At 47.9% G+C, this 144,179-nt stretch overlaps 1 protein-coding gene across 3 annotated transcripts; it reads left to right on the top strand.

Moving 5' to 3' along the window:
* The first annotated feature begins 5,487 nt into the window (after nucleotides 1-5,487).
* On the top strand, nucleotides 5,488-113,155 carry HYAL2 (hyaluronidase 2). Of its 3 annotated transcripts, none has more exons than XM_069644114.1 (4): nucleotides 5,488-6,095; nucleotides 76,696-77,695; nucleotides 107,923-108,012; nucleotides 109,976-113,155. In XM_069644114.1, the coding sequence occupies exons 2-4, from the start codon at nucleotides 76,712-76,714 to the stop codon at nucleotides 110,366-110,368; spliced, it is 1,467 nt and encodes a 488-aa protein (XP_069500215.1). In that variant the 5' UTR covers nucleotides 5,488-6,095; nucleotides 76,696-76,711; the 3' UTR covers nucleotides 110,369-113,155. The 3 variants fall into 3 exon arrangements, with proteins under 3 accessions (XP_069500215.1, XP_069500213.1, XP_069500216.1); XM_069644112.1 differs by lacking the exon at nucleotides 5,488-6,095 and adding an exon at nucleotides 50,336-50,711; XM_069644115.1 differs by lacking the exon at nucleotides 5,488-6,095 and adding an exon at nucleotides 51,055-51,077.
* Nucleotides 113,156-144,179: the final 31,024 nt, after the last annotated feature.

Below are 144,179 nucleotides of genomic sequence, written 5' to 3' on the forward strand. Positions count from 1 at the left end.
ACTTAGGTTTATTGTTTAATCAACTATCAAAAGGATTGTGTGTGTTTGTTGCAATACTGCTACTCCATACTCTTTACCTTTAATAGGAGCAGTTCAGACGTCTCTAGTGAAATTTGCTCAGCGCTCACTCATTTTCCATAACCAGGACTAGGAATGCCATTCCTTTATGACTTGCATCTGCGCCTTTGCCGGGCCACTGGCTCAAAGTGCATAGGACTCTAGTAGTATTATAACGGATAGAGGGGATCTCAGTAGAGAGAAGCCACCCGCCAAAGCCGTGAAACGTCCATTCACCCAGAAAGATTAGACAATAGCAAACGGCCTGCAGGTGCAGGGGCGGGTCCCCCCACCCGGGCTTCCTTTTGAGCAAAAGATTGTTCAGTGCTGCCATTTCCCAGACACTTTAGCTTTAGGTGGAGAATCTGTCATCATTGGATGGCATTCTATTGTAACCTTAGCTTCCATTGGCGGCAAAGCTGCCATTAGGTACCAGGTGTTTTATTGATGTATATTTTGGCTTGGAGGTAGAGTCTGGGATCAGCACTTGCTTAGGCAATTCTTTGATTTTATTAGATTACTTTTCCCCCCTCTGCAGTTGGGCAAATGGTTTGTTTGCTATGTTTATCCTCTTCCATCTAGGATAGGGGGAACATGTGCAGAAGCCACCACAACCGAACACCTCCTCTGGAGAAAGCAAATGTTCCCTGACCCACTCCCAGCAGGCACTCCATGGATGACCACCGTGTGGTGCTATTGGTCACTCAAACGATCATGTGACTCGACCAATGGGCAAGACCAACAAAAGGGCCTGCCAGTCATTTTCTATAGAGGTCAGGGATGTGTGTGCAAAGCTCCCCTCCAGTCATCCACCCACCCAACTCCTCCAGAGAAAGCAAAGGCTGCCGTTACCTGCAGGCTCCACATGGATGAGGACGTAGCAGAGTGCTTGGCTGGAGAAGTGATCACATGACTAGCACGTGGGCCTTACATCACACTCGGAGCCTAGGGTGACCAGTGCTAGCAACCCGTGAAAGGCGGCCGGGAAAGGAAAGGTTTTTTTCTCTCTCTCTCTCTCTCTCTCTCTCTCTCTCTCTCTCTCTCTCTCTCTCTCTCTTACTCTCTTACTCTCTCTCCTCCCACCACCCACACCCCCACCCCCCCCCAACCTGACCCGAGCCCCTGTGCAGGTTACTTAAAATGGCGGCCACAGGCAACAGGACTGAAACAGCAGCAACTCAAGTGAGCTATAAAATGACAACTATCACGTGGGCGTACATCAGTATGACAGAGAAAATCAATGGTCAATTGATATTGAGGCACCATCTCCACTGTGCCATCCTTCCTGGGGCCACCAGGATTATGTGCGTACCTGCTGGTTCCATAACTACTCATCTTTCACCGACCTACTCATGATATTTTGTTATATGTGCACACTGCTACTGGTGTGAGTCTGTTTTGCACCAAGCCCACCTAACCTCTTGATCTTGTCTCCGCTTCCACTGGTGCACGCTTGGTTACTAAGTCAACCGTTGGGCAAATTCGTCTTTCTGTGGCTCTCGTCCTTCTGTGGTCCGGCTCGCTACACTGGGTCACTGTTGAGCCTCCTAGGAGGCCATGTTTCCTTTCACTCGCTCCCTTTTTGGGCGCTGCTGTGAATGTAGCTGATCCCGTCCAATCATCTACCCCTACTCCCGGCTTTCCTCCACCTCCCTTCGCCGACTCGTGACAGAGGTATGAATTGCCCTGAGCTTCTCACCAATTTAGGCCCTGACTCTCGTCTTTCCACCGCCTCTCCTTTACAAGACCAGCACTCCTGGCTAACGGTCAACGTCACCCGACCGCTTTCCCTCTCCCTTATTAAGCATATATTATTTTGCAATGTAGCACGTGCAAGAATCTAGCCATAAATAAAAAGTGCAATTAATTGCCGAAGGGCAGAGCTCATTTAATCTCACTTTCATGCTCAACTTTTAATTAGTTAAGTGTTCCTAATCAAACACTATTAAAATATTAAATCAATAAAGACGCAAGTCACAGAGTGGAGATAAAGCAAAAGCCTCTTCAATGTTGCAGGCGGTAAAACCAAAAATATTGATCGTTTCGTTTCTCAAGCAAAACAACCCATGGCCTTCAAGGAATCTGACAGGAGTGCATGCATCTGTGACTGTTTCAAAAGAAAGCGCGCCACACAGCAAATTCCAACCTGAAAAAAATAGTGTGAAACCACCAGGACATAATCTTGCTAATACTCCATGCCATTTTAAAAAACAACTGTGAATAACATCCCACTTTTATTACTGTAAATCAATGCTAACAATAAAATACTGTTTGTGCCTACATCTGCAACCTTCAGTAAGGAAGAATCAGGGGCAAGCCATGGAAATGTCTCACCCGTACACTAACATGCAGGAAATGATCAAAGACAGCATGCACACACCACAGAATGATTGACAGGTGCTGGGGCAGTGGAGCTACCTATCTAGTGTAAATATGCATTGTTTGACATAGAGCTCAGTATCTGTGGCTGGCCAGGTAGTTGGGCTCCTCATTTCAACAAAGAAATGAGCTGAAGTACCGGGGGATGATCAGATGTGCCCCGGCTCATATGCCGCACTAAAGGTGGCAAACCGGGGCTAGAACCCAGGTATTCTGGATCCAGGGTCTGAAGGGTAGCTGCTGGGCAGCAAGTAAGTGAAACAGGCTCTATAGGCAAGTCTTTGCTCTACACACATACTGGTGCACAGCATGCCACCCGTGGGCCATTATTTATGGCCCTCCAAGTCACATGCGTTTCATTATGAAGTGTTGTCTAGCCTAAAGTCAGTCACTAAGTCTGTCATGTCAGATGTGTGAAGCCTCTGTTGTCCAGTTTTTGTCTTTGCATCATGATACATGAAATTTTAAGTCTACATAAAAACATGATTTCAGTCTGATAGTGCACAGAAATCAAAGTGGAAATGAAATTGAAAGGCTATATGTATCATCTGTTACAGTAGAAAAGTAATACATAAAAAGTAGACCATACAACCCTTTTTTAAACTCCAATTCGTACACCGATGACCCTACCACCCGCTCATTCCCATGGAGAGTTCGTCCCACTGTATAGGATTGTGTGAGCGCGCTCTGAAACACTTGTGTATGAGCGCGATACAAATAAAATATCACATCATATCATGATATACTCGACGCTCCAGCGAAACAAGTTGTGAGCCTCTGCGCTACACTGAGAGCTTCTCTGTCAGGGCAATTCACGGGCCTCAACCCAGAAAGCCTTTGGAAAATACTTTTGTTATAGTGTTTTGTAGTAACAATTGGAAGTACTGTCTTGCACGTAGTTTTAGCAATGGTGGAGTTATTAGTGGCAGGATTCCCTTTCTCATGCGCACCTCCTCTTTTCTTGTTTCTGAATCAGACCAGCAGCCTGGATCCTGGTTTGTCGGGGAACCAACTCCGGGGTTCCCATTTATTTAGAAGATTTATGGGGATGACAAACTATGGATCAGTTGGGCGCTGGTAGGGTATGATGGTCCAGTGGTCGCTGTTGAGCGAATTAATCAGATATACGGTTCAGTCAAGTCTTAGTCATTAATTTGGTTGTTTATTTTTGGTTAGTTAGCACCAAAGAAAACATCATTGTAGAAATGAATGACAATTTTTGACATGGTAAATTACTAGGCTGTGTAGCAATTTACCATGTCAAAAATTGTCATTCATTTCTACAATGATGTTTTCTTTGGTGCTAACTAACCAAAAATAAACAACCAAATTAATGACTAAGACTTGACTGAACCATATATTTGATTAATTCGCTCAACAGCGACCACTGGACCATCATACCCTACCAGCACCCAAATGATCCATAGTTTGTCATCCCCATAAAACTGTCTTGCACGTAGCCTAAACTATGCGTAGGTCGTAGTGAGGCGCACATACCTGACAATTGCCTCTCTTGTAATAGAAAGCCCCAACCACGCTCACTTGGACGAACCAATGAACACCCTCCTCTCCCACAGTGGCCACGCCTTCCTGGGTCATCAAACACATCCAGGGAGGCCTGCTATAAAGTGTTCGACATAGGATTCAAACAAGTAGAAACAAAACATATGGCGGCATGGTTGCCTGTCTGTTGTAAACCTGAACAGAGCAGGTGTGGGCTGTTCTGTTTGAGCCACGGGGAACACACGACCTAAAGTGACCTGGCTGTGTAGTGTTCTGGTCAGTGTTCAGGGGTGCAACGAAACCTACATTTTGGGGAGCGGCGAGGGGCAAGGAGGGGGATAACCCTTTTAATGTCGGGAGGGGTGTTAACTTCAGAGATGGTGGGGGAGAGGTTACTTATTTGTGTGGGGGGCATCTAACTTATTTAACATTCTAATGAGACTATTCTGTTGCAGCTTAAATGTTACAAGCAGTTAACTCTCTCCTTTAAGTCTGAAAGCACCCACTTAAGGGCTGCCCCCCACTCCTACCCTTCCAATCAGGGGAGTCTTTCAGGGGCTCCCTTGAGCTGGTGTGGTGGGGGCGAAGTCATCGGTGTTGGTAGGTTTGTAAAAGAACTAATGCCAGGACTGTCGGGACTCGGGGCTAGCAAGCCTTTTGGTTTTAGCCCCTGAGCTCCTATACAGGGCTACAACAAAAAGACCTTGGGCAATAGCCCCCAACTTGCAATGCCTATGGCTAAAGGTGCAGCAGGCGCCCTTTTGTAATGAAATGCGCCCCGCTCTCCTGCTGGCGCGCCCGCAGCGGGGCGCTTTTTATTGCAATAGTGCGCTAATGCTAAACCAGCATCCAGAAGTCTTTGAAAGACTTGTTTTGTTGAAGCTAAGGCCGGCCCTGCAAGTACTAACGCCACTACACGATTTCAATGACCTAAAATTGTATGCATATGAATTCAGGAGCTCACAGTGAAATGCTGGGTTTGTGCCACAGAACGCATGCATCATCACTTAGCCGGCCCGTGTCCCTGTCCGATTTGAACAATAGTAGGTATAGGATATGCACAAGTTTAAGTAAAACCGACATCCTTTTTACGGTGGCAGCAGAATAAAATAGCATAGCACTCAGCATAAGCGAGGCAGATTGGTAGACAACCTGTCTAGGAAACGGTGTCCTCGTGCACCCCTCTACCTTCATCACCGCCGCAGCAGCGTGACAGGATAGCCTGCTGACGTTAGCAGTCCCCCGTGTCACGAGATGGGGAAAAATAGGAGCCTACAGGTACATCGGGGGACAGAGAAAGTGCTGACACTTCCGAAGGACCCCGCCCGGCCTCCGGAAGCTGTGCAGTCCTCTGACCCCCGGTTCCGCCGATAGACTTCGCAGGGAAGCTTGCAGGGGTGGCTGCTGGGCAGGACAGGGCGAGCTTCCCGTTTCCATTCAGTGGCAGGAAATTAGCTCTGCCGCTGGAATCTGGAGGGAAGGAAAAGGGCGGGAACTGTGACGCCGAGGCAGGTTAAGAGTCAAGACCAGTCGCGATAAGAGGCGGCCCAGTGAGCTAGTGCAGTCACAAGGGTCCCTGGCCCAGAGACCTGCAACCAGCCGATCAGCGAGAGGCTTCTCTGCCAAGTCATAGGGGGACTGCGAAAAAGCCAGGTGACCTACAGCCACACCATTCCTCGACAACTGGAGGCTGAACTGGAGGGTGCTCAGTGGCCTTCAGCCAGCCACTGGACAACACAGCCTGCCCATCAACGGTGACTGGAGGCTGAACTGGAGGGTGCACAGTGGCCCACAGCCAGCCACTGGACAACACAGCCTGCCCATCAACGGTGACTGGAGGCTGAACTGGAGGGTGCACAGTGGCCCACAGCCAGCCACTGGACAACACAGCCTGCCCATCAACGGTGACTGGAGGCTGAACTGGAGGGTGCACAGTGGCCCACAGCCAGTCACTGGATCACAGCCTGCCCAGCAACGGTGACGGGAGACTGAACTAGAGGGTGTCCAGTGGCCCACTGGCACTGCCAGCCACTGGATCACAGCCTGCCCAGCAACGGTGACTGGAGACTGAACTAGAGGGCACACAGCGGCCCACTGGCACTGCCAGCCACTGGATCACAGCCTGCCCAGCACCAACAACTGGAGATGCACGTGAGGTAGGCAAGTGTGCATGGAATTCTGGGAAACTGGGAGGATGTTTCTGTGAATATTTGGCACAATCTGGAAAGCCTTGCAGTTTTGGCAGTACTGCTGAATCTAGAAGCAAAGTCATAAGGGCTATCCTTGTAGAACTGAACTACCAGCCAAGGCGCGAGGAACAGTGACCAGGAGGCAAGGCCGCCCGAGGACATTGTGTCAGCGATACTTTCCAGTCCGGGGCATTCCATTACTCAACTGATGCCTTCAGGGAATGTTCATCAACGCGCCCCTTTGATCAAAAATGTGTAAAAGAAAAGCCCCTGACTGGAAATGTGCTGGGAGCACGGAGTCACATGTCTGGACTGCCATAGGATTAGGCGAATGAGAGGGAGCCAATGGGAGATAAGCAGAGAGGGAGAGGTAGAAATTGCGACACATTTGGACTCATTACAAGTTTTGCGGTGCGGGAAAAGTGGCGGTAACTGAATTTTCCTCCTCACACCGCCAAACTTGTAATGACGCCAAACTGACCTCCTCACAAGTTTGGCGTGCGGGAGGAAAGTGGTGGTAATTCCGTTACCACCATTTGGTGGTGGAGTGGCCAGATTTACCAGCAGCACCTCGCCACGCAAAAAATGCTGGGATTACTGGTACCGGTAATACTGGCTATTCCCCCCATGGAATGGGAAATTGCATACACTTACTGGCACCTGTAATCAGCAGGTTATTCCAGCAGACTAGGTGCCGGTATCAGTATTACCGTTTGGTGGTATCCGGTGGGGGACAGAAAGGATATACAGAGGGAGGAAAATGTGTGTTCAAGAAATGCCTTGTGAAAGCACGAGAGCATTCCAGAGGGAGAGACGGTAGTGAAGATAGCTCGGGGGCAACGTGCTATCTCGGGAGCCAAGCTCAGGTGCAACTGCTCGTCTTGGAAGCAAGACGACGTGGAGCAACACAGGTTCGATTCCCCGGGTCCGCGCTTAGAAACTTCTGGGTTTTAAGCACGTTATAAATAACCAATTTCAATTTTTTTAAAACATAGGGAGAGCAGAAGCAGGGTCTGGGGCCAGAATGTGGGGGCTACAGAATCAAACGACAGCGGGTGAGAAGGGCACACGAGAGGGACTAAAAGACCAGGGAATGCGGGAGAAGGGGACCTGACAGATTGGCACGCGTACCAGTCGGGGTGTGCTGGTGGAATGGGAGAGTGGGCCTTTAACGATGGATGAAGTGCACCGAGAAACCGAGGGGCCTCTGGCAGAATGATGGGGTAACGCAGGAAGTCCTTACCATTAGCAGCTCCAATCACGAAGAGTGATCTACCAGGTGGGCGGGGTACATTAAACTACCAGGGGCGACAACAATGCTTTATTTCACTAGCCCTTTCAGGGATATTGGTGGGATAAACGGGACATTTTGTGGGACAACCCCAACATGCCATGCATTTATATGGGATGGGATTAAACAATAGGGAAATGGGAATGACAGGGCGTAAGAAAAGAGCGTCCAAAAAGAAATTAAGAAAACGCTGGGCAGTGACAGATGGAGGCAGGGGTGGACTGGCCTACGGGGAACTCTGGGGGTTTCCTGCTGGGCCTCTGCACCACAGGCCTCTTGTGTGGGTACCCCGGTTTTCTGCTGCTTTTATCCTGTCGCCCATGCACCGGCCCCCTTCCTTCCATCTCTCCTCCTCCCCCACAATACATTGAAGTGAAACAAAATATTTTAAAGCCTCATTCTTAACACCTGGTTTATGTCTGATTTTGTGTGATGCTTAACTCGTTTTTGATCCATGTACAGGGCCAACTGTGCTTTTAAATGCACTATTTGGACCAATGTGTTCAACGTTTTTGTGGAAGAAAGCCCCTTGAACCAATGGGGTTCAGCCCGCTCGCACGGTGTAACATGGGGCCACTTTGGAAAACATTTCCTCGGCCACCTGTGGTTCCCAGTCAACCCCTGGAGGAGGGAAGAGAGAGGCAGTGCTGAGGGGGGGCATGAGGGTGTGGGGGAGGCTGGAAAAGGAGGCGGGGGCGGGGTGGGAGAAGGCAGAGAATGGATGAACACTGCAAGGAAAGGGCAGGGAGGAATGCAAGAGAAAGGCACTGCGATAGCAGCAAAACAGGGGGAAATGGCAAAGGTGTTTGGGGGCAAAGAAACTGAGAGACGGAAGAAAGAAGGAAAGGGATAAGGGGAGGTGGAACAACACGGGAGAATGGTAGCTGAAAATGGGGAGCAACGCAGGCAGAGGCAGGAGGAAGAAAGGGAAGAGGGCAGGTGACAGCGTGAGAAAGGGACGGCTACAGGAAGAGATAAGGGAAGAGCGTCTGAAGGAAGAGCGGAGGATGAACAGGGGGCAGTGGGCGCTACAGCCCCCTGTAGCCAATCCTCGCCATGTCTCCGGGGGCGCCACCATCTCTCTCACCGTCCACCGGGTCTTCCATGATTGCCTCTAGCCTTTGCAGAAGCCCGGCCGATGCAGAGGTATATGCACAGGGGAATACATCGCAACCCCTCTCTGAAACTAGCGTGTGGTGGGGTGCTGGTGTGTGGGGGGGCTTAATGAAACCAGAAAGGGATAGTGGAACAAGAAGAGGGCCTAGGAATCTGCACACACCGGTAGACCTGGGCCGCTATGTGTCAATGGTGTGATCTACACAATTGCGTTACAGCGTTACAGACAGTGAACAATCCGATTTATTACAATCATGCACACATGTCAAAATGGTGTCCATATATGTACCTGTGTTGCAGCAGATTGATCACGCGGGGGCATACATGCTTAGTGTCCCTCTCGCTCCACGTGCCTAACATGCTAGATCCTTTCCTCTTTCCCAACACGCGCACTGCATGGGGTGGGTGCCCTCCAGCGTCATCAGTATGAAAGTATGAACACCCCTGAGCGATATTGCTGCCAGTGGATTGAGGGGGTGGGGGAGGGGGGTGTGCACCCAAGTACAGAGTCGGAGATTAACTTGTGGAAAGAGATAAAGTACAGGACTGGCTGGCTGGGGTAACCTGCTCAGGGATACATGGCTCGAAGGCCGGCCCAGGAGTCAAATGCAGCCCTGGGGTAGGAGCGGGACATATAGCAGCTGCTCCGGTTCACTGGGCAGCCCCCATACTCAGGCCCCTCATTACGCTTCCTCTCCCTCATGGGGGCGGGTGGTAGGAAAACACTGGTGGTAGGGTTCCCGAGCTGCAGGCCCATGAGGACGCACACATCACCAAAACTTGCTGCACCCCAGCCCTTTCCTTCCTGCTTGCTGTGTGGGCTGCTGGCAAGACGGCACTAGTGCAATGCTGTGAGTCAGGACTTCTTCCTTATTGCTGCCAGACCACAGGGCATTCTGCCCTCTTTCCTCGGGTTACCCCCTGGTTGCCTGCCCACCCGTTCAACTGGATCGATTCCCTACCTCGCTTAATGTCATCCTCACTCTCACACGATGGGAGGTGAAAAAGCGGCGTGCCCGTCTACTGAGCTCACGAAAATGCGGGCAACACGCCAACACCTCCAGCAGGGATATACATAGAGTAACGGGTGGGCTTTAATGCCGCTGGGGTGAGGAGGTCAGAAGAGTTGCACGAGCAGCAGCGCCTCTTATACAAAGGGCTTCTGCTATAGTGCTGCCAGATGGAGGGCACACTTAAATGTCTCTTCTCATCATGCCATGTGCGATAATTGCCATATTTAGACGTCCACGTTCTGACTCCACCCGCAGCCGGAGACAGGCAGGAACAGGAAGTCGTGAAGAGACCTGCCTGCCTTGTGTCCAATGAGGTTTTAGAATCCATTCGACGCAAGGAAGCGGGTTAAGTCGCGTCACTGGCACGTAGGCCTCCCACATGCCCCCCTCGAGGTCGGAGCTGTTTCACGATGTCCCCCAGACCTGGCCCACATTGTGCTGGTGGGCGAAGGGCAGCAGATACTCAAACAATCGAAGTATCGTTAGCTGTTTCGCAAATTCAAAGTCATTGCACTGCAACCCCCCAGTCCCTTTCCGTTATGGAGCGAATGACAGAGTCGCTTTATAAAGCAATGCATCGTTTACTTGTTATTTTGCTAGTTACTGTTTTGGTTTTTAGTATGGGGGCCATGAAGAGGTTGGGGTGGTGAAGAATTATCCCTCCCTTTTCTTGTTTTAGCTCCGGAGGGCGGGGGCCATCCCTTATATGTGTGAAATGTATGGATATGGCACTCAGGGCCTTTTCCCAGCGACAAAAAGATTTCCAAAAAGCGAGAGGCGTCTCCCGCGGCACATCACACAGCAGCTATCACTCAGTGATAATCACTGTTGTTCTATGTAGCACACCACCTCATGTTGGATATGCTCTGCCCCAATAGATGTTTGCTGCCAGGGGCTCCTCTGCTCCATGGCGATAGGTCATTGGTGCGTCAAATACCTAAAGAAAGTGGTCAGACTTTGCAACCAGCAGTGTGTGATTTGCCAGTGTGTTATGTTATTTTGCATTTGTATACCGCCTTATGTATCATTGGTATGATCTCAAAGCGCTGGTAGGTTGAATGCCCTCGGGAACCGTAGTTCAAGTCAGCTGAGAGAGAGAGAGAGTCGTAAAGTGCGTGGGCGCACTAGGTATGTGTGCAGCCGGTGTGGTTGTTGCATGATAGCTGCTTCTTAGCGGTAGGTGTGGTGCTGAGGAGGTCAGTTGAATGTGTTCAGTCTGGAGGGTGGACACCCAGACTGAGTTCTGGCTGCGTTACGCCCGAGGAGACGCCTAAGCTAGCCGGTATGTGCTAGCTAGCTGTGTTTTATTAGGATGATGGGTAGTTTGATGAGTCATGTTAGGATGAGAACAGCTTTACCGAATGTGCCATTATATTGCTGTGTTCTAGTTGAATGGTGGTGTATAGGAGAGAGTAAGCGTAGTAGTGGGATATTGTGGGAATCAGTAAAGTGTATGCGACCAGGCACACTCAATGATGTTGGGAATACCTTCTAATTTCAACTTTTTAGACAGTGCCGCTAATTAGGGCACATTTAATGATGTTGGGAATACCATCTTAATTCATGTGCCCTTTCCTTCACGGTTATTTGGTTGTGCAACCGTCCCAAAAAAAACCTGAGTGTGATTCTTTCAGCCACGGGAGGGAACGGCGTGACACACTTCAGGCAGTTTTGCCCGTGCTTTTAATGAGCAGTGCCGTTTCTTCAGCCTTTCATGACCTGAACGGCTCTGCCCGCCATTTTGGATTCTATGCTCCCATCGTGCCAGTACGAGACAATACTGAGGGCAATGTGAACGTGGCATGGTGCGATGTGTCAATGAAAGTGGCATGGGGAAATACGGGAGAAATTATGAAAGTGCCAACGGGCAGTTTTATGGGATACAACATCCAATACATCATGGTTCAATGCTGAGGCAATGTGTGACATGCCAATTCTGGAAATATACGATGCCATGGGCAATGCTAAATAGACACAAGTTGATTTTCTGGGATGAGTACAAAAAGGAGCATGGGGCACTTGTCATGGGATACAGTATAAAACATGTGGGGAATTCTGAGGCAATTTGGGGTAGGGCAATGCTGAAAACATGAATGTGGCACGGGCAATGAATGGAAAGGTGAAATAGGCCGTTTTCTGGCGGCAAGCGGAAAAGCAGCAGTTTTGTGAGAAGACATTGTGGGCCCGTTTTTCTGGGAGTAACGTGGAAGTAGTATGGGGCAATTTCCTTGGAGAACTGTGGGAGCAGCGGGTGTAGTTTTCCCAGGACAGGGTGGTAATTTGCACAGCAGTGTGCTTATATGGCACAGATCCCTTTGAGATTCAGGGGCACTTCAAAGACGCACCTGCTCATACCGATCTTAAACTCATTTTCCGGATTTTTTGTTTGAACTTATTCCATCTATTCTTCCTCCAATCATAGCGCCTCGAAGTTTCTTTAAGGTTTAATTTACCTCGGTACAAAGTCCCCAAATAACCCAATATTTAAAAAAAAACAACTGGAATGGCAATGCAGAGACTGTGAGAGAAGCCATTTTAGGTTGTCAATGTAGAAACTAGCATGACATCTTATGAAAACAACTACAATCCGGCTAATTACAGGATGTCCTGCACCGCGAGATCAAAGCGCTGCTGCAAGCTACGTTTAATAGCTAGCCACTTACAGCTTCTTCTGAATAGCACAAAGAGACACGCCCTTGGATGCATGCATGTTCTCTCTAATATATATATATATATATATGTTATGCACATACACTTTGAAGAACAACAGCTAAATGCAATGATCGTGTGTTTTATTGCAGATTTTAGAATTATTTTAATTTAGATGCTGCAAAACAATTTCCACTTCTCTCCAACCGTCAAGTAACACCCAACAACAATACAGCAATTAACACAACTATTCAGCTTAAAGTATCAATGTTAACAGAAAGACAGCCAACACGTGGTTAGCGCTCCTTCAAGCTTTTCCAGGGCTTCAATGAGTTTCTGCTGGAAATCAGTTATTAATATCAATACTCCTGTTTTGTAATCAGTTCCCCACGGCACATCTCGAATCAGTCATCACGAGCATTGCAAGTAGAACGTCATCTTTACTTCTAGTTCGCCTTGTTGTTTGCGTTGCGCCCCAGTTAGTTCGTTTGCAAGCGCGATTCGCTGGCAACCCTGCAGCACATGGGTGGCCGCGGTAGCGAGGCCCCCCCACCCCCCCCCCCCTCTCCTCCCTCGCTTTTTGGAGGCCATGTGTGCTAACCATTGCATAGTTTGTGGTAAATGAAAGTGTGGGCGCAGGCGTCAGCTGAACGCTCCATTGCGCGATCCCAGTGGCTGTGGAGCGTTTTCCTCTGTTCTCGTTCACGACGGCAGGTTTGTTCTGGGCCATATGTTTTCAGTTCACTAATTAAAGTTTTCATTTGGAAATCTTTCTGCATCTGCCCACGAAAGAGATCATAAAGTGAAGACTGTACTCAGGGAAACTGACCAACAAACATGGGCTTCCAAACCAGCAATCCCACCCCCACCAGATTAGACGGCGCTGCTCAAAGCTCGGCGGGGTCTCCCCACAGTAGGACGCCAGGGCGGGGGCATCTTGATTTCCAAGGGACAACAGCGCGCCCTAAAGTTAATACTTACACTCAGACTCCTGGAAACTTCTGATTTGTGAACCGATTGCGCTATCATCGCAGGCAAACACGGCTCCGTTAACTCGCTATATCGAGGCCTCTCCCAGTGGGCCTCAGACGTATTTACTCGTTAATCAGTGCGCCTTTGAAACGCGCAGTAGAGCACCTGCATGCAGGTTATCTGGCAGCCTAGCCCCTCCCCCCACCAGCCTCTGCACCACACGTTTGATCTCCCCCCTCTCCTTGGTGCCAGACCTGTACCGCCTGCGAGATAACAAACAGCGAAAACAAAAGCAGGCCAGGCCAGTCTCACAATTTCCAACCTGCTCGATGCCTGTCTGCATGGTCTCCAGCTTTCCCCCTGCATACGCTGTACCTTTGAGCAGAGGGCTCACCGATCGTGCCCAGCGGATATCGGGTATCATTTAATCGTTCTGTGTACTTTGATTCTGTATGGTAGACCTGAAGACAGACCCACAGCGCCCAGCAGCAACTAGTTACAACTGGCAAGGCTTTGCCCATTTTAACGGCAGAGCCACACCCTTCAGACAGACGCCTTCACCCCTCAATGGCTCCTATGCTGTTCTTCCTGCCCTCAACTAGCCTGTCTGTCCTGGGACAAGTCCAACTTCCGGCTCTGCTAGCCTGCTTGTCCTGGACAAGTCCAGCTTCCATCTCAGCTAGTCTGCCCTGGAACAAGCCCTGCTTCCATTTCAGCTAGCCGGCCTGTCATATTTCCATCTCAGCTAGCCTGTCTGTCCTGGAACTAGTCCAACTACATCACAGCTTGCCTGTCTGCTCTGGAACTAGTCAAACTTCCATCTCAGCTAGCCTGTCTGTTCTGGACCAGTCCAACTTCATCTCAGTTAGCCTGTCTGTCCTGGAACTAGTCCAACTACATCTTAGCTTGCCTGTCTGCTCTGGAACTAGTCCAACTTCCACCTCAGCTAGCCTGCTTGCTCTGGAACTAGTCCAACTTTCATCGCAGCTCGATGTCCTAGAACAAGTCCAACTACATCTCAGCTAACCTATCTGTCCTGCAACTAGTCCAACTAGATCTCAGTGTGCCTGTTTGCTCTGGAACCAGTCCAACTTCCATCACAGCTAGCCTGTTTGTCTTGGAACAAGTCCAACTTCCATCCCAGCTAGCTTGTCTCTCCTGGAACCAGTTTAACTTGTTCTCGGCTATCCTGTCTGTCCTGGAATTGGTTCAACTACATCTCAGCTTGCCTGTCTGCTCTGGAACTTGTCCAACTTCCATCTCAGCTAGCCTGTCTGCTCTGGAACTAGTCCAACTTCCATCTCAGCGTGCCTGTCTGCTATGGAATTAGTCCAACTTCCATCTCACCTAGCCTGTCTGTCCTGGAACCAGTCCAACTTCCATCTCAGCTAGCCTGTCTGTCCCGGAACAAGTCCAACTTCCATCTCAGCTAGCCTGTCCGCTCTGGAACTAGTCCAACTTCCATCTCAGCTAGCTTGTCTGTCCTGGAACTAGTTCAGCTTCCACCGCAGCTAGCTTGTCTGTCCTGGAACTAGTCCAACTACATCTCAGCTAGCCTGTCTGCTCTGGAACAAGTCCAACTTCCATCTCAACTAGCCTGTATGTCCTGGAACAAGTAAAACTTTTCTCGGCTAGCCTGTTCCTTACTGAAGAATATTAACTTCCTTCCTTCCAGACTATTAAACCTAGTTAACAAACATTAACCAACTCTGGGTGACATTCTAGTCCTGGAACTAGTCCAACTACATCTTAGCTTGCCTGTCTGCTCTGGAACTAGTCCAACTTCCACCTCAGCTAGCCTGCTTGCTCTGGAACTAGTCCAACTTTCATCGCAGCTAGATGTCCTAGAACAAGTCCAACTACATCTCAGCTAACCTATCTGTCCTGCAACTAGTCCAACTAGATCTCAGTGTGCCTGTTTGCTCTGGAACCAGTCCAACTTCCATCACAGCTAGCCTGTTTGTCTTGGAACAAGTCCAACTTCCATCCCAGCTAGCTTGTCTGTCCTGGAACTAGTTCAGCTTCCACCGCAGCTAGCTTGTCTGTCCTGGAACTAGTCCAACTACATCTCAGCTAGCCTGTCTGCTCTGGAACAAGTCCAACTTCCATCTCAGCTAGCCTGTCCGCTCTGGAACTAGTCCAACTTCCATCTCAGCTAGCTTGTCTGTCCTGGAACTAGTTCAGCTTCCACCGCAGCTAGCTTGTCTGTCCTGGAACTAGTCCAACTACATCTCAGCTAGCCTGTCTGCTCTGGAACTAGTCCAACTTCCATCTCAGCGTGCCTGTCTGCTATGGAACAATTCCAACTTCCTTTTCAGCTAGCCTGCTTGCTCTGTAACTAGTCCAACTTCCATCTCAGCTAGCCTGTCTGTCCCGGAACAAGTCCAACTTCCATCTCAGCTAGCCTGTCCGCTCTGGAACTAGTCCAACTTCCATCTCAGCTAGCTTGTCTGTCCTGGAACTAGTTCAGCTTCCACCGCAGCTAGCTTGTCTGTCCTGGAACTAGTCCAACTACATCTCAGCTAGCCTGTCTGCTCTGGAACAAGTCCAACTTCCATCTCAACTAGCCTGTATGTCCTGGAACAAGTAAAACTTTTCTCGGCTAGCCTGTTCCTTACTGAAGAATATTAACTTCCTTCCTTCCAGACTATTAAACCTAGTTAACAAACATTAACCAACTCTGGGTGACATTCTAGGTAGACCTTTTCCACACCTGACAACAACAGAATGTGTACTTATTGGTGAAAAGGGTTAGGTCTTTGAACAAAAATGCTGAAAACGAGAATAACATACATTGGAGCAATTCCTAATCAGGGTGGGCAACAACGCGATTGTGTGCGGTAGGAGTAGGCTGAGACACAGCTCATAGTGGGATGGTACAGACATCACAGATTCTGTACAACATGTTCATCCATTACCTGCATTAGGATTTTGGACTCTGCCTCCCACCCATGCTGAGCTTTAGAAGTTTTGTCCTGCAGCGTGCTGGTTTGCTGGACTTTCATTTTTTCGTTAATCTGGATTATATAAGAGCAATTTCCCTTTGTTCTGGTTTTCTTTGCTCCTGCTAGGTCTTTTTCTGTTCTATGCTGCCATAATTTCATAATTTGTACCAACCCATTAATTAAGCAATATTACCTTAGCAGGGGGGCATTACCGGGCCAGGTAATTCCCCTGGGCCAGGTAGAAACCCGAGCGAAGCAAGGGTTTTACTAATAGCCCAGGGCATAACCAGGCCCGGTATTGCACCCCCCACACCGCTCGGGTACTAATAGTGCCGTGATACTAATAGTGCTTTTTTTAAGTTGAGAAAGGACGCTATAATAATCCTTCATCCATTCACATAAGGATCCAACCGACACCCTCCTTTCAGATCTTCATGTAACATTCCTGGATTGTAACTTAGACATTCTAATGCAGTCGTAGGAGGTACACTACAAGTTCTATTTAAGCAATAGGCCGTGAGCAGGGGGGCATTACCTGAAGTGGTAATGCGTCCCCTGCAAGGGGCCTATTGCTATTAGTACCCCGGCCCATAAGACCGGGGTACTAAAATTATTTTTTTTCTGTTTCGAAACGCTCCAGCGTTTCCGAACAGAAAAAAAAAGTTTAAACAATGCCGGCCAGGGAAGGGAAAACAAAGTCCGTTTGCCCTTTCCATGGCGGCCGTTGCAAAAAATAGAAAAAGTAAACAAAAAATATGGCCGCCATGGAAACGGGAGAAGGGACTACATGTAGTTCCTTCTCTCTTTCCATGGCGCCCATTAAAAAAGTAAACAAAAAAAATGGCCACCTTGGAAAGGAGAGAAGGGACTATGTGTAGTCTCTTCTTCTTTTCCATGATGGCCTATCGCAGACCGGGAGCGGACGCGATGGGGACAGAAGTGTTCCCAGTGCGTCCACTCCCGAAATGGACTTCAACGAAGGTGAGTGGGGATTTGGGGCGGGGAGGGAATACTGTGGATGGGGGAGTAGGGAGGGTAGCAGGGAAGTGGGACATCACTTACCTGATTCCCCGGCAGGGAAAGGTGGAGGCCTCCATCCGTGAGGCTGCTCGCAGCGGATTGATTACCACTGGTAATGCCCCCGTTCCAAGCCTCCTCATGGACTCCCTCCCCCGCCAGGTACTAATAAACCTTGCAAAATAACTTATAACAGACGTTTATACAATTTTTCAACTTCAAAAAAATACACGAAGAAGATGGTCACCATGGATTGAGGGAAAAGGGACTTCGCGTTGTTCGTTTTTCCTTTCCATGGCAGCAAGTCGCGCTTCGGGACTTGCCGGGATCACTACTGTTCCCAGCACCGGCAAGGGACATGGAAGCGGAAAGTAAATGGGACAGGGGACCGAGGGGGCGAAATGTGTGGAAAAGGGGGGAGCTGGTTGGAGGATGGAGACGTGGGGTGCAGGGGAGCACGTACCTCATTGTCCGGCGGGGAAGATGGTGGCCTCCAGCTCTGGAGAGGCTCGACCAGGGGCTTTACCGTGTGGCAAGCCCCCTTTCTGACCCTCCTTATTGGCTGGGAGGTAAAGACCACGCCTCCCCTGCACTAATAAATGTACAGTGTTTAGGAGTAAGCACTCTAGTAACAAAATAAAATAAACAAACCTTACTGTCTACATCTGCTCAGACCCCACCTAACATGAAAACCCAAATGCTTTTTTTCACCTATAATTAAAGGATCTTTTCCCAAATGAATGTTGAGGGTACCCATTCCACCCCCCGGCCCCGATTACGGTAAGAGAAGATGCTTCTCTCTCTACACCTCATTTGTCAAATACCGCTTCCTGCCCCCTGCCAATCAGGAGCCTACCTGAGCTTGCTGTCGGGCTCTCACCAGCTCTAAATGTCCACCCTATCCCAGCATGACAGCATAAAACCATGCAAGGTCAGTGAGACCGCATTGAACCATACAAGGTCAGTCCTTGTGCCTTATTTCCCGCACCAGAGGGCAATAACGTCTCTTCCTAGATGGCGGGCCACAGAAAGAGAGGTTAGTTGACTAAGCTTAAGGGCGCACACAGGATTGACAGTAGCGTAGGGGATTGGAGAGTAATAGTGAAGACCGCTGCGCCATGGTGGCGGTCACGCGTCATGGTTAGATGTGGGAAGCAGAGGGATAGACTCATCCTAGAAAGGTATTAGCGAATTTGGATCCTATGGAGGGAGATGGCATGGGCATAGGACATGGGGGACAACTCCCCCTCACAATTTTAAGTGGGGGATATAATGGTATTTATCCCCCCCAAAATGGTGTCTCTGTAGCATGTAAAAATACGTCTGCAGGCAGCCTGCAGACGGCAGGCTCCAGCTGTCATGTCAGCGTGCGTGCAAAAGTACAAGTTAACTACTTCTGCAGACTGTCTGCAGCGGACTAAAACTAGTACTTCTGCTGCTCGCTCATGCGTGCCCCACGCCTGCGCATTTGGAATGCACCCAGGTGGGGGAACAAACTGCACGTGCCCCTGAGCAGTGCACTGCTGCGCAGCCTCAGCCTTCGTATTTCCAGAACGAAGGAGAAGGCAGGCAGCGATGCATGCTCGTGCTGATCGAGGGAGACAGAGTGAGACTCTGACTCGACCTCCTCAGCTACTACCGTACCTAAGGTAAGTGAAGTGTATTAAGTGAAGTTTAATTCTGTAATCTGTACCCAGTCCTTGAGTTGATCACTCGACTGGGCATGATACAGAACTGCTCCGGTTGTGTCTGTGGCACTCAGGAGCCCATTCGCCAACGGTGTGTCATAGGTTTGTAAACACCAGTCCCGAGTGCTTGCGCACTATGTTTTCAGAATTGAGTTTTTTTTTTTTAAATGACCCTGAATCCAATGGCCAATGTATTGACCTTTAGCCAATGAAAGGCTTTGTCTGGCCTGCTGGCATTCTTCACGTTTCTGGGCCCACATCCCATCTGTTGCCCTTTGTGTTTCTAGGAATGTAGGCCTTGTGGGAGCTCATCGGGTTAATGTACTTGCAGCAAAGATCTTGCCATAATCCAGAACTGGGGCCCTCTACTTTTCATATCCCGGTGGACTTGCCGGCAAGTTGCCATTTGCACACAAGTACTCTTGAGTTGGCTAATGGTGGCAGTACTTTTCTGTGACATCAGTTGTTAATTACCCTGAAACCGCCTAGACGCCCCGTCCTTGGCAATGGTCCTTGGACCTGATGGACTCTTCTTTTGTGGAATTCTTACACACATGAACACAACTCGACGGACGGGGAAAGGTATTTGCATTTGCCATAGCCAGCGGCAGTTCCGCATGGTTGTTTCCGTTCCATCGTGTTTTAGTCCGTCTGTGCCATTAGAGAGAGACCCAAAAGCAGCGGATTGGAAGCAGCATTAGAAGCATTAATCGAATCTCCCTATGCGTTTTGGCAGTCTCAAGTCTTTCCTTAAGAGGATGAGGGGCTACCCATATTGGGGGAGAAGGGCTTCACGGTGTATTTTACTTATAATTCATGGAGCCCTGAAAGGCCAGGGGCTGGTTATGTGCCTGGCATTAAGGAAATATTGCCTAGTATCCTGGGTAGGACTGCTGCTCCGTTTCGAAGGGTTTGAGACATTGTGTGTGTGTGCCACTGTATGTGCGTGTGTGACCAAAACTAAACTGTAAAGTGACTGTTCACCCAGAGGAATGTCCACTGCTGTTCCTTCTTGGTTCGGCTGGTGTTATATGGAACCTTCTTGCTTGAGTGTTTATTACGTTGTGTTCACAAAGTCGTCTCTATGCATTTTTGGGGCCACTGTAGTTGAGCTGAAGTGTTTGACTCATGTTGTCCATTCCCCGTCCGTTTTTGTCCTTTATATATATATATTTTTTTTATCTAAATGCTTTTTTCCAATCATGTAACCAGAAAATGCTGTCTCTCATTTTTGGTCTCCCACACGACCAATTGTGCGATCCTGAGCAAATCTCTTTATATTCCAGCATATCAAATATCTTTTAGAGGGCACCTTTAGATGCTGGGTGTTCTAATACTCAGTGCCTGTTTGGGGAGATGTGCAGATATTTTCCACAATGCACCCAGATGGGTGTTTGTGAAATTCACTAAAATTACAAAATGAAAGCACATTCACACCAATATAACAGTAACCATTCAGGTGCGGGGCATGAAGTAGACGGGGTTGGAGTGGGACAAGAAATAGGCCCAGTCACCCAAAACAAAGTGGCCCACCCCTTGCCTGAAAAAAGTGTCCCACCCCTCGCCTCACGACCCTTGACCTCTGATGACATCACTGGAAGTGATGACATTTGACCCCACCCCAAAGTGACATCCCGGGAAGTGATGAAACACAACCTTTCACCCCTTGACAAAACAGGAAGTGGCATCAAATAGCATTGTTCCTAAGTACACTAAATTACTGTGAATGCAAGCAGATATCCAAGGCCATATGATTGTATAGCACTTAAGCTTAAGCTCTTTTTTATAGAACAAATATGCATACAATATCACCTAACCTGTGTTGGTACTCTTGTATCGACCTAAGAACGATGAAAGGCTTTTTGAAGAAAAAAAAAAAATTTAAAAAAAATATATTTTCTTTTTCTATTTTCTTTCTTCCAAACCGGCCCAGGCATGGCCAGAAACCGGCCCCCACAACCCAGGGACGATTACGGCCAAAAGCCGGAGCGGCCAATCCAACACTGAAAATAGACTAAAAACTAAGACCCTGGAAGAGGGTGGAGTGGGGTTGTGTGTAAGATTGTGAAGGATTTGGCTAGAGTTTTAAAAGTTTCCGATATATGTAATTTAATACGTACTGCTATTTTAACTTTGCAAAAAGTCGAGTTCTTTGACTAAAACACAAACAAATAAAAAAAGCAAAGTCCCCAAGATGTCCCCTGCGCGCCCCCCCCCCACCCGCAGATGGTATGGGTCTCCTGTGCCCCAAGGAGACGGGGTAAGCGGTCCCTGGTGGAGGGCATGCACAAAGCAAAACAGGAACGGAGAGGGGCATGATTAGGCAAGGAGAACCGTTGTTGAGGGTGTGGGCGCTATCACGAGCCTGTTCTTTGAACTTGTAAATAAAGACCGCATTCCAGTGATTTTGATTAGCTGAGACACACCCAACACAGTTCTAACCTGGAGGCAGCTCATATGAGTAACTGAGCGGATATTTCACTCTACAGCATGTATTTTTAGAGTCGACCCACAAGTCCTTGAAGGGTGGTGCTCCTTGGCGGTGAAGGACTTCTTTTAAAGGATGTGTGGGTTTTTGGGGAATCTGTGGATGGCTGTTGCGTAAAGCTAGTTTTATACAAGGCCCAGCTACACGAGTCTTAATGCTGCACAACCTGAGGGCACTTGGGGTGCAGAGTGGTCGCAGCTGTGTCTGCAAGTAATCAGGGCATGTCACCAGGGAAGGACAGGGGGCCAGGCATGCAGTGTGTGCTGAGCAAGAGGCACCGGCGCACGGTTCTGAGAGCAAGGAAGACACTGCTTGAATGCGATGAACTGAGAGGCCAGCAATGGTTTGCTAAACTCCGGCGTTGAGGGCGTAATACGAAAAGTGAAGTGCATGATGCGAACGGCGGCGTAATGAGAGAGAGTCTGGTGTGACGCAGCATTGAGGCCAGCGATGAGAGAGAGTCTGGCGTGACGCAGCATTGGAGGCCAGCAATGAGAGAGAGTCTGACGTGACGCAGCATTGGAGGCCAGCGATGAGAGAGTCTGGCATGACGCAGCATTGGAGGTCAGCGATGACAGAGTCTGGCGTGACGCAGCATTGGAGGCCAGCGATGACAGAGTCTGGCGTGACGCAGCATTGGAGGCCAACGATGAGAGTCTGGCGTGACGCAGCATTGGAGGCCAGCATTGGTGCAAGGACTCGCAGTGTGCAAAGCAGGTAGTCATTGTCGATTGTATGCGATATTAAATCGAAATTATGCTCCTCGAAACTCCCTCTGCAAGGGGTGGACTGGGAACCAAAAGTGGGCTTGGTCATGTTTTTAAAAATATTCGAGAGAATATACTGAGCAAGTTACACTCCTCTAAATAGTGTTTGTGGGGTTCTCAACTCAAACATTTTCTGACAAATGGGCTTAAAAAGGAAATTAAAAAAGTAGTTTAACATAAAAAACGGCATAAAACAATTAAGAGTCCTTCAAAGGGATGTGGGAGATGAGGATAGATGGAAGGAAGGGGTGTGGTGACTGGGGAGAGGGTAAGAGGAAAGACTCATGGTGCGGAGGCCTGCTGGGAAATCTCCAGAGTTCCCGGTAGGGATGAGGGTAGATGGAAGGAAGGGGTGTGGTGACTGGGGAGAGGGTAAGAGGAAAGACTCATGGTGCGGAGGCCTGCTGGGAAATCTCCAGAGTTCCCGGTAGGAATTAGGGTAGATGGAAGGAAGGGGTGTGGTGACTGGGGAGAGGGTAAGAGGAAAGACTCATGGTGCGGAGGCCTGCTGGGAAATCTCCACAGTTTCCGGTAGGGATGAGGGTAGATGGAAGGAAGGGGTGTGGTGACTGGGGAGAGGGTAAGAGGAAAGACTCATGGTGCGGAGGCCTGCTGGGAAATCTCCAGAGTTCCCGGTAGGGATGAGGGTAGATGGAAGGAAGGGGTGTGGTGACTGGGGAGAGTGTAAGAGGAAAGACTCATGGTGCCGAGGCCTGCTGGGAAATCTCCAGAGTTCACTGGAGGGATGTGGGAGATGAGGGAAGATGGAAGGAAGGGGTGTGGTGACTGGGGAGAGGGTAAGAGGAAAGACTCATGGTGCTGAGGCCTGCTGGGAAATCTCCAGAGTTCCCGGTAGGAATGAGGGTAGATGGAAGGAAGGGGTGTGGTGACTGGGGAGAGGGTAAGAGGAAAGACTCATGGTGCGGAGGCCTGCTGGGAAATCTCCAGAGTTCCCTGGAGGGATGTGGGAGATGAGGATAGATGGAAGGAAGGGGAGTGGTGACTGAGGAGAGGGTAAGAGGAAAGACTCATCGTGCCGGCCGCGGCCCACTGGGAAATCTCCAGAGTTCCCTGTGGGGATGTGGGAGATGAGGGTAGATGGAAGGAAAGGGAGTGGTGATTGGGGAGAGGGTAAGAGGAAAGGCTCATGGTGCCGAGGCCCGCCGGGAAATCTCCAGAGTTCCCTGTAGGACAGTCCACCACTACGCGTAGACTTCTGCGTAACAGGGGTTTTGAAAAAGATTGTTCTTGGTCCATGTACCTCCCCTCTCCCCATCTACCCCTCTCCGGCTTCTCCATCGCCCTCACTCTCAGTGGGTCACCCCCGGATCTCCGGTGCCTGGCCTCCTCACCCCCACCAACCACTCACTCACTCCCACACCCCTCTGTCATTATCTGGGGGCACTCCTGGAACGCATGCCACTTACACAGCACACCCTCCCCCCTCCACTCCCGGTCAATGTGTCCCCTTTTTCGACCTACCCCGTCCAATTTACCTCTTCTTCTCAATTTCCTTTAATTTCCTGGCAATGGACATTTCGTAATCCAGGAAGAGCACCGATAATTGTCTGGACTGCAGTGCAGTGGGGGGGGGGGAATGAGTGAGGCTCCAATGCAATGCATGAGGTTAGCGATAGGCAGGGGGAAGAACGAAACTCAAATGCAGTGCGTAGTGCAGTGATGGCGGACTCAGACTCCAAAGCTGCGTTTGTGGGCAGGACAATAGTACAGTATCATGCCAGTGACAGGGGAACGAGAGCTTTCAAAGACAATTTGAGGTCTGCATTGAGGAAGGCGTGAGGTTTCAATGGAGTGTGAGGAGAGGGATTGGCGGGTGAGTGAAAGCCCATTGCATACTTGCCAACATGACCCATTCCAATCTGTGGGTGCTTATACAGTCTTGTTTTTATCTTTTCATTCTGGTACTTGTAGTCCAAGTTTTATAATGGGAAAAGTGGAACTACAAGTCTCAGAATGCAAAGAAAAAAACAGGACAGGCCAGGCACCGGCACAACGGAATGGGTCATGTTGGCATTAGTATGCCATTGCACTGTGGAGCAATATTGAGTGAGACTCAAATTCAATGTGTGAGGTCAGCAATGTGGGCTGGATTCCAGTGCAGTGTATAAGTCCAGTAAAGCAGGGATATGCGAGACTCCATCTCAGTGTGTTAGGCCCGTGATGAAGGAATAAGTCAGACTCCATTGCAGTGTATTAGGCCCGTGATGGAGGAGTAAGCAAGACTCCATTGCAGTGTATTAGGCCCGTGATGGAGGAGTAAGCAAGACTCCATTGCAGTGTGTTAGGCCCGTGATAGAGGAATAAGCGAGACTCCATTACAGTGGGCCTCATTACAACGTAGGCGGCCGCGGAATGAACGGTGCCGGTAAGGGACCGGCACTGTTCATTCCGAGCCGCCACATTACGAGGTCTGCAGCTGGCCCCGCTCTGCATGCCTGGTCAGACCAGACGTGCAGAGTGGGAACCGCTAGCAGACCAGGATGCTAACAACGGACCCGTCATTAACAGGCCCTTTGTTAGCATCCTCCCCATTCCCATTGAGCCCTGGGTCAAATGGGAATGGTGTCATGATTCCTGCCCCTCATGTCCCCAGCCCTCCAAGATGTCAGGCTGGAGCCAGGCCACGATCACCTACATGGCCCTCAAGGGCCCCTCCATCCCTCCAAAGACCCACTTGGAGTCAGACTTGGCCCTTGTGGCACCAAACTCACTCACTCCCATAGGATAACATTGGGGATTGGACTTGTAGCGCATTGATGGGGACAAGATGGATGCCCCCACATATTTCGGTTCCCAGAACTGCATGTGCGGTCTAGTCTTTTGGGTGTGATTCAGCCCAGAGACTATTTAAGCCACACCCAGGCTGAGAAACATGCTTTGCATTTTCTGCACCTGCAGCGTGACACTCACTGTGTTCGGATCGGTCTCCAGTAGGCCTGCATCTTTCTTCTGCGCTCAGCTCCTGCAAGAACAAGAACACCGTTAGGAACAGCCTTACCTTGCGGCGCTTCTGCCCATCATTCATCGCTCCTTCTGTTCTGCGGGCATCTTCGGCGGTGTCATTCCCATCCCGGCACGCCGCTTCCTAAGGAAAAGGGAAAAGAACAGAAAAAAGGCATTAGTAAGCATTCTGCAAATCTTCGCTTATTTTTAAATACTGTACGAGCTTCAAAGGCTTACCTGAATCCCAGCCGCTCTGGGGGAACTCTGTCTCCAGAACTTCTCATCCATCTGCAAGAGGGAAAAGACACTCCATGTTAGCGTGGAAACATCTAGAGGCGCTGCATACCGCGGTTACCGACCGCATTTCTTCTTCATAACCGGCATCCACGCTGAAAATGTTGCGGCACCTAAAAGACACAGAAAAAGAACTCAGTTCAATGCAAATACGAAAGGGGTGCATCGCGCTCTCACTCACCTTCAGCGCTACTCATCTCAGCAGCACGCCGCCATCATCTAAGGAAGGAAAGGAACAAAGTTAGAGAACTGTTCAAAAGACTCATTATACTTACCTGTCGGACGCTTTCCAGTGAAGTAACTAGGCAGCAACGAGCCTGCATCAATCAACGCGCCCCTGCGCTGACAGCAGGACGGAGAGCACACTATCCAAGAAAACAAGGTGAGCTGTGGATCAAAGGGAAGGGTTGGACCCCGGGGAAGAAGGGGTTCAAGCACCCAGAGACAATAGGGAGTTTCAGGCCCAGTCTCCAGTCAAATAGCCTCCAGGGAAGGGTTTGAGGTCGTAAGAGGTCAGAACAGGCTGAGTGATGTCCCCATGGATACCAGGTGAGCGTTACAAATGGGGGTGTACCGGGTCCGGGTCCCGCGAAAGGGAATTACCGGGCCCACCAAGGTCGGAATGGCCCGGTAAATTCCCTTTTGCGGGACCCGGACCCGAACCTGAGTTTGGAAGTAGCCATGCCGCTAAAAATGGCATGACTACCTCCAAACTCGTAATGAGGTCCAGTGTGTTAGGCCAGTGATGGAGGAATATGCTAGAATCCATTACAGTATGTTAGCACTGTGTTTGGCCCGTGATGGAGGAATAAGCAAGACTCTATTGCAGTGTGTTAGGCCCGTGATGGAGGAATAAGTAAGACTCCATTACAGTGTGTTAGGCCTGTGATGGAGGAGTAAGCGAGACGCCATTGCAGTGTGTTAGGTCCGTGATGGAGGAGTAAGACTCCATTGCAGTGTGTTAGGCCCGTGATGGAGGAGTAAGCAAGACTCCATTGCAGTGTGTTATGCCCGTAATAGAGGAGTAAGCGAGACTCCATTGCAGTGTGTTAGGCCTGTGATGGAGGAGTAAGCGAGACTCCATTGCAGTGTGTTAGGCCCGTGATGGAGGAGTAAGCGAGACTCCATTGCAGTGTGTTAGGCCCGTGATGGAGGAGTAAGCGAGACTCCATTACAGTTTGTTAGCAGTGTGTTAGGCCCGTGATGGAGGAATAAGCGAGACTCCATTACAGTGTTTTAGCAGTGTGTTAGGCCCGTGATGGAGGAATAAGCAAGACTCCATTGTAGTGTGTTAGGCCCGTGATGGAGGAATAAGTAAGACTCGGTTACAGTGTGTTAGGCCTGTGATGGAGGAATAAGCGAGACTCAATTACAGTGTTTTTGGCCCGTGATGGAGGAATAAGCGAGACTCCAATGCAGTTTGTTAACAGTGTGTTAGGCCCTTGATGGAGGAGTAAGTGAGACTCCATCGCAGTGTTTTATGCCCGTGATGGAGGAATGACTAAGACAACAGTCAGAGGTAGTCAAGACACATCAGACATTTTGAGACATGGGCCATTAAGAGGGGGGGTGGAAAGGCTTGCTTTGTTCTAAGATGCAATCATTGAACATTCTATCCAAATCATGCAACACAATATTTTCTAAATGACAGAAGTGACATAATACAATATTTTGTAGTTCACATCATAACATAGGGAACCTAAAATGGGCTATGTAGTAATTTTCAGGACACAGTGCCGCAGAAGGAAAGCAAAGCTAAGCAGTAACTTTCATATATTTTGGTGACTCCCCTCACTGTAATCACCCCCGCTAATTCCCCAAGAGGCAGCACTCTACCTGAAAAGCAGCACTTTGCACCCATCCCTCAGGGGCAGCATGCACGTCTCTTCTCCCAGGGGCAGGACTATACCTTCGAGGCCACACTCCCACACTAGGCTGCAGAAGCAGACCGCATCCCCACCCAACAGACTGACCTCGCACACCCACTCCTAGCGACAGTACATTCTCACCACACACCAAGCCACTTACATAGAAACGAGGGACACTTCATGAAAGATTGTAGTCGGCGCGTTCAGTGAATTTTGAGTTTTCTTTGCATTTCGTGACTCTGTAGAAATGCAGACAAATGTGCCGAGGGCAGTGGCAGCATCAGGGTCTTTCAGTCTTTTCATTTGAAATGAGCTCCGGGACCCAGGGTCCCTGGGCTGAAGGCCCCATGTTGGAGGTCAGGTCGCCTCTGCAAGCTAAACCCAGGGTGGCGCGGGGCTAACTGGGCATTGCGTGAAGCCTCGCTTGGTCACTCAGACCAACTTCTTTGTGACACTGCGGCCCCATAGCACAAGAAGAAATGTAGTCGTTGCATAAGTGCTGATTGTGTAGTTAATGCAGTAGTGGATCAGCACTATTGATGTGTGGAAATGTGGTCTATTTGGCCCAGTTATTCGTGGCAAATCAGTAGGGCCACTAATTGTTATATAGCAGTATTTCCCTTCCTTAAGTTTCACATGGCAACTCATAGGGCACAGCTATTTCATGAACTTAAACCTTTTTTTGAATTGCTTTGAAATCTTTTTACAGGTATACAATCACTTTTGTGATCTGCGCATTTTGAGAGTGAATATTACTTATTTTGCCTAATATGTCTCTAAATGTGTTATCTATTGTCAGGCTGATTTAACATGCTGCAAGTTAGCCAGTAGAGCACATCTCCCAATATTAGCACCTGGTGTGGTGGAGCCATCCAATCAGCCCCCTACAAGACCGGGTGTGAATGTACAATCAAAGTCCTCATTCAGAGGGAGTTGCTGACTCCCACGCACCATTTTCCTTTATAGCGCACTCCTGTCCCACCTCTCCTCAACAGTCACCTTTGACCCACTGCCGCCCCAACTCGGTCTTTTTCCGCCTGCGGGCCCCCATCGTCCTCACTCACACAGCAGCCATAAAGAGAACAAATGACTCTCTCACGGGCCCCATCTTGGAGTTGTTAAACTCCCCTTTAATGATGGGGTGCATGGCCCTTTCAAGAAAGGGAATTACTTTTCTTTTTTAGTTTGGGATAAAGTGCTACCCAGAAGCCGAAAATATTGCATCAGAGTATAGATAGGGAGAAATGGCATGTGAGGAGGGTCACACAGCTTGTTGGTGTCGTTTGGTTATTTGCCCACCCAATGACTGCAAGTGGCCATGCTAATCGCTGTGGCCGTTCCCAGCTGGTTTCTTCCCCTCCCCGCCCAAAACACCTCCTCATGGGAACTCTGAGCTCAGTTTCATCAAGTTTTATCATGAAAATGTGCACTCAAAGTGCCTGCCAGTGTTTTTTCAAAGCACTCTTCTGGAAGTTTATGACTTTACTGGCGCTGTATATGTGCTTTTGGTGTAATAAAAACGTCTTAACCAGGTCAGCATTCAGACACTTGATTTATAAGCCCCATGGGTGTCCTTCACTGAAGTTCTGTTAAAGCGTTGGCAAAACCAAGTGTTTTGGCTTGTGTATAAGTATTAGGAATTTGCTAAACACTGCTATTAGATGCCCAAGTACTCGCACTATTTTGCACCTGCTATCATGAATGGCCAGTTAACACCATTATGGCAGTGCCTGGAAAGTGTCTTTACCATGCCTACTCAAAAGCCCAAGCTGTTGGCATTGCCACTGCTTGTTTAAGAACATCCTTGGTATTAGCACCCCTGGCATAAGGCGAGGGTGCTAATAGCATTCACACTCACGTTCGTGGGGTGTCCTGGGCATGAATGGCACGCAGACCTTTCAAAGCCCTTGCTTCGCGTGTGTCTACTTTAGCTCAGTCTGGAGGGCTATTAATGCCCATGACCACCCGGGAACAGAGGCGTGAAAAATGCTACATTATAAAGCACAAACTTAGCTGGCAAGCGACAGGGCTATTTGGAAACCAGATTTGTGATTTTCAAGTGAGGTTTCTTGAACACCAGATTTTGGTGTTGAAAAAAATAACTCTAAAGGGAGCATTGTATGTTGGTTGGAAACATGGAACGCCAGGAGATGTGGTCAACTGGCTGTCTTGCAAGGTATAGAGTCAGGAAACCGGGGCTACAATTCTGGCCTACCCACTTGAGCAGATTGTGTGATCCTGACACATATCACACCTCACGTTTCTTTGTTGTGCTTGACAACGAAAACTGAGATCACCTAGCAATCATTCGTCACGGCATGGTCCGTTTAAAAAGACCCACTCATCATAGTTTACAGAATAAATATAGTGTTGCCCCATATATCATGTATTGGTGATTTGTCCTAATACATTATTTTGGTGTTTAATATGGCGCCACTAGCGCCACAAATCCCGTTTCTGAGCGCTTAGTAATTGAGCTAAATTATTCCCATACTCTGTTCATCACATGAGGGCTTGGCAGGGCTTGAGAGAGTGGAGAGCTGTGCTGTCCCCTTGCCGGGGTATCGAATCCATGACGCACAACATCTAAGTTTTCCATGGCGAGCATGTTCTGCTTGGTTTAGCGTAAAACGCCTCGAGACTTTAACAGATTATCAAGGTAACGCCACTTTTGGCTCACTCATGGCAACAGCCCTTCCGGGCCATGATTCTATCCTCACATGTGGTTTAATGGCATGATAAAAAAGAGAAAAATATTTTTTTAGGAATTAGTGCACATAACAAATTGCTTGAATAAGAGATACTGCGATTACCCAATTCAATGTGCCAATATATGAATGAAATTGGCAGCGCAGGCAAGGGAAGCATTCATGTACTACTGGCTGCCCAGCTTCGGGCCCTCGTGCTGAGGGGTAGCAGAGCACACGCAGGCGGTGGGTGGAAGCTTCATAGACACCTGCTCATGAACGCTCTGAAGAGTGCCACTTCGACACGGAAATGATGGTTGGTTGGGCCGGTGGTCGAACCTTTATTTCAACACATTTACAGTGCAGAGAATGGGCCGGAACAAGACGGAGATGCGCTCTGGCAGAGTACCGTCGCGCCCCCTAAATCCAGGGGCCAGCACATGACTCCCCCAGGGTCCTGCTGTCTCAACGAGCAGCTTTCAGAAAACTCAGCCCGGACCACCTGCTTAGTCTTCTGAAAGCTGTCTGTTCGTTACACTACACGGGAGTGAGTAACCGCTATTAGCAGAATCAGCATTGAATATATGTCTTGCAATTTACAAACATCTCTTTATTAGGGTGAATATTGTGACCAATCAAAACAGAAGAGCACATTACTCATTTAAAGGGCTTCTTACTGAATCACTTTAAGACATGTTTAACATTTAAAATTGTGGACATTATGAGGTTCCCATAATGCTCTTTGCTTTTATGCAAATCGCTAGGATTGGGTTCTATGAAGAGATACTGGGCCTCATTACGAATGTGGCGGAAAGGCAACAACGGCGCCGGTAGTGCTACCAGTGCCGTTGTTACCGCTCCGCCACATCACGACTTCTGCTTGCCGGTGCCGGACTGCACGCGTGGTCTGACCAGGCGTGCAGACCAGCACCCGCGAGCAGAACTTGTGATTGCACCGGCACTGTTATTAGCGGTGCTGGTGCAACCATGCCAAAAAATCCCATTGTGCCCTATCGGGCAGAATGGGGATCGGGAGGACGGCCATACCGGCACCCGCGAATGGGCAATTACCAGCCCATTCATCTAGTAATGGGCCGGTAATGGCCCATTCGCGGGTGCCGGGGCCGGTAGCGAGTTTGGCAGTAGCCATGCCCTTAATAACAGCACAGCTACCGCCAAACTCGTAATGAGGCCCACTGTGTTGTGCAACCTGGCCTGGGGCCACACCCCTTGGCCCCACCTGCTCCTTCGCACAGCCACGCCCATCCAAAGAGATGACCTCAATACAGGTTTTCCATTTCCAGCACTGCACATTTGACAACATTTGATATTTCTTCACCTCACAGAAGGGGTGTTCAGGGATACAGGCTAATACTATTGCAAAAATGGTCCAATCGCTAGGCTCCAACTAAGACCCTCACCAAAGGGGAGAACCCGGGGACGCCAGGTGTTTTATAGCCAGGTCACACCTGGTCAATAAGGTGATCCAACACAACTGTCTGACTAAGACCCTCCACTCAGTCTGATCCATGTCAGAAAGAAAAAGCAAAGCACAAACATGAGGGTAAAACCCAGGTAATGCAGGGCCAAGGAGAATTAAAAAAAAAAATAAAAGAAAGAAAAATGGAAAAGAAACTTGCCTTGCAGGGTATGGGTGGCATCTGCCTGGCATCCTGTCCCACCCCAGCACAGCGCCTCATTCTTTGCAACCTCACTGCACCTCCTGACAAATCCCCTTTCTTGTGGTACTCGTATCTCGTCATTAGCTTAGAGTGACCAGATTTTCAAAATAAAAAAACGGCACTATCCACAGACATAGAAGTAGGACGAGAAACACCCCCCGTCCCCTCTCCCAACCCCTCCAAATCGGGATCCCACAGCATTTTTAGCACTTCTCCTAGATACCAAAATGGTGAGATTTTGACTGTGGGAGATGTTTATGGTCTGTGAGAACATGAGAACGGGATCACTGCATTTGTCCTTGAGAACCCTCACCCCACCAATCAGCACTTAACTACCCAATCAGTGCCCGTTTCCTGGAAGATTAGTCCGGGGTAAAGAGAAATGGCCAACCCTCATTTTTTACATGTCTAGTTTATTCCCATGCCATCTGCTGGTTTCACGGGCACAGGTAGGGTTGGCTTTTTGTGGATGTGTCCATTTTCTTCAGAGAATGCTTAACATCATGCTGCAGGTCTGTGTCAAACAATAACTAAAAGATGGCGACCGGATCCCAGTTCTATTGTGCTTCATGGCACATTATGGGCCGTTACTCTGGATGTTCTTTTTACTTGCTGAGAAGCATGACACCTTTCCCAGAATAACAGGACAAGCTCCCTATAGGGATGGGGTAGGGGCTATGATCTTCAAAGGGGGCCGTTGCAGCATGATGGAGAAGTCCCATTAAAGAGTTAATTAATGGAGCCTCTTTGGTCTCAGGCAGAAGGGACGGGGCGATAACCATGTAGGTCAGTGGTCTTCAAACTTTTTTGGCTCGGGCCCCCCCTGAGCCAAGTTTAGGCAGGCCGGGCCCCCCTAAAAGTGCTGGATGGACTGTATGTAGAAATCACTATGAGCGTTTGCGTGCCGTCACCGCACCCTACTCCCAGTACAGACCCTGGGCTCTCCCCCACCCTACTCCCACCACTATCCCAGTGCTGTCGCCCATCCTGCTCCCACCACAGTCCCATAACACAAACATACACACATCCATACACATTTAAATAAAAAATAAATCGCCATAAACGTACCTTCTGCAGGGGCCTGCGCGTGGTTGCTATAATGCCCCGCTCCTGGTTGCTCTGCCCATATGTGCGAGGAGGCGCAGGAGCACCCCCTTGCACATACATACATGCAGTGCCCCAGCCAGCATTTCCAATGAGCTATGCAAGGCTGGCGAAGCAAAACACCCCCAACGTTGCATGGCTCAGTGGTCATGTGCGACTGGGGAAATTAACTGTCAAAGGCAAACAGTGTTTCCCTTTGACAGTTCAGCTGGCCCAGGAGCACTCCCTCAGATGGATAAAGCAGCTGAGGGAGTGCTCAGTGTTTTACTGCGCTGGCTCCTCGGCTCCTCCATAATGGGTGAGGTGGCCAGTGGGTGGATGCCTCCTCACCCATTATGGATGAGTCGGGAGGCTTGGACTGGTCTATAGGGCAATAGGGCGATGACTGTACCAAAAAATGCAAAATGCTAGTGTAGGCCAATCAAAATGGGCCACTTTTTTGGCCAATGTGGGCCAGTTTGAGGAGTTGCTTCACTATGCAGCTAGTAGTTTTGACTATTGTTGCTGAATAAATATTCTTTAAATATCACAATTTGTTTACATTTGAATAAAAAACAACCCCTTGGGTACTATTCAGTCTGTGACTAAAGGACTGAATATCCATTTGCAACTGCTGGCCATGTTTTCATTGGCGCCTAAGACTGTTTTATGGACCATGTGATCTGCCCCCTCCCATTTCCTCCAATCTAAAAAAAAAAGTTTTTTTTTTTTTTTTTACACACATTTCATGCTGGGCTCTGGCGCCCACCCTAGGAGGCAGTTTGAAGAACTCTGATGTAGTTGAAGGAGCCATTAACTGAGGAAGAGGCCTGACATCTTGGATTTGCAAAGCCCCCCCAGGTCCATCCTGAAACCCCATTAACTTCCTGCAGACAGGGCACTCTAGTAGTGGACACATGCTTGTTACAACAGCAAGGACTGGCTCCTTACAGGAAGCTTGGAAATGACCAGTTCACTTTGGCAAAGTAAGTACATCAAGTGGTAACACCCAACGCTTAGTTGAATCATCCTTGAGCTCCGTTTTGGGAAGCCTAAGGCAGAACCATCTTTCAGAAGTTTTCACTGGACCCTTGTTGGATGCCCAAAGGCCCCATCCATTGGGGTGAAGACAAGGATTTACCTGGAGGGTGCAGATTCTAACCGCTTCTGAGGAACATTTGAAGTGGCCTACTGGATTGAAGTCTCACTGCTGTAATTGTAATTGGTTATTTATAACGCACTTAATACCGAGAGGTTTCTTAGCGCGGACCCGGGGATTGAACATGTGTTGCTCCGCGTCGTCTTACATCCAAGGCGAGCACATTGCCCCTGAGATATCCTCCTGAGACGAACACTCGTACCCAGGATTCTGCCTTATGATGTGGGAGCCTTGCAAACGTCCCTGTCAACTTTCCTGGCTGTGAACGACAGAAGAAACACAATTTTTTCTCAAGGCCCACGTGAATGGTCCCACAGCACGCCAAGGACCAAAAGAAGCTACCTTTGGTTCTCTGCACTTTTGAGCCTCTGCAAGCACCCTGAATGCCTTTGAACTGGTGCAAAGACCCAACGGAGCTGCATTTAACACTCAACTTTGAGCCATTTGAAGCACCTTTCAGGTTATGCCAACCCGAATATTGCCACATTTCCAAGCTTCTTCAAGCCATGAGCCATTGTCACATGCTGAACCACACGCTGTTGTTGGTTCAAGTCGATATATGGGACATGGACATGGGCCTACTTGCTTAGTTATACGTGAATAATGTCATTCAAAAGTCGGGGATAGATAGTCATATGCCAAGTCTGGACATGAGTCTACATACCCCACAGCACAAACATGCATACTAATGTGGAGCACTATGTAAATGGTTATTCAGAGCAGCAGAAAAAAATGATTGGCACTGTAGCAAAAAGGTTATATTAAAAAAAAATGCATACACACTGTTGATACACAAATTGTTCGTTACTTTGAACAAAGCAGATTTCAACACAAAGCACCAAAATACACAATCTAAACAACAAGTGTCATGAAACCAATGTGAACACATATCAGAAGCTGCCTAATTTTGGATAAAGCACAGAACACCAACACAAAGGTGATAAGAGAATGCCTAGTGTATATTAGAAAAAACAAAAACAGACACCAAAGTTCAAAAGATTGCTAAAGGGAATACAGGGTAGAACAATAAAACCTAGACAAAACAATAAAACAATGTAAAAGATAAACACAAAAATGTCAGGTGCAGCTAAACCAACAAAGGAATCTATCAATATGTTTCAAGAGCAACCAATTTGGTTAAAGTACAAAGCTGCCATCGACTCAAGAGTTTCGGGCCACTAGAAGGGCCCACATTCTTAGACAGAAAGAAATGGGCCCGGCCTTCTTCAGGACATTGAAGCGATTAATCAAAGCAGCCTACAACCATGTGCAGGTTAAATTACTCCATATGTGATTCACAGCAACTCTGGATGCTGGAACGAAGGTCTTCACTCATAAAATTCGACTGAGAAACAGGGTGGCCAAGATCTGATTCAGAAACAGTTCCAACATATATTTTAGAATCCCAGCACTGCCTTCAAGGATAGGTCAAGTCAATCCTCGCAGTATGAGTACGGAGGTGTTGCCAATGAGGAATTGCTGCTAGTCCTGGACATTGAATGGAAGACGCAAAGACAGTAAACTAATTCTGGTGGTTCAAGTCAAGCCAGCACGTTGGTGAAGCTAAAAGCTCAGCTTTCCTCTGAACAAGGCCTTGCAAGGTATAGAGTCAGGAAACCGGGGCTACACTTCTGGCCTACCCACTTGAGCAGATTGTGTGATCCTGATACAAATCACACCTCACTTTTCTTTGTTGTGCTTGACAACGAAAACTGAGATCACCTAGCAAGCATTCTTCAAGGCATGGTCCGTTTAAAAAGCCCCACTCATCATGGTTTACAGAATAAATATAGTGTTGCCCCATATAGCATGTATTGGTGATTAGTCCTAATACATTATTTTGGTGTTTAATATTGCGCCACTAGCGCCACAAATCCCGTTTCTGAGCGCTTGTTGAGTAGGGAGACCAGACATCCCAGTTTTGCCTTGACTGTCCTGGAATTTGGCCCTCAGTCCCCCAAAAAGTTTTATTTTTATTGAAAAACCCTGTCCCGGTTTTTGGTAAAGGGAGGGTAAACACTGTCACAATCCCAACTAACTGCAGGAAATTCTTACCATTTCACAATCGGCAGTGAAATAAATATAATAGTTGCAGAATTTTGCAGTACAAGTTAAGAGATCTCTATGGGCTAGAACCTGCAACCTTGGAGACACCAACCACATGCATTGACCGATTGCACCACAGATGCACACACTTTGCAAATAAGCACATAGCAAGGCCTCTAATATCAATCAGAGAAAAGGCTCCTTTAGAATTAACATGCTTATATTTACTGCGTTATATCTACAGTTAAAATCACACCTTTTTTGCATCCATGAGAAGTGCTTTAAATACTGTGGGATCCCGATTTGGGGAGGTGGAGCAGGTGGTGGTTTTATTGGTGGGTGTTGTTCTTAGTCCTACTTCTATGTCTGCGGACGGTCCCGTTTTCTTATTTTGAAAATCTGGTCACCCTACTGTTGAGCTATATCAACTCGACATTGCCTGCCTGTGCCAAGCTTCTTTGAGCCACAAGATGTTGCTGCTTGCCATACCCTACCACTGTGTTGAATCTCGATGAACCAGCTTGCCAACTTAAACCTAACTTGGGGCCCCGGAAAGCACCCAGAATCCTAGCTCGACACTGTCAAGACCACGAAAGAGAATAATACGGTCTATCCTCTATAGTTCTGTCTGCCCCCCTTGCCTTGCTCTATGAGCCCTAATGACATTTAAGACCCCACGTTGTGCCTTGAAGACCAATTCTTCAGCTTGTTTGACTTAACTATAAGACTATTTACTTATAGGCCTGTTTTTTTTCAATACCCAGTGTCCTTTTTGCCCAAAGTCGGCATTCTCTGTGCATCTCATTACAGGGGTGTGTTTTGGTGTTTGCAATAGTTTGTCTAACCTTTAATGAGAGTCTTATTTTCTTCAACCTTGATTGAACATTTGTTTTATTTGGGTACTTACAGTACTATTGTTGTCTTAGATTCTACCGTTCTTACTCATAAATCTTGCCCCCGGCACATGCTACTTTGAAGAGGTGAAGTAGGTTTACCATTCATGTTTTGCCTGTTTCACCTTTATGATTGTGATCGCTGCTGTTCTAGTAGTAGTGGTGTGGGGCTGAGTCAGAGTTTAGTAACCATTACTCAGCCCTGTATTCCTGCAGGGCAGTAGTCATTTCACCATAGGCATGGAGGCAGAACGCAGGTATGAGTTTTGTGTTGCGGGTGGGCAGGTGTGGTAGGATGTGAGGTATGTTATGTTACCGTGATTTCTTCTGCATTCTGCTGTCATTTGCTCGGTCTCCAGGCATTCTGGTTAAACCGAAGCAAGTGGAGTGGATTCTTTTAGGGGAACGAGGGGGAAAATGCAAGTTGCGTGTGTGCAGACCTATAGACCACGAGCTCTGCATGAGGGTCCGTTGCTTGGTGTTCCGTATGGAGAGGTATTTGTTTCCGAAAGGAAGCCTTGTGTTGCCATGGTGATATAGGGGCTGTTGTATGCAAGCCTGTTGTACAGGTGCACTGTTCTGATGTTTGGTGCCTGTTCGGTAATTTGCACGTGTGGGTGTTTTATTATTTGGTATGTGTGTTGGCACGTAGAATTTGAGCATGTTCGTGTGGGGAGCAGTCAGAGACCTTGATGGGCAGGTCGGTCAGAGGCGTAGATAGTCATGAAACCGCCGATCATAACATGGCAGCAAGGCATTGGACTTTTGCCCGTGGGAATAATTAATGGCTTTCGTTAAACGTTCGGGGCATCAGCCTAAATCCCGCAGCTGTTTACACGACGAGCTTAACTTCTGCATGCAAGGACAGTCATTTAACACTGTCCAGAGTACACTACACAAGAACCGCAATTTAAATTGGAGCCTGGCCTTTAATAGTAAGGAAGAGAATTCCGAAGTTGGGGGTCAAGAAAGGAGAAAAAATTAAAACGTATAGAACACAACTACAGGGGAACAGCTAGCAGAAACATAGGATGATGGGAGGAAAGTAACCAGAACTAAGAGGAGAGATGGCAAGACACAATTGAGATTAAAGAATTATTGTACTCAAACACCATACTTAATTTAACTAACATGTGACTGGGGTTTATAGTCATTCCATTGAAGACTTACCATCGACAGACCATTCCATCGAAAAAAATACATTAAAAAAATAGCATTGAATGCATTTTTTTTTAATGGGGGGTCCCCCCAAACTCCCTTTTTTACCATTTAAAACCCATTAAAATTATACTAAACCCTTTACCTTCAAAAAACATGGCATTCGATGCTTCTTTTTTTTCAATGCGGTTTTTAGATGGAAAGGCTATTGCATTCGATGCAATGACCAGATACCGTGACTGGTTTTCATTACGGAAAGTTTTGGAGGTGCAGCTAAAATAAGCAACCATCTTCATATTATGTCTTCTTTCTTTACCGGCTGGGCTCGGCTTTGGCTCTTAGAGCCGGCTAGAGCCCCAGATTCAGCCCTGACTCGGCTTTGCCCATGAATTCTCTGGCTTTCCAAGCTCTACCTGTGGGGAACGTGTCAGGGCCTTTCGGGTTTTTCAGTTGCAATGGGCAGCCTCCAGCATCTGCCTCCATGTTAGTATACTATGAAACTGCAACGTAGTTCTTTCATTCAGGAGTTTAAATGTGTGCTTTGCAGTGCGCATGCTACAGGCCTCATTTGCTGGAGTACTTTTTAGTGGGCATTTAGTGTTTCTGCTCCATGCTGGCTGCCCGGCCCCTTGATATCCCGGGGCTATTTACCGCCGGCTGTATTTGTTTGATGATGTATGCACCCCACGGGGGCCTGAGGATGTTTTTCCTGCTTTAAGGAAGGAGAGAGAGGCAGACATGTTGAAATGAGACCCCACGATCCGTGACACATCTTCATCCAGTCTTGTCTAGCCGCGGAAAGAGGCTGAAGACATAACTCTTCTAAAAACGTTCAACTGAATCATAACAGGGTGACGTGGAGAACGGGCTTCAAGTGGGCTGGGGCTAAATGGGGCTCAACCCCTGTGGTCGTAAAACGATTTCCTTTAGCCGGCTTCTTCCGGGGGTACCCACCAACTATTTGCCCGACCCGATTTCCTAGCTAGTAAATGAGTGTCAATACTGCCCACCACCAGTAGATGTCACTATCAGCCCCGCTTAGAAACACATCCTCAGTAACAAATATTGGAAAACAGATTGTGGGATTTTTGAAACATATACATACACTGAAGTTTTTCCACTGGTATTTAATAAAACTGGTAGGTATTATTCAGCGTGCATTGATTTCTTTTGTTTTTATTTCGATTTTATTTCTGCATACCTTGTTTTAATCAACGTTTCACTGCCTCATATAAATGGAGTGTACTTCCCTTTGATCCCAGGTACGAAAACGTGACCGTCTACGTTATGAAACCAATTTACAAAAACGACCTCCACTGCCGAGTGTAAGAGGACAACTGTGAGGCTAAATAGAACACCTCCAAAAATACGCAGAGGCATTATTTTGGAAATAGGATGTGACTGCAGTCTGTGCGCAACACGGAAGGGCAGAAAGCTGGCGGGCTGTCCTTGGTCTCCAGCCTGTCCCGTGCTCGTTTAGTACTATCGTCCCATGGGTTCTGTTTCTGTCGCATGTCTTTGAAGTCCCGGAGCTCGCAACCATAAAAGGGCCGCAACAGATCCAGACACTTGTCCTCTGAAAGAGCAGAGGGTCGGTGCTGGTTTTCTATTGACGAGCCTCTCCGAGGGGCTGGACGGCGGCCAGAAGGCCGGCTGGCGGCGGCGCGCCAGTGCTTGGGAACGTCTGAGCCGGGGGGCCGAGGTCACTGATCCCAGCAGCAGGCGCTCACATTCCTGCCCTGGGAAATGCCACTGCCAAGGCTACGGGCACCCAGGCGCTGGAAGCCAGGCCTCGACCTCCTGTTTACTCAGATCCCCAAAAATGAAAACAGGCAGTCTCTATACCCGGCGGCCGCTGGTCCCTCGCTACAGCGCGCTTCAACATGGAGCCCTAGCAACCAGTGGCAGACTGGCCTGAAGGCACGCTCGGACTGGCCTATAGAGCAATGGCCGAACAAAAAACACAAAATGCTAGTGCGGGCATGTATTTTTGATCAAAGTGGGCCTCTTTTTTTGCCCTTGTGGGCCAGTTTGATAGGTTACTTCACTATTTGGCTAGTATGTTGAGGCTGATGAGCTAAGGAAGTGTTCTTTATTTATTGTTGGTGTATTTCAGTTTACAATTAAACTTTTCACACTAGTTATCAAACTACACAAAAACATAATCAAACAAGAGTAAAATAAATTAAATAAACAGTTCCGCGAGGAAAACACCAGTCGTGTCATCTCTGATCACAACGTGTCCCTTTGACTAACCATTTCAGTCAAATGTACACATCTGAGAACGTCAATTCGATCGCAAAATATAATACAATTAAATGCCTCAGAACTGTCAGACACAAATGAATGTAAGGCTTAGTCATCCCAGACCTGGCACCAATCACTTTCCCCCAATTTCCCTCCGTTTCATTAGTGTGCTTAGCTCAGACAAGATCTTTACCAGTAATTTAGAGAAGGCCGGATTAGAGGTTAACATCAGTCTAACCCTAAGCCTAGCCCACAGACAGTTGGTCAAAACCTGAGCGGTTGAGTGAGTGAACAAACCCAAGTTTTTGATCCTCTCATTCACAAATGCCGGACATTCCTTTACTAAATGGAAGAGAGATTCATGCGGTGCCTGCCCACATGCGCGGCATCCACGGAGCTCCCGATACACACCTGTTTTGGGATTGATGACCTCTAACGTTGGAAGGCAATTGAGACGAAATTTCAAATACCACTCTGTGTGTTTCTGAGACGGGAATTTGGATAAGTGGGATCTGGGTTTATCTAAAGGAAGGTGGAAATATATTGTCTCTTTGAGCCACTTTAGCCTTTGCCGATCCTCAAAGTCCATTCTCTTGTCCCGGCGATTCTTTTTTTTTTCCTTACGTAATCAGAGTCCAATGCGTCAAGTACACTCGTTTGCTGAAAGATGAAGCATCTATCATAGAATTGAGGAAGAAAGGTACTAGAATCAGGCCTTTTTTTAGATGTTCATACAAATGAAAACCCAAAGTAGCTTTTTAACACTGTATTTATCTATTTATTTAAATTAGATGAACTCCTTACATATTGTGGCCACCAGGAGGTCAAACACCAGTCAACAAAACAATTGGACCTATGGAACCGGAATAGCCTCTCAATACATTTATTTATTTCATAAACACCAATAAATGTTCGTTTTCGAATTTCTAAAAACTTTTATTTGCATATCAGATTCATATAAAATACTAGAACATTTCCACAGACAAGTATCTACAAGTTCCACTCATACTCTGTCACTCCTACCATTCGTTCAATTTTTGCTTTTTCGTATCAACATTTTTTGACATGTAAATATATATGGCCTCACATATGGACGGCCTCCGACCCTAACTCCACATTACACAAAAGTCATCCTCGAAAAGCGAGATGACATGTATTTGGGACCTGAAAAGAAGAAGCAAGACCGTGTCAAATGATATAACGACCTCAAGTGATATCAGCTACTCGCTAAGAATTGGTGTACGACGTGCACATTGGCGAATTAAGACGTGTTAAGAATTGGTGCACTACGAGATCATAGCCGTTTGGCCAATAAGAATTAATAGGTCTCTCCTGACTGAGCTGCGAAGAATCCCTCTTGAGGAAGGAGCTTGAATGTCCTGTAGTAATACAGAAAAGGGAGACACAATCTAGTTGAGTGGTGATACTCACCCTACTCGATGCGTATGGGAATAAGCAAACTCCCCTAATTTCGTCCTGAAGAAGGTTGTATGAACAAAGGGTCGATGAATGTTGATGTCCTGAAAAAAGACAACCGAAACACGTGTAGACGAATGTCGGTGTTTTTAGAAACGCACAGACGGAACCATCAGATAATCGAATGGAGGACTTTTGTGTGACAATTGTTTTGTTGACTATTATATAACACCTGAAGGACCTAGGACTGTAATCAGGCACCCCTTTGTTTTATAAGGTCAAACACCAGTGACAGATTTAAGGCCCAGGGCCTGTAGGTATCACAAGTGGGACATTAATGAACTTTAGAGTCAAATGTTTTATGTATACCCATAAACATAATCAGATCCTGTTGGAAGTGGTCTGCTTGCCGAGCATGTGAAAATGATAGGATCTCAGTGGGGTGCCCTGTGCAGCTGTGCTATTTGACTTTGAGTTGAGAAAGTCAGAGCAGGGGGCCCCCTGGGCACTTGTCCATTGTCCAAGTGTTAGATCTGCCTCTGATCGAACCCAGTCCAATCTGATCACACTGATTGGGAAGACCCCGGGTGGACCTCCAGATTTTCCCTTCCAAACAGTCCAGAAATGTCCTATTCTTAAATGCAACCAATTCGCAACCATACAAAATCATTGCGGTTACCTTTAGTCTATAGAACTCTACTAATGGGGCCGGAGAACAAGCACACAATTTATGTTTTACGATCTTTATTAGCGATATACAGGATCGTGTTTTCCCCTCCATTATCTCTTTTGGAATTTTAAGTTGGGCTTTTACTCATATAATAAAACCCAAGTAACTTAATGATTTTACCTTTTTAATAGGGATTTTATTCAGTCTCCAGACATACAATTTATTGTTTAGCCTAGTGGTGCATGTCTTTAAGTAAGATTTCGTCAGGTTGATGGTCAACTGGTTACCTCTCAAATAGCGATCGACTCCATCTAGGAGCCGTTGCAGTCCTGCCGGTGTATAGTTCAGCAATATTAGGTCATCAGCGTAAGCTATAATGTTCACCGTAAGACCCGACCATTTAGGGGAACAACTCGTCCAAGATTCACTTTCCTCCCCTAAGTCAGCCAAATAAAGGTTACAAAGGGTGGGGGCTAGAACACACCCCTGGCAAACTCCTTTCCTTAATGGTATATCTCTGAACAGATCTCCCGAAGTGTTCATTCTAACTTTCATAGAGTTCCCAGTGTATAACAACTGAATCATACGCAGAAGACCCAAGTTGATGCCCCACTTAGTTTCTTCCAGAGTCTCATGATGTTAATGTTGTCAAATGCGGCTGATAGATCGACCGCAGCCACACATGGATTTACCAAAATTCCCACCTATGTCTGACGTACATGCACATAATGCTAAGGCACCCATTAGGGTCCCAACGCCTTTCCTAAAGCCAGCTCGTAACAGATTAAATTGGTTAGCAGACTGATTCCAGAAAGTTAGTTCCTTTAATACCAGCGTTACAACATTTTCTGATGAAGAGTCGATCAAAGCAATTGGGCGATAGCGTGACGGATCGCATCCATCAACTTTTTTAAAGATGGGAACCAGTAAGGATTTTTGCCAGGAACTGGGACAGTGATCTCCAGCAGCAATATGCAGAAAGACTTTAAACAGAATATCCGCCCATAGTGCAGGATCGTCTTTAAATATTCCGTTTGCAACTCCTTTCGGTTTACTAGCTTGAGAGATGTTCAGCTTCCCAATTTCCATCTTGATATCCATTTTGCAAAAATGAGAATGTCCAGATGGGTACCGTCAGCACTTTAGTTTCAGAATTCACTGGTTGGGCAGTCCTTGCTCTGAATTTGTTGATAAAATATGCTACCCAGGCTTCTTCATGATGTTTTAGAAATTGTTTGGTTGGGATAGTACTATCTCGGGAAGGGCCAGTAGCGATGCTCTCTCCCCATCATCCATTTAGGTGGCAATTGGCTGCCTGTCCACAATCAAGAACAAAGGATAGGCAACACCATGTTGGGTAACTTAGTGCATGCCAATATAATGGCAAACTTTAATAACACAGTGGTATAGTGTCAGGTTCCCTGGTATTATGGGGTTACTCACTTGGACTATGGCGTGGCGTTTGTGGCACAAAAGTTTTCCAGGGGCTATTGGGATTCACCATATGTTCCTGTGCACATGTTGAATTTAACAGGTTGATAAATGTCACCCATGTGAAAAAGCGGTTTTGGTAGACATGTTTTGTATAGGTCAATTAAGTGTTTTTTTATGTGCAACTCCTGTAGGAATACTATATGTTCCCTGATGAAGATGTGGTGAAATTGTGCCTATTACGTTGAAACCGGTCAGTCCTGGTTGAGCACCTGGAAATAAAATGAAATAACATGCATTCTAGGAGGGAGTCAAACTTACACTTTGTAAACATTCCCTATTATACTGAGATGTTTTATAAATGTAGTTGTTGTTTGTAATTGTTGTTATGTATGAGTGTGAATAGTGGATATGGATATGAGTGTTGGGACTAGGGCATATTGCCCAGCTCAGATGTGAGAATGAGTTGTGATTATATCATTTACCTGCCTTGAAATAATTCCATAATGATTTGTTTATGATTGAGTCAATAAATGTTTTGTATACATTTTTTTTAAATGATACTTTTGTAAATTGTGTCCTCTAGATTTCCCTTTATGAAAAACAAGCTTTGTATTTCCCCAATTCAGAGTGCGGGGTTCCCTGCTCTTCAGTTTATTTTTATGTTGAAACTTTATTCCATTGACCATGAGATAACAAGCTGATTTGCAGAAAGCCCCCTCTAGAGAGAAAGGATGACCATATTCTACTGTGTGTGCTCCATTTCCTTGCCACATAGGACACTGGGATAGAAATGACTTTATTCTCATCAAGTGCGTCCAGATCAACCTCGGTGAGATTACAGTCACAATTAAAATCTCCTCTTATTTCAATTGGACTGTCTGCATAGTGGGTCTGTCACTTTATCAGTATATTTTCAATTTGGTCTAACAGGGTTTCTATATTTGAGCAAATTGAATTAAAGTACATATTTAGCAGTAAAATGTTTAACAACCTTTTCCCACTCAAATATATGATTTCTGTAACCAACAATGACAAACATTTCCAACTCGATTTTTGCTAATCTTAATGGCAAAATTAGCAAACCTCCCATTGGTCTCCCTCGTGGCCCTTTTTTGCCAGTTTGTTATTCAATGTGAAGCCGTCAGTCACAGGGCAGTCAGCCAACCAAGTCTCTTGAAACAGCATAAAATAATAATTGGCCAAGGAAATAGACAATTCGCCCTGCAAAAATTAATTCCGACCATGTGAGTTCCATCTCAAAATAGATAATTTAAGTGTTCTCTAAATCCTGGTCTGGTGGCTTAGGTTGTTGCAAGGGCGCTAGCAAGCAACTCCCATCCTGATAAGGACTCGGCCCTATTGGCATGCCTACGTTGATCGTTATCGAAGTAACAAGTCACAGTCAGGTTCTTACGAGGATTTTCAACCAGATCTTCAAATTGTTGAGCACAGTAGCTTTCACAACCTTTTAACAGAATATCTTCTTGGTGGCCATAGACTAGTTTCTCAATTAGTTTGGGGAAAAAGTGGACAGCACATTTCCCCCTTGAAGATGTGTCAAATAGACGGACACATTTAATGTCAGAGGATGCAATGAAGCTTAGTAACTGTGTAGAACCAGTATTTTGGATCTGCTTAAGGAGAAGTTACTGTCCTCTTCAAAGACTGATCCAAAGATTATCGGTTGCAACAGCTCTCATATGATCCCGGCACCATTCTTCTTCATATTTGGCCTGTTACTAATGCAGGCTAACGGAATGACATCGATTTTCGTTCTATTTCCTTCCATGGTTCGAGTGGTTGCGTTTTATTGGTAGAATCGATGTGGGTGTCAGTCGAGCTGTTGTCACAATGACTTCTGGATCTTGTCCCTAAGTGATTCGTATCGCAGTTATGGGTCATGCTTTTTTGAGTGCAGGACGCAAGATGCATAGGACGGGTTTCGGGTGAGACGCTCTCTGCCAGTCCTCAGTCTTTCTTCGCTTGCCTCCTTTTCCTTGTCTTGCGTTCCTTATTGTTCCACGCCCACAAAGTAGGATACTTTGAGGACTGCTTTCAAATGATTTGGGCCATGCTCTCAGTAACTGTGTCTGTTCCAGCATACATCCCTTTACCAGGGCTATCTTTGATGGCAATTGTAATCGGGGCCCAAGCCTCAGTTACACTTCTAGCTGCTGAACTATTTTTAGCAACTTGCAGGATATTGTATAGGAACTTCCTCGATCCTTCGTTGTTTAGCCTGGAAGGCTCCTTGATTTGTTTTTGTATTTTTCTTTTTAGGAATTGTGGCTGAAGCCTTCCTTGTGCTACCTGAAGAGCTTTTAACCTGAAGGTCTCTCTGCCAAACTCGGCAGGCTGCTTTAGAATGAATTAGCATCTCATGCGGCTTGATTATGGATTCCCAACATCAGTAATGAGAACATATTTTTGTTAATAAGGCGGCATTAACCCTAACTTCATGTGCCACTGTGTCGTAAAGACGAATGAAAGATTGCAGCACCATGTTCAAGGTTGCTAATGAGCTCATACTTGACTCAGAGGTGTCCTTACAGGAGGATTCATCTTCTTGAAATGGAAGGGAGGAACAATCCACTCCTGCAGAGTCAAAGCATGGGTCACAGTCTTGATTAATGGACTCAGAAATAATGTCATCATGCATGCAAAATTATATGATATGATATGGCATTTATAACGCGCCTGTACACATGTGTTTCTAGGTGCCACAAAAGAAGGGAGGGAAGTTATCGGGAGGACAAGACAAACGATCCTACTAGGCTTTGTGTCATTCGGATCATGCATGTGCGACAATAGAAGTGGAAGGAGAGGGGGGAAGTGCAAGGGAGAGGAAAGGGGGAAGTGTGAACAGGGCAGCATGGCTCTGGGTAAGTTCAAAGAGGCAGGAGGGGTGTAAGGGTTACAGTTAAAGCCCCTATTCGTGTGGTAGGCCAGGAGGCAGCGCAAAGGAAGACTGGGCATGGAGGTTCCTGGTACCCAGTGAGACTCTGAGGGAACCAAGCAACCAGTCAGCACAGCAGACAGGTAAATTAGCAAGGGAACAAGAGAGAGAGAAGGCAGAGGAGAAAAGGTGGGTCTTCGAGCTGCTTACAGAACTTCAGATGGACCAGCTCAAGTCTGAAAGGGGCATGGAGGCTTTTCCAGAGGCAGGCACCTGCCGAGGAGAGAGATCTACCCCGCACTCTCTGCCTGAAGAAGCGACTGACAATCAGAGCGTTGGAGGTAGCTGAGCGAAGGGCTCTAGAAGGAACTTTTATTTGGAGCGTGTCATGATGGAGTCATGACACGACATCTTAAAGGGGACACCGCCACACAAGTCTCCATGGAATTTTGATTGTTTTGTACTAGGGATGCAAGTCACAGGAATCCGTGGGGTGTGGGGGATACAGGTTCCTCTGCCGTTTTGCATCTCTACCTTCAATCGAAAAAAGCAATAATTGCAATGAACCCTTAAGGATTCAGATCTAAAATGTAGGTCCATAGGGACTCCAGCCGCTGCACCTACATCAAATTGAGAGGGTGGCAGAGATGCTGATGTATTGACCTGCACATAGAAGATAAGAGGTGGCACAGACTTTACGCTCCAGGCCACTGCTCTATGTAGGAAATGTATTAAGTAAACAATGGCCTGGGATGTACTTGACAGGCACAGTGCTTGCCTCGCCTGTTAATTACATTCAGGTCACTTGGCAACACCTATAGTATGAGCTCCAAAGTATAAAAGCAAGCTGGCCGAGAAACACCTTTTCTTGGGAAAACCTGGGACAGCAGCAAGAAAAGGGGAATCTTTTTGGACTTTGGGGATCCTTTATGACACTATGGGGGATACTGTTGAGCTAACACAGGTCACCTGATGATCACATGACATGGGGATCTGTGAAATGTAATTCTCTGTTTTTTCTTGCTGCGCACAGCGCTTTAAACTGGCCCCCAGTACTGGCACTTCTTATTTTTGAGCATGTGAGTACCTGCACTTCTGAAAGCCTGAAAAGGAGTACCAGTACTCAACTAACTTTGGCGAGGTGAAAATTAAAGCATTTCATTTCCCTTTATCGCAATGCAGGCTTTGCTGCTTAAAGCTGCACCCTCTCAGGCCTCCTGCCTCCACCACCCACAGTGCACAAAATGTCTCCTTCAGGGCCTACCCTGCAGAACAAAAGGAGAGACACACATGCAACACTGAGCTCTCAGCACACTAGTCCTGGGACACAGTTTCGCTAAGTGGGACTCACCTGTTATGCATGGGGTCTCTTGAGAGTTTTCATATGGACCACGGATTGATTTGAAAAGCCCCCCATATCAAGAGGGGAGCTTTATCAGTCTGCGCACTCATACTTATTTTGTCACTCATGTTTGTTCACATAACTGAAATAGCCCCCCGTACCATGAGGCGAGGCTTTAGCAATTTGCACACTCATACTTATTTTGTCACTCATGTTTGTTCACATAACTGAAATAGCCCCCCGTACCATGAGGCGAAGCTTTGCCAGTTTGTGCACTCATACTTATGTTGTCACTCGTGTTTGATCTCATACCTGAAGTAGCCTCCCGTATCTTGAGAAGCTTTGCCAGTTTGCACACTCATGCTTACTTTGTCACTAGTGTTTGCTCTCATACGTGAAGTAGCACTCCATACTTTAAGGGAAGGCTTTGCCAGTTTGTGCACTCATACTTTGTCACTCATGAGGTTTGCTCCCTTCCGGGTGGCGGGGGCACACCGAAAAAACGTTTCTCAATGTCCCTTGGTACAGTGAACCGAGGGACAGGGATACAGGTCTTGCGCGCATATTAAAGAATTACACTGCGCCGGGTCACACATAATACAAGAATAGAAGGGGGTTCAGTTGCTGAGAGTGTTTGTTCGTGTCAATTGAGCGCCCCGTTATTCTTGCATTGTGTGTGACCCAGGGCGCCCCTCTTGCCCAATAGCAAATAAAGGGCGCTTTGCCTCCAGCTCACTGTCATGCAAAATTAAGTATTGGTCCGTTACTTAAATTTGCATGACAGTGAGCTGGAGGCAAAGCGCCTTTTAGTTGCAGCGCGGGGGAGGGAGGGAGAACTCATGGCACTATTCCAAGCAAGACACAAATCTGTCAGTTAACTGAAACAATGAGGGATTGGCTACAAAATGGAAGCTGGAAAATCACTTTTTTTTACGCCAGATCAGAAAATCGGTAAATTAGACGCATTCATCTGATTGGGCAAGCTAACGTGTCGCCTCTGTTAACATGCAGTCCTAGACTTCATGGCCAATGCTGGCCACAGTATACTCGTTCCAGTAGTGTGGATATATCTGTCTCCAATGATGCTTGCTTCAGACTCCTACGCACCAGGGGCAATGATCCGCTAATAGCCTCCTTTTGGATGGGCCCGTAAACCCAGCATCGGAAACGGTCCCACGAGCCACTGCATTTTCATGACTTCTTAGCCAGTACTGTAAAATGGAACAGGAATGTAGTTGTTTCCCTCGCCTTTTACCAGTCCAAGTGTTGGCGATTACCCACAAGGCCACACAAAATTGTCATCAAAGCAACTGCCTCATATTTGGATATTTTGTTTTCCAGGGAATATTGCACTACATAGAGTGCTGGGTTTAAAAGGATAGCGCCTTTTATATTTTGCCAGCATAGTTATTAGAAAGAAGCAGCATGAAAGAAATTGCACCATTTATTTTCAAACTATTATTTTGAACATTTCCTTTGAGCAGAGTTCAATTGCCAGCCCCGCCCCCTCTGAGCTCCGCCCCCTCCTCTAAACTTCACCCCCACCCCAGCCCTTGTGGGATCCCCCTTTACATTTTTTCCATTTCCTCCACTGGCTGTGTGGGTCAAAAAAAGGATTTGCAGTGCATATTGGAAAGCTTCCATGTCATGCCGTAAAATCCGCTGCATTCTGGGGCGTGTAGTTGTACTTTTCCCAAAATTGCAAGTATTGATATACAAGTGCTACATAAAAGGTACTTTGCAATCAAAATACAGCAGTGGCGGATGGGGGTCGTACATGACTATGCAAAGCTCTCACGTTTCCCAGGCCATGCGCGAGAAGGCCATTCAGTCCTATTTTTTTTACTTCAAACTATGGGAGTAGTTTTTCGTGAAAAATACAAGTCTCGGTATTGCAAGGAAAAAAACTTCACTCAATGAGAGTCTGAGGAATTGAATTGAGGGCTCATTTGACATATATGCATAAAGCTTGCGATCATCAACACCTAGACATGTATACACCACACCACCCACACAGGTGGAAAGTTGCCCCGTTACTCTGTACCCCTTACAGAGCCTTTGTAAAGTTGGGGTGCTCCTCGAATTATAAGCGGTCTTTTTTAAACTTTTATATATCACTATAAGCGGGCTTATAACGGTCGAGGGGAACACGGTCTGTTAAAAGCTGCATTCGAGGGAGGTGGTGGGAGAGGCTGAGCTCTTTGCTCTCGGCCTCAGCTCCAGCCCACTCCCTCCCTGTGAACGTCTCCCTTTCCTCGCCCGCTTCCCCTCCCCCTGTCTCTCTCCAGGTCTTCTTTTGTTCTCCCTGATTTCACAGTCACAATTCGCCGCTGCAGCAGTCAGTCCGCTCCAGAAGAGCCCACAAAAGCAGCCGTGGGCCTTTAAATCCTAGACGCGGATTGCTGGTTGGGGGGCGGGGGGAGAGGGAGATCAGCTCGGACTGTACCAAGTGGTCATCCGGCAGGGGGAATCGGGATTTTACCCCCTGCAGGGTTGCGTATTCTGTGTCGAGCTGACTCGTGCAGATCAGAGCACAACACGCTTGCCACCCAGATGAGTCAGTGGCGTCTGGTGTCAGCCTGACGGGGTGGGTTCCGACGGGCTTCTTTGGCAAACGGAGGTCTCGCTCCCCCGTCACACTTGGAGGTGCCGGAGCTCAGCCACCTCGGACTTTTATTTAAAGGAGAATTCCAAGCGGGCTGTCGGGGCTGGCTGCGCGTGTGACTCCCCGAAGGAGCGGTGCACCCTAGCTGGCTGGCCCCACAGGGCACTGGGTGTGAAGATGAGCCCCAAGTCAGGTGAGTGGCAGGTGGGAAAGGAGAGTGACTTACCTGTGGTGATCGCTCTTCAACCAGGCGCATTCTCAGCAGCAGGTCCGTGTTTCAGGCGCATGCATGGGTCTGGGCTGGAACAATGCAGATCTCTGGCGGTGGACAAGTGCTTTAATCCCCCTGGACTGACGAGTACTGGAGGAACAGAAGTCCCGCTCCGAGGTCTGATGCTGAAGTACTTAACTGTACGTCTATGCCTCCGGCGAGTTGGGGTCCACAGCTGGAGAAACACCATCTCCTTCCTCAACAGGTCTCCAGTGGCGGAGAGGACCGTGGGCAAGTATTTCTGGGGTCCATGCTGCCGTGACGAAGAAGCATTGCTCACCGAAGCAGGTCTCTAGCGCTTGCGAAGTAGATTACTTCTCGCGGAAAGCAGCGTTTCTGCTTTGAATCTGCTTAACGAAGCTACTTTTTTTTTAAAGCACTATCATGTTACTGAAAATGTTGATGTTGCACGCTCTCTTTGCATTTCACCTCCGCCCCCTTAAAATATCCGTCGGTCCTCGTTTCTTTTAAGATGCACCCCTTTATCTCTTTCGCACTCTTGGCGCCTCCTGTTGAAGCAGCTTTGCGGCTCCAGTCTCCCCGATTCCCGTGCAGTAAACTTCTTTAATAGGGGCATGAGCTGTATACAATCAACCATCATGACGGAACCGTATCTTTACGTCTCCGGTGGTGGATTATTTTTTGAAGCATTTGAATCCAGTCTAGGTGCAGTGTTATTGAAGCAAACCACCCCCATTTTGCTAGTGTTTTGTCTCTCACGCCTCCGTAAAGTAGGTCTTATGTGCTCCTGCTCAGCGCCCATCCTATTGTTAGTTAATGCAAGCGGGCACCTGCTTCCTTGACCTCTACTTCCAGGTACAGCTCCTGGAGACCAGTGCAGGAAATGGATCGAAGTGCTACCCCATCCCCAGACACAAGGATTTTCCCACGACACACGGATCTGCTCTGAAGCTGCGTTATCACACAGACGTGCAACCTGCTCTTCAACGAGCAGGCGGCTTTCAGAATACTTTGCAGTGCTGCTGAGTCTTCTGAAAGCGATCTGCTCGTTGAAGTGCTCGTTGCTTGTGGGTGAGATAACTGCTTCAGAGCGCGATCTGCCTCGTAGCCTAGTTATCACATGCACAAGCAGCCCACGTCGTAACACGCCGGATGCCTTCAGTAGGCTCGAAACCAAATACAGAAACAGCCAAAGCCTCACATACTTGTTACAGTTGTCCAAACTGGTATATATGTCTTGCAATGCACAGTAATTTTGTTAGGGTGAGTAGTGTGAACAATGAAAACTGCAGAGCCTATCCTCCATTACTCACTCAAAAGTGCTTCTTACTGAATCAGTATAAGACATGTTGAAATTTAAAATTGTGGACATACTTATGTCCCATAATACTCTTTGCTTATATGCAAATCGCCGAGATTGGGATCTAAAGAGATACTGTATTGGTGGCCACGCCCCCTCCTCCATGGGCCGCACCATCAAGGATGAGAGGGTTTCTCCCAATACATTTTTTTTCCAGCAGTGCTGGAGACGCATCGTGGTTGTGGCTGCTACAGGAAATCCGTCATGGCTACCTTGGCCACTAGTTGCTAGGCTCCACTGCTGATGCTCGCCACTGCTGTGCCCCCCCATCGCTCTTGCACGTGCAGTCATTACTTTTGAGATGGGGCGATCTCCAAGACAGACTCTTAAAGGTTCTCTTAAATGCATCACGGCTTCTCACACAATCTGCCGACCTCAATGCAGGTTCCTGGAGGCCTGGGTCCTGGGGTCCAGGAGGCCTGGGGTCTGGAGCCCTGCTGGGCTTTGCTAGTATCGATCACGCACCCTGTCCCGCGGCAGATGTTCTGGTGTTGGGGATCACACAGTTTACAAGCGCTTACTGGGCCCTGGCCCCAGGCATATCACCAAGATGCATTCAGTTTCACAAAAAAGTTGGACAATTAGTTCATCTTTGGCCACTTGCTTCAGAGATTGTGCTGCCATTGGAATATGTGGTCAGTCCCAGAAGGTCTTTTAAAGATGGGAGTACCAAATCTGCTAGTGAGAAGTGCACGAGTGTGCTGGCGAGTGCCTCCCAGTTTGAGTAACTCATTCAGCCAGTTTTACTAAACCTGTAGTCGGTATAATTGTGTTTTTATTATTCTTCATGGTGATATGCATGTTTGTTGGGATAACGCAGCTGCTGTTCTTATCCTCGGTCAGTAGATGAGCTGAACACCTGCTGCTGTACTCTTGGTGTTTACCTTTCTGGATGGGTTTGAAGACGGATTCTGCTCACACGGTTTTCCACCCTTCCGAGCTGTGTGAATTGAGTATATTTAAAGGCAGGGGGTGGGGTAGAGGGTATTATTGCCTTGGTAATGGAGCATATGTAAAGCTTGGGGGGCTGTTACTGCATTGGTATGGAGTATATGTAATGCCAGTGGACCAGATAAGATTCGGAAGTGGGAGTATTTTACTCCCTAGATTTTAAAGTTGGGAGTAAAATTATTTTTTAGGAAGTAAAAATGTAAGTCCAATTCCCAGTGGCAGTAATTTATAAGCGAGTAAAAATGTTTGAACTGGAAAAACTAAAATTTTTTATAATTTTTTGCACCTATTTATTTATGCACATTAACAGAAATGGGTGTATTCTTCCTGTGGTACTATTTGCACTCCTGGTTCAAACATATCTATGGAGCTCTGTTGATGAACTCAGGGGCACACAGATCTACATTGGGAGTATTGTTACTCCCTATTTTTATTTTTTGGGAGTGTGCCTATTTTTAGGGGTGGCCGATAACCCCTTATCTGTAGGGCTGTTTGGGGGGTTATTATAGCCCCGGCATGGAGCATATATAATACTTTGGGGCTGTTATTGCCTTGGTAATGGAGTATATGTAAAGTTTAGGGGATATTACTGACTTAGTATGGGGTACATGCTCTGGCACTGTTAGTGCTGAAGGGGAAGAGTGGTGCATGCAGTCCCAAATGTGGTAAATTACTATTACCCAAACCACCTTGACAAGAGACAGTGGCTCTCATTGCACCCATCATGCATTGGGAAAGGAGCAGCGAGTCAGCACCCTGGATGATCGTACATGTTGGTACCAATGTATCCTCCCGTCTGAAAAGCTTGCTGCTCCGGGGAGAGTTTGAATGAGTGCTTCCTCTTGGCTTATATGGGGTCTCGCGGACCGCAACCTGCTTCAATGGGGTGTCGACGGGCGCATGGTTTTCCTGTGTATTGGGAATAACACCTTCCTATGGGGTGTGCTTTACCATCTTCACCTTATTGGTGATGGGCTCATGCAGGAATCGCAGGGTGGGGGGACCATTCCTGATGCCTGTCACGTCGACCGGTCCCTGCTGGGCAGGGGGACATTCTGTCAAGGCAGCGTTTGCTCCGTTGGGTCCTTGCTGCGCAGGGGCTCTCTGTTGCGGTCGGACTTGTGCCCGGCCCCACCCACCTTCGCTGGCATAGCCGGAGGTGGTTGTTGAAGGGGCCCGTCCCAGTCGGGAGCGGGCACAGCTGTTCCCCACCCGCGGAACGGGTTTCTGGAGCTGCTGGACCGGGGTTATAAATCCCCGGGCAGAGGTAAGGCAGGGCGGTGGATTTTCAATTGGCTGATTCCTGTTCTTTGGTAATGCAGCAGTCTTGTGTGGGGCTGTTGTTGCTTGGCAACACTGGTTTCCCGCCTTATTTAGAGCCTGCCTTTTGACTTGGCTTTCTTGGAATGCCTCTTGCATGCTACTTTACTGTGTTTTGTGACCATGGGGAAGCGCTTTGTCAAGCTGAGGCATATGGAGCCTCGCTCTTCTTTGCCTTCCTCTTCCTTGTCCCCTCCCAAGAGAAGAAGAGGGAGCAGAGTGCCTGAGGACAAGCTCTTTCGGATTTTCAAGAAGGCCTTATGAGGAGGGTATCCAAGGTCGCTGCAGTGTGGGAGGGTATCCTCTGCCTCCTCTGATGCCTTGTCTTCCAGTTTGGCCAGATCTCCCTCCTCCAAGTCTGCAGAGTTTAAGGGCAAGTACTTGGACAAGGAGGTGACGACTGATGTTCTGCTGCAGGTGTCCCACTATATGGGGTTCCCGGACTCTGAGCCCCTGCCGTCTCTGTCGGGAGGTACTAGGCCCCCTACACCCCAGTTCAAGCGTACCCTTAAAAGAGGCCTTCCCCTCCTGGCTGAGATGAAGGCTGAAATCCGACAGGAATGGACTGATCCAGATAAGACTGCAGTGGCCATATTTTTGGCTAAGTTATATCCCTTAGAGGGGAGGAGGCTGCTATTCCGCATGTCGTCCAGGTTGATGAGCTCATCCCTAACCTGGTGGGAAGGTCTTCTATGTCTGCAGGGGATGCCGTCAAGGACACGACTGATAGGAAGGTGGACTCCACCCTGAGGGAGGCTTATGGGGGTGCCCATCTGGCCTTGCGTTCTGCCGCATACTCATCCTACACGGCCGAGGCTGCTGTAGGGGGCCTGAAGTTCACCATCAAGGCTGCAGAGAATGGCTGTGACCCGACTACACTTCTAGAGGCAATCAAGGCTCAGGTGGAATTTTTGTCGGACCTTGCATATGATGGGGTGAAGGCTGCCGCCATGTCCATGGGTTCCATAGTCACAGGTCGCAGGCACCTTCACACTAGGGATTGGAGGACGGACTCTAGGCAGAAGTCTACGGCACTGAAGATTACCTTTGAAGACTGCATGTTGTTCGGGGATAGCCTTGAGGACAAGGTGCACAGGGTTTTAATGGCGATAAACATGCTGGGCAGTTGCAAAGGAAGTCTGCTTCTGTTTCCAGGGGTCCTTTTCCTGCAAGCAGCTGCAGAATTCTAGGGGTCACCCTAGTGTGCGGGGTCGTCCTGTGATGGGAACGAAATGGCACTCCAGTTGGGTCTCCCCCTTAGCATCCCCCAACGCCATCAGAAGTCCTGACGCCATGCTGGTTGGGGGTCGTGTGAAGTTCTTCGGGACCCTTTGACCCAGGCATCTCGAGAGAGATAGGTCCATCGGCTGGTGCACTGGGGGTACAAGCTGGAGTTTGTGCCCCCCCCCATCTGGCATGGTTCGGACGTTCCTCCCCATGCACCCCGTCAAGTGGTTGGCCATGCGTCGGGCCCTGCGGGACCTACTCTCCAAGAGGGTCATTCGGTGGGTTACACTGAGCGAGCAGGGTCTGGGTGTGTGTTCCTGGTGTCGAAGCCCTCGGGGCCGTTCCGTCATATCGTAGACCTCAAGTCCCTGAACCGTCACATTCTGACTCAATGTTTCAAGATGGAATGTCTTCAACATGTTCCGCTTGTGCGAGACCTCCTAGCATCCTTGGATCTGCAGGATGCTTAACTTTCACATTCCCATCTGGTCCTCATCAGAAGTTTCTCAGTTTTCAGGGATCATTTCCAGTTCTGAGCCTTGACTTTCGTCCTGAAATCTGCACCCTGTTTCTTCACCAATGTTCTGCGGCCAGTCGTAGCTGTTCTGCATCTCCAGGGGATTTAGGTTTTTCTGTATCTTGACGACTGGCTCCTGAAGACCCGGTCGGAGGTCCTTCTGCTTAGTCATGTGGAAACTACCTGTGCTCTCCCTTGGGCTTCCTCGTCAATTGTACCAAATCTCCAAATATCACTTATGGCCCTCTCAAGACCTTCAGTTCATTGCGGCCAGGTTCCTGACGGCGAGAGGTTGCATGCTGCTTCCGCTTTTGAGGGCTCGGCGGTTGAGGGACTGCCTGGTTGGTCTTTCTCGGGTAGTGGTCCTTTGCTGCTCCACGTCCACCGATTCGGGAAGGAATCGTCTCTGGACTGCAATGCCTCGATTCTGATGGTTCCCTCCCTCCGGCAAGCACTCCAGTGGTGGCTCCATCTGCCCTCTCCGATCATAGTTACCGAAGACGTCAACCTGTTGGGGTGGGGTGAGGTTACTTTGGGATGGACTCACCATGAACTGTGGTCCAACATGGAGGCGTCGGGTCTTCCACCTGGAGGTAGCTGGCGGCAGCCTTCAGGGCTCTAGGGACCTTTGCCCCCGTGTTACAGGGGGAGGCGCTCTTCTTGTGATCGGACAATACTGCCACGGTAACCTGTGCCAACCGTTAGGGGAGCTCCCGGTCCCTGGGGTCTCTAGAACTCTCTGTGTACCTGGGCGGAGTTTCATCTTTTGTCCTTGTCGGTTAGTCATGTCAGGGGGTCGGGACAATGTGGTGGTGGACCACCTCAGCAGAGTGTTCCCTTCAAAAGATTGTGTGCTGCGGGATGTGGCCTTTCGGTGGGTGTGCTGGGGTCTCCGGGTCTGGATCTGTTTGCCTCTCCCCTGTCCGCCCAGGTTCCCCGGTTCTTCTCTAGGTTTCCCTCCCCAGGTGCATGGGGGGTGGATGCCATGTCCTCCGCCTGGCCGGTGGGGCTTCTGTATGCGTCCCCCCCCCCCTTCCTCTCATCCTGAAGGTGCTGCTCCGGATCCGGGATTGTCATTCAGAGGTCATCTTGGTTGCTCCTCTTTGGCCTCACAGATGTTGGTTCCCACTCCTGCTGGACCTAGCAATGTGCCCCATGCTTCCTCTCGAGGGTTCGAGGGTGGGGGGGGTCTAGATCCAGGGCCCTGTCTAATGAGGGTGGTGGGGCCAAGGAATCTGGTCTGGGGGGCTTGGAAACCAAGAGGGCTGGGTGGGGAGGCTTCTCGAGTTTCACTTTGGCCAGGCCTGTTTCTGCTCTGGGTTGCCCCACCGGGATCTCCCCTTGGTTCTGTGGGCGCTGCAGTCCTCTCCTTTTGAGCCATTACAGGGGGTGCGTCTTAAGATTCTGCCACTTAAGACTGTCTTCCTGGTGGCTATCGCCTCAGCGCAGAGGTTGGGTGAGATTGGCGCCCGCTCCTGCGACGCACCATATATGGTGTTCTCCCCTGATGCCTTGTTCCTTAAATGTCACCCCTCCTTCCTTCCTAAGGTGGTTTTCAAATGTCGCGTCTCACAGGAGTTTGTCCTTCCTTCATTTTTCCCTCTCCCCTTCCCTGGTGGAGGTTCGCTGTTCCACTCTGGATGTCAGGAGGGCTGTCGTGGTTTATTTGGAACGATGTACGGTCTTTCGTTCCTCCTCCAGCCTGTTTGCCACCTTTGGTGGTGCTGCCCTGGAGGGGGTGGCGCTGCCCTGGAGGGGGAGGGGGAGACGTCTGTTGCCGTGATCAGTCGATGGCTGAAGGATGTCATCTTGGCTTATTCTTCTGTGGGTTCTCACCTCCCGTCTGGGGTTCAGGGTCGGTCCACGTGGGTGATGGCCTCCTCTTGGGCTCTGGCCTGTGGGGTTCATATTCAGGACATGTGTTACACCACCCGCTGGTCTGACCCTGACACGTTTATTTGTCACTACCATTTGGACCTTCACCGTAAGGAAGCTGGGGCTTTCGGGGCTTTTGTCTTGAGTGTGGCGCTTCTGTGAATTACTTTTGTTGGTACTGTCTTGGAATGTATGCTTCATTAAATTGGTGTTGGTTGGGTTGCATATCCCAGTTTGGTCTGTGGTGTTTGTGATCTCGGCCCATTCTCTCTGGAGTTGGCATGCCTCATTCTTGAATACTGGGAGGTACTGCCTGGATTACTTACTGGTAATCTTCATTACTCGTAGCCCCACTCTTCCTTGTCCAGGTACGAGTTTCCAGCCTCACCCTCCCCTTTGTCGGATGGGCCTTTCGAGCAGTGTTATTTATTGTTGTGGCTCGGGGGAGGTGGGCAGTTAAGCCCGGTGGTGGGTGGAGGAGGGGTCGTGGCTAAGGAAATAAAAAAAAATAGAAAAGTCCTGTGGGAGGTGGGCCATCTCATTCTTGAGTACTGGGATGAGGACTAGGAGTAATGAAAATTACTGGTAAGTAATCCAGTCAATACTCCATTTCCACAAGGGCTTCACTTGGGCCCTGTGCTGTTAATGGCTGGTGATGCCCAGAGGCAAGGGATTATTGCTACTAGCACCCTATGTTTACATGCCGGTTTGCTCACAGAGTAAACCTATTATTTTTTAATAATGGGGCACATTCTCCACAAATACTCATCATAGCCACCATGGAAATGGATGGTGGAGCTCAGTGCAGAGCCCTTCTTCAATTTCATGCGGCTCTGGCCTTATGAGGCATGGCGGTGCAGCAACCAACGGGTAAGTGGAGATTGTGGTAGAGCAGCGGGAAGAGGATACGGAGGAAAGATCGTTGGCGGGTGTGAGCAACAGCGCACTTTCTCAGAACACCAGTTTTGGCCTTGAGCAATCTGATTGGCCACTGCACCTGCCTCGGGTGCTAATACTGCTTAGTTTTCCCTCAACCAGTGAATATAGGGATTCTAGCATGAATTGGACTGTTGCTTTGGTTTCACTGTATTGAATCGGGCTAGGAAGTATATTCAATTTTTTTTCTCTATAGAAAAGGGCCTCTGATGGTTTATGGCTACTCTGGAGATTGAGGATTGAAGCAGCCACTCGCGTTGCCAAAGAAAACTATATCTGATTTTATTTTAATTGGTTTTTCATAGCGCCCCCAATGCCTGATGTTAGGTTTCTAAGCGCGGATCCGCTTAGTTGTCAGGCTATGTATGCTGTGTTGGTGGCTTAAGCAGGTTTTGTACAAAAAGGGTGGATGCCATTGGTTCTGGTGCTTGAGTAACACAACCAAGAACGTTGGTAAATACCATAGAGCGGCAACTGAAGACTCACGCCAGAGGCATCGTCAACCCGACCGATTTACTAAACCATCCCCCCCCCCCACTTTCTGCTCCTTCAATATAACCAATGCCACTACACATGCCTAGGGGTTAGCCACACTACACATGACACACCGCGAACGAATCCAATGTTCGCACCCTACCAACTCTGACTCTGGAAACCACTTTAGTCCATAAATCCATTGAGTCTACACAAGTGCACGCCAACATTATATATTTAAATACCTAACAGCCACCCGTGACTCTGGACCCCTTATGGACACAACTAACCAGTGTGCATAACCACAGCCCCATCCTAACATTGTACGACACACAGACCCAACACTAACACACATCCGAGGCACTGAGTATTTACCATATGTTCACAACACACTGGGCCTCCCGAACCAACTCCCACATGCAAGACTACGCTAACAGATGGCAGTTCCTCCTGGTTCTGAACCTATTCTATCATCCTATCCGCAGCCCTCTTCTTTTGCAGAGCCACGTGAGCGACTGGAGACCGCCCTTGGGTGGTAACGGTGCATGGTATAAGTTACACCTCCAGCAATCCTGACGGATGGCGGCATTAGCCTTGAACTCAAATCAACTAGACCCGACCGTATAAAAAATTGCCACACGGCTCTTACTGAAGCTCTTTGGGGTAACACACCCCCTGCCCACCTTTTCTTAGCTGCCTTGATAAGGACCCTCTGGGGTCGAAACATGTCAGCTGACCACTTTAAGACCATAGTTATACACTATGAAGAATAAAGAAACGCACCTTAAAACACTGAATCCGGTGTGAGAATCTTATTTACAAGATTCACCAGAAACTGCATTTTGCAAGGTAACCAGGACTTTCCACAAGGCATGGTATAAGTCAACATAACATAAAATAACATTTGCTCAAGGCCAGATATTCAACAGGATTTGGTGATGCTCACAAGTACTGTATTGTATTCATAATGTATTTAGCACCCTTCCCCCATTTTATGGCCTCAATGTGCTTTGTGGTTGGAACGCCCTCGGTGACTGCAGTCCATGTGTGGTTCTAAGTTTAAATTAAAAGATGCATGTGTGCATTTTGCCAGTTTAGGGCTTAGGTGCGCTGACTAGGCTCCTGTAAGCAGCCCGGTGGTCAGGCACATGGGTGGGTGCTGTTGGTGGTTTAGGATAGAATGCTAGTGCTGAAGATTCAATGTGTGCCCAACTAGGTAGAATTATCTTTCTTTTGTTGTTGCTGTATACTAATGGCAGTGGTGTTGAGGTACGTCGGGGCTTTCAGTGTGGACGGTTATGTGAGCTGCTAGACAGAATAGCCTAGCCATAGCTGCATTTTAGGGTGCATGGATGGGTGGCTGTGGCTTGTGTCCACAGATGTGGTGTGAGGTATACATATCATTCGCTTGGATGGGGTTCGACTGCAATGTTTTCTCTTGTTCAATGCAATTGGCTCGTCTCGCAATTCGTGGTCTTTCTCCCTGGAACAAAAGTCTTAACATTTGGAGAGGGGCCCGGAGGGAGGGGTGCGTCTAAAGGGGGTACTACCGTAGACAGCAAAACGCTGCCGCCCCCAGATTTAGGACACCTGGATAGCGTAAGAAATGCCTAAATGGGGATTGCAGCCATAGACAGTAAAATGCAGTAGCACATAGATTTGGGACACCTAGATAGATGGAGAGACGCTTAAATGGGGATACAACGGTAGACAGTAAAATTCAGCCGCACCTAGATTTGGGATACCTTGATAGGAGGAAGGTCTAATATGGTGGCACAACAGTAAAAGCGGTAACACCTAGATTTGGGACACCTGTATAAAGGGAGAATGAGATGATATGGGGGCGCAAAAGTAAATGCAGTGACACTTGAGACTTATGGGTTACCAAAGTAATCAGGCTAGATGCGAGACATGGCTAACACAATGAGTGTATATGTTAATGTTAAAGGACATTTGTACCGTGCACTATCACAACCCAAGTGGTCTCCTGGCTCTCTGGCGGATCTGAGAAAGGAAAGGGGGTGGGCTGAGTTGGTGGGACTGAGCGGGAAAAGTACAAAAGATCTGTGGTGTGCTGTTGGCAGCTTCAGTTCGGTTAACACCATTCGCTGAGTTTAGGTGTTCTTCTCGGTTAGTAGGCATCTTGTTCTGTTGTGCAAGGCTATGTGTGATTTGTTTCGCTGTTGTGGTGTAGTAAAGTGCGTGCGGTTTGGTGTACTTTAGAGGTGTGGTTGTGTTTGGTTACAGTTTGAGAGGTGTATGCAGAAGGGTGAGATTTATTTAGTGGTTTGGTTAGTGGCATCGCTATCTATATGTGGCGCATGCAAATCTTCACAATTCTTTCCCAGTCTGTTGCCTGCTAATCTCCAAAATTCTATCTGGATGTGGCGTATGAATATCTCCACAATTCTGTCTATATGTGGCTCAAGCTAATAATCACAATTCTTTATAGATGTGACGCACGCTAATACAATTCAGTCTAAATGTGATGCAGACTAATATTCACAATTATGTCTGGATGTGATGCAAGCTAATATTCTCAATTCTGTCTAGATGTGATGCAAGCTAGTATTCACAAATCTGTCTAAATGTGGCTAAGGCTGACAGTCACACATTTCTATAGTGGCTAGTACAGTTAGTGTACAGTTCATCTAGATGTTGGATATTGCCAACCATCCGTTTTCCTCGATGTGAGAGAAGGCTAGGTAATACATTTTACACCTCCGTGGATATATATGGGGCTAACAGTTGCTAATTAGGGATTGTACATGCAGGATACAAGCTAATGGGAGGTGGGAGGAGATGAGGTAAGAGAGGTGGGCCAGTGTAGTGCGGTGCAGTATGGCTGAGCCCCTTGTCCTCACCACACCTTCTTTGTCTGTTGTTGCTGGTTGTCCGTTTCCTGCTTCTCCTGCAGACATCATCTGGAGCTGCTTCTGCTGGAGCTGCTCTTTGCTTTTTGGGCCCTTAGCCAAATGGGCTGCCAGGCAGATGGGCTGCCATGGGAGGTTGGTCTATGAGGGTTGTTTCCCAATCAGAGGCCCGGTAGGGAAGGGAGGAGTGGAGGCGGGAACCAGGAAGCGATCAGGGAGATGTGGCAGAGGACTACAATGGCATGTGAAACGCCTACAAATAAACAATTTTAGTTGCGCCCAAACGAAAATGGGATCGCTAGCCCCCAGGCCACATTGCGTGCTGGACTCGCCTCCTCCGAGGATGTTTGGAAATGGCGCTGGTCATCCCTGCAGGCTCCTGGACCCTCGCTGCTTAATTCCAACGGACTGCGCTGCCCAATCAGAGGCTCGGTAGGGAAGGGAGTAGTTGAGGTGGGAACCAGAAAGCGCTCGGTAAGAGGGGCAGAGGACTACAACGGGGCGTGAAACATCTACAAACGCATAAACGGCCTAGCTCTACTGTTCTGCGTTAGTCTGTACACTGTCCATGTCCAAAGTTTTGGGATGCTATTGCTTCCCAAATGTTTATTATTATAACCGGAGAACTGCGGGTGTGGAGAGGAGATATTTCGTTTTTATTTATTTTTAAAGCCTTAGGTTCGCTCTTAAAGATTCATTCACTCCTCTCAAAAGTAATTACTATGACGAGTACAAGTAATGAAGCTTACAGTAGGTAATCTGGATATTCCCATCCTCTACCTGCTACTGGGGTGCAGATATGCACTCATCAGATTGATCGAGTCAGTTAAAAAAAAAAAAAGTGAAAATACTATTGTGGAACCATACAATCCCTATGCGAATCTACCAGGCCGGTCCTTGAGGTCGCAAGGGGGCTCCAGGGAGCATACCGCTGCATGCAGAAGGCATGATGCTACTCTAAAAAAAGAAAAGCACACACAGACTCTTTGCAGTCGTCTCGAGGAACTGCTCTAAATTGCTGGGTTGGAGGGGCGATAACCGATACATTTTCTGTCCTGGGAAGTGCTTGCATTTTAGCCACAACGTAATTGATGCACTGCAATTCGGGGTCTGTTTCTCCTGCCCCCTCATCCCCATACCCCCCATCCCTCTGTGTGATTTGGCTCATGTTCTGGAACACATTTTGACAGTGTTCCCTCCGTGCGAGCCGTACTGCGCTTTGCCACTTCTTCTGGGAGTTTAGGTATGTATTTGCTGTAGGTTTTGGGCTAGCGTGGGCAGGTCGACACTGCGCAGGTTCCTTTGGATAGTCTTGCGGGGGTAGTTGCACTTTATTATTCCTGAACCCTTTTTTCTTTTTATTAGTCTTGCACACCACCTCGTCACAATTGCCCCATATGCCGTATCTATATAAAGCCGCATAATATTAAGCAATTAAGACAAGTCCCATCGCGGAATGGTATTTCTTCTCTTATGTGGAGGGCAGAATCGAATCGGGTATTTTTTGGCTTTTATTTTTGCGGTGCTATAAACGCGGGAGGTGTCGCACCCTCCAGCTGCCTGAGGAATTTCACCCCCCCCCCCCCTCCTTCGCACAACAGTCGCGGATTCGTGAATAACGTTTGTGATGCTCTCTGCTGACGGGATACGTCCCCAAAAGTGGACTCACGCCCACAAGCGGCTAAGTTTCTAGCTGGCCCATGGCTATATCGAAGGTAAACGCAAGGGCCCCTCTGAGCAGCAGAGCATTGGGTCTCCTTGCCCCACGCCAGGCCTCCCCGTCTTCATAGCTTCCGGGCACAGCTGTTCCTGTCAGCGTCCTGTACATGAGCAAGGCCACAAGCAACTCCGGGTCAGAGAGACGACATTGCCTAGACCTCGGCGGAGAAATGTTTTGTTACGAGTGTCAAGTGACCGAGCCCTGGGGGTTACCAGTGTCACGTGGGCATAGCCAAATGTAGTCCCTGTTGCAGCAATGTGAAACAAACGGTTACAGATGTCGCAGAAAAACGCTCACACAAGGTCAACAGCAAAGACCTTCTGAATTAAAGAAAACATGTGAGGATTTACTTTACTAATAGAATACATAATGCATGATTGCTGTGTGTGTGTGTGTGTGTGAACAAACTGCACAGCAAAGAGTGCATAAAAAAAAGAGAACCGCGCAGGATCCCGCAGCAACGTTTTTTAAAATTAGGCTAAATCAATGTTTTTGACTGCTAAACCATACATTGCCTCTTTCACCAGGGTAGGGGATCATTGCAGGCTGTAATTAGGGTATCAATGCTGCACGCCCCTGTTTTGCTTTTATTACCTGCTTTGAAAGTTGCCTAAAGAAAATTAGGTTTTACATTGCAAAAGTATATTGCTATGTTGTTCATTTTTTCGACATTAAGGCATTCAAAATTATTACATTCGAAAATGTCACTATAAACCATTGTATTAACATGTTTGGGGTTAAAGTGATAGCTGGTTTCAGTTGCAACAGCAGCTCTCCTCTTTATGGGGAAAGTGTCTTCCTAGTCCAAATTGGAACCCTTCAACCTCTTACAGAGGTGTTGGACAACAGTAGTAAAAGGGTGATTGAGGGTCCACATTAAAATTTCCGCTCCTAGTGGGTGGACTGGCGATCTGGAAAAACGCTATTCAAGTTGCCATTGAATTACCAGAGACCGAGGGGGAAACCTAGACTGTCTGTGTAGTCACGTGTTTATATTTTTCCTGTCACAGGTATGGGCCAACAAATCGGACCACGCTTTTGTCTTAATCCCCGAGAGGTTACGCATGACCCGGGGTTTCTTGGCAGACATGCTCATTGCATTTCATGTTTTTGTTATTTGTATCCGTTTCAAAGGGATTTGGGGGTTCGGCTGCAGGAGAAAATGGGTCATTTGAGAGAATACCCCCACAATTGAGGAGACCTGGATAGTCGAACTAGTTATTGGTAGCCGAGAGGACTTTCCCAGAACCATGTGGTGAATTGCGTCTCCAAGCCACTGGGGCATTACTTAATCGTTCGTGGACTTTGCTTATTACAGATCCTTGCCGTTGTCAATTGGAGTTATACAAAAATACAACTCCCAGAACGTTAGTGTATTTATTTATTTTTTAAGGTCTTTATTTTTACCTAACTGTTGGGTAATTTTATTCAAAGCACAAGTTGAGGGGGCTGTGGCTCAGTCAACCGTCCAGAACTGCAGACAGATTTGTCCTGCTTTTGGTTTTTAGGGCATCTAGTAGAGGGTGGTCCTCAGTTTTACACCGAACATCTTGGTGGGAAGTATCAATTGGGGGGCGTGCCGGTTTTTCACTTGATTTCTGTGTGTTTTTTATTTCCTGATACTGATCAGTGATTTACTCTGTAGTTCAGAAAGTTACTATCCTTGTTCTCTCCTCGGGCAAGAAATCAATTTTGAGTTCGTCTTGGTGAGAAAATCTGGCCTGTTCTTTAAGACCGGGGGATCAAATGTAGTGATCTAGAAGCAGTGTCACGTGCATGGAAAGGCATGGGTCAAGCGCACAGGGAAGTCTGTGAGTCAGCTGCACGTGCTGCTACAAATCTAGAAAAAGGTCCTTGTAAAACCCGGTAGCCATAGTACAGATGGTCCGCGGGAAACCACAGCCCAACAATGACCTTTGGTCAAAGCACTGCCTGTTTATAGAGATGTAAATGAAAAGCTATGACGGAGATATGTGGGGGTAAAGCTGGGCGGTGAGGACGTGGCATATTTGTGTGCTGTGGAGGACAGACCAAAACCAGCGTGGGCTTAAAAGTACGAGAATTCAAATTGTTCCAATTTAAGCACGGGGCAGCATTGCAGGTAGTGAAGGCAACCGATGCAGGCATGACAAAATTCGAGCTTTTAATGTTGGAATGGGGATCTTCGGTTCCCAAAGCAAAAGCCAGACTTTGAGTACTAGCCATTTATAGGCCAGAATCTGCCTGTAACGCACCCCTTTCACCTTATCTTTGACCTGCATGCTGATTCATGGTGGGTCCATGATTAAACCCATGCTGAGATGCTTGTGATTCCTTTTCCTCCTTAACACGTCCATATCACGATTGTGTCAACCCGGTATATGATATGGCATTTATATTGCGCCTATACACAAGTGTTTCAAGGCGTGATGCGGCAAGGGAGGGGTAACAGAGGGAAGACCGACAACGATTCTACTAGACCAAGTGTCATTCAGATCGCGCAAGTGCAGAGTAAGGAGGAAGCGGTAGTACACCTTATTCCTGCTCATTTATACTTGTGATATCATTTCAGTTGTTGAGATCCCGGCTCTAGCTTTGAAGCGTGTCGCTCTTCAACCCCCATCTCCATAAAGGTTTGGCAGAAATCTTATGAGTTGGCCACTAACATTTCGATTGCCGAATTAACGTTGGGGTATCAGATTTCTTGTTTGGGAATGTGCAGCGTGGTAGTACAGATTACTGTGGGCAACTTGAATGCCTAAATGGGCCCCTCGTTCCTTCCTGTCACCAACAGACTTGTTTCAAATGGTTAAAATTAGCCTCTAAACCAGGGTTCTGCCACCTGTGGCTCTCCAGATGTTTTTGACTTGAATGCTCAAGTCAAAAGTTGCAGACCTCTGCTCTAGGTGGACATGGCTAGGTGCTTTAAGGACATTACAGTGGTGATGTGTATCACATCACGTGGTTAGTTTTTGTCCATTGCTGTGTATCTAACACCTTGGTATTGGCTTCCATGATCATGTCTTACATGCTTTGTGAGACACCTGAGGATATTCTCACTCCTAATCCCCCTGGATCCTCTTCTCAGGTGGTCTGGGAAATGCCGTCACTTTTGGATCCTGACCCTGGGGGTGGAGAAGCAAGGGAGGATTACCTGGGTGGAGGGTCTTTGGGGATTGGGAGTGGGGTGCCCACAGGCGAGACATGGTATCCCCTTTCCCTACTGACAACCAACCTAACCCTCCTCGGCCTTTATAGGCTAATGGAAAACCTCTCCCCTCATTTCTCCACCTTTGACCTCCGACAGTGCTGGGATGAGGTAGAGGTGACTAAGAGTAATGAACACTTCATTTCACCACTTTGGTACTGGGACAAAGAAGATGTCTGCAGAGTGCTTTGAAAGTCGGGCATTTCCCTTTAACTATGGTCCGGTAAGCCCAATTTTAAATCCACATCTGCAACCTGTCAAGTGGTTGCAGGTGTATAAAGGGTACCAGTGGAACAGCAGAGAGCAACAGGGAGGCCTCTATGGGAGAGACCATCAGGGGACCCGTATCATGAGGAGGCAGCTGTCGTGGGACCTGAGAGGAAGCCAGGACACCATCCTATGTACCAGACAATCTATGGAGCCCAAGGCAAGTCGAGCCGTTAGGCTGCCACAGGTGTGGGAGCCTCTAATGTCCAGAGAAAGCAGCTGGGGCTGTGAACAAGGAAGAAGGGAGAGAGGATGCGGTCCGCGTACGTGGAGGAGAGTAGAACTGCTGGTATGTGCTCTGAAGCACCCAGAGCCTGAGCGGGGCTTGCGGAGACTAGCTCTCGCATTTGAGAATAGAAGCCACGTAGCCGCCAGAGGAGTAAAGCCAAGGACCAGTGAGTGGGAAGAGATTGTACTCAAAGACCGGGGCGCTCATAGGGGCTATGCATGAATACCAAAGTGCCATATGATATATATTGAATTCAAATTGAATGAAAACTCGGAAGAAGAGTTAAATCATGCACATTGAATACCAAACTGAATGAAAACTTGAAAGCGAAAATACAGAGGTTGAATATTAAATTGAATGACACTATGGGCAAAGCTAACAGTTAAGGAAAGCTGAAAGGGAAAGTGCCCTTTTTAAAGTAACCTGCAGAAAAGGGCGCAGGTGTGAAATGTGCGACAGAAATGTGGGGAATACATCCCTCAAAGGGAACTTTTATGAATAGATACAGGGCGGCCAGGCCAAATACTGGCAAGAGGTGTGACACATAATGGCAAAGCCAAGAGTCTAACCAGGAAGCCAGGAAAGTGTTAACCTGCACATAAAGCCAAAAGAATCAAAGTGCATGTGCATTTGGACACAGGCAAATACAGACAGACCTATGTGGGCTGAAAATCCTTGGGGTCTTGGTTGCACGACCTGTAATGGATGGAAGGGTTCAAAAATTGAGGGGAGCTGGGAGCTATTAAGCTCCTGCTTGTAGTATAGAAGAGCCTGTTTAGCCTGACACCAACAGCTTCCTGGCTCCTGGCTCCTGGCTTTTGGCTCCACAGGCCAACTGATGTCGCACAAACATATCTGTGAATTTAGTGCTGTGCGTTTTGGATAGGTGACCAGGTTGTAGAAAAAAAAAACCCAGACGGGGTATTGTAATAGAAGTAGGACTAAAGTAAATGCACATAACTTTAGTGCTACTTCTATGTCGTGGGCCCGTTGTGGGAGGTGGGGAGGGGAGTGCTAACCTGCACACACCTCTCTGGAGGAGAGCTCTGGGGAGGAAATGGGGGCGTGAAAAGCATATCACGCCTCCATTCGCGCAGGAAGAGGGACGCCAGGACCCGATTTCGGGACTCCGAAATCGGGTCCCGGCAAAAAAAGGCACGTGACCAAAACCCGGGACGGGGTTTATAAAATAAAAAAAAAATATCGGGACCCCGGGACATCCGGTGATTTACCCGGACGTCTGGTCACCCTAATTTTGGACAAATAAACATTGGGACACATCTATATGACGTTTAGACTATAAGGGGGTCATACATAATGGAAACATTGATAGGTTTGCATCTTATTTGGAAGTTATATTTGCAGGACGCTAGGTACTAGTTCCTTGTTCAGCATTCATAGCTCCTGGTTATTGCTTAATATCCAGAAGTGGCTTTTAGCTCCTGCTTATCCCATCTTAATTTCGATCTCCTGGGGTGGACCGTGTGGTCTGACAACTGTGCCTAGACCAGAGAGCCCTGAATTGTGAAAGCGATACATCTACCAAGAAGCAGCACTGTAAGTGAACTGATGATGCAAACCAGAAGGAGGGTCAAGTTGGCCTGGAGTTGTGTTGAACTTTGAAAGACGGAAACAAATACAAGTTACTACATTGAAGTTTTGGGGAAAGGAACCCAGAGACTTGAGGAACTGAAAACGCTGTCTTGATGACAGAGCCTCAAGACCCTGTTATTTTGAACTGTTTTGCTTAGAACCTGGGAATGGGAAACACTGAGGATTGTGTGGAACTGAACTTGGGGAAAGGAACCCCAAGGATGTGTGGAACTGGTTTGAACTTAAAGGTAATCTTGAGAATTTTGTGGAACTGTCTTGAACTTGCGGACGGGTAGCTGAAAAGGAAGCTAAGAGCTGGAAGATGCTCAGGACGTGTGTTGATCAGCATTGCTTTGATTATTGACATCACTTCAAGTTGTTTAGTTTTAGTTGTGAGAGCAAGGATATGTTTTGGACACAGACTTTCAAGTTGAACTTTTTGATTCTGACTTTTCTTAGTTTCGCTCAGGTAGGGAAATCCCACCTTAGCATAGGGCAAGTTAGGTCTTCCACCATCCTGACCTTTGATGAAATAAACCATTTTGTTTTGCACTTTGAATCCTTTGTCCGTCTTGCTTCTTGATGCCTTCACAGCTTGCACACCCTTTTGTATTGTTTTCAGCTCCCCATTACCATTTACTTGTGCAAACCCTCTCTGAAGCTGTTCCGTCCATAGTCCAATGTTTGTACAGATTTGATTTTATCCCCAAAAACTAAGTAGCCTTCAGTTATCCTTGCCCCAGAAAATGTAGTTGACCACCAAATTCTCATTTGTAGGTATGCTTGGAGAATCAGATTCTCAGTAATTCTGTGTAGAGCAAACTAATCTCTTAAGTGTTTAACAGCCATTAAAAAAAAAAATTGCAGCAGCACCGCAACAAGAGGCGTGCCATGTCCTATCCACAATCGATTTCTTCCGGTTGCTTGGTCCTGTGCCTTTCAGTGTGCATCTTCTGTTGCATGCAACATCTTTGTAACAGTTGTTGGCTCCCTCTGATGTTAAAGCACCGCCCACAAGGCAATTCTTTGTAGTATCAGGAGGTGATGCTTTAGCACCTCGTATCAGCCAAAACTTGGGCGGCCCTGTACAGCCCATTTTATCTGCCAACAACTAAAAATGACCAAAGAATACAGAGCCTAATTGGAGAACTTCTATTGCGTTGTTAAATAAATTGCAATACAAATCCTAGATCCAACTGTATAAATAAGCACTAAAACCTGCATAATATTATACATCTTGCTTGTCACGAATGCTCAAGCTGTAAAAGGTACTCTTTACAGAGGATGAATGCACTGTTTTCAGAAATCTAAAACCCCCTTTTGTGAGTCCCCCTCAGATGTGTTTTCATTCCCCCGCCCGACAGATAAGACTTAATAACTGAGATAAACAGTGCCACTCTGGCCCCTGCTCATAAGCTGACAATTCTTAAGCTTGATACTATTGCCAGTGACTGCTGGGAAGGTTGTCAGGGTTTTCTAATTCTGCACGTCTCTTACCTTGTTGACAGCACTTCTGGAATGAGTGACAAGGCAAGCCAAACCGATCTGGCACTGTTGGCTGAATGCTGGGATCTGGACAAGGCTATCTTTGAAGCCTATACTGTCAATGAAGGAAACTTCTGAACCGTCCTCTGACATTGTACAAAAGACCTCTAAATCATTTGTTAAATTCATAATTTAAACACGTTCCGCTCATGTCACTCATTGTATTCTTGACATGAAATTAATAATTTCATCTTGTGTTGAATTGCAGGCACACTTGCTCTCCAAGGAAGCCTTTTCTACCTCTGTTTAAGTGATGTGTGAGGAACATGCACGGGAGATCAAAAGCCTGCACGGACGCCTTTCTTGCAATAAAAGTCCTCCATGATGTAACATTGCAAGTTTATTATTCAAAAATGCTAGCTGCACCCAGAGCCAGACGCTGGCCTGATAAAGGGACGGACTCTGTCTTGATGTCCGTGCTACATAGCCTCAAGCTGACGTTGAGTGTTTCCCCGGCATTCAATCACATTGCTCGTTCTTGATCCCCATTATACGGTAGGCTAGAGAGGCTAGACCGGCTCGTCCTTCCTGGCAGGCCAGGTTTGGAGTCCATGTCAAGTATTCCCTCTAGCCTGCTGATTGCCACAAGCCTTCTAGCTATCCCAAGTATGAATGACTCTTTAGCCAACCCTCCAACTTGGTCATCATGTTCTATGGCTTCTTGTTCGGTCTCTATGCCACTAATTCTCAGTCTCTATGCCACTGACTCTCATATCGTCACTGTTCTCGATTGGCATAAGCAGGCATCAGGTAGTATCTTGCGTCTTTTCAGAACTGCAAGAAAAGGCAATACTGAGGTTGGCGAGTGGTGACAGTGATGAGCTCTTGAACCCTCTCGTTACTGGCCCAAAAATCCCAGATGGTTGTGATAAAATCCACTGTTGTGACCAGGTTGGAGTATGGCAACTTCCTTTTGCCATGTATGGCCGTTAGTATATTGACACAACGGCTACAGTTTATTCAGAGGGTCTCGGTAACCTCTTGCCTGATGTAGCTGCAACATGAGCGCATTTTGCCCAGTATTTGAAAGTGTCACTCTGCTGTTTATATAGCCCAATGATTACCATTTGACCTGTCTATCTTGTAAAAAAAAAATGTTTTAAGGCAAGGCTGAGCTGAAACCTAGTTAGAGGGGGTAGGTACTCTGCACCCACTAGATCTGGTTAGTAGGTATCTGCAACTAGCAGACTGCTATGCTGCATATCTGGGATGCATTCTCAACTCGGTGAATGTGGTGGGTTGGCAGCATTTGCAAACCCACTGAATTGGGCAACACAATAGTAATAGCCACTTTTCATATGTACTTCAGTTTCATACAGACTCCAACAGACCAATGTAGACTACAACGTAGAGCGGAAAACGCAAAGGACCTGACCTGAGAGAATCGCCTTCTGTCCTGACCCCTTTAATATGGAACACTTTGCCCAAAGATTACAGAAATACAAAACCATAAGCGTGTCTGCCAATACCTTAATACATGATTATTAGCCCTTGTTAGGCGGAAACCTGTGCAGTTCCCTCTGGGACCACTGCAAAAGATTTAGGACTACAGGTGTTTGGCAGTAAACCCACTTGGTAGCAGTCTGTACCACACAGATTCACTTGGTAGCTGTGGCTGAGCAGTCAGACTTCCCTCAAGAAGAGTTAGGCAGTATGTGGAGTATACACGATAGGGCAATCCACACAGAAGAACAAGCAAACACGGAACAATGCTTCGGTGTAAAGATATAAAGGTATTTATTTATAACGTATCTATAGAAAACACTCTGGCACTAATGCGGCAAACAACTTCAATCACAATTACTATACGAAGAAAAAGATCAATCCCACTAACAATAGTTCGACAAGTCTAGGTTCACCGGCATCACTTATTTGCAGACAGAGGTGTATGCTTTAACCTAGATGGCACTCTAGTATTCGTTAGGACGGGAGAGAAAAATAAGGCAGGTTATGAAATCAACTTGGTACCAATACTTTACGGACAAATTCAAGTAAGGCAGGGTCTACTGCAGATCACAAGGTTCAGAGGCCAGGTCCACTCGGAGAGAGGCAAGGCGATAAGTCCCAAAAAAGTGTCTCAGTGGAAATGCGCTTCGAGTCTTTATCTCAAATTGTTATGGAAAGATTGGACCAGTTCAGAACAACACGTTAAAGAAAGCTTGGAGGCGACCCAATGGAAAGGTGAGGATTAAGACACCTCACTCTATCCGCCAGAAAGGGAAGCCAGGCGGACACGGTACCTTGTTTGTGGAGAGACGGCTCCGGCGGGGGCAGTTGTTCCTGGTGGTGGATGCATGCGGGTCTTTGCCAAGAGTAGAGATGATCTCGTCGTCGAAGAAAAGTGAAGTCCGGTGCACCACCAGGGAAGAGACAGGCCGCGGAGTGCTCCTTCACAAGGCACCGCCTTTTCGTCGCGTTACAGGGGTAGTGGCTATCCGGTTGCCGAGGTGCTCTGCACGGGCAATTCGACCACTGCGTCCTGGAGCGAAGAAAAAGCGAAGGGGACTGGTTGTCCCACCAGTCAGGGGAAGAGACTCTCCGGCAGGGAGATCTCCTCTGTCGTCGGGAAGTGGTGAGTCGGTTCCGCAGGGCTCCACCGGAGGTGTCGTCGTTGCAGGTCGGCTCAGCTTTACCCTCGTCGGATTCTTAGGTCCTGTGGCGACTTCTAAAGATCCAGTCCCAAAAGCCCTGCTTTTATGCAGAAAAAACCCCCATTCATTCAGCCTAGCTGTCAATCAAACCACGCTAAGTGGTGAGCGGGGTGGCTCACAACTTGGGCCAATCACACCAGAGTGCGACCGGAGTTGGCAAGGCAACTCGGTCCAGGGTGCCTAAACCCCCTCCCACACCCCTGTGGTAACCCAGACAGAATGGCACCACTTTGGAGGGTCTCTGTACAGAAGCCCGCCAAAAGTGGAACAAAGGGCTCAACCTTTGGTTTAGGAGTCACAGAGACGAACACAGACGCCATTTTACAAACCGAGTTCTGGCAGAAAATACCATCCGATAGACCTATTTAAGATAAGTGAATCGGTGGTATGTTAGAGATTAACGAGAGAAAAAGTATTAATCTCCAACAATGGGAAGAATCCCATAGGGTTATATTCGGGGTCGAATATAACAAGTGGTTTCCACTGCCACCAGCCAAAACTCGACGAGGGGGGACAGGACAGTGCCCCCTCGAATAACAGACCCAGGAGTAATCGAATTACCCCTACTAGTACGTCCACAATAGGATGGTTTGTACTAGTCATGTTAGTAAATTTAGGTCTAGTAAAGCCAATGGTGACTTTACATGCCCGGGGAGACAGTAGTCAGTCCCCGGGTATGGAGTCTATGATGGAGGTCTGCTAGGACGCCCCAGTGCTACGGCACGGAGGGTGCGTTGTAACACACATAGTAAAACATATGAGACCCTATGGAGTAAAAGAGCCCATAGAACACATGGACATTCAAAGGAATTGCACACATTCATGTCCAAGAGTGGGAGAAAAAGAGTCTCACTCTTGGCAGGATGGAAAAAAACAAACTCCAGAAATCCAGCAAAGCTGCTGGGGGACTCACTAGGTTAGGGAATTCAGCCTAAACAGAGAATTCTCCCTAACAGCCCTATGGCCTAGTTACGTGCAGCCAGGCCATCCTCACCTCTGCAAACTGCCTGACACTGCTAGAGCCTCTATTGGTTCGAGATTGGACTACTGTAACGTCCTCTTTACGGGCACCTCGGCGAAAAACCTTGACAAACTTCAAACCATCCTAACGCCCTACGCGCCGCCATAGGCATCCAAAAAAATGAACACATCTCCGTAGCCAGACAAGCCCACTGGCTGCTTGTCTGTGAACGTGTCCTCTTTAAAACACTTGCTCTTACCCAGAAGTGCATCCATCTTACAGCCCCGCCCTACCTATCTCAGAGTTAACATACCCCTCTCATCCAGACCTGCAAGAACACCCTACTCTAACCTGCTGTTTGTGCCCAAAGTTGAGCATGCCAGAGGGGGTGGTGTAAGCTTCCCCTTCATCGCTGACAGGCAATGGAACTCCCTTTCACTCGCCCTCAGATCAGAACCCTTGCACTTTGCATTTCGCAAAGCTATCAAAACTAGGCTATTCTCCTAAACCCCCACGTAAATCAGCAGTGCCTCCAGGCCAGGTTGAGATGTGTACACAGGTAATAACCGCTATATATAATGTGCTATGCCATGACATGCTATAAACCATGCAACCTTTGTGTAGCCATATCGCCCCGCCCCCCCCCATGTAACACATGTACCCACGTTTGTACACCTACCTCCAACTGTAACTAAGTCGATTTCATGTAACAGTGCCACAATGCCGCTGGGCTGTTTGTGCGCTTTATAAATGCAAATAATTTTTAAACAAAAATACAAGTGTCCGGCTTTCCAGTTAAGGCACAATGCGCAAAGTGTTCACTTGCCTCAGAGAACTCCCTGTGAAAATATTTATAACCTAAAAATATTCCTGGATCCATAGAGGAACCTCATTGAGTTATGATAGTGGAGATTGTGCAGAGGCCGTGAATTGAAACGCTTGGGGAACAAACCTCAGGGGCCGGATGTATGGTGTGAAATTAGAAGACCTCATCGGAGCAGATCCTTGTGGAAAGGGGAGTGGGTTATTTTCGGACAAGCTAGGATTTTGGGCTGGGGGAGGCAAGGGTGGGTGGGGAATTTACTGAATGGGTAGGAGAGTGGTGTGGGAGCTTAACTGTAAGGCAGACCCATGGAGACACAGGGTTCGAAATTCAGATTCGATGAGCAGGAGCTAACCCCAGCTCTCGGGTGTCTGAGATCGGCCAGGAGCTACTGCTAGGGAACCAGAAGCTAGTACTCTGTGCACTGCAAATCTAACTCCCACATTAGATGCACACTTGCACTTTTTGCCCATTATGTCTGATCCATTCTATTTAAATCTGTCATAGATGTGTCCTAATTCTTCTTTATTTAAATTCTAAAACCCTCAAGATTAATGCCACACATGCATGTTTGTAAGACACCAGTTGGGCTGGGAGCCAATGTGGCTCCTGGTAACTGTTGGTATCAAACTAACCAGGCTCTCCCAGGGTAGAAGCAGGAGCTAAATGGCTCTACTCCCAGCAATTTAGAACCCCGTAGACTGGTAGTTGACCTCCGACTAAGGTGTAGTATAGGTACATCTTTCACAGAGGATGAGGAGGGCACAGAAAAAATATCAGGAGATGCCTCGTCTTTGAGGTTACTGTGAAATGTGATGGGTTATGCACTAGGAGTTGGCCTTCAGGAGAGGTACGATTACTGCCACAAAAACTGCCATAAAGGTGTGGTGGTGTATGTCCTGTGAGCTGACCTTGAGGAGAGTGAGTGTCTGACCTGTAATGGTAATCCTAAACCAGGGGCTGAGGAAGGATGGGACCCTGGGGCAAAAAATGTGGGTTCAAAGGTGGTAGATGTCTGATCAGGTGTAGACTGACCTAAGAGGTCCCTAACCTAAAAGTTAGCCATTAAAGAAAGACTGGCTCACCTGGGATATGACCTTTTGTTTGGAGACTTTTCGACAGGTGAGCAGTCCCTGATAAGAGGTGGAAGCTGAAGGTGTCCCTGATTGTGTATAATGGTGAGGTGAACTTTAAGAACCGGGGAAGGTTAAGGTGGATGACTGGCAAGAGGTTAAGAAGTTGTGGCTAAAGTAAGGGCAGCACGGCTGACTCATGAACATGCACCTAAAGTGGAAACTGCCTGAATGTGTTTTCCTCCTTTCTACCATTTTCCACCAATGCATCTTCCTACTTTTCAGTGCTGTAGATCTGGTAGATATAGGGTTGACATGGTGTGATCATCCATTACTGACTATTGGCTTTACTTTGTCCCACAGCTCCTGATCTCCATAAATGACCGGAGGCCTCTTGCTCCACACCCGCATTGTTCTGCACAGACCGAAGGGACGGAGAATGCCCGGGGGTCCTACCCTGGCACTGCCATGGTTCCTACTATTTACCCTTGCCAGCAGCCAGACGGAGGATGACCAACCTACCGCCCAGCCAATCTTCACCCGCCGGCCCTTCATTGTGGCTTGGAATGCCCCCACCCAGGACTGCCGGCCGCGCTTCAAGGTTCAGATGGACTTCAGCCTTTTTGACCTCCATGCTTCACCCAATGAGGGCTTTGTGGACCAGAACCTCACAATCTTTTACCGAGAGCGGCTGGGCCTCTACCCATATTATACACAGCTGGAACCCATTAATGGTGGGGTGCCCCAGAACAGCAGCCTTTTGGATCACCTTGACAGGTTGCAAAGTGGCATCGACCAATATATCCGAACCTTGGACAAGGATGGCTTGGCTGTCATCGACTGGGAGGATTGGCGGCCCATCTGGGTACGCAACTGGCAAACTAAAGACATATACCGGAAGGCTTCACGTCAGCTGGTACGTGAACGGCATCCAACCTGGAAGGATGAGCAGGTGGAAAAGCAGGCTATATACGAGTTTGAAACAGCCGCTCAGAACTTCATGGTGAAAACTCTGCGGAAGGCAAAGAACTACCGCCCTCGTCAACTGTGGGGCTACTACCTCTTCCCGGACTGTTACAACCATGATTACAATAACAATGCTGATAGCTACACTGGCCGCTGCCCGGATGTGGAGGAGAGTCGGAATGACAAACTGGCCTGGCTTTGGCGAGAGAGCACCGCCCTTTATCCCTCCATTTACCTTGACCCAGTATTGGCCTCCTCTGAGAACGGGCGCAAATTTGTGCGTGCTCGAGTGAATGAGGCCATGAGAATTTCCAAAAAGCACCATGTGGGCTATTCGCTCCCTGTTTTTGTGTACACCCGCCCAACCTATAATCGTGGATTGGACTTGCTAAGTGAGGTAAGGAGGCTCAAATATCTGGGTTTGGTGATGGGTATATTGCAGGGGGAGAACACATCGAAAGTGCTAATTTGGTTACCCCTCTAGTGATTGATGCACAACAAGCAGTTACCAGCAGTCATCCACAGTAAAACTACTCTAAATTATGTTCAGAAGCTAAAGGGGAACTTGGGGTTGGCACTTTGCCTCTTATCTTAACAGCACACGCCATTAAAATCTCCTATGTTTATTTTATTGTGATTTATACCGCGCACCACTGCAATTTTCATGGTCTCCAGCCGCTATGGCCGATCTGAAAAGGAAGCAGGGCTGGGAGGGTTTAGTTATTGGGGTTGAGAGGAAAAGGCGCAAGAGCTTTGGTGTGCTGTTGGTAGCTTCATTTCAGAAAAAACAGTCAGTGCGCTGGTTCATTTTTAGTTGGTAGACGTTTTGTGTTTGGTGTAGCGGTGTGTATGGGGTGCTTTGTGTGGCATTGGTCTAGGTTTCTGTTGGGGGTTGTGAAGTGGGTGCAGTTTGTTCGGTTTTAGGTTTTTGCTGCAGTAGCGGTAGGAGTGTTTTGTTCAGTGTTTGAGGGTGAGTGTGCAGTAGGGTTAGTGGAGACTTCCCGTATCACTCATTAGACTGCATCTCCTACCCCTGGGCACAGTCTCTCTTGACCCTACCCAAAGGTTCTATAGACTTGCTCCCATCTTGCCACCTTTTTCCCCTCTTAAAGGTCCAAAAGCCACAAATCTCACCTTGTGTCTGCATGCACCTTTGCCCCACCAAACAAGACTGCTGCCTTTTGCTTGTATGTATTTTACCTTGATCGAGCTTTAGGAAGGCTTTGGTTGCAATGGTATGGGGTTGTATTGTTGAGGGTTAGGCCACTGTGTGGGTTGTAGACCTCCCCCATTCTGTCTTGTTTGAATCTGTCGGTGTGCGTCACTGGCTTGTATCTGGATCAGAGCTAAATCTTTTGTTGCGGAATGGGATGCCATATGCTTGTAATGGTTCAGGCTTGTGGGCTGTTATTACGAGTCTGTATTTCACTGTCCAGAATGGGTGTGCTTGTTTAGAGTGCTATGGCTGGGACTAATCAACTTCCGGAGTACCATTGGGCGAGGGATGAATATTGGTTTCTAAACCATCAATCGGCCCCTGCACCTCTAGTACACCATAAGGGATGTGAACAGATTGGAAACGCAAGCAAATTATAAACCTCCTTGTCCACTTTTGGTAACGTGGATGGGACGGCAGGCTTATCTCCGATAGGTTCTGGATAGTTGGTGAGTTTTAACACATCAAAAATACAATTATTACCCAATGCTAAAAGGGACTGGCCAGTCAAGGTTGTATAAAATATCTACTTTATTATCACAACAGAGTTCTAGAACACTACAAAATACAACCCACCCTGTACAGGAATGCAGAGGACAGTTTCAAAGAAAGAAAAGGGATGCACTCTGGATACTGACAGGAGGGTAGTCAGTATATGGATACTGACAGGAGGGTAGTCAGTATAGTAATTAATAGCAATCGTTCAAGGATACTTTGTTTCAACACAACAGGCGTACTGTGTCGTAAAATGTCACTAGGGGCCTTCAGAGAAGGTCCAGGGGGACAGAACCACAATTTACCTTGTCGTTGTAGGTGTTCTTGGTGCTCCACAGGGTCAAGTCTGTTTTAGGGTGCTACGCAGCTTCTGCAACAGAGTTCCAGACCGGAGACAGCTGCAGGTATCGGACAGCAGTTTGGCGAGCGAAGCTGGATGGACGGCTGCAGACTGGCCTACACAGTGGCTCAGGGTCAAGAATCGTTCCCGCTGCTGGTCGGCGGTTCTGAAGTACCCGTCGAGGCATCTCTGACAGCTTTAACGACTTTGGTGTAACAGTCAGCGGTGCATTCGGTTGCAGCTCGAGGGGCTTGACTGGATTGAAAAAGTCCTTTACGGTGGACGCCGGTAGATGCTTGTCGTTGTACTCATCCTAGCCTCTTCACTGGGCTTGTTTCGTGCTTTAAGGTAGACGGCCCAAAGCTGAGGAGAGTAATGCAGGCACTGCTTTGTCCTTGGTTTGGTTCAGAGACTCTCTGGCACTTCCCACCTAGGAAGCTTGCTCAGAGCCTACCAGGGTACACTGGGTGTCCGTTCTAGAGCAGCTGGATAATCCTCTGGATTCAATATCTCCCTCTGTTCGGTGGGAGAGGTTTAGGGGAGGGGGTCTTGCTTCCCTCTTGGAGGTCTTGGCCTTCCTTCACTGGCGGAAGATGTAAGGCAGTCTGTACCTTCAACCAGGGTCCAATGATGAGCTCTTCCTTCTGCTTCTGGTGAAGCCTTCAGATCTACCAAAAGAGGGGTGTGGCCCTCATTTAAGGTCAAATGGACTACAGGGATTGGTGTAGGCTAAGCCTACCTTAATGAACCAATCCTGGGTCCCCACCAACAATCTCCTGTATGCGTGAGGTCATTGGAGAGATTTGCAACAGAAAAGGTAAATGGGTGTGGGGGTGAACATGTGCTACTAAGCCCCCTACCCCCAGTTCTTCCTGTCTGTTTTGTGGATCAAACGGTCTCTCTGGTTAATGGAGCTCTCTGTGGTTCCTGATTAAAGCGTCGGGTCTCGCTTGAAGCTGGGGCTTGACTAGACTTCTCTTGCTCCCCCAAACCACATTCTCGTACCTTCTGAATGGGGTCCCCCTGCAGGGATGACTACTGTAATACACGCAGTCCCAAACATGACATTTCACTGTCTATTATGTTATCCATTTTGTACCAAGTACAGCGCAACTTTCACCCAGGGGCATCTTGGCGCTACAAAAGCTTTTCAATAGCAAAACACAAACGGCCAGACAATTCTTTTTCAAAATAACAGGGTTTTCAAAGCACGACAGAACTGCATATGGGTAACAGTTGAATGCAAGACTAATGAAGAGCGTTCCAGAGCTTATTAGCAGCCACTGAAAAGGATCGGCCACCAAACCGCATGTATCGAAATCTGGGATAGCAATAAGAAATCGGTCCCTGGAATGAAGATGGCAGCAAGGGACGTAGGGAGTTTTAAATATTCAGCTCTCACGCCATGGAAAGCCCTGTGAACCAGACAGTGATTTAAAATACACACACTTGGCCACCGGGAGCCAGTGAAGGGCCGACAGAATGAGAGAGATGTCATCCATAACGGGCGTGGGGTACCAGTAGCCAGCCTGACTGCCGAGTTCTGAAGTATCTGAAGGCGCTTGATCAAAAAAGCACTTTGCGCCAGATACAATGAGTTGCAGTACTCAATTTGACTTAATTCAAGAGCTACAACTACAGGAGCCCAAAGGTGCTGAGGGAGAAACCAAAGGACCTTTCTCAAAATCTTCAGCTGAAGCGGGACGGTTTAGCCGACTGCAGCATTCTGAGCTGACGTAGAACGTGACTCAGCCAGTTAAAACGTTTTTAACTATAAGAGCAGAAACAGGAAGGGGACCAAAAGAAGAAGGCCAAAGAGAGGATGATTAGGTAGGTCCCACCACTATCACCTCAGACCTACATCCAATTTAAGCCAATTGTCGGAGTGTTGTCCGGCGTATGAATGAATAGCAGCAAAAGCTGTGTGACTGGGTGAGCGCAACAGGTGTGTGTGTGTGTGTGTATATGTATATATATATATATATATATATATATATATATATATATATATATATATATATATATATATATGGGAAGAACCTTGGGGGACACCACATATTAAAGAGGAGGGTGCAGAACATAATGGTGGAAGAAACATGAACTGAGAATGATTGGAAAGAAAAGAATGAAACCACCATGCCAGAAATGCCCACCCTGGAAAGACAGCTGAGCAGCAGGGAGTGGTCTATGGTATCAAAAGCCGCTGACCAATCTAATAAAATTGGTGCTGCCACTCCTCCCTGATTCCCCAAGGCCTGCCAGGTCGCCAAAAACAGACACCAACAGTTTGGTGCTGAAACCCTGACTTGAAAAGCATCAAGCAGGCAGGAATGTTCACAAAACCTACCTAACAAAGGGGAAATCAAGGACTCAATGGGTCGAGACATCTTTTTGAGCAAGGAGATGACCACGGACATGTTTAAACTCAGTCAGAATCTCCCCCATACAACAGGACTGATTAATAGCAGAGACAATGTTGGTCACAATGCATGATTTATTTTTAATATTCAAAGAGACGGTATCAGGAGGTGATGTATATTTTATATTGTCAGTAGCAGACAAAATATCCATTGACGAGAAAGTGAATGGCGACCACGAGTGGGGAAGGCTTCTTGAAGATCCACAATCTTTTGCACACACAAATTTGCCAAGGAATCGCACAATTCTTGAGGGAGGAATGAGTCATGCAGAGCGGAATTGGAGGACAGAGAATGCACCACATTAAACACCACATTAAACAATTATTTAGGCTTTCTCAATCCGACTGGTAAAAAAATTGCGCTTATCATTGATGGCCCTATGATAACTAATAGTGGTGGCACGAAGAAATGAGCGCTGTAGCTGGCTTCAGGTTGACATAGTGCATATGAAAGGGTGTTGAGGTTTCCTGTTTCCTTTGTTTGCCTCTGTAGCCAGGCCCCATGTGGGCCTGTTTGAATTAAACGCTTCATTAGTATGCACATGCTGCCACCAGCTACAGGGCTCAACAAAAGGAAATGGCAGATCCAATGAGCCTTTGTGTGTTAATTAGGCTGGCCATGGCAGGGAGAAGGTTTGGCCCTTCCCCTTCTGAGATGACCTGGTGTACTCTTGGCTGTCATATCCCAACTAAATATGACATGGGGTAGGAGGGGGAGCACATGTAGGCTCTCTCCACCCAGATTCCATGGGTCTATTTTTGTTTTTCGTTTCTTTTCTTTTTTTTATTGATTAAAAAGAAAATTAACCTTTATGATCAACAGTTAAGACAATAGTAGTAAGAAAAGCATATGCAAATGTCCTTTTTCAATTCTTTAAAGAAAGCGGTGACTGGCACAACCGTAGAAGTTGTTGCTCCCGACAAACATGTTTTTCACAATCAGAACAATGTTGTTTTTCACATGCATGACTGCACGGGTCTATGCATATGCCGTGCGGGGAGCATAGGAAAGTGTATGCAGATTTGCCCCACACATTTTCTGGAGGTTGATCTACCATCAGTGTTCAAAAAAGCCCAGGCGAGCGCACACCCACTGTGCATATGGTCGAATTCCTCACAGTGGCATAGCTGTGATCTGGAGTCTGTGCATGCATGACGAGGTCTACTGTGTTTTTGCCTGGGGGCTATGTTTCTTGAATGGATGCATTATATGGCTGTGTGCCACTGCCAGCGACTCTGTTGGCAGAAATTGTGTTCTATAAGTGATTGTACTTGCTTATGGGTGCCAATTGTACATGTGTGGCTAATGTCCTGTGCTGTCCGTCGCTTCCCCCGAGCATGCACTCACCTGTTACCCACGCCTTCACTGACCACTATCCTCCATCGTATTGGTTCCGCTCTTTGGGAGATCAGCCTGTAACCTGGTCCAGAGCTTATGATAGCCAGGTGATAGCTACATTGTTGTGACTGGGAACCAGGCTTTGGTGACGAGGGTCCGTGGGAACGGCATTTGGTGGGTCCAGCCCTTAGAGTACCCTGGCCTTGTGTTCCATTAGATGAAGCCCTGCCTTTGCTCAGACCATGGATGGATTACTGACATTGGTTGACCATGTGTTGTTGTCACTTCCAGTTTCACCGATTTCACTTTAACCATGCAGTTTTCACTGCAGTAATTTTGCCAGGTATGTGTATTTATTTTTTATGTGCCCCTCCACCTCCCCACACACATTAAAAAAAATGCATCCTGCCAAAACGACGGTGGTGAAAACGGCACATTTAGTGCAAATGGGGAAAACTGGCCGCAACGAAAACATGGCATACTTGATTGGCTTAGCAGTAAATCCAAATCCTTTTTTTAAAAAACTCGAACCCTGATTGAAAGTCCTTGGCTGAGGCTGCAGACGGGTGCATACACGGTAAGGGCCTTCTCATAAGTGCGTCACTGCTGTTCTTCCTGCCTTAGTAGATGGGCTCATGTTCTCTTGGTTGTCCCTATTGATTCATGATTAGTTATGTTCTTATACCATGTAATCCACTTTTCTCACTCTTAGCTTCCCTAAGAAGCATCAGCTCAACTGGTAGAGACAATTGTCATAATCCCTTTAATTGGGTGGGCTGACCTTGAATCTTTTCCAACACAATAATAGATTTTTAATGTATGGTGCTGAACCTCAGCTAGGTATTCTAAATGTGACTGTCTGGCCTTATTAATGCAGAATGATATGTGGCCATCTAGTTGTAGCCTCCTCAAGAAGGCCACCCTCTGTCCCTTGGCCTAGGTACCTGCTCACCCTGCCACCCTTCTGCACTGCATCCCGGCCACCCCTTGCACTGCGGACTGTATCTGTACCCATACAGTCACAACTCCCCCACCCCCCCATTTTTATTTTTTGCACTTATCAGACTTACCCAGTTCTGCTACCGTAAACACAGCACTTGCCGGCTGCACTACCCCTGTTTATTGCTCCATTTATCTATTTTATCTGTGTTTATCCTCTGCCCCACACTTTCCACTCTCCCCCTTCCGTGAACTTTTCCCCTTTCCCATGCACTTGCACGTTCTCAATGTCACATGGCCTATTAAGATCGTTGTTTTGTTCTCCCCTGTTTCCCCTCCCTTGCCGCGCTCTGAAACACTTGTGTACAAACGCGATACAAATGAAATATATCATATAAGGAGCACCTTTTGTGTAAATTCATTGAGCCGGAGGCGCTGTTTCGCTAATATAGTTACCTAAAAGTCTTGAGTCCTACTTCAACCACAAAGGGATTGCAAGGATTTTGCTTGGGGTTGGCTGACTAGAGCCTGCAAATAGAAAAGACTGCTGAATCTATCCACAACCTTTCTCACTTGCATGAAATATACTGCAGAATTGTTCTTCATCCTATTGTCTGTAGTCCTACAAACACCATGGATTAAACCTATGCCCTGAGCCTAAACCTTTTTGTTTTATAACTTTCACTTCTTGTTCTCCAGCTTTTAACACGAGTGCCCCACTGCGTCCCCTAAGTTGACCACATAATATGCTGCCCAAGCATTTAGGGAGATAACTCGAGGCAACAGCGGCTACCACCTTTGAACCAGATCATCTTCTGTGCCCACTGTGGGTACTGTTGTCCCTTTTTTAAACGGATTCATCCCAGAACAAAGATCATACATGCTTGATCTGGGATAACTGATTTGTCATGAGTTCCAGGCAGCCAGCTTAAAAATCCACCCTTTTGTACTTTAGCAATAAGAACGATCGAGTGGTAGCAGCCCAGGGCCCAAGTTCCAAGCCCGAACGATGGGCACCTGGCGCATCGCTATTAGCACCCCATCTTTTCAGTCCGCAATTCCAGGGTGCTATAGAAATGTATTATGTTAGAATGAACTGGACGCCTTGCGGCATCCTGTTTAGTCAATTAAAATACTTAAGATGACTGCTGTGGAGATGCAATAGTCCCTCTTAAATTGCCAATGCAGCCGGTAGGCACTTGGAGGAGCGGCGGCGGGTGCTCCGCTATCGATGGAATCTGGTAAATTGGTTTGGGGGGATAGGGAGGATAGGGAACGATGACCGGAGGGAAGGCAAGGTAGGGGTGGAAGACTGCAGGGCGGGCGAGCAGCCTTCAGGTTTCTTGGAAGTCGGGCTTGGATCATCGGATTCAACGCACAATCCAAGCAACCCAATTGGTTGGCTCCCTTGCCCCAGGTGCTATTGAGTAATAATGTGCAAGCCAGCATTGTCTTTCTGCAAATCGATATTTGAAACCATAAGGCATCTCTAGGGATACTCCTATTCGCCAAGCCAGATTGGTCTGGGTCTGTGTGTTAATATGCTCCCTGGTTGACAACACAACCTCAAATAATTTCTTGTCCGTCCCCTTCCTCCTTTTTTGATGTGCCATGATGGAACGTCTCTGATCTGGCGACTAAAGCCTCGTGGGATTGCATGGGCCCAGGAAGCAGAATGCTTTGGTATAGAGATTTTTCTTTTCGCCTTATGATTGCCATGTGGAAATGGGGCACGGACCAAAACGGTGCATCACTGGACTCCCCAATGCTACACCACACCACCCGATGTTCAGAAGCTAAGGTTCAAAGGAGAGTGGTATCTCTGCATTTAAGAGATCTTAAGCAGCGGCTGGAGAATAGCATGCAGACATGCTGAGCTATCACACCTCTAATCAATCGAGGCAAAACCTTAAATCCTAACAATACATAAGACCTATGAAGGCATCATGAAGTAAGACACAGGCGACAGATTAAACTTGTTAACTAAATGGTTGATTTTCTTCATTGTCAGGATGAAGTAAGGCCTAAGTTGCCCTATTCTAAGGTGGGATTTCCGTACCTAAAGAAAACTAAGGATAGTCTGTGTCAGTAAGTTCTACTTAAAAGTCTGTGTCCAAAATCTGTACTTGCTCTCACAACTAAACCTGCATAATGTGTAGGGATATCCGCATCAAAGCAATGGTGGTCCAAGACAAAGTTCTGAGCTTCTTCCAGCTCGTGGCTTATGTTCAGCTTCCCCAAGTTCATAATAATTCTAAAAAGGCCTCAGGGTTCCCTTCCCCAAGAGTTCAACATAGTTCAATGTTCTGGGGGTTCCCTTCCCCAAGGAGTCGGCTATTTCAGGTTTCAAAACAACAATCACGTTCAGTCTCTTAACTTACAAATAACTCCAATTCAACTCCTTAACCATACAGGCTTTTTAACAGTTTACAAAAGTCTCTTTCCTCTCTTTATATTTCTTATGCGCAAGTAACGGTAGCAGAATGCAAGCTTCTTCACACTTGCTTTTCCTTGGCTCTTTTCAGAATGGGCGCAGTTGTTGGATCATCCATTACAGGTCACACAACCGATAAACCCTTGGCATTGTCGCAGCTTTGCCATAACATGTATTTCACATCAATCAACACTGATTGCATGTTCTCCTAGGCATTCTCTTGGGCCACTTTCAACATTCTATGCATTAACCACCGAGCAGTGCACAAAACTGGCCAGGCATACCTACAAGAGAAGTTTATACCCTACTGCTCGTCACGCACCCTAAGGTCAAGCACTGCCCTCTTAGTAGTGATTCCAGCTCCCAATTCAACCAGAATTGCAGGATCCGCTTACTCATCTCTGGCTCCAACTCTGTGGAACTCACTCCCTCCACACATTAAACACACCCAAGACTACATGGCCTCCCGCAAAGCTTTAAAAACCTGGCTTTTTCCGTAAACCATGACTTCTGCCCGTTGGAACTCACTGCAATTTTAGAATCATGAGTTTAATGAAAACCGCCTCTCCGACACTTAATGCTGACCCTGGGAATAATGCCCCTCTGATTCCTGCAAATCAAAACATAACCCGGTCCAACCTGTGAATCTACCTCAGAGTACCTCTACCACGAAACATGGCATTTATAACGTGCCTATACAAAAGTGTTTCAAGGTGCGAGAACGATGAACATGAGCGATCACAGCCAGCTCATCCTGACCTACAAAGTAACCAGGACCAGTGGGCTACAAAGAGACCACCATCCACTCCTGACACTCAGCACTCCTACCACTATGCTCACGCTCCTCTTTACACCAACAAACAATAGAATGCAGCTATACCCCTCGATCAATTTTGGCCTAGTTGCACACATACAAACCATTCTCCATGAACACCTCAACAACCTGCTAGAACGCAGCTATACCCCAGGAAAAAATTGGCCTAGCTGCACATATAAACTTCCTCCACAGGCCTAATGCTGCCAGAATGCAGGCTGAGACCAACCTCCTGACTGCACACATTCGACTGATCTCTCATAACTCCACACCTAGTGTTAGAATGCCGCTATCATCACGCAAATCGCACCGGCTGCACACATACCGAGTGCACCCAAGCACTATATTCTACCCTACTCTCTCGACTGACCTGGGCTGCGGGTGGGGTTCAACCTACAAGCGCTTTGAGATTATACCAATGATATATAGGGCTCTATATAAATGATAAATAACAATGTGTGTTTCACATAACTCGTTCTGTGGCGTTCACCTTTCTACACCACCTTGCTTTTACTGTGCTCATAAAAGGTCATCACTTGCTTTTGATCTTGTGCTATATTCACATAAGCTCATCTCACTTCAGTTAGTGCATGCAGCATTCACAAAATAACACTTTGCATCTTTCTGCGCCATTCAATAATACTTGTAGCAGGAATAATTGTAACACTTTTCAGCTTTTCCCGGTATTCAACAATGTTCGTTGCACTCTTAAAAGTACTTATGCAAATTTGCAGCTTGTTCAGTATTCAACAATATTGGATTTAATCTTCCGCAGTAATTGCAATGATTCTTAGTTTGTTCGCTTTTCCAATATGCCTTTCTCCAGCCCCAGGGCTCCCCAGCGTGAGTGTACCTTTCTCTTACACTCACCGGTCTGTCATTGCTCCTTCAGGCCTCTCGATTCGGCTTCTCTGCTTCTTTTTGCTCTGCCCATAATTTGCGTGAGCAGCGCTTGCTGGCCTCTGTTTCAGCTGCGCGTAGCCCTGCTCCTCTCTAGCGGAGGCTATCATTAGCCTGTGGCAGTTGAGAGCATTGTGTCCCACAGCTCCTACTGTGGACACTGGCAAGAGGGAATGGCAGGCCTCTTGACGCTCGCATGGCCAGCGCCAGCCCCAGCATCCTTTCTGCACTCTGGCTCAGCCTGGCTTTGCTCCTGCTGGTCCTTCTTCTGCACGCTATGCCACTGTATGCCGCATTCTGTCCTGGATGACTCACACCAGGATGGTTCTCTGCTCTCATTTTATAAACCTGAGACCTGTAAAGTGGTTGGAGAGTGCAGGCTGGTGAGCTGGGAGAGGAAGGGGAGAGCGGGAGTCTGGGGGGTGTCGGGAGGGAGAAGATGATTGTGGAGTGGAGCCGAGGGAAGGGTAGATAAAAGGTTTGTGGCGTTGAATACCATGTCTAGGGTGTGGTCTGCGGTGTGGGTGGGGAGAGACGAGTTGTCAAGTTGAGGGTTTCTAGGTTATCAGTGAGAGAGGGTCCTGGGGTTTGAGAGCATGTCAAACCAGATGTTGAAAATCTCCTAGTATGGTGAGAGAAGGATGTTGAATTACGGTGGCAAATAATCCAGGGGGTCTTTATAGGAGCAGAAGCTGTGGGTGATAGCAGGAGAGATTTGGAATTTAACAAGCAGTGATTCACAGTCCGTGCTGGAGGCTAAGTGGCCCTTGAGTTGGACTGGGGATCTGGTGTTTGTATAGGATGGCCCACCCTCCTCCTCTGCTGGTTCTGTTCTGTGCCTAGGGGTGAAGGCCTTGCGTGCAGTAGGTTCATAATCATTGGCAAACCAGGTCTCTGCGATGAAGAGGATATCTGGGGTTTTGCCTGAGATATGTTGCATTTGTTTTTGGAGACAGACCTGGTTGTGATGAGTATGCAAGAGAGAAGGTTCGGATCCCGGGGGAGAGGAGGTGTTGCAGATAAAAGCAGGGGTCATTGTGGTGATTTGAGAGGGTTGTGTGGATTAGGAAAGAGGGGTTGATGTAGGACAGGGGGGCACGAGGAGTGGGGAGGTGGCAAAAGAAAGATTGGGGGGGGTTCAGGGTAGGGCATGGGATTGGGATATCGGCTGGAGGAGAGGAGTGGGGGTGGGGGATCCTGAGGTGGCCAAGACCATGGTCCTTTCAGGTGGCCAGAGTGGTGTGTGAGAGTGGGGAGGGCTGTTGAGATTGGTGCATTGGCTACGGCAGCCCTTGCTGCACTTAGCAATAGGAAGTGCGAGTTGGTGGGGTGAGGGGAAGGTTGTGAGGGGGAGGTGGGAGAAGTGTAAAAATGGTTTTGAGTGGTTGCGTTGGAGGGGCTGAAGAGGAGAGATTGGAGTGTCTAGAGGGGTCCATGTTTTCGATTCTATCTCGCCACAGTTGATTTGCGAGGAGCGAGATCTGCATTGAGGGTGGACGGGGGTAGGTTTTGGGGGGGGGGGTGGAGTTGCCAAGCATTTCCTGTTGTGAATGGGGTAGAAGGGGCAGCGTGTATGGTGGGGGAAGGGGTGAGCTGGTGGTGAAAATGGGGAGAAGTTGGCTGGGTGGGTCATTGGTCGGGGTTCTGGAGAACCAGCGTGCTGATCTGATGTGGGCGGTGCAAGGCATGGTGTCTAGAGGTGGGTGAATACACAAGGTTGAGATATTAGTGGCACTGTGGTGGGAGGATGCACTTTATTTACAACATTCAATGTAGTGGAAATGCCCTAGGTTGAAACGTAAAGTGGTTGCAGATGCTTCTTCAGAACACACAATAGTGGAAAATGCACCGTGATTCAAAACTCACAGCAGTGGGGAAAAATGCATCTAAATTCTAACTCCGGTAGTGAGAAAACACCCCTAGATTCAGAACACACAGCAGTGGGGAAAAATGCTCCTAGATTTATTTCTTTATTTATTGTGTATTTGTAATGCGCACTATACAGCAACAATCTTTCAAGATGTATCAAGAAGGGAGCAAGGGGAAATAACAAAAAATATTCTTGAAAGCATGTGCTAAAGAGTGGGAGCAGAGGAGGAGGAGGAGGAATAATGCAGGTAGGAGAAAGGATGAAGACAAAACAATAGCGTTCTGACTAAGTCGTAAGACGATTTGGAACAAACCAGTGCTGAACCTAAAAAGGGGAGGGGTCAGAGGAACAGAAGCAAACAAAAACAAAACAAGAAGTGCAAGACAAGTAGGCAAAAGACATGCAAAGGTGTAGGTCGGGTAAGAGTGGCTGAAGCCTAGCAAAACCTTGCCTCATAGACTGAGGGGCTACATCAGGCAAACCAACATGGGTTAGGGGGGGTATCTCAGGTGCAACACGTTTGACTTGGAAGCAAGACAACACAGCGCAACACAGGTTTGATTACGGATCCCGCGCTTAGAAACCAATCTCTGGTATTGAGGGCTTTATAAAAGAACAATTATAAATACTTGCTTATCTTTATGTAATGTAAGAGGCTGTAGCCTGCACAGCCGCACCACGTGGACTGAGGGGCTATATCAGGCAGTCTGACTTGTAGCAAGTTTATTTGTGCAAGTGTTGAGCATGAAAGAGGACAGAGGGGGAGGAAGGGGAGCGAGGGAGGAAGTGGGGGAATAAAAGGCAGGAACTAAAAGTAGAGGTGAGCATTAAGAACAGAGCAATGGTGTGCTACAGGAAGGGCGTACAGTTGGTAAGGCCTCAACTCGGGGGTTAAGGGGAGGGAGGCGTGTAAGGGAAAAGGAATGCAAAACAAGCCCAAGAGCCCAACCCCATGCAGCAAATAAGGAACATTGAACTGCCAGCAAGCACCAAACCAAACCAAGGCAAGATGGATCAGCTGTAAAATACATTGAACAGCCAGCGGGCTGCAAGGCCATGCTGCAGAGAACGAGGTGGGCCAGGTAGGTATGGAGCAGTGAACAGTGTGGTCTGTGGAAGATCAGCCCGTTCAGAGGAAGAACCTAGTAGGAGAGAGCTCAAGATAGTGAAAACTAGACTGCAGTAGAAAAAGGAGGTTCCAGATGAGAGAGCAGGCAGGTGGGTGGGAGAAGGGCGCACCATGAGAGACTAGAGAGGGAAAGTGGGGTACGAGAGGGACGAGGAGAGAAAAAGGCAGCAGAAAAAGAAAGGCAGCAGGAGAAAGGGGAATAGAGGGAGGGCAAGGGGAGAGATCGGGGGATAATAGGGTAAGAAAGTAGACCAGGGAAGGCAGGTGTGCGTAAAGTGGGGTGAAAGAGTGGGTAGCCAGAGAGGGCAAAAAGGTGTGACAGCAAGAAAGGGGAGGGGGCGGCGAGGTAGGTGAAGGATGAAGGCATAGGAAAGATGATGGAAACAGCAGGGGAGGCCTCCTTACCTCAAGCAATCTGCATCAGGGGCAATGATGGAAGTCAGGCACGGCAGCACTATCCACGGCCCACCATCAAAGCTAGAAAAGAGATAGGGTTTATATATGTGCCTTGATGGTGGGCCGGCACAGCCTGCTGCGGCCAATCACAATTGTAGAAGAATCCGACCCATAGATTCAGAACACACAGCAGTGGGGAAAATGCACCTAGATTTAAAGTCAGTGAGCCGCCCGGAAGATTGTAAATCAGAACAGTTCTGGAAATGCAATGCAAGAGGGGTAGGGTTCTAATTGAGCACAGTAATGGCTGTGTTCATGCAGTACCCACTCTTCCACCCATCGCAATGCTAGAGAACACACAAAGCTGACAGACTCCACCCCCCCCCTCCCCCCCATGCCAGGCCCCAAAAAATTCCATTAACCTCAATTCCCAATCTCCCATCCAGAGACATATGTCCACCATATAGTGTTCAGACATCTAATAATGTAACACTGCAGGGTTTGAAGGTAAGATTCAGTGAGCAGCCAGTAGGCGGGAGCTATCGCCAGGGAACCAGGAGAGAGTACACGGTGAACCGCAAATGTAACTTCTATAGGAGAGGCAAACATTAACTGTTAGATGTGTACTAGATGTGTCCCAATGCTGCGTTAATTCTCAAATGCTCAAAGTAAATGTCATTTATGTATGTTTGGTAGGCACCAGTTTGCCTAGTGTTTTGTCTATTTGGCCCTGTGGGGAAAAAACTAACACTTGTCTCCCCGGGCCCCTCAGCAAAAACAAGTAATTGGACTCCGACTAACAGAAAAAAACACACATATCATATAAGATTATTTTTAAAAAAAGGGCTCTTTATAGGCCCTTTATTTATACAATATATGAATAGATATCAATAAACAAACATACGCTTGAATATATAAGAATTTGAATATAGGTTACATCACCGTCATGCATGAGGCAGAAAACTTCATCTTGGCAACCAACAACACTGCTTAGTCCCTCAGCAGGTAGGCAAAGAGATCACTGCCTCCAACAGGGTCTGAAGCAGAGGGTCCTCCCTTTTCAGCAAGACTACATCACCCGGGGTACATATTACTTTCTCCATACAATGCTCTCTCCTTTATGGGGGCATTTCCCCGCCCTTCTCAAATGCGTTCTGCTCTCGGCCGAAGAGCAGTTCACAAGTCGAAGGGGCAGAGGGTGGAAAAATCCAGCACCCCCCTCTCTCTCGCATTCATTCGCAGACCCCTTATGCACCTGCAGTGTCCTCCGACTCCCTTTCTGTATTTGTCCTTCAATAGACAATACAATAACTATTCTCTGCAGTAAATCCACTCCAATAATATTTATATGACCACTCTGTTTTCGCTGCTACTTGCTCATCCTGTGAGGCCCACGGAAACACTGACTTTATTACTGTGATGGGAGATGAGTGTTCAAAAATGGCTGCATCGATGCCATGTCATTCTGGCTCGCATTTTTCACACAAGCATTACACCTGGGAGCCAAGTAGTTATTGGTTTCAAGCTAACCAGGCTTCTTGGCTAGAAGCAGGAGCTGAATGGGTCCCTGCATTTAAGAAACCCTGCACTGCACAAAAGGTGGACGAGCGGTACATGCAGCCATCCATCTCTAGATCAACGGTCAGCGGGCAAGTACTCTGCAACACTTTGTGAACTGCTGACAAACCTAATACATTGAGCAGTACGTTACTGTACATGGGGTTTTGGTAAACATTACGTGATGAATGGCACTTTCTTTGAGCCTGTGCACTGCATCCCTTGCATATGTATTTTCCACCCATGGATACTCCACTCGATTCAGCATGGCTAGATCTTCAACGTCGTGTTACGTTTTTGTCCATTTTCACTCGATCATGCTGCCTTTCAATGAAGGTGTGGTGCTTGTAAAATGGTTTTTTTGTGCTAAATATGCAATGTGATGTTTGAATAAGTACTTGGAAATCTACAAGAATTAAGCAGTATAATCTAAAAATAGTAAAGGGCCTTAGTCTGGACCCTTCCCAACACTAAAATTGGTCTCGCGATAACTACCCGATGGCAGAATGCCCTTTAGGCCCTAATGCTAGAGAAAGGGGGTGGCACATCTTCCTTGGTGTTGGGTACATGCACCTAGTCAGAGAATTATAGACACATTATTCCTTTCCTACCCCCATCCCCCACACACCACACTTGGGTGTATAGGAATAACACTTCCTACATGTAAGTAGTATATAACGGAGGAAAAGGGCCAAAACAAATGGGAAGGCCATATAGTCGGCAGGGACAAGTTAAAACAGCACCCGGACAAAATCTGGGTCCAGCGAAAACCCACATAGAAAACAAGTGATACAAATGTCCCATTTAGTAACCATGTTACTCGATGGGAAAGAGTTAATTTCACTGACTTTATTAATAAAAAATGCTTATAAGATCACTGTTAACTTTCAAATAAAATACAAATTGTCTTGGAAATTCAAGGGCGCTCTTCGAAAAATGAGTGCCTAACTTGGAGTGGTTCCCAAATGTTTTCTGGTACAGACAATCCACATCTAATAGCCTGGCTTTGGTTTTGGAGAAAAGTAGGGTATCTTCTCATTTTAAAGGTGCAGCAAAAGGAAAAACTAGCTGTTAGGAGAGTTGTTCAAAGTCACTGCCCATGGTAGGACCCGAAAAAGAGGGGTCAGCAAGGTTATTCACAACCCCAGTTAAGCAAAGCCACTATCTTGGAGCGTTGATCAAGCAACAAGGCTGAACTAAGGAGAACTATATAACCCACACAGGGAGGTTATAGACTAACAATCCTTAGTATAGTACTACACTAAAGCACACGTTGGTATAACCCACTATGGTAGCTGTTGGTGTCAAGCTAACCAGTCTCTTCTAGGCTACAAGCACGTGCTAAAGATCTCCCGGGTCCCCTCAATTTCAAGCTGTGGGCTAGACGGACTTTGACGGAAGTCCTTGCAACGCCAGCAGCTGATTCTGGGCCTTAAGGGAAATAAAAAGATGCACTCGCCTATGACTGAAAAGGAGCAACGTACCTTGTGCAGAACAGGTGACTGGTTGATCCAACCAATCTTGAGAGGAAGACTCCTCATAGAGGTCCTGGGGTCGAAATTGGGATTTGTTGACTAGGAGCAATAAGCAGCTCCTAGGTATCCGGCATCACCCGTTAGGCGGGAGCTACCTCTGGGGAATCGGGAGTCAGCCCATGTTTTCACACTCTGAAACACTGGTCTACGGCGCGATAGAAATAAAATATCAATAACAGCGCGCAGCAAATGTAACATGAGCGCACGATGCAAACTTTAGCGTGTCCAATTGCATATTATACAATATGCTTGAAATACCCCTTAGGTGTGTACTCTATTCTCCTGTTAACACATAGCCAAAACTACACAGATAATATCATATATCTTTGTGCGTCTTACATCACTTACCCGAGGAGTCAAGTGTTGCTCCTGGTAGCTGTTGGTGTCACTAGCCAGGCTCTTCTTAGCTATAACCAGGAGGTAAATAGCTCACAGCTTCTGTCGATTTCGAATCCTAAAGGTCTTCCTTGTCGCTGTAAAAGTCTAGGTTTGTGATACAGTGGTATTGGCTGAGCCAATGCTGGTTTCTGCAGCACTTCTGCAGAGTCCCTCGGTTGCTGTAATCGTCTTTGGATTTCTTCAGCTCCAATGGTTGACTTAGTTGCTGGGTCCAGCTCATCCCCTTATTTCCAGAAAATGGGATGGGTTCTCATCCAGTCCTCCACTAAGGACAGTTTGCAACATTCAAACATGGAGGTGGCTGTCCAGTGGACAGTAGATATCCAGCCTCCCAGGCTCTGCCCAGCAGCATCCATGCCCCTGGAGGAATGTGGATTTTGGCAGGCGGCCCTCTCTTCACTTCCTGCCAGCACACACAAAGGAGATCCTTCACAGGCTTGAAGAAAGGGAGTCCTCTCCATCTGGAAAGGAAACCTAGCTAACTAACGACATGCCATCTTGAACAGGACTTGAAATGTGAAGGAGGGCCGTCCATTTTGTGTATATGGTGGTCTTGAGTGCATTATCGCGGAAGCAGCGTGAGACAATGCATCCAAAATAGGTTAACTAATGACAGATACAAGTCTGTTCACAGGATGCCTGGAAAGTAGCAAGAATGCTACTTGGAACCAAGATAATGGGATTTTTATCTTCAAATGATGCACCCATTAATGCCTCTTGAGCCAGATCTCAATGTAGGTTAATTTGATTCTTTTTAGATCATCAGGTCATCAGTACATTGAAGTCGCACTAGAGGTTCATAATCATTGTCTTTCTTGCTTTTTCTCCCACTCCTTCCTCACTAAGCTGTGGCAGGATAGTATAAAGCCCCCCAACTTCAAGGCCACAAAGACTCTCCTCTTCAAGGCGCTTTGTCCCAGACTATTTGAGTGGCAGCTCAAAGACCAGGAAAGTGTCCTAAAATGGAACTGGCAGTCCAGCCAGCAAGGAGGACTGGGGTGGGGGGTGAAGCTAAGGAAGAGCACAGGATGGAATTCCAGCAGCTTAGAAAAAAACAGTGGGAGTATGATATTATAGCATTTATAGCGTGCCTATACACGAGTGTTTCAAGGCGCAACGCGGCAAAGGAGGGGAAACAGAGGGGGAACAGAAGTAAGACAAAGACAATGATCTTACTAGGCCAGCTAACATTGAGATCGCGCAAGTGCAGTGGAGGAGGGGGGAATGGGAAAGTGCAATACATAGGATCAACACTAAAGAATAAATAAAACTGGTAAAAGTGCGGCCAGCTTGTGGCAAGTGCAGGGGTAAGTGCAGACAAGTGTCATTTGCTGGGGGGACTGTAGGGATACAGAAACGGCCCCCAAGTGCAGGTGTTGCCCGAGAGCTGGCAGTGCAGATGTGCAGCTGGCGGGGAGGGGACCTGGACCAGAGATCAGAGGTGGGCCAGGTGACCAGTGCAGTATCAGGAGTTCAGCAGGGGAGAGGAGGAGAGAAAGCAGAAGCAAAGAGGAAGGTCTTGAGGTGCTTCTGTAACCGGAGATGGTTCTCCAAGTTTCAGGGAGGCTGTTCCAAAGGGAGGCTGCAGCCGAAGAAAGAGATCTACCACCAACTTGTTGCTTGGAGAAGCAACTGACCCTGGGGGAGTTGGAGGTGGATGAGTGAAGAGCACGAGAAGGAAGATATTTAGGAAGAGAGTTGGAGGTATAGAGGCCCCAAGCCCCAGAAGGCCTTATTGACAATGCACAGGGTTTTGAACTTAATCCTCGCAGTCACTGGGAGCCAGTGCAGAGATTTCAGTCCTGGAGAGATGCGATCCCTGGGTTTGAGGCCAAGGACAAGTCTCCCAGTCCTGTTCTGGATGAGTTGCAGAGGGCAGAGAGAAGCAGGCAGATTTAGAAAGAGGCTGTTTCAGTAGTCCAGCCTAGAGGGAACCAGAGCTCGGTGAGCTTCTGGAGGAAGAAGAGGAAAGGAAGAATATCTCTGAGGAGGTGCAGCTGGTAGTGTGACTTCTTAGAGACATCAAAGATGTGAGGAGAGAGTGGAGTCGAAGATGACCCCAATGTTTTTGGCCTCACAGGTGGGAGAAGGAAGAGGGCCAAGAGAGGCCGGCCAGACAGTGACAGAAAATGAGGGAACTGGTGTGCCGATGAGAATCTTTCTTACTGGCATTAAGGCAGAGATTGTTGGCGGCACACCATTCCTGGATAGCGGAAAAACAGCTCATTATAAGGCTCCCTTCTTTAATCTCGGGCTAAGTGTCATCTGCATAGCAATGTAAGTTGAGGCAGAGAGTGGCAATGTAGTGGGCAAGAAGTACCGGGTATTGGTTGAACAGCCAGGGGGAGAGGTTAGACCCCCTGGGGAACGGGAGGGAGGGGGAGGGGGAGGGAGGAGAGGGAGGGGGAGAGGGAAGGGACAAGGGGGAGGGAGAGGGAGAGGGAGAGGGAGAGGGAGAGGGAGGGAGGGAGGGAGGGGAGACACACTGACACTGACTTCGGCCGAGTTGTTGGATGCTGCAGAGACGCGGGCTTGGATGAGGGCTCTCTTCTTGGTGCAGACAGAGAGCCGGTATTGCCTTTGGAGCAGGTGGCAGGCCAATTTGTCAGAGGATGTACAGGAAGCACGCATTTCCTCAGTATGGCCTGAGGAGCTAAGGCCCAGCCAGCATGGCCTCCATAGGCCCTCAGCGCCAGGCCATCTTCAGCAGCACACTTCCAAATGTGGTAATAATCTGAGGAATGCACATGGTCTCTCAATAATAATTAATTCATTAATAGGCTGGCATAATCCAGCCCCCAAATTGCGCCATAGGGTAGCATACAAAGGTTTTTTTGTGGCCAGCCTTTCAGGCTGACTCTAAAACCTGCCAAACACACTGACACAGCTACACAGAATGTAGACTGGGAAGTCTAGTGGACTTTAAAACAATTATACACCAGTTTACACGTGGTGCCTTTGTTTGATTCAGGAGGAGTCTACAGCAGCAAAATTACCATTTTGAAAGTGCTTTGTGTTCCTCCTAGATAAATGAGGTTCAAAAATTCTGGGAGCAGGGCTTAAAGACACTAGTACCCCAATGGCTACCATATTGGTGCATTGGGCTACCAATGCAGTAAAAGTGACTACAACCCCTGTGAAGCCAATGCTGAGTCGCAGCTGCCTCCAGCCCACTCCTGAGCTCACAAACACCCTGGTACCAAAATGGGCCTTTCTGGTAGCCATATGGTCTAACGGCAGCACATCAGAAAAAGGGTTTCAGTGGCAGGGGGCTTTGGTAGAAGTCATCTGTAAGCCAGCAACATTTTTAGGTGGTCCGGTAAATTGGGTAGCAAGAACTCCAGAAATGGAATTCTATCCTAACAATCACCAATTTCAGTAGGTACCTGCCAAACAAGTAACTTGGGCTTTGGGCTCACCCATGGAACCAAAAACCTCTGTCGGCGCCATGGCAGAGTATCCCAGGGATTTCCATGTGCTTGCAGAGGTTCTCCATCAGTGAAATGTTCACTTTCCTTCCGCAACGTCAAATCAATCCGAAGAGGTCTACATCTGCCCCAAACTGAGGGGCACACTTCATTTTATTTATATTTGGCGGTTTTGTTCCTTCAGCTTGTAGCTAATTCTCAGATTTGATCTTAAGCCACCTTGTGCCAAGGACTCCACAGTTATAAGTGGGTGTTGTCAGTAACAGACTCTGCGACACTAGCTATATTCGACAAGCCAGACCCTCAAAACCATCTTCAAAGCTGATGATTCTTCTTGCTTTTTTTTTTCTCTCCCACTCTCATAGGGTATTAGGTGGGAAATGCCCCTGCCTCCCCCCCACCTCCCTTGTTATGGTCCTTAATATGGACCAGGGCCTGCTTATTTGGATGGCTTGCATCAGGTGTGCTTTTAAAATAGTTTACTATGTTTGCACTGATTGGCTTGGCGCACAGATGTTTGCAGGAGATTAAACCTATGCTCTTAAAGCCAATTCAACAAGATGAGATTTGATGATTTGACTAGTGCTATAGAGTAGGCTATTTTCAAAATACATATATTGTATTTTAAGTCTTGGCTAATAGGTGGTGCTTGGGTGCCACCTACAAGTCAAACTGTTGCATACAGTACAGATTAGGCGAGATGGCATGCAAGACTGGGCCACACTTCAACATTTACCCACGTGGACTGCACATGCTAATCCCTATGGCTGTTCTCACTACTACCTGCCCATCCCACTGAGATCTCCCTGAGCTAGCTCGATCAATCGGTGACAAAAAAACGCTGTCCTGTATAGGGCCAGCCAGTCTTACTTTGAAGCAGACAGCTGAGAGTTATGGCCTAATTGCATATGTAAATGCACTGTATGGGGGGTTAAAATGTCTTTAGAAGTGTGCCTTCGGCTACTTGAAGTATACGCAATATGTGTACTTGCATCTCCTGCTTGCACTGACGTCCTGCTTTTGGCTTGAGGTATAAAATGGGCAAATGCCAGGTAGTCTCACTATTTTCAGCTCTTGCCATCTTATGGTCCGGTAGTACATTTATGGCAGTGCCTGACGAATGCCTATCCTTGTTTAAAGATTGATGAAGTCATGAAAACGTGCGTCAGGAGGAGAAGCTAAAGACTGGTAACAGAGCGCCTGCCTTCACATCTTTAAACATTGTTCCAGGAGTCCCGGGCTCACAAGGCAGTGCAGCAGGGCCATCTTGCCTTACATTGGAAAGCCACAACCATGGCTTTCCCCCTCCCCCCATCAAGGGGAAGATTTGTGCTATGGAGGGAGTTGTTTCCAGTCACCTGCCAGCAAAATCCAGTGCGAAAAATACAAGTACCAGAATCCTCAGAGCTAATTAACTTGTCACACCTGAAACCGAAATGCAGACTCGCCTGAAAAAACAAAAACTCAGCCTCCCTGAAGATTGATGTCATGAAAACGTGCGTTAGGAGAAGCTAAAGACTGGTAACAGAGCGCCTGCCTTCACATCTTTAAACGAATGCCTATCCATGCCTACACACAATCCTAAACTGTTGGCTTTGCCAGGGACTTGAAACTAAGTATTCTGATTCAGCTTCGTAAAACCTCCTTCAGTGGTTTATGTTAGCACTATTAAATTCCTTGACGATTTAGCCTAGGTTTCATAACTCGACTCTTGAAGGCAGTCAGGTCGGTTCAGCATGTTACTCTCACTTTATAGTGTACCTAAAGGCCTCTTCTTATATGCACCTGCGCCGGCCAGTCCAGATATATCATCTCCCATCATAACAGACTGTTGCGTCACCACGTAAACTTGTTTTATTAGATGATCTGGTGCAGAGATGATCCATCAGTATGGATTAATTCAAGTTGGCCACTCCTATAACAAGCCCTCGCTGTGTACCACCGAATGCCCGTCGCAGGTGCACATCAGTAGACCATTATTTGCAGTCAAGGTCCATCTCAGAATTCAGTATGGCGGTCCAATTCAAATGACTTCTCCAGGCCACTCCCGACAACGCAAACCATCACCAGCATGTTGTGGCGCAACGTCAAACTTCTAAAAGTATGCTGGCTGGGGCTTCGCCTCCCTCCCCCCAACTTGGGTAGCCCCTCACCATCTATTCCTTTTAAACCCCCCTGACCCCCTCTTATGGGTGAAACTGGGAAGCCATGGCTGGTGTCTGGGATGACCGATTTGATGCATTAGATGAGGTTGTGCATACAGAGGTCACGCCCCCCCCTTGGGTAACCAATGACCCTGGGGACCGTATACTCCGGCCAGGACTTACACGCTCCCTCAGTGAGCAACTCTTAATACCAGGTCTTGACATTCTGCCATTGAATCATTGTCCTGCTACAATATGAGCCAAACTCTGGTTCAAAAGCTTCGGAATTATCCTTGCACATGGTGGGAAATGCCCTAATCGTGCAAGTGGTTGGCACCAGTATTTTCTTTTTTTAATTTATTATATATATATATATTTTTTTACTTGTTTAAATCCTTCTCTGATGTGGGAATTATCTTTATCTCTGCCGTGGTCATGCACACCACCATACCTTCATGAAAACCAAAAACTTTTCCAAGGTTCTGCAACCAAGCTTATCACCATTAAGTTTTAAAGACCTTACCAACCATGAAGGACTTTTTTTTTGCCCCCCAACCCAACGGCCCACCAAAGCAGGTTACAGCGTCCACAAATGTGTCTACGGAAAAGCCCCAAATAACTGTGCGTAAACAATGGCGGTGGCGGGGTGGGGGTCAGTCATCCAAAGCTCCAGAACCCCAGTTGCTGGTTGGTCAAAAATAAATAGAGCTTTCGCTGTTCAAGGACCCTTCCTCTTTATAGGCAGCCTATAGGCGGAGGCAGGATCTTTGTGGCGGGCCTATGCATTTCTTTACCAGGTTCTTGTGCATAATTTCTTTTCCTGCTTCTGTGCTTGTGGGCATAATGGTTTGTGGCTAGGGGCGGCTTACTATGGAAGTAAAAAGTAGATCACCTAGGATATGCTACATGTTCACACTGGGAACCTTTTGTAGCTGTCCTAAAATGAGTTCATCAGGCTGACTGTTGGCCCAAGGCAAGCGTTCTTTCTCTGTGGGGGTGTGGCTGCGGCGGCGCAGAACTGCAGGATGAGTCTCTTGGTCCATGGCACTGGAAACATGGGCAGCCTCGCTGATGGGGCAGGCCTAGGTGCTCTTCTGCAACCTTGAATTGCTTCAGGCTTGGGTGGTATGGCGTATGCTGCATGGAGACGGGTATCGAGGGCAGCATTGGGATATGAATAACCAATTATAATGTTCCATATTCGGAGCAAAGATTGCAGCACCATCTCCTAATTCTAAGATGACAACGATCTGTAATTACCACACTAGCACTGCGACAGCATGATGCAAAGTGGTTATGTGCAGTGGCTTTTGCAACAACAAAAAGTAATATATATTTTGTTTTGGTTGCCCACACATGCACTGAAATATATAACTATTGCAAACGAATGGTGTCGGTGTGTTTATATAACGCCAATGGGCACAGGTGTGGGGGGTGACTTTTTCCAAATTCTAATTAATTTATACAATAAAAAAACATATTTGGTAGTTGAAATAATTGCTATGATAAAAATATATGCACAAACATTTTGATAACTTTGTAAATGGTTCGCTCCCCGCTCCACTTTAAATTTCAGTTACTCATTTCATGTAGTCTTGTATTTAGAAGGCCATCTAACACCTAATTAAAATGTCCTGATGAAAAGCATGACTGTCCACTCCTTATGACATTGCTACACTGGCATTAATAAGTCGTTATAAACTCTCTCTTTATAAATAGATGGTGTGCTCATGTGTCGCAAAAGCATTCGTTCCCCTGGGAGAAGGGGAACCCAGCCCTGTCTGCTTCGGATACTGGAGTGGGTCTAGGTCCCATTCGTGCTTCTGTAGAACATTAGCGCATAGTGTTAACATGTCATCTTGAATAGAATATGTGTGGGCCCCCAGCCAGGATCTGTTTGGCAATGACCTATTCCTTCATATGGATGATTTATATAGAGGTAAAGGACCCAGAGGGCTCGGACTGCCAGGCAGCTGCAAGGAAGTGTGCAGGCGTTTTCTGGTAGACGTTCAGTTTTACCAAGTTCTTCCGGGTGGGCATTCCAGAGAACAGCGGCTTGAAATCGAAAGTTATGGGCGATGCTTTTTAGGTTTTAAACTAGGCATGGCTACCAGCTCAGAGTTGCCACCCCTAGGTTCGCCACCTCATGTTCTCCTTGATATATAGTTGGGTGGAACTGGCTACATGGTTATTTTGTGTATCATGGTCCGTGCTATAAACATGATTCTGTGTTTGATGGGTAGCCAGTGGATCTGCCTCAGCACTGTGTGGGTAGGAGGGGTGCCCGTCTGGGTGGGTCTCCATAGCAACCGCGTCTGCAGTGTTCTTTCTGCAAGACGTAGAGGTGGTGGATGGTACCCTTGTTTGCACCTAATAGTAGTACTTTATTCCAATGTGGCACTTATTCCAGCCCCTGGTGTAGTGGTACAATTAGATTTAGATATAGAAGTGCAAATCTGCCTCAACATCAAGGTAGTAAGAAATGCAATGAGCCAACGATGGCATTCAATAAAATCGCTATGGATCTACGGATCTGGGTAAATGCAAACCAACTCATTTGGTCTTGCAACCATGTCTGCTCCTTTGTGACTTTTTTTAGTGCAAAGAGTTTGTCATCAGTAATCCTGACTGGCTGCTTTGCGTGGTTCTACAAGGACCAATCTGCAGGCCCCTATAAGAGACCGGCACTATTGCACAACAGTGCCGGCAGTGCCTGTCAGTGCCTGTCAGTGCAGGAAGAAGGTGGTGCTCTGGAGTTCATACCTGTAGACTGCCATGGTTGTCTACTTGATTCACTCATGGCTGTGTCTAAGCCACGCCCTGGCGGGATTCTGGTAGGAAGCCGGGAGGCGAGAGACAACACTTCTGTTTTCTGCACTTTGGCACATCCATGTGGAGGCAAGGTAAAGTTTATTTTATTTTTTTTGTGTTTTTTTTTTTATAAAAGAGTTGCGGATAGGGGGATGTTTCATTTTGGAGGCAGTCCTAGTGGACAGAACGGGGGCAGAACTGTGGCAGGATTAGTAACCGGGCGACTGGCTTCATGACACTTATTTTACAGTGGCATTGCTGGCATATATCGAGACCGGCCTTTTCGTTTTCTTAGGCACAAAGTCATGAATATCTTGCAAAATGATCCAGTGTGTTGTTAGCGACCTGTAGTATTTTGTTTGTCCTTGCCGTACCAATTTCAAATTCTAGATTTTATCCTACCTATTTATTTTTTCTTCTCAAATTTGTGTTGTGAAATGCACCCTTCAGTGAACGATTGCCCCCCACTATTGAGCTGCCCTCAGTTGGTTCAAGGGCCCTTTTCGGGGTAAAATGTTTACACCACACAGCTTTATATCGCCAGCTGCTGCGTACGTCAACGCCAGCCATGTTATCGTTAGCAGATTGTGTTCTTGTGATGTCTGAAATACATAGGATTTATATAGCTAATAAGATTAAACATCTTCCCCTAGCGTTTCTTGAACCTCTTTTTTAGTAATCTGTCAAAATAAGTGTTTTTTTTTTATACTACAGGTTTATTGGTTGTCCACGTTTCAAAGCGCCTATAATTGCGGATGTTACAGTACCTTAGAGTCTGTGATACGATCTCCTGTACTTGTACAGAACCTCCCTAATTCATGTTCCAGAATGTTCTTCCCCTTGATAACCAAAGGTCATCCATCCCCTTTGCCTTACAACATTTCAAAATGATAGCAGACCTGTCATGTTTCCATTGATCTTTGGTGTTTTATAGTAAAAGGAACTGCACTTCATCAGACACTGAGGGGTTAGTAAACTCCGCATTGAATTTATATGGTGCCACTTTTTATGTACAGACCTTCATGTTCAACCAAGGATCCCACGCTATCTGCAGTTTTACCCCAACGTTGCTCAGTATTTGCTCCATAGACCTTCTAGGCTTGGTAAAAGGTGGTGCTGGAACGCCTACAAGGAGTCCTATGATGGCCATTGCCTGCTCCCCAACCAAGGAGAGCACTGGAAGCAATACTGTTGCCCCTGGCCCACAAATGCCCATTTGCAGGACTGTGAACATGACCTATACCTCACTTTGTGGTGCCTCTCTAAGTACATTGCCCTGTGCCTGTCCGACCTAATAACTCAACACACTAGAAGCCTTCTGGAGATGGACACGGCACTGTTGGGGCGGGCCCCCTCTCTCTGAGACTCCTCTGCATTGCCTGCCATCATGCACTCCTCTTTCCTGGTGCTGGTGTATTTGTTTCTGAAAGGTGGCTGGCATTATGGACCACTTTGGAAGTAGGAAAGGATGATTTTGGGGAGATGTATCTTGCCCTTAGTTACTACACTGAGTTGTCCGCAGCAGGGAATTTCTCCCCGTGTCCCAAGCAGTATCTTATCCGCGTGCCCCCCTACCCCCATTGCCTTGGACTCTCTTTGAATTGTCAGGTGTGCTCCATTTTTGTTTGGTGTGCTTGGTTACAAGACTATTTGTCCCTAAGCCTATCTGTGCCTCCACACCAGGGCATCATCCCATCCACCGTGTGGTACTTGGGTTCTCCATCAGCATCTGCCATGGTCGTTTTTGTTTAGGGCTGTAGTAAGAAGAGCCTGCTTCAGCTCCTATATGCCAAGTCCTGATCTTAATTGTAGGATTATCTGTGAATTCCGTAGAACTGCTCTAGTATTTCTTCGCCAATGCAAAGTATTGAGCTTAAAATGTTGCCTGGGGCCAATAGTAGCTCTAAGCAAGTGGTGTGCAGGCCACCTTTCATGGGCTGTATGGACTAGTGAAATTGCCCTAGCAGTTTCAAGTTCAGCACCACTGGAGCAAAAACATCAGCTGGGTCCAGGCCAAAAAGGCCCATTGGGGAACCTACATGCGGTATGTAATAAACTATTCACCTGAAACCACATGCGTTCAATAAGTCACGCTGACTGTGTCCCTACTTTCTGATTATCAACCACTCCTCCAGGTTCTAAATGCTGTTCCTAGGCCTGGAACAGATCCGGGGCTATGCTAATGTCGGGACTTGGGGCTAGCTAGCCTTTTGGTTGTAGCCCGTGAGCCGCTATCCGGGGATAAGAGCCGGGGCTATAGCCCCCTCAGCCTCCTCAACTCCCTCTGCAACCCTCTGGTTGTTCCCACTAAAGGTACTCCGCTTCATGCCCCTGACTATCCAGCAAGGTAGAAGTACTATCTTCATGGCCCTGACTATCCAGCAAGGTAGAAGTACTATCTTCATGGCCCCACTAACATTACCTGTTGCTGCGGTTTTGATCACCTGTACGAGTAACGCCAATTAACTCCAAATCCTCACAGGATGGACAATGCTGCATGTTGTGCCAAATGTGCGAACCAGTGCTGCAGAAGTGGTGGCACTCTAATATGCCCACTGCACAGCTCAGCCAAAGCTAATAGACCTACATATGAGCCATCTTCTCTCTACACGGATGCATTCACTGCCATTCTGTTTCATGTCAATAACAAGTATTCCATCCTAGGGGTCTGCTTCAAACATCCATGCTTAACTTCTGAGCCTGGCAAGTGTAAACTCAGATTTTTCACGTATGCCTTAAACTACCACCATTCGGCCCACCTACAAAAAATGTACATTTGATCGTTTAGGCATAATTCGGCTGTTCAGACCACTCTTGGCATTGTAACCCAAGTGAAAACCAAACGCCTTACCATATGTTCTCCCGACCCCCAAGAAGCGTTCTTTCCTGTGGCATTACACTCCATACGCATCAAAGCCAGGGAACGTAGGAGGCAGGCACATCCCTGCACCTCCTGTTCCATGGATATCAGAACTGTCCTTAAAACGTGTAAAGCCACTACCATGCTCGTGAAGAAAGCCTTTTCACCTAAAGTTTGGGCAGCTGCTCTGTCTTCCAGATGGTGAACTTGGGGAGTCCTGATGTTTATCCGTTATTCGTAGACCACTGTTGATTAGCTTCAAAACTATCCTCCAAAGAAGCTCGGAGATATCCGAGCAAAGCGCTCTCCCCTCCATCAGTCTACTCTAAAAGGACACAAAACATCACCGCCCAAGCCCACAATTCTGCCCACTCGCCCAATAAGAAGTGTCGCCTTTAGCTCCACCTCCAGAAAACAAACCACCGATATCCTCGTAAAACCCAACATCCATTCATGACCTGGTGACCTCTTTCCCTCAGTGACGATCGAGGAATGTGCTCTGCTTCTGGGTCCCATCATTACTGACTTTTTATAAACCTCTCCTTCAGGGAAGCTGAGCCAGGTTGCTCCCTTTCCGTCTCTTCCGCGGCTGAATCGCGTGGGTACCTCCACTTCTTTCAAAAATGAAAACAATTCTCTAGACTCGTCTATATGTGCCAGTTACAGGCCAATGGCCCAGGTTCACTTCCTTCTAAAAAATAAAATATCGTGTAAGGCAGTCTCCATGCATCTCCAGTAGGATAAAAACACTCATGTGGCGTCTTCTGGATCTGTGATGACAGGAAAAACCTGTGCATCCCGTCTGAGGCTGAAGCTGGCCTTCTTATGCTGCGGGTTATCGTCAGTTTCGACATTCTTGACCACTCGATCCTCCATACCATACTGCAGCAGGTGATCAAGGCTGTCGGGGGAGGCCTGAAACTGGAATGGTCTCCTTGCTGTGCGGGAGACATTCCTCGTCACACAAGGCCTGTTTACAGCATTTGCCACGTGAGGCATTCCCCCCCCCCTTTCTCGCAGGGCCATGCACAGTGAGGCCAATATTATTGGCAGAAGGGCACCATATAAGACCACTTTACAATCCCAAAACAGCTCAGCACTAGCGTAGAAAATTAACGTCTTTGGCACAAGCTCCACACACCACGTGGTGCAAAATTAAAATGAATGCTTTGTGCCAGAAGAACTCGCAAGCAGTTCCCAGACAAGCCATTTTAACGTGGTCTTATGTAAATTGAGGTTGCATTTCCTAAAATAATGTTCTTATCTCTTGAGTATGTATCCAATTTCTTAGAAGGAATAACTCGCACATCAGATCATAATCCTAAAATGCCACACAATTGGTTGACTTCTGTCCTCCGCCCTACCGTTTAATCCCGCCCCCTCCCCCCCCCCCCCCCTCGCCGCAAAGAAATGTCCCATGTAGTAGGACCTCACAACATTTCACTATCCTATGATTTAGCTATTTAGCTCTACCGAACTTGTGATCTGCTTTAATGTGATATGCACAGTAGCCAGCTAGGAATACCTAATGTATGAATCCTGCCAAGGTGACCTGTTCTGAGCTTCTTTTCTGAACGATCTGCTTCTTGCCTCTTACAGACTGACCTAATCTCCACCATCGGGGAGAGTGCAGCCCTGGGAGCAGCCGGCACGATTTTCTGGGGTGACGCCAACTACACAAGAAGCAAGGTGGGTACATCCAGAGCTGGACATGTAGTGCCAACTCCAGGCAAGGGGGGGGCGGGGCGGAGGAGGAGGGTGGGAGAAGGGAGGCAATGCCAAGCCCCAGGATGTGAGTTCAAAGAAGACCAGTACACCTCTGAGCACTGTACTGTGATTGCAAGATTACAAGGAATATTTTTTTCTTTTCACTTTAACTTCGCGTCAAACTTTTTTTTTTTTAAATCTGTTATAGACCGGGTGAATAAACACATTGGGATCACAACTTGAACAAAATGTACAGTTAATTTGAAATTTGGTTCAATAAGTAATTGATGTAAGAACTACATCAAGCAAAAATGTCATTTTATTTATTTATTTATATTTATATAGTGCGCAAGCAGCCCAGGGGCATTGAGGCGCTGTTACTTGCAAGAACTTAGTTACACAGGTACAGGCATGGTAGCGGTCGTTGACATTTTGTAAATACTACAAGACATCGTACTGTTACAGATATTGCACATAGTCATATGATAAGCATTCATGTATTTAAAAAAAGTCTCCCAAAATCCTGCATTGTAAAAGTAAATGCATGGTGCTATGTCATGTCATCGACAGGTCTTTTTTATGAAAAAGGTCAATGAAAAACCTAATCAAACATTTTTATTTTGGGGGGGGTCCCCCCCAGCCCCATTACACATTGTTTCTCTATTCCCGACGCACCCACCACTTATATGCACTTTCCCACCCCCCTATATTTTTGAGTTTTTTCATTGAACATTTTTCGTTAAAAAAACTCATCGCAAAAAAGACTGCTGGCACGTCGTACCAAATACACATGGCAAGCATACCAACTCGGATGACAACAAAATCAGGCAAAACTTTGAATAACCATGAGAAATTTACAATGCAGAGTACAGAGATGCGCCCAAAGTGTCTATATATCGTTCCTTGCATACAGAAATAGGCGGCCTAAAGTGATGTGCAACAGTGTAATGGTAAAGCGATAGAAAATATTACTACTTCACATGCACATATGTTCCTGCTTTTTTTTATTTCATGAAATATACAAAACCAGTTCAGATACATAATGTTGAGGCACTAGGCCAATCTGTTTTAAACTAGGAGTGTGCCATGCCCGTTTCCCCAGGTCACATCCATATCTCATTTTGCAGTTCCATGAGCCAGCTCGTGTTTTTGCCAGTTATGTTTTTGGAAAGCCTTCATTTTGTTGCTTCCTCCACTGAAGTAACAAGAGCTAGGTCTGCTGTTATAATTATAATTGTTCTTATAACGCGTTTACTACTGGGTACCAGGTTGCACGAGCCCGGGATTCGAACCCGTGTTGCTATGCGTGGTCTTGCTTCCAAGACACAGGTTGGCCCCGAGCTATCCTCCCGGCCTGCGTGTCCACAAGACTTCAGATAAGATTTTGAAGGGGGAGTTGTACTTTTTGGAGTTTGGAGTAAAATGATTTCTTAAGGAGTAAAACAAAAAATTCCCATTGGATGGGGGAGATTTGTTTAGGGAAGTTAAAAAAAAAAAGAAATATATATAAATCTCCGTGGTCCATTTGCGATGTATACTTTGAACCCAGTTGTTTAAGGAAATGACAAATCATGTGTCTCTTAGTACCACTACTCTGAGCATGCCCATGGTGCTGCGTGGAAGGAAGCAGGGTATATGCTCATGTGTCGTGTTTCCTGTTTGTTTTGGGAGTCGTTGGGTATTTGTACTCCCTATTTGTTACTAATGGGCATATTTGCCAAACTTTAGGATGCCAGAGTGGTTGGCAAGCAGCTCCTCTGAAGGGCTGGGCGTTGGTATACTCCCTCAAGCAGCGTGTGCTGCATATGTTAGTGGTTGGCAGGGGAGCATATACGGGCTGTGTTACAGAGAGTTAGATTTGAAAGTAAGGCCTGGGAAAGCTTGTTTTCTATTTTGTAGCCTAGCTTTTTTGGGTGCTCACCTATTTTTCTTTCTTCCATTTTAGGAGACCTGCTCGCTCATCAAAGACTACCTGGATCGGGATCTGGGTCACTACATTGTAAACGTCACCACAGCTGCACAGTTGTGCAGCACTGTGCGCTGCCATGGCAATGGGCGATGCCTACGTCAAAACAATCAGTCCAATGCCTACCTCCATCTCAACAGTGCCAGCTTCCGCATACAGCGCAGCGAAACTACCTCCCGACTAGAGGCTGTGGGGCAACTCTCTGCAGCTGACCGTGAGCAGCTATGGACTTTATTCCAGTGCCAATGTTATGTTGGGTGGCATGGTAAGAGCTGTACAAATGCTGTTGGGGCTCGTGGTGGCACAACAAGGTTTGGAGGCGCCAATGTGATCGTCCTACTTGCACTGACTATGTTGTTGTTCCTGTGCTAAAGCCAACGCAACCGCCAGAGGGTTCCCATTGCCATTTTCAGGGAAACGCTGCTATGCTGTCAACATTGCCATGGTGTCAACCTTTGCAGGACCGCCATGGAGATGCCAGCCTCCCTTAAGTAGAGAAGCCTGATAATCCATCTTCAACAGGAAAGTCCATGATCCACTCTGGCACTGAAGCATTGAAAACCAGCACTGAAAATTAAAGTGGAATGGATGGCACCAGGGGGCAGACCCTTTCACCTCTGCGGCTGGGTAGAGGGCTCAAGTGATTGGCATGAGGTTGTTGAGCTTTACCTGTAGTGATGAACAGCTCTGGTATTTGACTCTGGGCTAAAGAGTCTTTCAGCTTTAGGACTGGATGGGTAGCTTGTTGGTACAGGGATAAGTGAGAGGTTGTTCCCTGAGACTGAATAATTTATGGGCTTGCCATATACATAGATACTTTCACCTCTGATGGAAAGGTTGTGGGATAGTTCCAGGGATACAGATCATTATCTCCTCCTAGTATTCAGTTTCAGTGTCACTATACGCATAATAAATGGGGGTTGGGTGGACATGCTGGTAACTGTTCTGAGCTAAGCGCTCGTTTCAGAGGTCTGTGTGCACAGGTAGTCACAGGTTCGAATCCCAACAAGGCAGCGTTTGCCATTGATCCCACAGAGATCAGTAAATATAATCCTATATTTTACAATACTATGGGATGGAGCTAGAATGAAGGTTGTACAAAAGGAGATCCTCTTATAATTCAGTTGTGTAGGTGAGAATTTGTTTTCATCCGGTGATGTACCTACCCTTTAAGGGATTGTACCCGATTCCAGGTTAAAGCTATGGGTATGCACATTTCTTTATTGAAGAATGTGCAGCCCTCTATATTATAGATGCCATGCTGAATATGAGAAGAATGCCACCATCTAGAAGTGGTTTCTGGTAGTTTACCTGGAGATTTAGAGCGCCTCTTCAGTAATGAGCCTACAGAAAGGCAGAAGTATATAAAGTCTGAGCCTTTGGGACGGTAGATTGTAGGGCATATTCAACGATTGACTAAGCCATCCTCTGTCCCTTTCAGGAGCTCTAACATTTGATCTAATGGCTGAACACTCCAATGGGGATGGGGAGGAAAAGACATTGGGTGGAATGGTTGACCACCCTGATGAAGAGCAAGACATTTAATCTTGTTGTGAAAGGAGGAGCGATCCATGCTCTCTATTGCACCGCGAGGTGTGTAGGGATCGCCATGTTGCATGAAAAGGTGGTGGGACCTCTGATCAGTAGGTTCCAGTGAAAGGCAGGGGGATTGATTGCCTGTAGTTTATGGTGGGGCACTTCGAACTATGCTGTTTAGCCCTTCAGCACAAAGCAACGGATCCGTGCTGCTTATGCTACATTTAAAGGTGGGGAGACTGCAGTTTGGTTGTCACACTACTGTGGGTGTGGTGGGGATCCATGCCCTTTATACGGTGAAGGGGAGAGCCACAAGGCCATGGTGCCTTTCACTAACAGACGGTTGTATGTGGCTGTAAAACATGGTAGAGCAAGGTAGTGTTTGCCCCCCACTATGAAGCTAGTGGGATTGAGTAGTTTCTCTTGGCCTGCCCTTTCAGCATCTGAAGGCAGATGACCACTTTTCCTAGATGGTCTCTTGCGCACAGGTATGTTATCTGTAGTGACCTTGCAGGGGAATTTACATTTTGACATACTCTACCCAGTTGTAAAGACATGACTTGGACTTCTGTGGTAGTCTAGAAGCGACTTTCATGCCACCTGCATCTCTGCGTCTCAGGCAATGGATGCAATGTCGGTGGTCTCTAGAACGCTGTCTCTTCCGCATGGATGGTCTATTTCCTTGTGGTCATGCGCTCTGGGCGGTCTTGGCTGTGGGTAAATAAAATAATGGGTTGGAAGCATCAGGACTCCATCCTAAAGCCCAGAACGGGCTTTAATGTGGAAGTGTGTAGAATTGTTTTTTACATTTTTATTCTTGTGCAGCTAGTAGTAGGCCACGGAATATGCCCTCCATTTTAGACTGATCATTCACTGTTTGCTGGGGGTGGGGACAGGGGAGGTGGGGACTATTTCTATGCCTGCCTGGCTTTCTAGCACTAGTAACTTGAAATTGGTCATTCTGGGAGCTTTCAAGTCTCTTTATTTTGTGTATCTTCAGGCCGGGAGAGTGGGGGAGGGGGCATCGAGTTTGTTCAACCTGCAAGGGGGGGGGGGGGAATCAGAGCTCTGTCACTTGAAATGAGGCTGCAGTAGTACCAAAGCTTTTGCCCTCCCCTTTTTCTGTTTTAGGAAGGAGGAGAGTTACCATGTGTCGCTGCTGTTTTCCACCAGCTAAGTGGGTGAGAAGGGTGCTTGGGATTCTACACTCTGTGGGAGGCTAGGATGCATGAGGAGGCTGGTCCGGACAGAAGTTTGGAGCACTCTGGAACAAGGGTGGTTTTAACTTGGAGACCGTGGTCTTGAAGCCTGTGCTAGCTGGTGGAAGGCGACGTTGCTGGTTTTAAGGGTGGGGGGAGGGAACTACCGAGTGGATGGAGAAAAGACTCCAAAGAAGAACCTTGCACGTCCATGGAAATCCTGACTTGGAGAAACCGAAATGGCAGGAACATTTTTATTTATGCCACCATACCAGACCTCATTCCACGTTTCCCAGTTTGGTCCGTTCTGCTGTGCAGCCTCTGTGTATGGTGCCCTCCTCTGAATTGTCATATGTGCAGTTTTGTAAAGTGTTTTGAATTTGACTTAAAATCAAAAATCAGCAATACATTTTCTTAATGATTATCTGTGCATCTTTTTTGATTACTTGAAATGCGTGATGTGGCGGTGTAAGGAGCGGAGAGCGATTTCAGTGAATGGACAGGTGAGATGTCAGATTTGAAATGTTAACACGATTTCATGGTAGCCTGTTTGTCTCTTATTATAGCTACTGTATAGTCTAATGCCCCTCCTTTGAAGGTTCATTGTATTGTATAATGTATATCCTGAATATTATTTGTGGAACTATCACGCTGGTTTTGGCCATCAAGGATTTGGATGTGTACCCATGGCCCAGGCTGTGTGCATTGTAGAGGGCCGGTTTGTTTTTTATCCACTGGTTCCAGCTGTCTGCAGTGGCAGAGTCTGCCATGGGATCATGCAATGTCTCAACGCCAGAGCTGAATGCATCTTTCTGGGGCGGTTCACAGCTTAAATTGGACACAGTCCTTGATGAGTTTTCTTTGCCTCCATGTAACTGCAGCAAATCCACTGCCTCAAAAGCACTAGGATAAATGTTGTAGATTCTCTAAAATCCGAGACCCATTGCAGATACTGATTCTGGCTTAAAGGTCCTTCGATTTCCAGAAGGTCTTGTTTGCTGATGCTTTTAGACGGCATACTAATGCTTATGTATATTTAGAAAGCTTGACCCTTCCAAATAGTAGTATCCAGAAATATGAATACATGGCAATGCATATTAGTTGCTAGTAACTGGTGTAACTCTGTTATGCTTGCAGTGACCTCTCCTGTACCCGACACATCCTTCTGAGACTGACACTGCCCACCAACGGCATGCTCCTGCACAGCCTCCTCCTCCACCTAGCCCTGACAGACACTTTACTGCGTTGTCACCCACAACTCGTCCACCCCCCCCCCCCACCTCCCAAATGACAATTGAGTTGCTCTGCTCCAACCACATCTACCCCATGCTGCATGCTGGGGACACCAACCTCTGCCCCACAACTATACCTTCCAAAAGTCAATTAAGGGAATTGGAAGGCCCAAACCCTAGCAAATGAGGCTTCCTACATCACTGAAGCCCACCTCACAATCTTGCGTCAAACCCACCCTCACCCCAATACCCAACCACACTAGCAGCCCTTCTTATCTACTACCCTAGCGTATTCAAAAAAGAATTGGGCACTGTAGTCTACTAATCCACAAAGATACCCCTCCCCCACAAACCCCTTCTGACTTAATCGCCTCTTCCTTTTGATTACTTTAGTGTTCAAACTTTTTAGCCACATGGCCTCCTGGTGCACTCAACCTGTTTTTCCATGACTTGAACCTCGTCATTAAATCTGTGCCTACAGAATCCCTGCCATAATCCTAGGAGACTGCAACCGCATGATTAAGGCATAGAGCGTGCAGCGTGGGCCATTCCTTTCTGACTGCACCCTGCCCACTCTACACGATCAGTTAAGCCTCATTTATATCAACTCAGGGGGCCTCCTCTTGCTCTTACGCTGCCTAGTCCTTATATCCCTGCTGCTACCCCTTCTCGCATTATTCCCTCCTGCACTTCAAGGTGTCTGGGCACCCACCCCTCCACCTACTCCCACTCTTGATGACGGAAGTATGAACTCGGACCGGAGTACCTGGACCCTAGCTGAATCCAGCTGAGTCCGCTCCAACTAGCCTCTCTGCCCAATTTTTACTCCGTTTAGCAGGTATTACAAGATTTGAAACGCTCTCAGGGCCCGAAAAGTGACCAATTGGCTCAGAAGTGGCATCAGTCTCAAAGATGTAGGTTCTTTTTCTTGGTTCATGACTCATGTTAGATACTACTTCTCAGTTGCCTTTTTTCTGCAGACATCTTTGGTCGCCGTTCCACCATTGCCCAGAGAGGAAAGATCTTCGGGCTCGACTGTGTTGCCAAATTCCGCCTGGATCCACCAATCCGTGCCCTGGTTGGGGATGGCTTGTTTTAGATTTGCCAACTGCGTGGAGCCCTCCATTTTACCTCTATATACCTTCATCCGCTCGTAGTTGGCTCTCTTAATTCAAAATGGGAGTATGTGAGCTCCCGATGTGTGGGTCTCCTAGCATAGCAAGTGCAACGACCTGCAAAGTGTTCAAGAAGCTGCAGTCTGGCCTGGATAATGGGGACTTCATCAATTCCCACCCACACAGCTCCACATTGGCTGTTAAGATTGCTTAAGTCTACAAAATCTCTTGGAAGCACCACCAGCTAACTTCAAAACCAGAGGTTTCAATAGGTTTTTCTGTCTTCAGTTCCAAGAATATGTAATGCTTTTCTAGTTGACATTTGTCAGATTAAGGATCTCCTGACCTTTAAAGAAAGGTGACAACCGTCCTTTTTAATTAACTTGGAACAGTTTGTATAGCTCTGTTCATTCGCCTAGTGTGCCTAGAAGCAATTAAAGCAACTCAAATGTGCAGGTGTGTGCGTTATAAAAATGGAATTGGGAATCAAATCGCTTTGAGAACACTTTTCCCATGCACTCCTTCACTATGATCTTTGTCCTTGACCATGGATCTACCTTACCATCCGACTAATGTCTGGCTCCACCTGACAGTGGAAAGCCTAGCCCCCAGCTCTCGTTGCCCCCCTCGCCTCCCACAAGCATCTCATATACCTCTGCACATGACTGCCAAGTGGTCCTGCATTCGCCTCCTCTACACTGTTCCTGTCAGCTCTCGAGGACCTTCAGGCCTGGCTCACATCTGCACTCCTCCACTCTCTGCTGATTACTTTTCCTGCTGCTTCCACACCTGTGAAAGCTCCCCACTGACCGCCCGCCCGCCCTTCACGCCCCAACCGTTCTTGAAGTACTCGCCTACATTGCCACCTTTTCCGGGAAGAACACGAGAATGGTCTGGTGGTATGCTCCTGAAAACGTCCCCCAAACCCTTGACTTTAATTTCCCCCTCTGTCCTGGAACTAGTATAAATAGCCGAAAGCGCTGTAAATTATAATCTAGTAGCATTCATATTGTTAACCCTTTTAATATGTGTGCTTGTGACCACGCAGTGTTGACCTCGACTCCTGTCCCAATGAATATTTAAGCCTGGTTATTGTTTCTGTCCTGACTGTTCATTTACCGTTGTCCGGCGCCCATCCAGGGAATCTGCCAGGCAGCCGTGCTAAGCATGGCTCCATAGCAAAATTCATACCAAAAAAGCATGTTGATGCTTTAAGCAGATTCCCATGATGTCTCCCATGGACATTAAAATGATCTGAAAAGTTGATTTGTGATCTTGTCGTGTTTTTTGATTTCATCTTAATAGCAACTATTGTTTACAGCTCTGCGCTTCCCATATGAAAATATAGAGAAAGTTCTTTCTCCCAAATGATGCAGAGAAGTTGTGCAGGATTAGGGCATCTACCTTTTATGCAGGTACAAAACCTCATTGTATGCGTGCTTCTGGCTGTGGTTGTTTCACTTCCTGTACACCACCACAGCCAGGTTAATAATTTGTTTTCTTATATAGTGCTTTATTCAATAGTCCTCCAGCATCTATACTCTATATTAGTACCCTGCGAGGGCGCAATCAGAATGAAAGAGCCATTCTGATTGGCCCTCGCCGAGTCATTACCAGGCTGGGAATCCCTCTGTCGGGATTCCACAGCCTTTGTCACCGGCGGGGGGGCGTGGCAACCCCTCAGCCGGTGAGGAGGCTGAAGCGGGGCCATCCCCGCTCTGAGCCGCCACACGCTGAGAGGCTGCCTTTGCCCCCCACCGGGGACTCAAGTAAGGCTTTGGCTTTTTTTTTTTTTGCCCTACCCCCCTCCCTGCCGCCCTCCCCTCCCCACCCCACTTACCTTCTATCCCTTGTCCCCGGTGGGGGACGATGGCAGCCTCCTGCTGTGTGGAGGCTCCGAGCGGGGCCATCCCTGCTCCGAGCCTCCACACGGCTGGAGGCTTCTATCGTCCCCCACCGGGGACCCAGGTATGTTTTTATATTTTTTTTTTTTTTTTTTTTTTCCTCTTTACCTCCCTTCCCCGCCCTCCCAACCGCACTTGCCCTTTTTTTTTTTTCAGGAGCGGATGTGCTGGAAACGCTTCTGTTTTCCAGCGTGTCCGCTCCCGATGGCCGTCGTTTTACCTTTCCATGGTGGACATTTTCTTTGTTGTTTTTTGTTCTTTTTCTCCCGAAACGCTGCTATTAGTGCCTCGGTCACGCAGTTTTTGCGGGCCGGGGTACTAATAGCAACATGCCCCGAGCGGCGGGGGAATTAAGGCCCTTGCTTCGCTCGGGCCTATAACTATGGGCCCCGGGGCATTACCTGAGTCGGTAAGGCCCCGCCGCTCGGGGCATATTGCTTAAATAACGCACGTTACTACTCCATTTTATTTTTCCTCTGAAGGACCAAGAGTTGATTTTGACCCCTTGAGAAGTGCAGGCTAGCCCCATGTCAGGGGGGTGCGGGGGGGAGAGCACTCAAATCATGTGCTATAACTTGGTCTACTGTGTGAGGAGCCTGAAGATTGCTGGGGTTTGGTCACCTGCTGTGGGCACATCAATGTATATGCCCTGACCAACTTTATTTTTGAAAAATGATGGTGTGTCGACTGAGTGACTTAAGGAAAATGGGATTATTTAGACCACATCGCACCGGCTCTCCAAACCCTACACTGGCTCCCAGTTGGACGCAGAGCCACCTTCAAATTCCTATGTATTACCCACCGAGTGGCGCACAAGGCAGGCCCCAAATTCCTACAAAAATAATTACGCCTTACCACCCGACTAGCACCATTAGTTCAAGCACTGACCTCCTAGTTGTCCCCACATCTCCAATTTGGCCATGAACGGAGGGTCAGCCTACTCAACCCAGGCCCAACTCTGTGGAACTCACTGCCTCCTTGTATTAGACACATCAAAAACAACATGGTTTTGCAGAAGGCACGCAAAACCTGGCTCTTTGCCTAAAAACACATAAGGGCATGCAGTGAACCACCTGGTGTGGTACTTCGCTGATTACATACCCTGTCATAGACTGTCATGCCTGATGATATCTAACTCAACTACCTAGAGCCTTTGCCCAGACTTGAAACACAAGTACCTGACAGAATGTATTCATCCCCGCATCCGTAGGAATTCCATATGCTCTGAGGCCTAGAGTTACCTATCGCCTTTAATAAGGTGCGATTGTGCTAGACTGGTAACCCAAGCACCAAAAACGCTCATGAGCTTGATCAAGGCTATGCAATTGTGCACTATGCAATCAGTCCAAGAAGGCATATGCCTGATAATTCTATGCACCTGGAAATCCAAGAGCAGAACTAGATACCGGGGAGGGATGAAGAGGGGAGCGGCGTCTAGCAGTTCTCCAGCATGGGGTCTGGCATGGGTTCACATGCTCATGAATATTCCCCGTCAGGCTGGGAATCCTCGGTAAAGAAAAAAATCAGTATCAGTTTTGTTTCTGATCTGTCTTTCTTAGTAGTAACAAATCACGGGTCTCTGGGTCATACTGCCCCCAGACAATGACTGCCCTCTCCCTAAGCCCTGCCCCTGGCAGCCATCCTCAGATTTTTACCACACGTTCAAGTGTTGGGAGCCCTCGTGCTATAGCTCACGAGCTTTTACTGCGTTTTGTGATTTTTTTTTTCAAAGAGTTTCATCTCATTTTTTCGGTCAATTGAGTCTCAAGCTCCACCGTTTCTACTTCCGATCAACAGGACACATTTCGGAATTTTCCTATGCCCCTCAAGGGTGAAGTTTTTGTCGAGTTACGCTTCTTGGAGGATTCCAGAAGTTTCTGAGGCCTACCCTGCGGACATGGCCCAGGAGAAAGGAAGCTCGACACCCGGATCCAAGCTGTTTAGGAACAGTCCTGGATGCGGATTACAGAATGTGTTCAAGGAGGACAAGCACTCGAAGTGCCTCTGTCTTCACAAGGACAAAACGCACATGGAGAAGGACTGTGCATTTTGCATGAACATGTCGGATCGGACTATGAGGGATCGTCGGACCCATCTTGCCAAATGGCTGGAAGGCAAGAGCCCAGCAGGTGAGAAGAAGTAGTCAGAGCAGTCTTCTAAGTCCTGTGAGGGCGACCCGGCGACGGGGGCCCAACAGAAGGCAAAGCACTGCGAGTCCACGGGCACCGGGAGCACCAAACGGTGGACTCCTCGGCTGCTCCTGCGCACCTTCACCAACGCAGTCAACCAAGAGCCAACGCTCTGGCTCGGGGAAGAAAAAATCAGAGAACCTGGCTAAGCTTCTGGAGAGGCCCGGGTCGATCTCGAAGGAACCGGCCTAAGGGGAGCAAGGCGGTGACCCTCCCCCTAAGGTGAAGGCCTCAAGTGCACCCAAGGTGGTGAAGGCCTTGATTCAACCGGCCAAGGCCTCTATTGAGGGAGTCGCTGCGGCCCTGGCGAAGCCTGTGGAGGCGACCCCAGTGGAGGCGACCTCAGGGCCCAGAGTTTCCCTGCATCCGCGGAGGGAATCCTCTTAAGCCCATTGAGAAGACCCCGGGGGAAACAGAGGGGGGGGGGCGGTGGCTGTTACGGACACAGCCTCCGAGGAGGAGCTGGTCGAAGTCGAAGAGGGACTCGACAAGAATTTGGAAGAGGCCCGGTCCCACGGGAGGGACCCCGACGAGGGGGACGACCAGAGCGAGGGTGGCGACGACGAGGCTCCTGTGGAGGAGGAGCAACCGTTGCAGCCCGAGCCACAGGACAACTCGGCGGCCATTTTGACGGCAATCCAAGCCTTATGCACAGAGATCAGGACGAGATTGCCCCTACCCCCGACGGACGACCCAACTGAACTGGGTCCATGGGTGAGCCCTCCAAACAAGAGGAGGAGGATTCATGCAGCCCCGCCCTTTCAGACGATGGGACTGACCTCCCGTCGCGATTCTTCGGGCATCCCCGCCCGACGAAATTGGCTCCTTCCACACCATGATAGCCAGGGCGTCTGAGCTTTTCCAGCTCTGCCCCGAAGAAAAGAAGGAAGGCTTCCTCTGCCAACAGCGCGAGGCCAAGAGGAAGACGGTCCTCGCGGTGCCATTGCTGGACGACATCTGGGACGAGGGACTTGCTCTTCTGAACTCGTCCACGGCGCCTGCGCGACCCTTTGTGCCTTAGAGCACAACCGACCCCAGATTTGGTCATCTCGGCAGCGGCCAAGAAGAAAGCGGGGGGGCTTGGCATCGGCTTCAACTTCCCCGCCGGATGGTGAGGGAAAGAAACTAGATGCCATGGGACGAGTCGTCTCGTCTGCGGCGATGACGATTAAGGCAGCCAACACCCTAGCGATTGTGGCCCGCTACGACAGGGAGTTGTGGTACAAGATCACCCCCCCCCCGTTGGACTTCCTCCCGGATGACAAGAGGGCAGAGGCCCTGGCGATCCCACAGGAGGGTGAGGTGGCGTCGGACCATGCCATAACAGTGGCCACGGACATTGCCGACACCGGTTTCCGCCAGTTGGGCAACAGCATTTGCCTTCGACAGCGGGGGTGGCTCAAGGCGACGGATTTCCGCCAAGACATACAAGCCAAAGTTTTGGACATGCCCTTCGACGGGAACAATCTGTTTGGGAAGACAGTGGATGAGTCCCTTCAGGCCATCAAGGCCGACACGGAGACGGCTCGGGCCTTCGGAGTTCTGCAGCAACGACGGCTGCCCTTTCGGAACTCCAGAGGCAAGCAAAGTGCCTCCAAAGGGTTCGGCATCGGCTCCTCGACATATCAGCAGGCGGCCCGTTCCTCATCGCAAGAAGCTGACAGGGGACGAGGCAAGTCAGGGGGATATCGCCGTCGTCGCCAGGGAGGCCAAGGCGGCAAGGCTGCCGCCAAGCAAGACTGAACCAGCCGTTGCGTTGGGCCCCCACCGAAGCACCCCGGTGGGAGGCCGGCTGACTAAGTTCATCAGCGTGTGGGAGTCCATCTCCACCGACCGTTGGGTGCTGGATGCCCTGGCTCACGGGCACACTCTGGAATTTCTAAAGAAGTGCCCCGCATTCCTCCTGTGGCCAGGAAGGAATATCTCGTCCCTCAACTGCTGTTGGACATAAGGGCAATGCTCAAAAAGGGAGCCTTCGAGCTCGACCCAAAGAGGCTCCCGGGCTCTGGAGTATACTCAAGATGCTTCCTCGTCAGAAAGAAGACAGGAGGATGGCGTCCCATCCTGGACCTGCGTCGGCTAAACAAATACATCAAGGCACAGAACTTCCGGATGGCCACCCTCCAGCATGTGCTGGGCCAGCTGGACGAAGGAGACTTCCTTTCTTCGTTGGATTTGGAGGATGCGTACTTTCACATCCCCATCCTAAATAGACACCGAAAGTTTCTCAGGTTCGTAGTCCAAGGGCGGCACTACCAGTTCAAGGCCCTCCCATTCAGATTGAAGCCGGCGCCCAGGGTATTCACCAAGTGCCTAGCTCCAGTGGCGGCAGGGCTGCACCTGCAGGGGATCCACGTCTACCCCTACCTGGACTATTGGCTCATCCGGGCAGGAACAAGGGAACTCGCCATCGAACACACAGCGAAGACCGTCCGGCTGCTCATGGACCTGGGATTCTCCATCAACTTCCCCCAAATCCCACCTGGTTCCGTCGCAGGTCGCACTGTTTCTGGGAGCCAAGCCCGATACAGTAGCGCGACTGGCCTCGCCGTCGGAGGAAAGGACGAAGGCTCTCCTGGACAAGGTGCAGCGTCTGCTGGCCACGGACGTGGCCAAGGTGAGGGCCATCAAGTCCCTTTTCGAAATGATGTCCTCTTGCATCTATCTGGTGCGCCTGTGCAGGCTTTGGATGCGCCCTCTACAGGATTTCCTCAACGCCCGTTGGATACAAGCGGCGGGCAGTTTCCAGGACAAGATCTCGCTCGACGAGGGCTTCCGCCAAGCAATTCAGTAGTGGGGCACCCGCGCGCATCTCGCGGCGGGCACAGACTTTCAGACCCCAGTACACCAAGTGACGGTGACGACAGATGCCTCCCTGGAGGGGTGGGGAGCGCACACCGGAGATCTTCATGCGAGAGGCCTTTGGCTCCCGGAGGAGAGGCCGCTCCACATCAACCTACTGGAGCTACGGGCGGTGTTCTGGGCCCTCGGGTCGTTCCTCCCGTCCCTTAAGGGCAAGGTGTTGAGGATCTTCACTGACAACACCACCACGATGTTCTACATCCGGAAGCAGGGAGGAACCAGATCCCCAGCCCTATCCAAGGAGGCCCAGGTTCTGTGGCACTGGGCCGTCGCCCAGGGGATGTTTCTGGTACCCTTCCACCTGGCAGGAATAAAAAAACACCATCGCCAACTCACTCAGCAGGAAGCTGCGCTCGTGCAACGAGTGGGAACTACGCCAGGCTCAAGTGGATCGACTCTTCCAGCAATGGGGAAAACCCCAGATAAACCTGTTCGCAACGGCGACCAAAATGCCAGAGGTTCGCCAGCAGGTTGCCCCAGCCGAGGAGCATGGGCGATGCTTTCTCGTTCCCCTGGGACGGCCTGTTCCTGTATGCGTTTCCCTCCATTGCCATTTCTGCTCCGACTCATCAATCAACTCAAGAGGTCCCGGTGCAGGATGATCCTCGTCGCACCGGCGTGGCCGAGACAGATCTGGTTCCCGGACCTTCTGGACTTGTCAGAGTCCCCACCGATCAAACTGTTGACGGATGCAGATCTTCTCTCCAGAGAAGGATGTGCCATCCTTCATCATGACCCGGGGTCGCTGAACTTGCAGGCCTGGCTCCTGCAACACTAGAGTTTGGAGGGTACGATATCCCGACGGACTGCAAAGATGTCCTTGCAAAGGCCATGGTGTCCTCAAGTGCTACGGACACAAGTAGAAGAGGTTCTCTGTCTGGTGCAGTGCACAGAAGATTAACCCTCTATGGATTACGGCCCCTCAAGTGCTACCGTACCTACTGTCGCTGGCCAAGGTGGGACTGGCACATGCTTCCATCAAGATACACCTTGCAGCGATTTCCCGATACACCAGAACTACAGGATGTCCATCCCTGTGGTCTCATCGCCTGGTGAAGGAATTTATGAAAGGACTGTTCCGATCGTTCCCGCAGGTGAAGGCTCCGGCCCCCGGCGTGGGAGCTCAATGTGGTGCTGACCAGGCTCATGGGGGCGCCATTCAAGCCTCTGCATTCGGCACCGTTGAGGTTCCTGTCGTGGAAGATAGCATTTCTTGTGGCCATCACCTCCGCACGACGGGTGGGAGAGATCCAGGCCCTATCCTGCAAGCCTCCATACTTGACTTTTCATGAAATGAGAGTGGTGCTGAGGACGCACCCTTCCTTCATGCCCAAGGTGCTGTCGGATTTTCACCTCAACGAGCCCTTGGTGTTACCAGTTTTCTTCCCGTCGCCTTCGTCGCCGGCCGAGAGGACTTTGCACTCGCTGGATGTAGCTAGAGCGCTGAAGTTCTACGTGGACCGCACAAAGAGTTTTCGGAAGACTGCACAGCTGTTTGTGAATTTTGGACCTGTAAATCAAGGGAAGGCTCTCTTGAAGGCTTACATTTCCAGATGGCTCTCCGGCTGCATCATGCACTGTCACCGGTTGGCAAACCGACTATTGCCCGGCCGTCCCAGAGCCCACTCGACCAGAGCGATCGCTGCTACCACGGCGTTCTTGTCTGGCGTGCCCCTGCTGGACATCTGCAGGGCTGCTATGTGGAGGTCGACGCACACCTACACGAGATTCTACTGCGTCGACCGGGATTCCAGGGAGGAGTCCAGAGTCGGCCAGGCAGTGCTGCACATTAAGGTGAGCCTGGTGAGGAGGTAAGAGTTGCTTAATGTTGAGTTTATGTAATTCGTAATGTTGAGTCTTGCCACCTCCCGTGGTTGTGCATGTGTGTACTGCTATGTATTCTTATATTCATGAGCATGTGAATCCATGCCAGACCCCATGCTGGAGAAGGAACAAGTTACTTACCTGTAACTGTTGTTCTCCAGCATGGGTCTGGCATGGATTCACATGCAAACCCTCCCTCCTACCCCTCTGTGGCTCTTCACTTGGTCATACTGCCACTTTACGTGCTACCAAATCTGAGGATGGCTGCCAGGGGCGGGGCTTAGGGAGAGGGCAGTCATTGGCTGGGGGCAGTATGACCCAGAGACCAGTGATTGGTTACTACTAAGAAAGTCCGATCAGAAACGAAACTGATACTGATTTATTTCTTTACCGAGGATTCCCAGCCTGACGACAGGGAATATTCATGAGCATGTGAATCCATGCCAGACCCATGCTGAAGAACAACAGTTACAGGTAACTTGTTCCTTATTCTGCTATTCACACCTACCAGTGAATGCATATGACCAAACTACCTATCAGTAATCTATCTAGCAGAACTAGCAACCCATGCGCTAATGGCACTTATGAACTTATCATGGGAGTAATGAGACACTGGACAAGCTACGTTATTACACCCTTAAAAGTTTACCGAGCAACAAATAAGGTGGCTTGATGCACTAAAACCTCTGCTGGAAAGCCTTGGGAAATCGCCAACTGCAAGGTTATGTTTGTAAGATCCAATGGTGCAATATGGCTGGACGTGGGGGTTCTATGGGAAGTGGGTATACACAAATCATGTATCCCTCTACTCCGCATTGAATGTGAATGCACATACACATTGATGTATCACCAATCCTGAAAGACTGTTATGCGAGAGGCTGCAGTAATAAACATTGCTGGTTGTTGGAGGGAGAAAATATTCTTCTTGGTATCGCAGCAAGAAAGGCGAAAATCTTAAAGGAATCACTTCGCAGAGATGTCTTCAGAGTGCAAAATCGAATCCCGCCAAAACAATCTCGTGCCTCTTGCAGTACTATTTCTAAAGCTGTGAGGATGGAGAAAGTGTCAAGCAGGTGAATTAGGCAAAACTAAACCCATGGGCATCAATTCATGAAACGCACAAAGGGGCTGCCATTCCCCAAGAGAATTCCACAGAATCACTGCACTGGAGAAGGAATCTGGATTGGGTGGTGTTGAGGATGGGCAGACCATCAACCTATTAATTTATGAAATGTGGGGCATATATGACACTAATGCAATAAAACCTGCCAATCCCACTGGGCTTCATAAACCAAACAAATCAGTAGTAAGCAATCTTTTTGTATTGCAATCAATGCTGCCTTCAGGCTGCTTCAAAAGTATTGCAGGTAAAGAAAAAAGTGAGAGAGGGAGTACCAGAGATCACATTAGTATGGCCTCTGGGGAACCGAAGCCAAGGTATGAGAAATTGTCAAAAGGATTCAAATGCGTGTGTGCACTTGGCCAAAATAGGGGGTTGGGTAGGATGGCTGAGCCCCAGTAAGCTACCCATGATGGTCAGGCATGTGGATGGGTGCTGAGAGGTGGTCATGAGAGTGTGAGAGACTAGTTATGTGTCCCGCTAGGTCGAAGTTTTTTGTCGTAGGACGTAGCTGCATTCTGATGGCAGAGATGTGGTGCTTTGTGTTTTAGTCTGGTATATGGAAGATAATGCTTGCGGATTGGCGGCCGTGCCTGTGGCTGGTGTCCACCAAAGTGGTGCGTAACTACGTACCTTGAGGCTTAGTTGGAGCTTTGCTTTTGATGTAGCTGTGTAATCTGATACATTGAGTGCAATACATTGGCTACCCTTGAATTCTTCAGAGTGCACTCCATTAGCTAGCCTTCACAAATCTTCTAAGTACAATATTGGATAATCTTCAAAGTTCTTCTAAGTGCAATACATCGGCATCTGACAATAAACTTTGCTTGACAGTAAGTGCCTAATGAAGTAATTAGCTACTTACAAATGTTATTTTATTGTTATAACAATGTACCTGGCAGATACAGGGATGAGCCCGGGGGGGTGGGGGAGAGTCGAGGTCACACTAACTCACACACTCCACTCGCTCCCAGACAGATAAGCAACTCCCTACGTCCTCCACCTTTGTTTTAGGCTATAATTTGAGGCCACCCTACACCTTGCTGCACAAATCACGTGACCCATTCCTGAAGGAACGGTAGCCTTGCGTTCTGATATTAGTGATCTATCGAGGGGTGTAAACATTTTATGGTCTGAAGTCTGGCTTTGGATGGTGCTGTGGCATGCAGGGGCCTCGGGATGAAAGCATTGCGGAGCTGTTTTTCTTATATGGGGATTGTTGGGGGCAGGAGGGCCTTTCTATCTATTCCATGAGATGGTACTGCCAAGAGGCGCTTTGCTCCCTTCTCATGACCTTGCAAAGCACATTCTTCGTAGGACACGAGGGCCTATAACTTCTTGGATTATGGAGGATTTTATGGGTCTCTGAAACCTGGGTGGGGTGCTGTCCGTTCTCATGCAAGGGATCTAATACTAACACATAAGGTGGTTTCGCTGCGCCTGCGCCTATATTCTAAGATGGCTACCATTCACCAAGATGACATGTACACCCACCTCTACCATAGCTTCTAATGCATGCACTAAGGTGACTGCGCACCCTCCTCTATGTGCACCTCTCTCATGCTCCCTGGATGTGCTCTCTTAGTGTTTATTTCTCATTCCATATTGCCTGGGGGGGTTGAAAGATCCTCTCCCCTTCCCAACATTACCCCTTTTGTTAATCCCAAATTAACAAACTCCCCTGCAGTGTCATTGACAACCAAGTTCCAATATATATTCTCCTCTCCCCTCCACACCCTCTCCAACCTTTCAGTTTACAGATGTGGTGGTGACCCGTTTTTGGGAACCCATGCTCTGCAAACATCCCATAAACTAGCTCCAGACTGGGCATATTCCTCTGGGGTACATATCATGTAAATACAGCCCCCATCCCCAGCGAAATCAACCCAGTGATCTGTATAATTCTTGGGGTCTGGTGGGGGAGTGGTTATTGTGCCAAAGGGGTGTAAGTGATGCTCAATCTGTACCATGCAGGGCTTGTTTCGGTCGTCTGCCTGGGTACCGCTCTCTGTGGTACAGTGCGGTGCTTTGGATGTTACCCCAATTGAGACCATCATTGCGCTATTGGGTACTGCTTTGGCAAAACATTGGAGTCCCATTTGGTGCATGCAAAAGATCACCAATAAGAAGACTATGACGGGCACCAACATTTTCATGATTGCCCACAGCGAGGATGGTGCCCAAGAGAAGGCCAGATCGAATCAATCTGCTCTGTGTATTCCAGCTTCCTCCTTCATGCGCGCTCCCAGGTTTGTACAGCTTCGATTATGTGTGACAGAGAGCAATTCTCAGCATCTTCTGGAGGCACGAATGTGCAACAGGAATTCCTGATGTTTTTGCACATGCCTCCTTCCATCGCAGTGAGCGTATCCACAACATAGCGATTCTGCATCATCATCAGCCTCAGGGTGCAGAGTTCCATGTTTATGACATTGAACCTTTGCTCGGTGTCATTAACCAGCTGTATCAATTCCCAGCTGACAATCTCCAGCTACTTGGTGTTGGCCATGGCTTGCTTACTCGGGAGTAACATTGAGGTGTAGAAAGTCTCTGCTTTGCTGAACAATCTGTATTCGTCTGGTATTTCATTGAGCAGATCTGATGAGTCTTTGGACAGATAGCTCTTTTATTCCTCCGTATGGTTTCACTTTTCTCTTTTCCAGGGAGTATGCAGAACTATGCTGCTGGCAACAGGTTTCTTGTTTGTTCTTCACTAGTTGGACATGTGGTTGGGGCAATAGCTGTTGTTGGCCCTCTTTGCAAATGTACTTCTGCAATTACAAGCAGGGCTAAGTGCAGCATTGCTAGCAAACAATTTCCCCTCCATGACGGTGAGAGGTGCAAGTACACTTGTTGGCCGCACACCCAATAGTAATCCATCACTGCTGCCATGCCTTTCTTGCCACCAGGAATGTGCAAAGTATCATTGCAATGTTTGTTGGCCCCTACAGCTGTCGTTCCAGCACTATAGAAGCAAAGTTCATATGTTTCTTCTCTGTGAACCTTTACTGGTTTCTCCATTGCTTCAATCCATGTTAGTTTTGTGATGTGTTCAGTCCGGAACGGTGCTGCTTCCACTCGGGCCAGTATCCCTTCTTCATATTCCATTAGACCCTCTGCCATGCAACTAAGTTTCCTGCCATTTGTTGTTCACATATTTGAGTCCTTGTATCGCCGAGTAGGGTCTTTTTAGGCATTTGCTCCATTTTCAGATTTTTATTGAATTGCAGGTGATCGAGATCAATAAGTTTGAGTCTCATATTGTGTGCCTGGAAAGTGCCCCTAGCTTTGTAGCGCAAGATGTACTAGGCATTTGACCTCTAGAACTGGTACTTCTTGTGGCACTAGAACCTTGGGTGCCCCTGACATATGCTATATCAACGAACACACATAACAGCTGCCATTCACTTTGTTCCTCCCCACCAAGCTCATGTCTGTATACCAACTATTGGACAGTTCGGGGTGGCTCACATCTTCTATGGCGTTGAGACCAAGCCTGTGGTAGGTGTCGTATTTTGCCCTCCATGCTTGTCTCTTTGTACGATTGGGTGTACCCATATATGCATTAATAACACTGCTTATATTATTTACATCAGTAATATTTGTGATTTGAAAAGCATTGGGGAACTTAAAAAAAACAGTAGAGACCTGACATTATATTCTAACAATCCAGTGCAAGAGGATGCATTCTTGTCGTGTTCGTGCATAAAGTTGGGCCTTGGGAAAAATAGAGATTGTTTCATTTGAGTGATTTAAGTAGAGTGTGCGTTTGATCTATTATGTACAATGAAATTGTAATGTCTTCCTCCACCCCTAACCCCCTCTTTTTATATGCCCTTCTAATATAGAAGAAGCTCCTAAATACATTTCGAAAACTAACATTGAAATCGCTAATATCCCTGCAACAAAATGCATTGCACACATATAAGAATAGGAATACCTTGGCATAACCCTACAAGCAGAATACTTTCTGACATATAATGAGTGGTCTGAGAGCGTTGGTTCCATCGTCTTCAGTATCTGAAAGGCAAAAATGTATGCACGCAAAAGAGAGGGAGAGGGAGAAGGAGAAAGAGAGGGAGATCGCGAGAAAGCACCTCTTGTGCAAATGTATGTTGCTTAGCAGCTGTGCGTGTGCACGGGTTGGGGCAAATCAAAATGAGTAGGCTGGTAGTGGAAAGGGACATGAGGTAGATGTGCGCTGCCAGTCTTTCAGGGTGCTGCGGCAATGTCCGGAGGTGCTTTCCAAATATCAGATAGGTGGATCCAATAGCAGAGCCCCTGCACCTTAACGGCAAGAGGAGCAGAGAATACTACCTCAACGGTCCATTGAATCTGGGGCTGTTCCACTTGCGGACAAAGGGCCGCGTTGAGACAAGTTCTGGCAGCAGCGGTTGAGTGGGTGGGATGTCAGTTGTGGAGACAGCTGTGGCGCCTGGCACATCTTCTGATCGGGATGGTGCAATCGGTCGGGGAAACACATTTAAGTGCTTGTATTAGGGTAGTCAAATAGTCTTTGAATTTGTCATCTAAAACAGCTGCTGCTCTATGGGCGTCTGACGCCCTCCTAACTGGAGACAAGGGTGTGTGCATGTGGCAACCAGTTACTACCTCATGGGGTGAAAAATAGTGGTCCTTGCTGGACTGCATGTGCAAACTAAAGAGTGCCAAAGGTTAGCAATGCACCCAATTCTTTTTCAGCGTGATGTAAAGCTTAGATAGATAGTTTACCTTTGAGGAGTCGGTTGATGCTCTCCACAACTCCTTTGGCCTAGAGTGTTAAATCCTACACATCCAGTGCTTAATGCCAAGTAGTGCAGTAATCTCCTTTAAAAAACTAATTGAAAAAGTGTGTCCCATTATCTGACCCATTGTGAGAAGGGGCAGATGGCAACGATCAAATATCTGGACCCCTTGGCTCTCTCACCGATGTCTGTGTAGTCGATATGCAACTCGCGGAACGGCCCAGTGAGGCGGTGCAGAATGCCTCTCTGTTAGTAATGTCATGCCTGTACTGAAACTTTGACACATGGTGCATCTAATCACAATACTTGTTGAGTGTTCCTGGATGTTCCGAATAATCCAGTCCTCTTGGATATCAGCTTCAATGTGATGTTGGAGCTGTGGGAGAGGTGATGGAGCTCATCAAACGCTAATACCAGCAGTTGGTGTGGCATTACTGCTTTTCCTGTACATTCCTGTCCCCAAAATAAAGAGTAGGGCACTGTTAGCACCCTCTTTTAACACACAACTATTTTCCCCTCTTCCGTGGCACTTCCTTGTAATTCATTAATGTGGGCAATGGGCAGGGCACTGGTGGCTGGTCAGTGGCAGGTTTTGTGACAACATATTTGGCTACAGTTGGTACTGGGACATGTGCTGCAATTTTGTCCGCAGTGTCTGTTGCACTGTTTCCAAACAACACCTTGTCACTGTTAGTGTGGGTGGCGCATTTGATGACCACCACTACAGAAGGCTGTGAGAGTGCAAAAATTAGCTTGTCCAATAACGCGGCATGCTGTACTGCCCTCCTAAAGACCCTCCTTTTCCATTGCAAATGACCGGCATGCACTGTTGTATTGAAATATGCCGAATCAGAATAAATGGTCACGTGGCACCCCTGTGATTATTGCAGCGCTTCAATAAGCGCAATGAGCTCTGCCGCCTGCGCTGAATAATGCATTGGTAGTCTTTTTTTTTTTAGAATCAATGTTTAATATTCACCGTCCACTAGGCGCCCCACCCCAGCGCCAGTATGTCTGAGACCTGTATCCTGGTCAATTGTCACTGATCCATCCACGAAAAGGACCTCCTCCCCCTCCCCCCCTCTAGTGTCCTGTTTTTCACCTTGCGAATATCGTCCTCCTCCCCTTCGTATGTCACAGTCGTGTATGGCCATATCCTCATCAGTGCCCATTTCTGTTATGAATGTTGCAGGATTCACCATTTTACACTGTACAATATGGATATTTGTGCTGGAGAGAATGATCTTGTATGCAGATGCTCTTTGGTTGATCAGGGTAGATTTTGATCTTTCCAAGATGGCAAAAACGGCATTTTCCACGTAGCGCGTGATGGAGCAACCCATCACAATAGTGGATCGTTTCTCAATTGTAAATGCTGCTGCTGCAAGTGAACTGCCCTTGCATCATCGAGTCTAGTGTTCCACTGTAGTAGGCTAATGGCTTGTGGCCCATTGTGCTTTTCTGTGTCAGCACGGCAATCATGAGCTGGTTGTTGGAGTGTGAGAATATGTAGAATTCCTGTGTGTAATCTGGAGTTGCTAGCACAGGGGCAGTTGAAATCACTTTCTTGAGGTCATTGAAATTCTGTCACATTTCTTTAGTCCAGACTACTTTATTGTCAGTATTTTGTGCTTCTTTGAGGCCCTGTAAGCAGCCTTGTATATGCTGCTTAATCAGGGATCTATGCCCTGCAATAGTTGCACAACTCTAGGAACTCCTTTACTGTCGTAGGCTGTGGAGTGGTGCACACAGAGGCAGCCCAGTCTGGGATTATTCTTTTACCATTTGCAGATATTAACTGTCCTAAATATAAAACCTCTTGTAGACAGTACTGTAGTTTTGCCTTGTCAACCTTGTTTCCTTTGTGGGCCAGGAGCTGAAAACGTGTAATTGAGTCTTGTCTGCAGTGTTGCTCAGTGTCACTGCACACCAGCAGGTTGTCGATATACTGTATGATTGTGCTGGACACTTGGATGTTGCCTAAATTTGCATGGTGTAGTCTGTTGAAAATGCTGGGGCTTTCACAGTACCCTTGAGGTAATCTTGTGTGTTGGAACCTCCTCCCCCATGTGCAAAAGTGGTGAGGTACTGTGAGTCTGGGTGTAATGGTATTGAGAAGAATGCATTTTTGAGGTCCACTACTGTGAGATGGGTTGCTTCTTTGGGAATGCTACACAGAATCGTTGCAGGCTAAGGAACCACAGGAAACAATTGTTGCACCTCATCATTTAGGTGGTGCAAACCCTGGAGCATTCTCCAATTGCTCCTTGTGGCCTTGTGTTACATGGGGAGGTAGATGGCACTATTATCCATTGGTTGAGTAGGGCACTGTTGGTATCCCCAATTCCTTCCTCTGCCTCCCTGGAAAGTAGATATTGTTTTACTAGGGGTAGTACTGCTCCTGGTTTCAGTGTTATGTGTATGATATGATATGATAGGTTATTTATAACATGCTTAATACCCAGAGATTTCTAAGCGCGGACCCGGGGATCAAACCTATGTTACTCTGTGTCGTCTTGCTCCCAAGGCGAGCATGTTGCCCCTGAGCTATCCTCCTGAGACTGGGGTCCCTCTCTGTAGGAGCCCTACATCATGGGGGTTAGTGGTCCACAGTCTCTCTAGGGCACTTGCTCCCAATCTGCCTCAATGAACTGGGGGACGGGTGTGTAAAGGCCATCAGGGGACATTGCACTTTCCGGTACTGCACCATTATTTCACAGGGAATACAGATCACCATCACTATTTCTCCATCATCTGGCTTGTCTTTGTACAATTCTGCGTCAGTCACCTCCTTCATAGGCACCGTGAGGTCCATGCAAAGCACTGCGCCACTCGCACCCGTGCTGTTTGGTCCCTATCACAACAATCCTTTTTGCAGAAATCACCAAACTTTGCAAATTTAGAGACCGTATCGTACCTGTCGCCAATTCAGGGGACACTACAGGTTGAAATCTGTGTTCACTCACCAGCACCCTTTGGAGATCTGAGGCACCGCCTCCACAAGCACAGTTACTCCATAAACGAACATGTTCGCATCTATAGGAATCCCACAAACCACCACTTCTCCCATTGCATGAATTATCAGCATTGCTTTCATGGTGCACATCCCTGGTGTGGCGCAAACTATGCCACTCTCTGTGAAAGAGATGATCATGTTGAGTTTGCTGAGCAGATCCATGCCCAACAAATTCACTGGTGAAGTTTCGGAATATAGCAGGGGGGCCCCCACCCCTTATTTTGTTGTCAACCTCATCAGTGTATGGAACCGTGGAGACAGCCCCAGAGAAACCCTGCGTGTCAAGAGTTTGGCCCGATAGCAGGTTATCTCCCTCACTGATGCATGATTTTGTGGCACTGTGTCAACCAAAAAAAGAAGTCTTTGTTTCCTTTCTCTGCGTTCACCAAAGGTTCCTTATCAGGGCAGACTGGCATAGATAGAACTGGCCACGCAAGCACTCTCTGCAGGCTGTCCTAGTCCAGGTATGTGTCCGTCCTGGGGAAAGTGAAAGGGTTGTTTCCCATCACGCTCACACCTTGGTAGGGCACTATGGTGAAGTTCGGCACTTCGTTGGGTTTGTGCATGTTACTATTTCCATGCTGGGGCATAGTTTGTTGTGGGGGCTGCTGCTGTTGTTGTGCTTGCGCCCATGGGAGCTGGGGTAGGAGCTGTGTGTGTATGCTTGGTCTTTTTCGTAGGGTATGAATGGCCTCCTCAGTGATGGGGCATAGTTTGTTGTGGGGGCTGCTGTTGTGTTTGCACCCATGGGAGCTGGGGTGGGAGCTGCGTGTATGCTTGGTGCATTTCGTAGTGTATGAATGTCTTCCTCAGTGATGACATCTATTGTGTGTTCTGGGGTGGTGGGTGATAGTTATTGTGCAAATTGTATCCAAGCCCAGGTCTGCTTCTACATTCTCTCGAAAAATATCCCCACTTCCAGCAATTCCAACACTATGAAGGTACCCATACCCATCTTTCCTGGTCCCATGTTCTCCCCTTCTACACCCTCTAAACCCACCCCTCCTGTGCTGCTGACCTCCATGCTGCCACTCCTGGGTGGGGTACTGCGGTCCACCTCTCCACTTCCCTTGTCCTCCTTTTGGCCTAAACGCTGCTATTTAGACATTTGCGGGCACCTGCATGCTCCCAGTCATCTCTGTCTATGCATGTGTGGGCACCGTCCCCTCTAAAGCTATTTTAGTAAACTTTCTCTGTACCAATTTTGCCTCATTTGTCTGCAGCTGATGTGCCATTTCCTTTTCATGTTCCTTTATTCGTTTGCAGTGGCGTAATATTATAGTCTGAATTTCAACCCAATCTTTAGCTGCAATGCCCACAATTTTAGTCCTTCTGCATTTCTTTTGGTAAGCCCCTTTTGATAACTAAATAAAAAGGAGGAACTGATTGGTCCCCACCCTCCACATTTCCTGAACGTTAATAATGTACTGTGCAGGGTCTTCATCATCAGCTTTAGTGTACTGCATGATGGACTGTAGGTCTGGGGTGTTGGGGTATGTGTGCCATAGCACGTCCCACACCTGCACTCTGATGTTGAATGGTGCGCCATCATGCGCTTCATCTAGCCTTACTCCTGGGTACCTTGCTTTAATCCACACATCCCCAGCCTGATCTCTCACTACTGCCACCAACAAACCTTTCATATCACCCATGGCAAGGGGTACGCCTGCTGTTTGTTTTCCGAATACGTAAATCCACTTCCCCACCCCTACTGTTAAAGGCGGGAGCACCTTAATCAAATTGTCCATGTCCATTTGTGCCTAGGGCACATACTGCACCCTACCCACGCCCTTGTGTGTCAGGAACATCTGCAAGCCTACTCTCTTCCCCTCCTTCCAACACTTCCCTTTATCCTTGCTACTGCCATCTGGCCAAACCTCCTTACCCCCTAATTCCACAAACATTCTACTCGGGGTGTTATTTTGGGTGCTTGTTGCGCTTCCTCCTCATCGTCATCCTCAAACTCATCTACTGTGCTCCACCCATCTTCTCCTTGGTCCCTGTCTAGACCTCTTATCAAACCTCACTGTCCCGTACCCTGTGCTGCCTGCTTGCCCGCCCTCTGTCTTCTTAATATGTATATCCTTTATTGCTGTACAGTCCAGTCTGAAAAAAATGTCCCCCACCCACTACACTTGTAGCCCGCTCCCCTTCTGTTCGCTCTGTCCTGCTTATAGTCAAGCTAACTGTACTTGCGCTGATTCTAGTGCTTCCTCTAACTCCTTGTGCCCCGCACACTCCTGAGGTGGGGCAGTTACCGGAGTGGATATGTATGGGGGTGGAGCGGCCGTGGGGGTGGAGGGGCCATGTCTGGGGTAGACACATAGGTTGGGTTAGTGTATCCTGTTGCTGGGTGGGCTGCCAATGGATATATCCCCTTGTGTTCTGTCCGTGCCCCATCCCCTTCTGCTGGCTTATCCCCTTCATGAGTACTCTACGCCCCTGCCTTATCAGAGTCCTCTGTAGAGGAGGAGCCAAGTACCCCCACCTCAACCATGTCACCCATATTGCCTGTCTGCTGGGAGTCAGAGTATGAAAACCGGGTAATGCCATTGGGTATATCGATACCTAAGAGAATCTTGGAGGCAAGGTTCCCATCGAGAAAACCATACCTGCATACAAGACGATATGATGGCCATTTCAATGAAATCCCAGAAGAAGCAGAGCAGATGAACGGCAAAGATGAATGATGATGGCACACAGAGCTGAGCTGACGTGCATAGAAAAGATGCAGAGACTGGAGAATGCAGATAGTCTATAAGGCATCAAGAAAGAAGCGAAGATAAGTGAAATCTTGGAATCAAGGTGAAGAAGCTTGTGCTACAAAGCTGATGAAGATATCAAGTTATTTTACACGTGTACAGATGCAAAAGAAACGCAAGCAGATAAAGTAATCTTGAAGCTAGCTTTATAGTGAATAGATTGGGGTAAGCACCAACGTGTATATATATATATATATGTATATGGACAAGCAAAGGATGGATGTTTCCACTACGTGTTATAGCAGTGCTGAACTTCAGAAAAAGGCCTAATTTCAAGTGTGTCGCAGCTAACAAAAGTCGAAGTTGCAAGTAAATCTCAGAAAAAAGCGAGGTTGGATGAGCAAAGGAAGCCAAGGTCTTATCAGAATGAAGTATGCTGAAATTGGATACAAATCGTGTAAAAGAACAAAACTCCTGTTCAGAAGGCATGAGCAGAACAAAGAAGACGTCAGAGGTCTATTAAAATAGTATTTAAAGACACTAGTAGCTCGATTTCATGGTCTCTAGTCACGTGGAAGGATAAAGTTGGACGAACAAGTTGTTCTCACCTACGCATGAGTGCAGCGCGTCCTTCACTCCTGGAATTTCCCAGAGCTCAGAACACTCTCAAGGCCAAGCTTCAAAGCTTAATTAACAAGAAGACCACTGAAGTGATGATGGATTGATATGTTTGATTGATATGTTAATTGGTGGGAAGTTAGAATTAAGATGAACTCACCAGCACCTGGATGGCCAGCCTGCGTGCTGCTAGATGTAGGTGTAGAAGTACTGATGAAGGTTAGAGTGCCAACCAATCATAGGGGACCATGTAATTAGGGGTCCCATAGTTTAAGTAGCCAATGGGACATCGTTTGTTTAGTGACGTTTCATAGTGACCATTTGAAGGGGAGGGCTTAGTTGCCCCACCTGATGTTAAGTAACCAATCACATAGTTTTACTCTCTGACTAGTATGGAACATATACTTAGAGGTTCACTTAGAGCCTATCACTGTTACTCATAGGTTTGTAGTTTTGCCACATAGGATGACGTTGGTAGTGACATAGGTCAACGTCAATGATGACAAGTTTTATAAATAATATATGTTCGTTGTACTCCCTGTTTTAGATAGTTGATATTAAAACAGTTATCCTTTTTCCAAACTACCTGAGTCGTTTAGATTATTGTATGAGTAAGAATCTGCATCCCCATCCATTTCCAGGGTATTTGCTACTCATCTTAAAGGGCTGAGCTATTCAGTTCACTTCCATTTCCTTTCTGTTCTGTAGCTGCTTGCCCCTGAACTTCACTGCTAAGAGTGTAGTCGCGTGCTCCAGAATTCCCCTATTATGAGTGCCGTGTTTTGGCCATGAACAGGGCATCCCCTCTTTGTGTTTCTACCACCCACTGCTTATGGTATTTCTCAATTCTTTCCTGGTACAAGGGCAAGGCCTTGTACATGTACTCTATGGGTGTCTGCCCTCCCACTACAGCAATGTGTGCGCTTTGAAGCGTCCCTACGCTTCTATTCACGCACTGCACACGCTGTAAATGTCATAAACAAAGAACCAATTTGCCCTTTCCTGCTCCCCGTCAGCCCACGTTACTTTCCTTCCCTGTCACATGCACCCCTCTAGCACTCCACGCACTCAAAACAAGCCGTTATTTTAACAACAACCTTCCTCAGGCCTTCACTTTATACAAAAAGAAATTGCATAACGCTAAAATAACAGGCTAAATTAACAACCACTACTGTATCCGAGCCCACTAATTATGCGGGACTCCCATTTGTCTCCTTTTACTCCGTTACACAATATAAGTGGTACAACCTTTTCCCCTCGCTCGGGAAGGCTCCCTACACTCCTGTTTTCCTTTCTGTAATGTCTGCCTTAAAAAAAATCAATAGCAATTGAGGCAAAAAAATCACACCCACACCATACAAACAACCTTGTCCTCCACTCACACACCACTCCCCTACTTGTTATCACTTACAAGGGTATACTTACATATGCATGTTCACCCGAACTCCTCTGTTACAGGGTTCCAACAAAGGCCTGCACTATCCCCAGAGCCGTGCCCCGCTTCAACGAGCAGACAGGACTTCTGTGAAAATGGCTCCTGTACACCCATGGGAAAGACGCATCTGGGGACTGGTCAGTGCAAGTGAGCGTGGCCGCTTCGGCGAAGTGGCCTGAAAGCCTCTGACAGTGCGGAGTTCACTGGGAACACATCAGGGTCACCAAATGAAGGCACTGCCCGTGCACGCTCACACCAGAAAAAACACAACCCAATAGGGTAAAAACCCAAGACACCGTTTGCAAGGACATCAGCAAAGAATTCTGCTGCCGTCAATCGTTCTGGGTTCTGTGGGCATGTGCAGCTCGTTATAAGCACAAACAACGTCACTGATGTCGTAATAGCATTCAGTATAATTCTACAATGCTAATTGGATGTGCCATATACATGTAGGGCCTGCTCCTTATGGGAAGGCACGGCCATCTTCATCGGTCCAACTACGTCTGCGTGGGTGCTGCTGGGGTCGTCATCCGCAGTGAAGCTGACCTGACCATGAATTAGCTACTTACAAAAACAATGTTATTTTATCATTGTGACAATGCACCTGGAATGAGCCGGGGGGGGGTCGGGGGGGGGTGGAAGCCGAGGTCACACTAACTCACATACTCCTATCGCTCCCAGACAGATCAGCAACTCCCTAGGTCCATCACCTTCGTTTTGGGCTATAATTTGACACCACCCGGCTCCTCGCTGCACAAATCACGTGGCCCATTACTGAAGGCGCGATAGCCTTGCCTTCTAATCTTAGTGATCGATCGAGAGTTGTAAATGTTTATGGTCGGAGGTCTGGGTTTGGATGGTGCTGTGGCATGCAGGGGTCTCAGGATGAAAGCAATGTATTTCTTATATGGGGATTGTTGGGGTCAGGAGGGCCTTGCTATCTATTCCACGAGATGGTACTGCTATCTCATGACCTTGCAAAGCGCATTCTTCCCAGGGCGCGGGGGCCTGTAACTTCTTGGACAATGGTGGATTTTATGGATCTCTGAAACTTGGCCAGGGTGGGGGTGGTGTCTGCACTAATGCAAGGGAACTAATACTAACACACAATGCTTTTTGCCACGCCTGGGCCTAAATTCTAAGATTGCTACTGTTCTCCAAGATGGCGTTTACACCTGCCTCTACCATATAGCTTCTAATGCATGCACTAAAGTGGCTGTGCCACTCCTCTACCCCTGCTCCCTGGATGTACTCTTGTAGCGTTTAGTTCTCATTCGGTATCGCCCAACACTATTAAGCAGCACAGTGAGAACGGGACCAGGAGAGAGTAGATCGCGGGCATGCAGTCCTCTCCCTATTCACGAACGAGTGTCTGCAGATGGGCCCTACTTGTTTCTAGTTCTCCCACTGATGGATAGATTTACCTGGGAGCTCTCATTGATGCACATGTTTTCCTGGCAGCACACAGCTCCAATGAGTGGGAGAAAGGAAGAGCAGGGGTCTCTGCCAGGTGCACACCCATTCACTTGAAACACTTGTGTATAGGCGCGTTTTATAAATGTCATATCATATTCAGTATGCAGCCCAGCCAGGGCTTCTGGGATTTCAAGGAAATTAAGGTGCAAGAGGCGGTCACTTCAATGCTGCGCTGATTGGACAGGCTCCAAGCTTCACTAGCTCAGGGCCGCCAGGCGTAGCCCACAGATTCCCAAGCCTGACTTGTGGCTGCATGGGTGACTGCATAGAGGCTATATTGGACAGAGGGCATTTTTGGGAGCATTAGGGGCCCGAAGAAAACGCAGGATGCAGAAACTGCCCATGTCCCACCAGGTACTAGACCCTCAGCTGTGCAAGCCTAGCACTCTTGCCTGGAGGGAAGTGTGACGCAGCATGTGGTGGCCAATGAAGGAGTTGCCCGGGTTCCGCAAACATGGAAGGAATCTTAATGCATACATACGCAGAGCTTCCAACTTACCATCCATCATTTACACAAAATGGGCCTCATTAGGAGTTTGAAGGCAAACATGTCCTTAATAAGGGCATGGCTGCCTCCAAACTCGGGTCCGGGTCTGTGGTCCCTGAATGGGGCAATACCGGGCCATTCTGACTTTGGAGGGCCTGGTATTTCCCCATTCAGGGGACCCGGACCATCCCCATTCCCATTTGAGCCCCCATAGGGCTCAATGGGAATGGGGAGCATGCTAACAACTGGCCCGTTAATGACGTGCCCGTTGTTAGCATGCTGGTCCCCTTGCGGGACCCGAAAGGGGACCTCGTAATAGGGCGGGATAGGTTTAACGGCGCCGGCAGCTCTACCGGCGCCGTTAAACCCATTCCGCGAGGGTCGTAATGAAGCCCAATGTTCACACTGTGACCCACAAAGGTAATCCTCCAACCCAATGGCTTTTATACAGTTTTCAGTACAATCGATACAAATGCGGATCGGTGGCAAACGTGCTAATGCTAATTTGACCGGACCTGTCTCAAGATGGCAAGCAGTGGGGCTAGAAAAGACATCGGCCCTCATTACGACCCTGGCGGTAAGTAACAGACATTACCGGCATGGCGCAATTAACGTGCCCGTGCTGGTCACATACTGCTAAAAGTGGCACATTACGACTTCTCGGGCACGAGAATTGTGCCATGCCGGTAATGTAATCACCGCCATGGCGGTAACGTCCAAAAAACACCACTTATCGGCATCGTATGCCATGCAAATAGCACATCCGCCACCCTAGCCATCGATATCAGCGATCACTGCAAATAGCGGCAACCGCCATTAGCGGTGACCGCAAATAAGCAGATCCAGAAGTTGTGTCACCGCACAGGAACGGGAAAGAGCACGGCGGCCATCTTGAAAAACACAATCCATTGCCATCCTCCTCAACCAGTGGACACCTGACCCCCCACAACCTCTACAAACCTTCACCTACATCCATCAAACCTCACAATGCCTAAAGTTGTGAAAAAAAGTGGTGATCTGGTGCGGCAGGAGCGCTTCTCTCAGGAGGAGCTTAACATGTTGGCTGAAACACTTCAAGAACATGCCGACGTAGTATTCTCGACAGAGATGACCAGACCGGCGATAGCACGAAAGAAGGCCATATGGACCATAGTAGCACAGAGGGTCAGTGCAGTTGGCACAACACCCCGCAATGCAAAACAGTGCAGGAAAAGGTGGGACGATCTACAGCTCCGGGTAAGGAGTATAATGTCTCCAAACAGAAACCTGGGCATGGCAACTGGTGGAGGAGCAGAGTCACCAATCAAAATGCAGCCGTGGGAGGAGATATGTGCCGCAACCATTGCTACAGAGAGCATAGAGGGGGTCAGAGAAATGGAGAGAGGAGCTCCAACATCAGGTGACGCAGGTAGGTGCCTTAAATCCAGCCATGCCAAACTCACTGAAGTCCAGATTTTTGGAAGTGCAATGACGCCTAACAGGGTAAACGCGACACATTAGCAGAGGACTGCCTACAGGCAGTTCTGACCTCCACCTTGTACACATGCAGTATGCACACCCTTACTGTAGGCACCCACATGCCTCCATGCTTCTACCACCTTAAAGGGAGACAACCTGTATGTCACGGCCTCCAATGTGCACCATCTAGTAATCAAAATGAATGCAGTCATTACAATGACTGCTTAATGTCCGCAGACCCTTTCCCTCCTTTGGTCCACCACAGGCTCTCATTTGGACAGTGCTGACGAAGACACTGCCACCACACCTGCCAAGAAGGCCAGGCCCGATGTCCCAACACACCAACCCTCCACCTCTGCTGCAAAAATCCAACCACCACAGCAGCCGAAATCTACGAGCACAACACAGGCCAGGGCACAGATGTGCGCCAAGTCAAGCACCACCGTACCACCAGCAACAAACATCCACCAAGTGGTGCCCACTGAAGGCTCTGGGTCTGCAGGAAGCAGCACGATTGGCGTGACTGCTGCCACCGCAGCTAGCTCGGAAAATGATGTAGGGGATGCTTATGTTGTTGTGGGTCCCCCCACTGGCCACCTTCATTCCCCCTACCTGTCCCCATGCAGCCAGCATGGTGATGGCATACAGGGGCAATCCCCTGATAACTCTTGGCCAGCCACTCCATACCCAGTGGAAGATGTGCAGGAGGGGAGCAGCACAATGGACATGCCACTGGCATTATCCTTATACCAAAAATAAACAGGATTTGATGGAACAAATCATCACGCGCCAACAACAAATGTCCTCACTCTTGAATCAGCATGTGGCCGAATGTGCAAGTGCAAGGGCGGAAATGCAACAATGTGCAGAAACTGTGAAGGCAGCCATAGAATCCTCCTCCAAGGATATCTGTGCAGAATTAGCCGCGGTGCGGCACATGCTCTCGGAGCTTGTTCAAACTATGAGGGACATGCGTCCTTGTGAGCAGCCAAGTACCTCCTCGGCTGCCAGTTCTGCCCCATCCAGCCCCGTCTGCAGATCGGCCAGGAACCTGCGGAGTACAGGTAGGGGTGCCCCGGGTGCCGGGAGAGGGGGCTGCCAATAGAGGGCGCCCAGTGGAACAATCCAACATGATGCACTTGACCACAGGCATCCACACACTTTTGTGGGGAGTTGAGGGGGAGGGGGGGATGGGGTGTGTTGGGGAGTTGAGGAGGGAGGGGGGATGGGGTGTGTTGGGGAGTTGAGGGGGGAGAGGGGATTGGGTGTGTTCATTCAAATCACAATTTCAATACACTTTTTGGTTATGCACAAATCACATGTGTGGACATTGCTCATTGTGTACGTGTGCTTTATTGGTGAACAGTCCACAGTGTGCATGTCCCAGACACACACCGTCCATGTGTCCTAGAAACATTGGTTAATGAGAGTCTGACGCATTGCACGTCCCTCCTGTGCATCGCTTCCTCCCTGAGGTGCTGCCCCGTCCCCACCCTCCTCATCCTCATCGTCAGGTGGTTGCAGTTCAGCGTCAGGGGGCAGGGGCACATTCCGTCTGATGCACATATTGTGTAGCATTACACATGCCATGACGATCTTTGCCACCTTCTCATGGTGGTACAGGAGTGCCCAACCAGACCTGCTGAGGCAGCGAAACCGTGCCTTCAAGAGGCCAAATGTCTGCTCAATCACCACACGGGTCTGTGTATGTGCACGATTAAAGTCCTCTTTGTGCCGGTTCTGTGGGTTCCGGACTGGGGTAAGGAGTCACCTCTTCAAGGGATAGCCTGCATCACCTGTATGTGGGCAACAATGTATGTGTCAGTCATGACATCAGATTTCAAATCATGACGTGACACCATGGCATGCATTCATCTCTTACTTTGAACCCCATTTCCATGCTCAAATGGAGTCACACGATGTGACCGCTATATGTGTATTCCTCTTATGGACTGTTTTGCATGCCATCACCAGTGCATGCAGGGGGGTACAGTACCTTGTGAGTGCCCATCCACTGTGTTAGTCCCTAGCAGTTGTTTTGGTGATCTGGCAGATTTCCAGTGATATCAATGCTCTCATCATGGCACCATAGCTGTCAGCCTCATGATGACCTCACTGAGCACTAGAAATGTTGTTATGCAATTTATTTGGGCCTCTGTGTCAGTGTAGTGGTGTATTGATGTTTATGTCCGTCATGTGACTCCTTTGTGTGCAGTTATGGGGGACTGGCATTTCAGTTGATGGTGTTTGGTGCCGTGTATTGGCTGAAGTCATTGCATGCAGGTGCATTTCGTTGAGGTGGATGCGGTCTGATTAGGTACAGTGCACATGCAGATGGTTGTGTCATGGTTGGGACACATCTTCATTCACATGGTAGGGCTGCTTACATCTGGCATTATGTGGTCAGGTGTCAGCTAAAGTCTGGGCTGCTTTAGGGTATGAGCTGGCTCCATTACCTCTGGTACTCGCAGCCAGGTAAAGTATGCATCCCCCCCATGTCCCCATGTCAGCCATGTAAAGTATTCATCTCCCCCCCCCCCATGTCAGCCAGGTAAAGTATGCATCTCCCCCCCCCCATGTCAGCCAGGTAAAGTATGCATCTCTCCCCCCCCCCCATGTCAGCCAGGTAAAGTATGCATTGGTACGTCAATCACCTACCCACTTCACATTTCCATGGCCATGACATGAGACTCACCGAGTAGCCAGGATCTTGGCCCTGCATGTCGCTCCATGTAGCGTGGTATTGTGGAGTTACGCAGGACCATTGAATCATGGGTTGATCCGGGGAATCGGGCACAACAATGTGTGATGATCCTGTTCGAGTCACATACCATTTGTACGTTGATTGAGTGGTATAGCTTACGGTTGCGGTACGCTACCTCCATGGCATGTGGGACCACCAATTCCACATGGGTGCAGTCGATGGCACCAATGCAACCAGGTATGCCGGCCAGTGCATGGAAACCCACTTTGGTGTTTGCGATCTCCTGGGCAGACCGTGGTAAGGAAATGTGGTCGTCTGTGTGCTTGAGGAGGGCATTGAGCACTTGGTTCAGCGTACGTGAGAATAATGGTTGTGAAATGCCATGCAAGTGCCCCACTATGTGCTGGTAGGTGCCTGTGGCCAGGAAGTGGAGCACGGACACTACCTTCAGTAGGGGGGGTGGCAGTGGGTGTTTAAATCATGCTGACAATGTCGTTGTGTATCAGGTCCACGATGGTGGTGATGGTGTCCCGGTCCAAACGGTACAGGGTGTGGATCTGC

This window comes from Ambystoma mexicanum, chromosome 2p, assembly GCF_040938575.1.
Source record: "Ambystoma mexicanum isolate Mex_15411 chromosome 2p, UKY_AmexF1_1, whole genome shotgun sequence".
NCBI classification, from domain to species: Eukaryota; Metazoa; Chordata; class Amphibia; order Caudata; family Ambystomatidae; genus Ambystoma; species Ambystoma mexicanum.

Excerpts from the sequence above, each read along its gene's own strand:
- HYAL2 (XM_069644114.1), top strand. The coding sequence starts at position 76,712 with ATGACCGGAGGCCTCTTGCTCCACACCCGCATTGTTCTGCACAGACCG. Across the intron at positions 77,696-107,922 it reads GATTGGACTTGCTAAGTGAG|ACTGACCTAATCTCCACCAT; the intron begins GTAAGGAGGCTC and ends TGCCTCTTACAG. Across the intron at positions 108,013-109,975 it reads CCAACTACACAAGAAGCAAG|GAGACCTGCTCGCTCATCAA; the intron begins GTGGGTACATCC and ends CTTCCATTTTAG.